Here is a 122431-nt window from a genome sequence, read left to right on the forward strand (position 1 = left end):
CCACAGCCGCCAATGCACCTCAGCCCTGTCCTGGAACACCCCATTGGTCCAGCGAGTCGATAACTGCAGGTTTGAGTTACGGGTGTTCTCGCAAGCGATCAGTGGCTGGAGAGGACTGGGGGAGGGGGAAGCAGAGGGGACACATCAGCCTGGGCCCTCGTTGTTATGCTGTTTCATCTCTCCCATCCAGGCTGACCTTTTTTGCTGCTCTGCAGTCACAGCTGGAGTTTGTGAAGGAGACAGCTGGGGCCCCATTAGCGCCTCTCCGTGCAAGCGAATAGTGACGTGCAGTTATTCACAGGGACATGCACCGAATCTCAGTGGGGCTGGGATGACGCTCAGATGCTGAAGGGGAATGAAATTCACAGCTGTCTTCTCCAGAAACAGGAGCTTGAGTAAAAAGGAGAATTTCATTACCACAGCTGCTTTTCACAGTGGTGCTGATCCCTTCTACAGTGACTAAATACGCAACCTATCACCTGCATTTCACTTGGCATGACGTGGAATCCAGTACTTGGACTGTCTGTTTTTGGAGCACCTATCTCAGACTCCCAGCCCTCGCACATTCTCTAAGGTGAGCAGCAATCAGAAAGGAACTGATCTCATCTCCCCATTGGAATGGTATCAAGAGTCTCTCCATTTAGAGCTGCTGGCCCAGGATTACAAGTACAGGAGTCTTTATCCCATGTAGAGAGCAGGGCAGGAGAATAGGCTGCGCTAAGAAGTGGCATGTATATCTGTACCTCGGCAAGGTCCATATTGGAAATAAACTCATTTTTCTACAGTTTTACTGGACTTTGCTACGTTGGTCATAAAATGTCCTCAGTTAAGGCAGTCCACTCACTGTGTATTCAAAATTCCTACCAAACAGTGAAATCAGCTTTCAAATGAGTTCTGTACAAAACAAAACAGCTGCCAATGCACCTCAGTCCTGTCCTGCACTCATACAGCTCTGCCAACTGCACCTGAATTCTGACCTGCAGCACTCCCTGATGCTAGGCCTGAGGCTTTCCACAGCTCTGACAACACATTCAGTTCTGAACTTCAGCACCCACTGTTACTCCATTCCTGAGTTCCTGTGCACCTCATCCCTGCCCTGCAACACCCCGCTAATCCAGCCTCTTTTATGTGCATTGAATTAATTCACAAAATTCTTCTCAATAAATGAAAGAAGAACTCTGGCCAAGAGAAATCCTCATTAGTAAAGAGAAATTACAGCCATCCCACTGCAGATCTGCACAAGCCGTCTTCTTCGAAAAGCAGCAAATATGTATTGAAACACACATCACATTAATGATCAACATATCCATGGATCTGGCTTTGGGAGTATGTTTCGTTTGAGTATTGGTAGTACACAAGCAACAAAGGACCTGAATTGAAATGCACCTAAACTCCCGCTTTAGGACACAAGGAGAAAAACCTACTTTGCAGAAACTAATTTTTTCCATCAGTGTATTTTGGAACCTGTATATCTCTCTTCCCCAGCATTCCCATAGTCAATGCTCCATATCCTGGCAAACAAAGGAAAACTGAATGATCTAATACAGAATTAAGCTACAGCTAGAGAGCTGTTGGCACATGCCTTTAGTGTTTTTAGCCTAGTGTTTCCAAACACACTCATGGATGAGTGAGTCTTTTAACTGCAGGGCACCAGAGATTCCTTTTGCACCCCCTTCTTGTCCCCCAAATACCCAGCTCTTCCAGCATGTTTACAAATGGCGGATAGGGTCATAAACCATTGCTGTGAATGAGCAGCTTGACCCTTCAAATAAAGGGGCAATAGTAAACTACTGCTTTTTCTCCTTCATCCCTGCATGTCCCCCACCACCAGCCATGATGACCTCATCACCTCTCAGCCTCACCAAGCGCCCTATCTTTTGCCCACCTACTACCACCCCAAATAGACAATGAAGACACAATGGGATTTTGTGCGTGTGAAGCCAGGCACTGTTGATAGTTAACACATTACTGTGACGTCTTGTGTTTCAAACAGCCAGTCAGAATGCAGCAGAGAACCATCAGTCTCTCAAGCCAGATTCCAATGAGTTGTTTCTCCATCCATAGTATCTATGAAATATCCCTTCCTCATCCTGAGACTGGAAACAGACCAGAGAGTCAAACTCAGATTGTCTGCATGGCAGGACAGAGCACCAACCTGTGAGGCAATGGGTCTGGCCTTGGCCCCCCTCTGAGTCCTGGTTCCTGCCTGTGAGTTGCTGAACCTAAGTGACTTGATAAAGACTTGGAAATCAGATGGAAGCAGTTTAGCAATTTGCAGGTTTAATCCTTCACCCACAAGGCTTGCAAATCACAAGACCTTATTTTTTTTTTAAATGGGTCATAAATTAACCATATGAAAATTGCCTAAGCCCACAACTAGATCACAAAGTTTAATTTTACTAGGGTCAAAGGAAAAACAAAACAAAAAAATTGTATAAGCACCAAGCAAACAATGAAACCTTTTACAAAGGAAAGGCCATCATTTTTGGAAATCTCTGCAAATCCACATTTCAAAAGCAAGGTAATTTATCCTGAGAAGGCAGGAAGGTGTTAGGAAACCCCAGCAGTCAGTACTGCTCTTTCCCTCCCATCCCAACACTCCCCCACCCCATTACACATGAAGACACAGATTGTGCAGCGCAGCTTCCTCGGGCAGCTCATTCCACTGAATGCATTTATTTAGAAGTACTGTTCTCTTCTCATTATTGATTATTTGCTTAAAATGTCGGCGCTGCGCAAAGCCCAACAGCTCTGAGCTATGAATTATTAACAGAAGGGAGCCTTAACGTTTTCCTGTCAGAAAGTTCACCTGTTGCTCTGCATACCCCATGATGAAAGCACCGCTAAGAGCAGCGTTACCTTTCCAGAGCAGATGGCCTCGTGCGGGCGTTCCAGATGCCTCTGCACTGCGCTACAGCTTCAGAATTATTTCCAGAGACTGCTGTGCTAGGTGGATGGGAGACCATTGCTCCAGCAGGAAAGGAAGTCAGGGAGACCTGAGGTTTCCTAGACTCTACTTTCTGGGCCATATGTGCAGAAAGCAGCTGTAGGGCTGCTAGGCTCTCCCCGGTCCGAGAAAGGATGGTTTGGGGGGTTAAGCCACTGGACTAGGACCCAGTTTGATTCCCATCTTTTCCACTGACTCCCTATATGACCATGGGCTAGTCCTTGATCTCACTGTGCTTCACCTGTAAAATGGGGCTAATAAAGCTTCCTTTGTCTGTTTTGGTTGTAAGCACTGCAGGACGTGGGATCAACCAACAAAATTGGGCCTCTATCTTGACTAGAGCTCTCAGTGCTACCATGAAGCAAATATGATACCACCACCTGTGAGTGTTCCTGGCTTCACCTTCCAATGGATGGGAAATCAACATCTGTTAATATGACCCAAGTGCAGTTCTTCATACAGCAACAGGGTGGTTGCTGCCTTTTTCTTGGAGATGCTGATCACTCCCATTTAATGTGAAGCTGTCAGGGTCTGCAAAAAGGAATTAAAACGGGAAGAAAGGGTGGAGCAGGCACAATAATTGAAAACAGATGTTTCCTGGACTATCTTTTCACAGTAAACATGACAGTAAAGGCTGGGACAGTGAGACACCACCAAAGAGAGGTACGCAATAGACTGTCTGTGTTCCTTGTTTCAGTGTTCCATTTATAGATGGAAACACTGGTGGGGGAAGCAGATAGGATGGAAGTTTTGGTTTAGATTCACTGGTGTGACACAACAGAGCCTTATTAAAGGAATGTTAACATGTGGGGTGGGGAAACCATTAAAAAGAAACAAATGGGAGCATTAAGCAGACATTCAGTGTTGACCTGCAACATTGCAGTTTTGTCTCCCAGGCAAATTTACCTAAGACATTTAAGACATTAGTTTACTGTAAAGACTGGGATTTTTAAGAGGGAAATTCCAATGTTGTTATACCAAAGATTCTATAGGGACAGACACTACTTGCACAGGGTAAAAAGCACCCCTCTACAGAGGGCAAGCCCAAATCCTGTATGCCACGTATGTCCCACATAAGCCTTCAAAACAGGATTTTAATAATGCACAGGCTTTGTACTGCTCCTCTGTACAGGGGAGAATTTCATCCTTAATGTATCAATCACCCAGGCAACAAAAAGGCATGCAGGGGCTTTTTACCGATCATGCTTTGTACAGTCTAACATTTGCCTTCAATGTAGTGAAGTTAATTAAAAAATAACAAAATGCAAAATCAAAATACTTGATGCGCTTTCACACAGCAACCTCCACCTGCATTTCAACTGCATGTCAATTTAGTCTGGAGTCCCACATGCCATTTTTTCCTCAGCCAAGTGACAGACACTCCATATGCCTTGCTGTTGATCACAACGGGTACACTGTCAACCTGACTAAAGAAACAAGATCTAGAGAACAAGTTTGTCTAAGTGTGCGGAATGCTAAGCCAAACTTGGGTGGAGGGAGGTTCTGCACACCAGCTCACAGGGTGACTTTTACCTGAAGTAACAAGGTCCTCGGGCGTGAAATTACAGCAAAGCAGAGAAACAACACTTACAGCATTTACAGAGTCAACAAGACAGTCACTGTGGCATTCAGACCTTAATGTGAGCATTAAGGCTCTGAACTGAAGGCTTGGCCAACCTGCTTTTCCGCTCGCTAACCATATGAAACCCTACACATCCACAGCAATAACTAGAAAGACTTAAAGAAAGACTCCTTGATGTTATCACATATCTGAAGGAAGACACTTACTAGCTCCCACAGCCGAGGAGCCCAAGAATCACCACCACCTGGCCAAGAGTTTCAGAAGTGACTAGTGATTTGGGGTGACCAATCTGACACACTTTGAAAGAGCCTGTTTCTCAGAACATGCTGAGCATCACATGCATATTGTTCCCTCTCCTTCTCCTCTGGTCCCTGCTGCAGAGTTACCTTAAAAAAAAAAAAAAAAAAAGAAAGAAAGAAAGAAAAAAAGAGTTAAATAAAATATCCGGGGCAGTAAGCAGCCAACCCTGCAACTATGCAGGAGGAAATGTAGCCGAGTGGTGACGTAAGCACTTCATCAATACTCATCCCTAGTGAGTGCACGGGACTGAACAGACAAAGGGAAGTCCAGTGTCCTCTACTACATTTCAAATGTAATTTTCCAGATTAAAGCCATGCATGGTTCTCTGAGTGTTGCACTATTTCCTTTCCTGACTTCTCCAGCTCTGACCCAATAGTGTCATGTTAAATCAGAGCCACACTGCTGCACTGTCTGCCCTTTTGACCTTGGTACAGCAGCTTGCTCAGCTATTGACCTGCAAACGTGCTGAAAGATACACCTGCCCTACACAGCCACCGGTGTATGCTTTCCATCATATACACTCACCGTTCAACCACCGCAGCCCCCCACTTCAGCACTGCATCTCTACACATGGACAAACCTATTCACAGACCATTCTCTGCGCCAGTCTCTCATACAGCCAATCTCATCTGCTCTCTCTGATGCATGTGCTATTCACACAGGATGAAATGGGCCATCCACGGGCAGGGCTCCAAGCTTATGCACCACTAAGTTCCATTTAAACCCTCGGAATAGGGCTTAGGTTGGGCACCATGCTTGTGCTGTCTGTCCCTCTGCACTGAGGGAAAGTTCACCCACATTCCCCCTCTCAGACCCCTGCACTGGTTTCTACAAGACTGATGTAATCTGGTTCATAATATAGTACAGGACTGTAAAAACTCAGGTATAGTTCCATACTGCATCATCATTCCGGAGGGTCTTTGACAAAAGGGAACTTGTACGCATCCTCGTAGATTTGGGAAACTGAATCACAATAATTAACAACCCTTTTTACCCCATAGATGGTTTCCAGACATTTTACACACTGGAGACAAGAATTCAAAGGACATTAAATGTTTCTTTAAACAAACACACACACACACACAAACACAGTAATCAATAAGATTAAACGAAGCCCCTGTGTTTTCACAATATCTAGGATCATAACCAGGAAAACAGAACTCACGGCAAATGAAATCACATCCCATTAAAACAGATAACTAACAAAAATCACAGTTTGTTTGAAAGTGCAAGTTTCTCCTTGGAAAGTATCTCCTGGACAGGGAGATCTGAGGGATTTTTCTCTATGGTATGGACTGTCTTGTTTGCTGAGATTCTTAGCATTTCAGAGAGTCATTGCCTCTACTGTGCTGCTGTTTCGGGGGTTTGTTTTTTGTTTTCCCCAAATGCTGTTATCTGCAAATAATGTTTCCTAGGAGTATGCAAGCAGCTATTTAGCAGATGAGGACTATTGAGAGAGAGCGCGGCTGTGAATTTTCCTGGTGCCAGGCAGTACCCGGGCGCACAGTCTAACATAGTCATTTCTTGCTATTCAGTTTTGCTCTGCTCTATCTAATAATAATGCAGGTAGGCAGCTGCTGGATTTTCAAACGGTTTCTTACCACTACGTTCTGAAAACGGGTTGTGCAGGCAGAACAGAGAGGAACAGAACCGAGAGCAGATGATGTACTCTTCTCCGCTGGAGGCTTGCGGAGTGAAATCACTGGGTGGGAAACCTTTATTAATGAATCTTACAAGCATTTTTTTTTTCTAGGAAAGTTTAAGCAGCTGGCCGACAATATTGGTTGATCCTTTTTGGTCCGCAGGTGTGTCGCTAACCTCCTGTTTTTTTCCTGGCTTGCTTTGACTTCCGGGGTTTAAGGATGGTGTAGTTTGCATATGACGTATGCCGCTCGGACAGGAAAGGGACATAGAAAGCACGCAGCAGCTTTGAAGACCTGAAACCAAAAGGGAAAACAGACTGGTTTTAAAGTGATCATTTAGAAGACATGTTTTGAAGTGCCACAAAAGAACAGCTGATGCCTGGGACTAGGGCCTCGTGTCCATAATGTGGGGAACAGCAATGAGACAGACACACCAGGCTCCATTCTGCCTTTTCTTCATCAGTCAAACCAAAGTTGTTTTGTGTCAGGATTACCAGCTTTAGAGCAATCAGCCCTACTAGTTCAGAACTCTTTCCCCACTCTCCATTCCTGCTGTAATGGCAGTGATTATGAAAAGATGGTTACTCCTAGATGTTATGGGCCAAAAGGCAAACAGTTCAGCCATGAGGAGGTTGCATAGGGCAGTTATTCCAAAACTCCCCACCCCGGAAGAGCAGCAAGGGAGATGTTAAGAGTCAATAAGTTAGCTGCTTTGCACTTGGCTTTTCCATTTTCCTAATGTCTACTCATTTTAGGAAGCATGCTCTTCCCCCCTCTCCCCCAACAGAATCCCTACAGCAGAGACAGAAAGAAACCCCAATTGGCTCTAGGGTTTCAGCATACCACTCTTCTGCCGCAGCATCTCAAATTAGAGACGGGTTGAACCATCCTGTGTCCTGCCAGGTGACTTGCTACAGGCTGTTAATCTTCAGAGGGATGTTTACCCCGACCCTCTTGGGTTGGGAACTAGGATTTAGCAGCAGTACTTTGCTACGACTGGACCAACTGAGCACTTGTGTGAGACAGGCTTGATGGCTGTATCAAATTAGTGTCCTTTTGTTTGGCTAATCGCTGTAGCACTGCTAAATTGGTACATTTTAAGTGCATGTATTCTTCCACTGAGCAGATAACATTAATTCCTTGTTTAAATAAGGAGTGCAAAAATAAGATAATTTCCTTCATCATCAGCGCCGAAAATTCCACTGAAAAGCCATGCAATCTTTAGAAATTGGTGCTGGGGCAAGGGTGTTTCATTCTGAATACCAAAGCTAATTTTAAGACTTATCTCTTTCAGATTACATTGCTGGGAAACCATCAGCCTTGATAGATGTATAACTAATGCCATCAATGCAAATGCCTGCCAAGCAGCAAAAGGCTGGATAAGCAGCAGCAACGGTCAAAACTGTGATTTATAACATGCTGAGAGGCCAGGGACAGCACATAGATCCAGTGTGTGTTATCTGGACACTCCTGAGATGCTCTATAATTCGAGTAGCTTGCTGATAACACAGCAGAGTTCGTGGAATCCAATGGAATCTTACTAGTGCTGCCTGTGCCGTATTCAATTCACTCTATTTAAGAAAAGGCGGCTGGTGGGTTTGCTTTTGTTTAGAAGCAGCATGAAACCTATTTCTAAACCAAAGATGCAGCTGAAAAACAATGACAGGAACTGCCATTGTGAACGCAGGCTCCACGTGGACTCCAAAGGTACTTGGAAAATTCAGTGCGTCACAGTACTTGGGAACAAATGGAGACCACCAAACTCGTGATCTCTTGCAACCTGGAATACAGGTTTCCCACAGGGAAAGGCATTATTTATTATTTGTATTAAAGTAGGGCCCACAGGCTCCAATCAAGTTCAGGCCCCATTTTGCTTGGTACTGTACAAACACCGAGTAAGAGATTGTAAACTTTTCAGGCAGGGACTTTCTAAATAGACAAAGGGTAGGGGAAAGGGAAGTATCATTATCTCCAGATGGTAAACTGAGGCACCAAGAGACTTGCCCAAGCTCTCAGAGGCAGAGCAGAGGATTGAACCCAGTTTTGCCTTAACCAAAAGACCACACATCCTCTCAACATCCACCATCCCTCTTGTCTGCTTCTAGCCAAGCACAAAGACTGCTCCCCTTTGGGATGTAAAATGAGGCTTACTTCATTTCAGAAGGGAGAGAACCAAAAGTTCCATTCATTTTCTGCAATAACATTTGGGCCCTTTGCAAATTGTAAAGCATCCAGCACGTTCCCAAAATAAAAGAACCATTGGAAATCCTTGTTCCTTGTGAGATCCTGAGCTGCTAGAATGGGAATGTGTTCTAAGCACAATCACTTAGTAGCAAATAACTAGGAGGAAGATGGTAATTTTCATATGTTTTGAACAAGCAGCATTCTTTCCAGCTGTCATTTCTCTGTGCTTGGAAACTGAAGGCCCCCCCACTCCTTGAAACAAGAATGGCTGGAGGCAAAGGCAACTTCCTCAGAAAGCAGTTCTTGCATTTCCTTCTCCGCGTCTTGGAGCTAACTAATGAACACCATGTCATTACTGCGCTTTGCATTGGCATCTCCCCACCCCGGCTGGCAGCCCACCACCACCCGAGCCAACAGTAACACAACGCTTGGCAGGCACAAACACTGAGATCCCACAATCCTGAAGCTCGGAGCTCGCTGTTGAACGGCTTTAGTTTCACTTCATTTCACTCAAGAAAAAGCAATTTCAAGCTGTTCTGGATGCTTGTTAAAAAACAGGAGCATGAAAAATGAGAGTGAGGAAATTGGCCTGCTGAGCTAGGCAAGTAACAGAGACCAGCACAATCCCCCCAAGCTCTAGGCTTGATCGGGGTACGGGAGAGCAGCATGTGTTAAACTGAGGTCATTTCTTTAATTTGCCATATGAAGCTGGGCTAGAGGACAGAAAGGCAGGGGGTAGCCCTGACTGCACTCCTGTGCACACAGTCTGCAGCACTGGAACAGCCTTAAATCATGCAGCCCCCTCCATACTCATGTCATGCTGACAGAAGCTCGACCACAGAGCCTCTTCCTCTGACTTGGAGCCACGTCGACACAATGGGAGCCCATTTTACCCAGCAGCGGGTGACAGAGAGTCTGATTTTTGAAGCAGCATCACTCAGCAGCTGAAATCCCCAAGTTAGCTCCGGCACAGGATCATAAGAATGTAAGGCGGGAAGCGACCCCAAGAGGTCATCAAGTCCAGCCTCCTGTGCTGGGGCAGGACAAGTAAACCTAAACCATCTCTCACAAATGTTTGTCCAACCAAGAGGATTCCACAACCACCTCTGGAAGCCTATTTCAGAGCTTAACTATCCTTATAGTTAGAAAGATTTTCCTAGTATCTAACCTAAATCTCCCTTGCCCATTCCTTCTCATCCTACCTTCAGTGGCCATGGAGAACAATTAGTCACCATCCCCTCTTTATAAGAGCCCTTTAACATAGCTGAAGACTGTTAACAGGTCCCCCCCTCACCCCGTCGTCTTTTCTCAAGACTCAACATGCCCACTTTGTTTAACCTTTTCTCATAGGTCAGATTCTGTAAACCTCTTAACGCTTTTGTTGCTCTCCTCTGGATTCTCTCCAATTTGTCCACATCATTCCTCAAGTGTGGGGCTCACAACTGGACCCAGCACGCCCGCTGAGGCCTCACCAATGCCAAGTAAAGTGGTGATAATTACCTCCTGTCATAAATATAAAGGGAAGGGTAAACACCTTTAAAATCCCTCCTGGCCAGAGGAAAAACCCTTTCATCTGTAAAGGGTTTAGAAGCTAGGATAACCTCGCTGGCACCTGACCAAAATGACCAATGAGGAGACAAGATACTTTCAAAGCTGGAGGGGGGGAGAAACAAAGGGTCTGGGTCTGTCTGTGTGATGCTTTTGCCGGGGACAGAACAGGAATGGAGTCTTAGAACTTAGTAAGTAATCTAGCTAGATATGCGTTAGATTATGATTTCTTTAAATGTCTGAGAAAATACGCTGTGCTGAATGGAATGGATATTCCTGTTTTTGTGACTTTTTGTAACTTAAGGTTTTGCCTAGAGGGATTCTCTATGTTTTGAATCTAATTACCCTGTAAGGTATTTACCATCCTGATTTTACAGAGGTGATTCTTTTTACTTTTTCTATTAAAATTCTTCTTTTAAGAAATTGAATGCTTTTTCATTGTTCTTAAGATCCAAGGGTTTTGGTCTGTGGTCACCTATGCAAATTGGTGAGGATTTTTATCAAGCCTTCCCCAGGAAAGGGGGTGTAAAGGTAAGAGAGGATTCTGGGGGGAAAGACGTTTCCAAACGGGCTCTTTCCTAATAATAATAATACCGGTTAGACATTTGGTGGTGGCAGCAAAAGTCCAAGGGCAAAGAGTAAAATAGTTTGTACCTTGGGGAAGTTTTAACCTAAGCTGGTAAAAGTAAGCTTAGGAGGTTTTCATGCAGGTCCCCACATCCTTCCCTACTGTGAACACTAGGGTACAGAACCTTGACACCTCCCATGTCTTATCTATGGCACTCCTGTTAATATGCCTTAGAATATTCGCCTTTTTCGCAACTGCACCACATTGTGGACTCAGATTCAAATCGTGGTCCACTATAATCCCCAGATCCTTTTCAGCAGTATTACCACCTAGCCAGTTAGTTCCAATTTTGTAGTTGTGCATCTGATTTTTCATTCCTAACTGAAGTATTTTGCACTTGTCTTTATTGAATTTCATCTTGTTGATTTCAGACCAATGCTCCAATTTGTCGTGGTTGTTTTGAATTCTAATCCTGTCCTCCAAAGTGCTTCCAATCCCTCCCAGCTTGGTGTCATCTGCAAGTTTTATAAATGTATTCTCTACTTCATTATCCAAGACACTAGTGAAAATATTTAATATTACTGGAGCCAGAACTGACCCCAGCAGATATGCCCTCTCAGTGTGGCAGTGAACCACACTTTGAGGACTGTCGTTCAACGAGTTGTGCACCAACCTTATCGTAATTTCATCGAAACCACATTTCCCTAGTTTGCTTATGAGCATGTTATGTAAAATTGTGTCAAAAGCCTCACTAAAAGCAAGATATATCCTGTTTACTACTTCCCGACATCTACAAGGCCAGTAACCCTGTCAAAGAAGGAAATAAGGTTGGTTTGGCATGATTTTTCTCAACAAATCAATTTCAGCTATTCTTTATAACCCTATTACCCTCTAGGCACTTACATAAATTGTTTAATAATTTCTTTAATAATCTGTTCCAGTATCTTTCCAGGTATCGAAGTTAGGCTGACCAGCCTATAATTCCTTGAGTACTCTTTGTTCCCCTTTTTAAAAGACAGGAACTATATTTTCTCTTCACCTGTCCTCTGGATCTTTACCCATCCTCCATGAGTTCTCAAAGATAACTGCTAACTGTTCCGAGATTCCTTCAGCTAGTTATTTAAGTACCCTAGGGTGCAGTTCATCAGGCCCTGCCAATTTGAATCTCTCTCATTTATCTAAACATTCTTTAACCTGTTTTTGATCTGTTTTCTCTATTCTGCATGTCTCAGAGTTATGCAGAAAGACCCTAGCATGTCCTTGTTTCCTATCCCCTACAGCTGTTGACAAGAACTATTCCTCCTTCTACCCCTGCCACCATGTACCTGTTTAAATTACAGAGGTGTCAAACTCATGGCCCCGGGACCAAATACAACCCACAAAAGGTGTTTAAGCGACCCTCATGGCATAATATTCAGAAACTGCACGATCCAAACTTTCCAATTAAAAAAAAAGTACACTGCTTGCCCAAAAAAAGGGTGGCAAAAACCTTCCAAACGGGACCTAAGTGTAAACCACTGCAGTGCTGTCTTCCTGAGTCTGCCGACAGAAACACCATCTTAGAGAGATGAGAACTTCCACACCTTCTCTTAATTTCCTTGGGATCTCAGTGCCTAGAGCCTAATGGCGTTTCAAATGTGAGCAGTAACTAGGAATTGTTGCAGGGAAGGAGTTGGAGACAAGAGAGACAGAGAGGGAAGACAGAAGAACAGAGGATGGGAGAAGAAGAGAAACCAAGGGCAGAATGGTAAGCAGCTCTTTCCTCTGGGTAATGCTGCATGCAACAAAAACGTGCCAAACATAATAAATAATGGTCAATTTAGTTCTTGAATAAAGGCCACATTCTACTCTTCAACTCCATAAAAAGCTCTCATTGACCTCACAAGGAAATCCACTGTGGACCAGGTCGGGTGGGGGAGGGGGGTATTGGGGTGAGAGGACATAGTCCTCAGTCTATGTCCTCCTGTGATGCTATGTACCTTGGGGGAACACCCAGCACCCCTATGTTCATCCTTGTAAAATGACTGCGTGATATCCAATGCAAAGTTTGTCATGTTGGGTGTCTTCAGAAGGCTCATGATGCACTGAGCATGGTTGTTTTAGTGATGTTATAGTAATTGTTACAGTAATGTTATAGGTTATAATTCCATGTATATAGTTATGAGGCTGAAAATGTATCCTCATGGCTTAAAATAAGCCCAGGAAAAAAACTCTCCAAAAGCAGAGAGGCAGTTCACCCCTCATCAGGGCAGGTATGAGACAAACCCAGCCCAGCCTCACAGGAACAAAGGACACTAGCCTAGGCAGCAACAAAAGGATCTGTTAGAGTGAGTCACCCCCATTCATTTGGTCAGTATGGGACTGCGATGAGGTAATGCTCACCTGATCTGGGGGGAGTGGGCGCAAAGCCAAGAGGGAAGAAAGGACATGATAAAAGGGAGAGACGTTTGCCATGCTCTCTCTCTCTCTCTTCCACCTACATCTACAGACACCACCACCAAGCGACTGAAATGCTGATCAAAGGGGAGAGCCTGGGTGAAAAGTAACCAGCCAGCCTTTGGTGAGAAGCATCCAAGTTTGCAAGGGCGCTGAAAGTGTTACGATCAGCTCAGAATGTGTTTTGCTTTTATTTCATGTCACCAAATCTGACTTCTTGTGCTTTGACTTATAATCACTTAAAATCTATCTTTATAGTTAATAAATCTGTTGGTTTATTCTACCTGAAGCAGTGTGTTTCGTTTGAGGCGTGTCAGACTCCCCTTGGGATAACAAGCCTGGTACATATCAATTTCTTTGTTAAACCGCCAAACTCATATAAGCTTGCAGCATCCAGCGGGCATAACTGGACACTGCAAGACGGAGGTTCCTAGGGTTGTATCTGGGACTGGAGATACTGGGTAGTGTCATTCAGTTGCACAATCCAAGGAGCAATTTACAAGCCAGAGGCTGTGCGTGAACAGCCCAGGAGTGAGGGTTTTCACAGCAGAGCTGGCTCCCAGAGCCAAGGATTGGAGTGACCTAGCAGATCACCGGTCTGGATAACACCAGAGGGAAATGTCACACACCCCACCCCCAACCGCATGGACCATAACTGAATGTGGAATTCAATTCTCTCTGCAGAGTGAATCTGACATCAGGCCTCTAGGGTCTTTAGATCAAGGTGGTGTTTGTGCCCACCAGAAACGTGGGGGGTCTAATACACATTTGCTAATGGAGACTGCTGGATCTGCAGGCTGTTGTAGGATCTTATTAACAGAATTGAGAAAGTGGAAAGGAGAGAATTCACATTGACTCCAGTTATCCAGCCTGAAGGATCCAGGCAAAAACTAAATGAGGAACCCTAGAAAAAAAAAAAAAAAACAGCTTTGACACCAAGAAATCACAGCTTGGCTCTTACGAGGGTTTCCCCAACAAGGCCTGTCTCTTCAAACCACTTACTTTTGCATGGCAGGTGGCGGCACCTACGTATCTGGCCCTCAATTATGAGCTGAGCTTTCATGTTCATTAAGCAACAACCAGTTTCTAGCTGAAGGGCACTTTGTACAATAAGACACTGAAGCACAAGGCTGTTCTGTGCTAAATAGCCACATGCACTAAGGCAAGTCTCAGAGGCTTTGTCTACAACAAGGAAAGCAGAAGTTGTAATTCACTGCTGGTGCAGTTCCATTAGAAACTTAATTTAGACAGGGCTCAAGCATCTTTACCATTGGTCACCTCACCCAGAGCTTCTAAGACAACAGGTGATATATGAAGGGTGGGGGGAAATGGATGCAACTGAATTTGTACCATTTTCATATATATTTGTTTCTCTTTATTAGTCCACCTGCAGTTTGTGGGTGTGGCCTTGATCAGTACAGAGCTCCCATTCAGCAGGCCACTAGCTAGATCAAACCCATGAATTGTTACTCTACAGTAGAGGACAAAGGGTCTAATCCGATGCTCGCTGAAGTCAACGAAAAGCTTCAACTGACTTCAATGGCCACTGGATATGGGCCCAAAGTGTGAATGTGTATGTGTTTTTTCCCCTCCCGCTTCAGAGATTTGTCTTGTTTTGGGGAAGAGATTAAATACTTTAGAAAAGAAAAAGCTTTTTTGCTAACACACCTGGCAGCCTGAATTTCACAGATCAACTGAAGGTCAAATGCCTGCCAGAGATTGCATTTCTGAAGTTAGCACTAGTAGGAAGAGGGAGAAGGTAATGGAGGAGAGAGGGAGAAAGGAAGCACAGTTGGAACTTTGCCACAGATACAAGGGTTGGGATATTCTGGTTATCTCTGCACACGGAGTTCAGGAGCAGATGCATAGCCATGACCGAAGCTGTCTGTGCCCTACTGCAAACCTATTAACATTTGCACTTCTTTGAGGTGTAGAAAATTCCACCTTGACCATGAACTTAAAGAAAATAACTATTTTTTTTTAAAAGCTTTTTACTGGATATTAAGAAAAGCAGCATTAAATGGCATAGGGGAGTCTCTTACCTATCAAACAAGGGATATAATATTTTAGCACAAGGTGACGGTATCACTAATCTTGTATGAAGATTATTTTACAATGGAAAACATAAGGGCAAGAGCAGGAGTGCCTGGAGCTAGCAAACAGCTCAGCCTAAAGAGCCAGAAAATATATGCTTCTTAATTGGGAGCTTTAATATATTTCCCCTTTTCTATGCCAGAATGGCAGCACTCAGCCAATACAGAATTAAATGGACCTGGACAAAGCAGCTGCCTGAGTAGCATAATTAGTTGGTGGCTCCGAGTGCTCTCTAATTCAATTAGCAACACCATTTATCAGAGGGAGCTGAGATTTACATTTGCACTTGCTGACGTCAATGTGAGAATCGCAGCGAGTCCCAGAAGCCTGCAGTTCAGCAGGCATGAATTGAGCTGCTGGGGTCATTTATTTTCAAAGAATAAGAGCTGGAGTTGGAAGGGTTTTTAATGTGCCTCGCTCCATGGCCCTGCGCTGCAAACCTGTAATCTGAGCTGATTGCTGCTTCCCTCACAGCTCAGCTTGAGGGGATGCTTTTTTTTTTTTTTTTTAAAGCTGCATTTTAATCATGCCTTTTACACTTACTTCATGTTTAGCAAGGGCTGCTTCAGAATTGTTTGTGTGGAAGCAGGTGCCAGATTTGATATACACGTCATGGCACCGGGCTGAGGGCAGGGAAAATGCTCGGAAATGAGCAGTTTGGGTTTATAAAGGAGGATCCTGAAACACCTTCTCTGACCCTATGCACAGGCCTCTGTGCATATATTTGCACATGGACTTTTCTGCACAGACTTTCCCGTGCTGCACTCAGTCGTGCAAGATTTTACACGTGTAGAGTTTGCAGATGAAACATAGGCAGCTCCTCTCTGGAAATAGCCCATAACTGTCAACAGTCCTGCTTGAGGCGACCATTTTATAGCCAGATGCTCTGAAACCCAGCCGGACAGGAGACCACCACCCTCTAGTGATCTGCTAGACAAGACGAGGCTAAGCACGGCACACACACATAGCTCATGTCACCAAACCAGATTCATCAGCCAGCTGCCTGTGCTGTCTCTACTCTGGGGAGCCTGTGCCTTCCACCAGTTCCAAGTGCCTTCGGGGCAGAGTGGCAGGAGGGAGGTTGCATTCGATTCAATTAAAGCTTTCTGTGGGGGCATTCACCTAACCTGCTGGAGCTCCTACAGCCCATGTCACTGCTCCTCCTGTGTGGCGAAGTTCCCAGTCCAGATAATTACCCTCTCAACTGCAGCAGGGACAGCACGAATTGGATTTGTCACTTCAAACAAATAAACAAGAAAATTCTGTGCCTTCAGGAGCAATTGCCACAGCTTCTCACCACCAGGGAGGATGCTGGCACCCAAGATAGCAGAGCTTTGTGATCTCTCACATCGCTCCCATCAGCACTAATTCACAGGACTGGTTAAAAAACATGAACTGCATCCCTTGAATAGTCCCTTGTTGCATTGCTCTGGTGCCTACAGCGACATTCCCAGCTGGCATAGAGAATGGGCGAGATGAGACACTCGCATTACTGGCCAGATCTGTTCCCCAGCATGCTTGGCGATCAGCAAGACTAGGCATATTATGTCCAAGGCCAGAGAGGGCGAGCAAAGGAAAGGCTACTTAAACAGCAGGGAACGTTGCCATAGAGTCACAGGCAGTAGGACCCACCAAGCGCGCCCTCTTTGCAAAGGGGAAAGTGCAAAGTGGGTGCTCTACAAACGGCAGCGGAATGCAGGGGCCACACTGGGGTCTGCAGGGTGGAATGGACCCCATCTCTTGGAGACATTCAACCCTCAGCAGATAGATCTGCAGCCTATGTTAGCAATTAGCTCACCAGCCAGCTGGTAACAACCCAGCTCCAGTCCTGAAATGAGCTAGTATCTAACTGGAGAATCAAGAACAAAAGCATGGTGCTTCATAGTCACTCCACTGATATAACGAATGCCTACAGTATGAGCCAAACAATACTATCTATCTAAGGAACATGTCTGGCATCTAAGCACATCTCAATCATAACTTATTTATCCTCACCACACCCCTATGAGGCAGGGCAATGCTATTCTCTCCATTCTACTAATGGGAAACCGAAGCACAGAGACTAAGTGACTTGCCCCAAGTCACACAAGAAGTCTCTGACAGAGCAGGGATTTGAACCCCGCTCTCGCAAGTTCCAGCCAATGCCCTAGCACCTGGACCATTCTTCCTCTCTGATTGGCTTATGACTGGGAGGTTAAGATGTAAAAACTTTACAAGCCAGGAGGACAAAACCAAGAGCTTTAGAAAAGGCATTTGCAAAGCCTTTTCCTGCCACCACACTAGGGCCTGGCCAGCACAGCAGGGCCCTGATCTTGGCTGGGGCTTCTAGGTGCTCAAGTGATACAAGTAAATAATGGTCTGGCCAGGAAATGGAGCAGATTCAGAGCTAGTAAGCCTTGTTTATCTCTCTGTGCTACAATCACTTGAGTCAGCTTTGGAGAGTCCAAACTTGAGTCTAACATTTCCCTGTTCAGGCAGGCCCTGGTTCAGGGCACAGTTTAGCCTGTTTCCATCAGATTGAGTCTTTGGGGTTTTGCTGTAGGGTCTGCATCAGGAGCCTCTATGGTGCTCAGAACAATGAGTGAAGTACTTCAAAATTCCTGGGAAAAGAGTGCAATCAATAAGGGACACCACGCTCGCGGGGGTGGGGGATGCTGGAATGTTGACTACTCCGCTCAGACCCTGCTGACCGAGACCTCCTCTGCTGCACATTCCCTCCTCTATTTGCACCACGCACTCCAGCTGCACAGATTCAGACACACTGAAGTCCACTTAATTGGTGGGAGGACAGCCTGGCACAGCACATCCTGAACCTTGTGAGTCATCAAGGTGCACAGCAGGCATGAAAATCAGACCTGCTGCTATGGCAACCTGGCCTTCTGCACACACAAAGGCACTGCACCTCCTTTCTGCTCAAGCTGTGAGACGCTGATAGGGAACAGCACGGAGAATTTCAATGCAGCAGAAGCGCACGCAAGAGAAGAGAGGCTGCCCAGAGACACACATGGGGCCAAGACTCCCACTGGCTGATTTCTGATCCCCTGTCAGTACGTGCTGCATGAATCCCTGGAACCACAGCAGTCCCCTCCCAGGTCTAAAGAGCTCCATAAAGGCAATGGAATCCTTTGTTATGGGGCGAAGGAAGCCAATTACCCCCCCTGCCCTGCCCTTAGTCAATCTGTGCCTTTGTTCTACAAGCTCAGTAACTTCTCTACCAGGGAGTGCAGGGTCCAGGCTGAGGCAGGTGTCTAAGTGCCAAAGAGAGAAGAGATACTGGTGTTTTACCTGGCTCAAGAGAGGCCTGTCCATTTTTTATTATTCTGCAGTTTCACCTGACTGATTGATTGTTAAAGCGGTCACCATGCTCCACAGCTTTCATGAGTCTCCCCCTTCTTCTGGCAACGTCACAAGTTTCTGCGATGCTGCCATTCCTGTACTATGCCACCCCACCCAATGGGAACAGCACAGCACGGTCTCTCACTGCAAGCTGGACACAAAGCATCATTTGCCAAACACCACTGACCAATGTTGAAACTGTCCAAGTGAGCCTACCGGGGCAAGGTGAGAGCTCAGTCATCCCATCTAGTTTAAAACTCTGAACAGCTGACTGATCTTACGCCCAGCCTCTGGGCTGCCATGCTGTATGTCCGGGTTTGTTACTTGTCCCCTGGGGTCACAGGGTGGCTGGCTCCCAGGATTAAAATAGGCCCAGGTCCCATATGCCAGAGCAGGTGCTCCCAGCCGAACCAGCTAAGGTGGTGAGGCTGCACCTGGGCTATAGACAGTGCAAGGAAGTCCAGTGAGGGCAGTACTAGAAGTTGTACTGCAGAGTGAAGCTGCAGGAATACAGCATCTCCTGAAATGGTCCCAGAAGAAGGGACGGTACCTCAGGGAAGAGGGGCTATGCCTAGCTTAAGGCTGAGTGGAAGATTCTTTTGTTTGTAACTTTGTTAATTTAATTAAAAACCCAGATCCATTGGGTAAAGCGCAACCTTGCAGCTTCCCATCACCCGACTGCATTCGTTTGGAAAACTTTAGCTGATCATCTGTCTTGTGCACCAAACCTGTCCTTACTAGAGAATCATGGGCCAGCATGAGAAAATAAGAGGGCACTGGATTCTGTGTTGCTGCTTTTTAATGGATCTTTCCAGCAAACCCCTCTTCCCATCGCATGACAGTTGCCTTACAATATCTTTATAAATAAGCATCCAAAAATCATTTAGACCAGGAAGCTACCGCCCTGTCGGGATTGCACCGTCACTTTCAACCTAATATAACCAAACAGATCCCACCCCAGAGTAGCCTGGAGGATGCCGATTTCACTCTAATTTCTTCTCCTCCCAACAGCCTTCTCACAGTTCTTGTTCAAATAAAAAAGAAAAATGTATTTCAGCCAAAGGTGGCTGCTGAGGTTTCATTTTTAAAATGATTTTAACCCACTGGGGCGGTTCACCCTGTAAAGCAGCATCGGCCACGAGCACCAAAGCTGTATTAATACCATGCAGACCTCCCCACATAAATGCCTGCCTCCTGTGCAGAGAGATGCCTTTCCCAAGAGGGTCATTTCAAGGTAACTCCTACCATTGCATTTCTCCTACTAGTACACGGATTGCTTCTTTCATATGCAGAAATTCGAACAGAATTAGCTCATGCACCTGTCTGCCCCTGTTCTTCCTTCCCAAACTTGTGAAAACACTTACCTGGAAGTATCCAGGAATGGTTTGTAAGCAATGCTGACCCATTCTTCTTTGTTGGAGGAGTATCTCGGCTCCCTGGATGTTTCAGTTGCGCTATCTAAATCCACCAGGTAATGGCATTTGGAAACGTCAATCTGTAGGGAGAAAGGACACCTTGTTCTTTATGTAGTGAGGAGCATTCTTTACTTCCTATCCTAAACTGTTGTGTAAACATTCTCATGCACTGTTGAATCACTACCACATTTCACCCCAGAGCTGGATGCATCTCAGTGGTGGGGTAAATGCTCTTTCAAACACAGTTATAAAACTTGGTGAAGTGTTTTGGATCTATTGAGATGAAAGGTTCTAGAAGAAATGTCAGATATTACTGCTGCTGCCAGGGGCTGCTTCTCTAGAGCAAAGAATATGTACCCTGTGTGAGCCTTTTCAAGGAGGATGACCTCCCTCAGCTCACTTATTATCATAACCCAGAGTGAAGCAATCATTCAGCAATGCAGCTCAAACAAGTGCACGGAGCAATCAGAAATACAGCTCACATGAGTGCACGGGGAGAGAAGTGTTTTTCGGGAGGCCATAGAAACAATAAATTTGCGGGATCTGGCAATTGCACCAACAGTTCCTGCGCTGAAGAACTTAGATTGTAAGTTAGGACAACGAAGTCTTGATTCAACACCCACTGAAGCCAATGGAAAGCCTCACAATGGCTTCAATGGGCTTTGGATCAGTTTGCACGTGAGCACAACACCCACCACAGAGCCACACGTACGACAACTCCTCTTCCTCCAGAAAACATCGCATCCGCCGGCTCTCAAGAAACAAGATTCTCGCCCTCAAACTCACTCTCAACCAGCACACACACAAAAAACAAGCCAGAAGGGAACAAGGACTCTAACACAAAGCCAAAGTGTTAGGAAAGCCCAGCTGTCTCTGGGCACACACGGTGCTTGCCCTAGCTCAAGCGATGTGATTACCCAGAGTCTAAAACCCCACCTCAAACCCACGTCGCCTTTTCAGATTAGTTGTGCTGTCATAACTACACAAGGAAACACTAGGGGAAAGGAAACGAGAGAGAGTCAGAAACTATAGGAAGCAGCAGCTGTAGCCAAACTAAACATAGCCTGTTCTCAGGGGCTTACAGGAGAAGGATTCCATCAGAATGTATCTGAACAAAGCCCCTTCCTTAACTGCTCTGGGGGCTGTTAAACACCACACCTCACCGTTCACTGGAACCCCCTCCAAAGCCAGTGGAACTGTGTAAATGTTGAAACAGGCAGGGACTGAACTCCGGACTGCGACTGCGAGGATCAGCCCTTTAGGCCTCTCCCCTCTGGCAAGCTCAGCCTGACTAGTGAGCCAGGGAACTGGAAATACTCCGTTGTGGGTGACTGGGCGAGTGCTGCTGAACTGGCAAAGGTGAGTTACCTCAGAAATTACTGTGGGGAAGATGGGTCGTGATGAGGCAGGCCTGGCTGATTTCGAAGGAGGCAGAATGAGGCTCTTGGCAGCTCTGCTGTTTGCAGGAAGGCCCAGGGAAGTTGAAGTGGTCATGGAACGGTCAAGGGAGACAGAGCGTAGGGAGAAGAATCTAGTGACTAAGGCTCAGAGACTCCGGGGACCCAAGTTCATTTCCCAGCTCAGTTAAAGACTCCCCATGTGACCCCATGCAAGTCACTGCCTCTCTCTATGCCTCAGTTTCCCCTTTCTAAAACAGGGACAGCACCTCCCTACCTCACATGAGGATACAATCCACTCATGGCTGAGAGATGCTCGAATCCTACCCTGGCTGGCAGTTACAGGAGGCTGAGGTTCATCAGCAGTAATTGCCCCTGCTGTTCTCAAGAAAATAAGTCAGAGTCTGACCCCCACCTCTGGCAGATCAGGAGGATCTTTCACTGAGGCGGTTCTTCCAAAGCCATTTCTCAGTGATCGCACACTCTACCTCCCAGCTGCGACAGTCAGTGGGGGATGGTCACTGTGTCTCCTATGGTCCTCAAACAAGGTGAAACCCAACTGAGCAGCCGCTTTTCCCTACTTCCCTACAAACAGGGCAAAAGCCTCAAATCTGTCTGTGCAAATGGGATGCTCCTCCTGCAGAAGGATGCGCGTCATGGGCTGGCATCACGACCCAACTCCTCACTGCTTACTGATTTAAACGTGTATTGCCCCCTTCCTCAATGTGCAAGAAACGGAATTCTAGAGTTCAAATGCTCACACAACAGTAAGCTATACTGCACAGTCAATATAAGTCACTAATCACAAAAATCACTACATTAATGTTTATAGTTTATATGTAGGATGCAATGTGTAGGATGTGCTTTGTAGCTTAGCTAGCATAGTGGGAGCAACCTCAACTCTAGGAATTTCCTAACTTTTGATTTCTCAACTTTAATATTTTTGCATTTTCTGGGCTAGATTTTGGGAGTTATTTGCTATTCAGCTCCACTCACTGTTCTAACTTGGCATCAGCTCTCAGATTCTTGGGATTTCCAGTCTTGTAAATTCTCATGATTTTACCGTGAGAGCTGCAGTATTTGGTACAATATTAAAGCCCCAGATGCCAGAGTCAGATGATTGTGAGAATCTCAGCCTTCACTTAAAAAAAAAAAAAGGTTTTCAGCCTCACAGTTGTGAAGAGAAGCTTGGAAATGACCTGAGTGTACTCTAAAGGCCCAATATACGTAAAGTAAATAAAAAGAATCCAATATTTACTATTTTTTTTAAAATCACATTTTTAAAATAATCTCATGATTCTGGGTGCCTGACTCATGGTTTTTTTATGTTTCCACTTGCAGTGGCTCTTTACTAGCACAAAATGTCAGGCTGACATTTCCATTTCATGCTCTCTAGTCTGGCCTCCCATAAGTATGTATGTTGCAGTTATGATCATATTTGCAAGATATCTGGTTTTATGCACAGAGACAATGGCTGCCCAATCGATCTCACATGTACACAGTAATCTGTTAACCACTTCAAACGGCCAGACATTTGTGCTAATCCACTGGCACATTTGCCTGGAGTTTAAGTGGATTCACAGGAAATAATAAGTATCTCTGGCAAGATGCTTGCAGCCTGGCATAACTGTGCTACAACCTGATGGGGTTAATGCATTAATAATACCACCCTGCCTCGCTGCTGATCCTCACCACCATATTGCCTGGAGTGGACATCATACTGCACTTCCAGGATCATATGGACACAATATTGTTGCATTCATGCTTTTATCAGCAGTCAAAGATGCCAGCAGCTGCTTTGCCCTTACAGAAAAGTTTGGCAACACTCAGCTGAATTATGAAATTGTATACAAGGAAGCAACACAACAAAACTGAATTACATTTGTGACCTCCCGGTAAATGAACTGCAGGCAGTGTCCTCAGGGAGCCTAGGTTATATAAAGATCCCCTTCCTGCTGGGAAGACCACTCCCTGATACGGACAGGCTGTGCTGTTCATTACGCCTCTGTGTCTTTCCATGCTGCTATTCCCTCTTGTGGCACCTCCTACAGGCACACTCTAGAGGCTGCAGGCAGAGAAAGGTTGGCTAACACAAACATGAGCTGTCAGCTATGAAAGTTCTTTAGCACTATGACAAAATTTAATAAATAACCCTAACTCACGAGTTATGTTCTATAGGAGGTAGTTCAAAGATTAGTTACACTGTGTAGAAAACTAAACATAAAGGGACGGGAGAGCAGTCAAGCAGATAGCGCTAGGGACCAGTAATAGGAACCGATGGGTTCTATTTCCAACTCTGAGACGGAAGTTGATCTAGGCTAGAATTTTCAAAAAAGTGCCTAAGGGACCAAAAACTTACGTCACATTCTCAAATGTGACTTAGGAGCCTGAATGTCACTGAAAGGCAATGGGACTCGGGCTTGCAATTGCTCAAGTCACTTTTGAAAATGGAACTTAGGCCATTTTGAAAATTCTACTCCTAGTGTTTAATGCAGAGGACTGAAAATCAGGACTCCTGGCTTCTGTTCCTGGCTTTGTGACCTCTGGGATGTCATCCAACCTCCCTGTTTTCCCCTCTGTCAAATGGAGTTAGCAATACCCAACTATCTCTTGGAAGGGCTGTCAGACTTCATTATTTAAAATTTATAAAGTGCTTTGAGATTCTTGATAAAAAATGCTCTAGACATAAAATCAGTAGTAGTATTCTGCAGTAGTTTGGCTGCTTTGATTGGGGAGAAGGCAGCAGGGAGCTTATATATTCAGATATAAACTATATTTAAATTGCCAGAGACTTCCTCAAGCTGAGTAGAATCAGAGGCAGAATGCTGTTCTGCTCAATAAAAAAAATTTACAGTGCATGGGACCATTCTCACTAGACAGCTGGACATTTCTACTGTGGTGAAGCATGAGGGGAAGGGGAAAGACAAGAAAAGTATTCAGGTAAAAATGTGAACTCTCTCACTATAACAGCAACAGCTCTGTTGTGATTTACTGCCATCATCCGTGCACCTGATGGAATAAAAATATTAAAAGGCTGCTATGTCACTCCATCTAAACTGGGCACGATTAGATCAGCACAGAACAATGAAATTGACGAGCAACTGAAAATGGCAGCTGATGCCTCCTGAATGCCTTGCTGATGTCTGAGCCTGCGCGCAAAATCCCACCGCTAGATGAACAGGAGAATAAAGCAGTCTCTCTCGCTCTCTGCTCCCACCAATACAAATAAGGGCACCTACCACCGAAATGTAAAGAATGTACTATGGAGTACAAAGAGACTTCTCAGGGCATTTTGTGCTGGGTCAAAGTCCTACTGTGTTTATCTTTCTGTATAATTCGATAAAGACCTTTACAAAATACAGTATCCAAGCCACAACTGTTCTGATTTATTATCCAGTGCAGAAAGGTACCAGGCACCTCTTACTGGCAACTGAGGAAAAACATTGCCCAATTGGTGGCATAAGATCCAGCTCCCTGTTTATCTCCCAGCAGCTCTGCCTAGATTCTACACTGTAACCTCCTGTCCATCCCACAGCACATGGAGAGGACTCCATAGCAGGATTCCCTAAGCACAGATATCCATGGGATGATGGCCCCCTGGGGATCCAGACATAGTGATCTGAGAGGGGCTTACTGCAGAAACCTGCCTGAGACACCAAGATGGGGTGGGCTGGAAGGGAAAGATCAAGGAGTCAATCAGCAGAAGGAGGCATTTCTCTGAGGGAGGATTCAGTCTATTTGAAAAAGTTGGAGAAGGAAAGGATGAGATGGAGAAGTACAACAGCCTGGAGGGGCTCAGCGAGATCAATGTTTAAAGGACATCCCTTGCTGAGCAGGGACCTTAATAGGAGTCAGGGGCAATAATCACAAAATTCTGGTGGATCTGGGTTTCAATCTCAGTTCCTGCCACCGTATAGAGGGAGGTCTGTAAGGGTGTCACTGGGTGACATCTCTTTAGTGACCATTTCTCTTCCAATTAAAGGCAGCTGAACACAATCTGAACTATCACTGCTCAAGAATGAACCAAACTAAAGGAGTGCAAGAGTCTTGTCAGCTCAAGGAAACAGAAAAGACCAAATGACATAAGAATCATCAGCTGTTTCAGGAAAGGCACAAATACCACCAGTCACTATGGGAGTTTGTCTTATTAAGGAGGTTAAGTGATGAATAGGGAAGTGTAAATAGATTTTTAATTAATCAAATCAAAGGCAAGATGAGCTAGGCTATGTTTTCAACAGCAGCTCCCCAGGAATTAACCTTCCTGAATAAACTTTGTTAGAAGCAGCAGAGAGCAGGAATGTGCTGCCTTGGAAGGCTGGGTTTCTTTTTCAGTTTTAGTCCCTGACCCTATCCCTTTCTGGCCTTTCTGCAGTGTGCTGAGTCACAAGTGTGTCTTGCAAACTTTCTTGAATGTTTTATTTCAGAGTAGCAGCCGTGTTAGTCTGTATTCGCAAAAAGAAAAGGAGTACCACAAGTACTCCTTTTCTTTTTTTGAATGTTTTAGAGTCACTTTTCTAGAGAAACACTGGGGTTTGCGGTAAATTTATGTTGAAAACAATTTAATTAAGAGGAGACCAGATGGCTCAGTGGCATCGCACTTGCACACCAACTGAAATTACACTGCAGGAAACTCAGCTAAGAAGAATATTGAATCAACTTCTTGCATTGTCAGAGGGAAGAATTCTAGGCCCATAGAGATTTTTGTTTGTTAGATGTTTTGTTTTTAAAGCTATACAGAGTCCCTTTGAGAGAAACAAACTGCCGCAAACCATCCGAAAATACCAAGCTCTAACACCCCCCTCTTTTCCTGGATACTCCCTCAATAGGACTGAAGCTTCCAATGCAAAAGATTTCTCTGACACACAATATATTTCCCGAGTAGCTTTTACCTTACTCTTATAGATTAAGCTGAAGTGAAATGTGAAATTCACCTGTGGGCAGAGAGACACCACAGGGCCTATGCACCCTATTCTGGGGGCTTAAATGGAACTTAAGTGGTGCACAGGCCTTAAACAGGCCCTTTCCACAGGGAAGAATTTCACTCTCAGTGAATAGAGCCAGGGGCAATTTTAAATGTACAACCACCCCCTCCTCCTCCTCCCCCCCCCCGTCTTTTTTAATCTGGTGCAGCTGCTCTGTAAAGTGATGCAAAAGAACTGGGTTTGACCACTTCCTGAGTAGCAGCAGGAGACAAAGCATGCTAAACAGGTGGAAGACGCGACCCTTTTGTAATAATTCTCCAACTGCATGGCCCTTGCTGGCTAATGGATGGAACAGAGCGGATGATGGTCTAACCACACAGTGCAATACAGGAGCTTGCTTGCTCTACCATAGGCAGAGCTGAGTTAAAATGCATCCTGCAGAACCCAGAAAACCCTATCCGAAAAGCTCAAGTCAACAACTCTAACATGAGGCTAGCTTAGCTTTTGGGTCCTTGACCATTTTCAAAAGATGGCTAGGCACTGGGTGGGGAAAGTAAAAACAAAATATAAAGAAGTCTTCTCCAAGGTTAGGACCTTCAAACAAAAGTTCAGCTTTTAAGTCTGGTCTATGGTACCTGCCAACACCTCCCTGTAACAGATGGTACCGATCAGCGCCACCTTAACACAGTTTCATAGAGAAATGCATTTAGGATCCAACAGGACAACTTGCATGAGTAAGTGCTACTCAACTTTGTCTTGTCCGTAGCGTGGATAAGCGCTTCATGAGATATACGCTCTCTCCTATAATATATCAATAGGCTCATATCTCTTAGATTTACTTGCCATGCACAATTCTGGCTGCTCTTTCCAATGCTTGCTGACTGTCTGTCTGTCTTTGGAATCCGGGCATGCCACCGCTACTGGCAGCTCATTTAGTTCTGGAGACATCTCAGTTCTCCTCGTATTATTAGCAGCTCAGAATCAAAGGTTAGTTTTAAAATCCCACTTAAAATTTACATCAAGTAGCTAATTTCTGTATTTCTCAAAGTGGCTGCATTGAATAAACATATCCCAGTCCTTCTTCCTTGCATCAGAAATAACAAAATTGTAGGGTGACATGAAGAGACAACCATGAAACAAAAATGTGTTTTGTTTCATTAGTCACAGGCTGTGCACCAGCCAGCTGTCTGCGCTAAAAATATGCCAGTTAAAGATTTTGTAAATTAAATGCATTGCAGTAGACAGCTCCTCTCAGGTGGGAATCCGCCTCCTTCCCATTTCCAATAACCATGTAATAGATCTTAAAACAACAGAGCCTGAATCCTGCAGATTGATTCTCGCTTTGTTACCTGTACAATTTCCTCTAATGTTGTCGTATCAGATTCAACCCTACTCTGGAGATCAAATCTGCAGACTCTGTCATACTGCCACAGTGAGCCAAGATCCTCAGCTGGTGTAAATGAGCAGGTGTCATTGACTTCAACAGCGGTATGTGGTTTACATCCAGTCTGCTTATCTGAGTGCTTCCCACAGTGTCATGGACAGCACAGAAGGCACCCTTCAGAGTGCTGAGAATGGAGGAGGAAAGGCATCATCTGCTTCTTGGCAGTTCATCTCATTCACCCCTTTTGACAAGAGGAGGGATGGCTCCATGGTTAGAGCAGTCACCTGCAACCCAGGTTCAATGCTTGACACTGCCACAGACTTTGAACAAGTCATTTAGCCTCTCTGTGCCTCAGCTCCTTGTTTGTAAAATAAGGCAAGTGCCATTTCCCTATCTCGCAGGGGTGTTGTGAGGATAAATACATTAACAATCATGAGGTACTCATATACTTCGGTAATGAGGGACAGATAGGAGGGACAGATGGATGGGCCAACATTTCTAATGCAATACTCCAGGCATTCCCACTCATAATGGTTAGGTGAGACATAACTGTATTTATCTAGGCTCAGAATTATAGTGATCTCAGAAAAAAAGAATAAAAAACATATTTAGCTCGGTACTCCTTTCTAGACAACAGTTCAACCCAAAGGAGATAAAAAGGTCAGCTGAGCAGCCTCCCAACGGCACCAATATATATGATCACTACTGCCAGCTGCTTGCAAACACACAACCAACTAAAATCTCCAGCCTGAAGCAAAACATAACTGCAAACAAAACATGCAGATTATCGTTCAGATACTATGGAACCCTAAGACAGAGACAGCTAGTACCTTTATCTAGGTCACTTAAACACTCTAAGCTGTGCCTCTAAAGAAGCCTTGAGGGGAAAAAAAGGGGGAACAGGCTGGGTCCTCAGAAAATTGCTTCTGTACTTTGACTTAATCTGCTAAAGAATTCTACAACTGGTCAGGGGGCAAGTGGTATTTTTGGTTATGTAACATGAGACAACCTGGAAAAGGAACTAATAACCTACATCAGTATGGTGTATCTTAACATATTCCTTTTGAAATCAGCGGTGCAAGGGTCCCAACTGTTTCAGGTGAAGCTCTGGACTAAACTCCTATTTCTTCTGTTTCTTCTCTTGGGCAATTTTATTTACTTAGTTTTAAAAGAAAGGTCCCAAAGTGCAAAAGAAAATGTCACCCACTCACTGCTCAGTGACAAATACAGAGATGATTTACAAGTTAAATACAGACATCTAAACAAACAGATTTTGTTTTGGGACACAGCCAAATGCCACTGCAAACAGTTTTGGGGTTTATACAGCCCCAGCACAATGGGATCCTGGCCCATGATGAGGATTCCTGGGCAACTACAGTACTACTAATAACGATGAAGAAAGAAAAAGACGACAAGTGGGTAGCCCTTACATATCTGGTTGGCTCTTCCCTGTTTTGGTCATTCATGTCTGCAGGAATAATCCGTGTGGCCACTGGTCCCTTGGCAAATGGTTTCGGTAACTGGCCCCTGAACTCTGATGGGATGAACTGGAGCTGCCAACTGCAGGAAACAGAGAGAGGGGAAAACCTGAAATGAAACTGTGGAAGCCACCAGAATTTTGTAACGAGAAAACAAAGCATAACTAGAGGCTTTCCAGTATAAAGAGTAAACAGTCCTGCTAGAAAAGCAGCAAGGGTTAGATGTATGCACAGAGGCAGCCCCCAACCCACCAAATTCAGTTGCACCTAGACAAGATGACCCCGTTCGCAAAAGGACTTAAGCACATGGGTAAGAACCACTGAGATCAATGGGAAAACAAAGAGAATATACCCTCATTCTTGTAAATTTCACTTACAAGATGCACTCAGACTTAAGGAACAAGTGAACCATAGCTGAGCCATCAGTGGAAACACAAGAGAAACCCCCATATATTACTGTAGCTCACGAAAGATACACAAGGCACAAAGGGGAACACAAGCCCACTCACGTCCTATGTCCAGCCTTCTCTTCTCCATTAATCCTGGCAAGCTTCCTTAATGATAAAACCAGTTACCAGACATGGCGGGCATGAGCCAGAACAGTATGTCGGGGACATGCATTTTGATTGCGGTGACCACTCAAGGAGTCTGGAGGCTTACAGCCAGGGAGCTAAACTACATTCAGAAACAATGGACTGAAATTGGCATCAGGCCTTTTCCATCCACATTTAACTTTTGAACTTTAATATTTGCAAATCAAATAATTTTGGCCACATCTGCTAAACCAGAACCCAGGCCAGCCAGGAGCAAGGCACTTCAGCTGGTGAAAGGAACAGCTTTGTTCAGCTTGCTCCCAAATAAACACTCCAATGGTTTTAAGGAATGCAAGCTTCTGCAGCCACTTGTGCCCGAATAGCTTGTATTTCAGGCCTTCAAGAACTAATCCTAGTACTCATCTACTACAACTGCTTCACTGGGGAATCACCAACTGCTGTCTGCAAGCCCGGCAAAGCAGTGGGACATTTGCCCATGAACACCATCTTTGTAAACAGGCTGTACTATCTTGCAGTTCTACAGGTTGTGTGGAGGGAGGGAGGGCTGGGTTGTTGTTGCTGCGGTTTTTTAACCTTTCCACCTAAAATTAAGGGCCATTAGCTAAAATTGCTTGGAAAGAGTAGCTGGGATTTTTGGGACACAACCCCAAAGCAGCATACAGGGTTCTGGTGGCTAACACCCTATGCTGTTTTAAAGATATACCCCTAAGATGGATGCAGAAAGCCAACTGCCAGGGTCAGGAAATGAAATTAACTGGATCTTCCTGACCTCCTTTTAAGTAGCATATATAATCCTGCCCATTCCTCACTCAGAGATCCATCATAATAGGAAAAAATCCCCTCCTCCCATTACAGATGTCCAAAGATTTTTCCAAAGCAAAGGTCTTGCTTCTTAAGAGAGCAACAGCTGCCCATTGCTCATAAGCAATCCTACAATAACAAACCCGTGTGCTGGGGGCTGGAAGACCACTTTAAAAAAAAAAAAAACATAATTCAGCTTCAAACAGAATGGCTGTGAACTACAGTAAGTGAAAGTACATCATTTCAGAATGATGAAAACAGTCTTGACAAGACCCCTGTAAGAATCTCAATTCTTACCATCCATGCACATGGCTCAAAGAATTAATTGAAGTATTTTGAAAATCTGAAAAGCAAACAGGTGAGTCACTCTTTCCAAGATCGCTGGTACATGCGACACAAGTCTGAGGGCTTGGCATTATGGACAGCTTGTGAGATGAATTCTTGTCAAAACTATCCTACAAACTGCATCCTGAGAAGCATATTCTTAAAACTAATGATTTTATGCTATTTCCATGCCGTCCTGAACTTGTGCATTAACTACATTTGATGCTTTGGATAACAAATTAAGATTGTACATGTACCCTGTGGCCTTGAAATGTTATTTCAGTATGATAATTGTTGCCGGTGGGTCTCCATAAAGTTTAAAGGAATGCAGTCTGCAGTCTAACCTGAGTTCCTATGTTTCTCGGGAACCTTGAACACAACAGGCGAGTCACCAACAGCCTTGCCCCTAAACGCAGCCAAGCAGACACGGACAAACAAACCAAGATAGAGAATTTGCACAGAAGGGACTTAGTAGCTAAAAGACCTGGGGAGAGGAGCCACCAGTTGGGTAGGGCTGATAAATCTGCCTGTCATGTAGTGTCACTCGGAAGGGCAGGCTTTGTTTCTGAAATTAATCGCCATGATATGCACATCTTGCTCTCACTTTGGCCCCAGTTCAGCAAGGGGCTTAACTTCAGGCACACAAGTTGACATCAGTGGCACGAGTTTCAAGCCAGGCAGCTGCTTATGTATCTTGCTGAATCGGGTCCTTTATGATGAGCAACTTACTTATCTGGCAGGAGAAAGCTGCTTGGAAATCGGTACCACTCCTTCCCCACACAGACATTAACCGGCCTCCCTTCTGGCACTGTGTGAATAGTCGGATCAGTGGCAATCCTATGAAATTCTGGATACAGGTCGAGAGGTCCATGGTACCCTAAAGAGGAGGAAGATTGGAAACAAAGAGTGAAAAGGCAGGTGGTATTCTCACAGCTTGACTTGTTTATATTTAAGCCTCCCATCAAAATGCCGTTGAGCGTTTGGAGTACATGCCCAGCTACCTATCTCTGGTATCTAGAGAGCACCCATCCCAATGGCATCATGTGCCATTAAGACTAACGCCAACCCACCTGCGATATTACAGCAAGACCTGCTTCAACATCTACCGCATTGTCCACAAAAAGCTGCCAAAATCATGAACATTCCTGCCCTTGTTATTTAATAACACGAGGATTTTATTTTAGGCCTTTCCCCATGCCACACGTTTCCACTGTTCAAGGAGTTTAACTTAGCTAAGAACATAAAAAGGGAGATTCCACAAGGGCTTTGCTGAAGTAATAAAAGTTCATATCAATCACAAGCCAAGGTTTGCTAACCTTGGCTTAATGAACATAGAGTGATTGCTAGATGACTGTAACTGAAATATTGCATGTTCACCCAGAGCAAAGGATGGGCATGTAGTAAAATAAATAAATATAAAAATAACACTATAGATAAATATTCATACAAAACCTCAAGTGCTTTCAGGGCCTTCTTAATGGATAGCTTCATAAATAAATAAAATAATCTACACTTAAATGTAGTTAGGATCCAAATCCCATTTCAGTACCTTGCTATAACACGGCACTTTTATTACCACTCTCCTGTCACTACTGTATATTGGCTTCAATCCTGCAAATAAATATGCCCAGGCTTTACTTTATTTAGGTGAGAAGCTCCATTGAAGTTAATGGGACCACTCCTGGCCCCATGCCAGAGAGCACATACACGCATACTTAACATTAAGCACATGCTTAAATCCATCTCCATTCAGGAAAGCATTTAATCACATACTTAAGTACAAGCTTTACATGCTGAAGTGCTCTCCTGAGTATGGCCCCACACATGTAAGGATAAGTACATATGTAAGCACTGGTCTACACACAAATATGATACTGGTATAACTATGTTGGTTACGGTGTGATTCTTTTTTACCCGTACAAGCTCTCTGTGTATATATAAAGTCTGCTGCAGTTTCCACGGTATACATCTGATGAAGTGAGCTGTAGCTCACGAAAGCTCATGCTCAAATAAATTGGTTAGTCTCTAAGGTGCCACAAGTACTCCTTTTCTTTTTGCGAATACAGACTAACACGGCTGTTACTCTGAAACCAGTGAGGAAACAGTTACACTGGAATAAAGGTGCCTTATACTGGTACATCTTATCCCCTGAGGTGGAGGGTTTTTGCACCTATTACCGTATTGTATGGTTAAAGTAGGACAACTTTTATCCGCAGAACAAGCCCTAAGTCTTTGCAGAATCAGGGTTTGTCTCTCAACGGGAAGTCCCCTCTGGACTGTCTTGCAACTGTCTGGGTTCAAGAAGTGGACCATCCCAAAACACCAACCTTTGAATAAAGCCACAGAGCGCGAGAGCGACAAGAGCCCAAAGAGAAAAACTGTCCCCAGAGCCAGCCAGTTGGAGGAGACTGTGTAGTGCTCCAAGCGGTAACGCTGGAATGCGAAGTGGTAACATTTCTGAAGGGACAAAAAGATATTAAAGGCATTAAACCTATGATGCCGCTGAACAGAGATCCAGCCCAATACCCCTGGGGAGAGCACCACCTGCAATGGGGAGAGCAAGGGGTTCCAAACAGAATGCAAGATGTGGTGAAGTTAAAGGGACACTCTCAACTTGAATTCTTTGGAAACTAATTTTTTAGAAGCCCATTTTCTAAAAAATCCTCTGTAACAGACGCAGCTTCCACAGTCAGTGCATGTGTCTGCGGCCTCAGTTTCCCCAACTTGGCTCCTCAAAAAAAAAATGCGTAGAGGATCACTTGGTTCAATCACATCCCCTTCTTGGGAATTTGGTTTATTTCAAGAACTGTTCAACTGAACTCATCACAAACATTTTTCAACCCTCTTTCCCAGGAGTTCTTCCTTACCGGGCATCACAGCCCTCTCCAAACCAGGCCTCCTGCCTGGCAATTCCCCAAAACCTGTCCCGGATGAGATTTCTACGACTGCTCTCTGCGGGTGCCTCTCACCAGGCTTTCTCCTAGACCCGGGGTCTCTCCTTTCTCCATCTGGATGGGCTCCCTCTTTAAAGAAGTTCCATTTCCAGGTTGCTGTCACACAATACCTGGGCACCCGCCTGAACACCAAGCCATAGCCTGAAATAAGGTGCAGGGATGTGTGGGACCAGCGCATTTGCAGCAGTGTTTAAATACAGTCCTGCCTACTTTTTCTTTTCTTTTTTAATCCCTCTAAGGGCTTTTCTGCTCTTCTATAGATGACCTGACAGGTTTTTTGGGGCAGGCCCAAAAGAAACAGTGTGTAACACACTCAGGTTCTGCCCCTCCCCCACAGGAGGGATTATTCACTTCCTGTCCTAAAATGATCTCTACTCCTCTTGCATCATTTGCTTTCGTCTCATAGCAGCCGTGGGATTGTTATTTCATGGTCAAGCTTGTATGGTTAGCAGGGAAGCAGTTTAAATTCTCAGATGGCTCCTACATACTGGAAGTAAATCAAGTGGTGTTAAAATATGTAGAACAGAGATACACACCAGAGTATCCGGCAGCCATGTTTGGCAGGTGTCCCAAACCACCGCATTCTCAGGGGCCTTCTTACTGCACATAGCCCTGGCTGAGAATTGCTAAAGAACTGCTAATATTACATGGCTTGATCCTGGGAGCAGGCAGCTCAAGAATTGCACATTAGCAGAGCTTGCGTGTGGGAAAAATGGCAATAGCGGGGACTGCTGCAGGTCAGGATTGTGGGACATTGGCAGGGCTGGATAAGGGGCCAGGGACTGCAATAGCAAGGGATGCTACAGGTCGGGGTTACAGGGAATCGGCAGCGCTGGGTAAGAGGCCAGCACCGCAATAGCTGAAGGTGCTAGAGACATGGTTTCAAGGGTGTTGGCAGTAATGGGAGTGGGGCCTGGGACTGAAACAGCAAGAGGTATTGTATACCCAGGATAGGAGATAATGGTAGAGCCAAGGGGAGCAGCTGGAAGAGTCTACTATAAAGACGAGTGACTGCAAAAAATAACTAGGTAAATTCATGGAGGATAGGTCCATCAATGGCTATTAGCCAGGATGGGCAGGGATGGTGTCCCTAGCCTCTGTCTGCCAGAAGCTGGGAATGGGCGATAGAGGATGGTTCACTTGATGATTACCTGTTCTGTTCATTCTCTCTGGGGCACCCGGCATTGGCCACTGTCGGAAGACAAGATACTGGGCTAGATGGACCTTTGGTCTGACCCAGTATGGCTGTTCTTATGTTCATTCATATGTATTTTTCATGGGTAAGAAATAAATAATTTCAGCTCTGTGAAAGCTTCTACTGATCTGGAACACTTTACTCTACAAAGTGTTTTAATCTACATTAAAAACACTTTTTTAGCTCTTTAAAAATAGCAGTTTCCTAATGCCTAAACAATACCACTTTCCTTTTAAATAAGGGAATGGTGAAAATCTTGGAGTTCAACAAGGACTTCTGAATAGCCCAGCCACAAAGGTCAAATTTCATGGCTTTATAATGCAGTCACATTGGATGCTTGTCTGAGATTGCATCAAATAATGAATCTTTCAGAACATTTGGGCCAGTGACTATTCCAGATTGGGCCAAGGTTGTTCTCACACCATGTGAGAGAATTTCTAATGAAGGGCAGTTGAGCTGTTTCAGTGCTAAAGCAGAACACCCAAGAAATGTCATGTATATTAATATTTGGTGGTAACACTCAACATCCTTAGCCTACAGTTCAGACTAATCCAAGATTTTTACATCATTAGCACATTCTATTCATACATTTATGCCATTTGGGGAGGGAAATCTCCCCAATTTTGCTGCTGCATCACTGCCTGATGGGGATCGAATGATTCTGCACAAGTTCTCCATCAACCAGAACTGGAGGATTATGTTTAGCAAACTACTTTGTAAAAGCAGCAAACACGTACACATTTTAACTTTAGAATGGTTGTGTTTTTTTAATCCCAGGGCCTTATGATCAATCTATGTGCCACATTCCGAAAACTCAAACCCCACTAGCTAACAATCAGATACAGCTGACTGCACATCATGCTCTTGGAGTTACACTATGTACACTGCAGAACTAGGCAGATTACTGCAGATTATGTTGCAGCAGCAGATGTTCTGCAGATGTTCCCAAGCCTTTGGGAGCAATGATATAGAAGTAAACAGGTAATTAAACCCCCTTTAGGTACCAGGTTATAACACACAGCACTTCCCACTGAAACCCACCTGTAGGGCAGAGAGCGCCACAGCTCCACAGAGACAGATAAGAGGATATATGGGAAACAGAAACCTCTCCTCTTTGTGGGGTTGACTGAAGAAAATCAGGATCCAGATGTACATAGGAGCCAGCGTAAGCCAATATGGGCGACCCAGATTCTGGACTGAAAGAAACATAAATCAGTCAATCAAGGCTCATGAGACTAGTAAAATAAAGACAAGGGCTTTCCCTTAATTTTCATTCTCTCTCTCTCTCTCTCAAATGGAACGTTTCACTATTCATTCCCAAGCAGCACTTCCACTCTCCATATCACAGCCAAAACAGCAAGAAATCAGTCAGGAGTGAAAGCTTGCTTAGTGGATTTCTGTAGGCTTCAGATGCCCTAAAGGTCCCAGAATGCAGGGAAACCAGAACCCAAAAGAAGGAGAAGCAGGATCTGGATAATGAGCCTATAACCAATCCCAGGAAGAAGAGACTAAATCCATCATGACCTGAAGCTTCTGAGCAGGAAATCAAAAATTCCTGCCATTTGCTTCGTTGTACTATACTAGCGCATCCAGGGATTAGAGAGAGAGTCCAATGAAGCTTATATTCCTAATAACTGAAGTGGTTGTTTAGGTACTGGCATTTCCAAAACCCTTGTTGCTTCATTGCAAAAAACAATGCATGTAAGATCTCTCAAGTAACTTTTTTTTGTGTAAAGCAGGAAGAAATTCATTCAAAAACAACAATAATTACCCTGAATTTTAGTCTGTCTGACAAGGTTGCTCAATGCAACTTTAAATCCTGTCTCCCTACCCTTCTAAAAGCTGCAGTGTTAAACAAATAAGCATAGAGGCATTTCACAAACAATAAGAAGAAAGCACCCAGAAGAATGGTTCCTGCTGTTAGGTTCACAAGTGTTAGGTGAGCAGCAGGAAACCTGCATTTATAGGATTTCCAACTGAGTTTTTACTGGTTTCTGACAGTATGTCAGCCACATTCAAGGAACAGACACAAGCAGCACCCTCTAGTGTACGCTTTCAGGAAGATATATTAAAATGCCGTTTCTTAACAGAATTCCATACATAATCACAGGTTTCAGAGTAGCAGCCATGTTAGTCTGTATCCGCAAAAAGAAAAGGAGTACTTGCGGCACCTTAGAGACTAACAAATTTATTTGAACATAAGCTCTACGATACAACCGCATTTGCTCCAACCCCTCAGACAGAGACAAACACCTACAAGATCTCTGTCAAGCGTTCTTACAACTACAATACCCACCTGCTGAAGTGAAGAAACAGATTGACAGAGCCAGAAGAGTACCCAGAAGTCACCTACTACAGGACAGGCCCAACAAAGAAAATAACAGAACGCCACTAGCCATCACCTTCAGCCCCCAATTAAAACCTCTCCAACGCATCATCAAGGATCTACAACCTATCCTGAAGGACGACCCATCACTCTCACAGATCCTGGGAGAAAGGCCAGTCCTTGCTTACAGACGGCCCCCCAATCTGAAGCAAATACTCACCAGCAACCACACACCACACAACAAAAACACTAACCCAGGAACCTATCCTTGCAACAAAGTCCATTGCCAAACGTGTCCACGTATCTATTCAGGGGACACCATCATAGGGCTTAATCTAATCAGCCACACTATCAGAGGCTCGTTCACCTGCACATCTACCAATGTGATACATGCCATCATGTGCCAGCAATGCCCCTCTGCCATGTACGTGGGTCAAACTGGACAGTCTCTACGTAAAAGAATAAATGGACACAAATCAGACATCAAGAATTATAACATTCAAAAACCAGTCGGAGAACACTTCAATTTCTTTGGTCACTCGGTTACAGACCTAAAAGTTGCAATTCTTCAACAAAAAAAACTTCAAAAAGACTCCAACGAGAGACTGCTGAATTGGAATTAATTTGCAAACTGGATACAATTAACTTAGGCTTGAATAAAGACTGGGAGTGGATGTGTCATTTCACAAAGTAAATCTATTTCCCCATGTTTATTTCCCCGCCCCTACTGTTCCTCACACGTTCTTGTCAACTGCTGGAAATGGCCCACCTTGATTATCACTACAAAAGGTCCTCCCCTCCCCCTTGCTAGTAATAGCTCACCTTACCTTATCACTCTTGTTACAGTGTGTATGGTAACACCCATTGTTTCATGTTCTCTGTGTATATAAAATCTCCCCACTGTATTTTCCACTGCATGCATCCGATGAAGTGAGCTGTAGCTCACGAAAGCTTATGCTCAAAGAAACTTGTTAAGTCTCTAAGGTGCCACAAGTCCTCCTTTTCTTCATACATAATCAGAATCTTAACAGGAGATGCTGATCATGATGCTGTTATCTGCCCCTAAAATTCAGCATGTGTCCATCCTTGGGGAAAATGTGTTAGCAGCAGTCAGGGGAAGATGCAACCACTGGGTTTTTTCTTCTTCCACTCCCCCGCCACCCTGGTATTTTAGAAGAGCATCCTGCCAAACTGCATGAGTTAAACTGACATCCTTTGAATTAAGAGAAACCCAATATGAACTGGACAATGTTTTGCTTTTTCACAGTGTAATTTATGAAGGACTAAGTGATCCCTCTGAAAGTCAGACGTCCGCCTAGACTATCATAATGGTCCCTTCTGGCCTGAACACCTATGAAGCTAAAATCTACCAAAATGGGATTTAATTCTATAATTTTGTAGCAGCAGCAGCACCACTGGACGTGCCATATTTTGGGCTACAATAAAACTGTATGTCCACTGCTACTATCCCTTAGAGCAGAGATATGTAATAGGACTGAGAATTTAAACCTCATTTGCTCCCTTATGAAGGTAAACATTCAATTATTTCAAGGAAAAAACTTAACTATCATTTCAAAGGCACAGCTGTGAATGGTACATTAAAGTGCAAGAGACTTCCTAATTTAGGGAGAAGCCTTTCACAAATCTGCCCTACGTGGGCTCGATCCTGCAAGGTGCAGAGTGCCTTCAACAATTCACTCAAGTGCTCACTACTCAACTTCTTGCAAGATCATGCTCTATATGGGCAGCATCAAGGGAAATGGGTGGCTCGTAGGGGTTAGAATGGTTTATGAAGAAATAACCCGAAAAATCCAAACTAGATCCAAAAAAACCCCCAACTCTGTTCTCTCAAAGCTCTCTTCTGAAATGTCTTGGCAGTCGCATTTAAAACAACAGTAGAAAAGTGTAGAGAACTGAGGGCTGACACTTCCAATCGAAGATAAGATGGAAATAACTACGAGTATTTTTTTTCCCCTAAATTTCTGTCAGGGTTATTTCTATAGCATTTGCATCTGTGGCTGAAGAGCGTGCGGCTGTACAATTTGTCATACTTACTCGGTGTACTTCAGCCTTGACAACACAATGCTCTTCAGAGGAGAGGGAGGCACAGGGAATGAAAGGATCGTCCTTAAAGAGAGTCACAATAGTGTTCCATCCCTGGCCGGATGCTACTGTGAGTTCAGGTGTAATTTGCTGCCTCTGTCCCCAGCCTGCACTCATTGTAGGGTAAACAGCACAGTGCAAATAATGAGCTCCTGGAACCAGGCTGTGTAAGGCGTTCCCTGACCCTGATTTTGCTTCCAAGAAAGAAAAGCTGCATATACAGCAAATAAGCTCTCTCCTATTTTCAAGGATCTGGGAGACATGGGCTGTTGGAGCTCAGCTCTCAAAGACTGCCGCACTCACCGTGAAATTTCTGTAGCAGACACTCCATGAGGGAGGTCAGCGGCAGGGCAAGCAGGGCCAAGGCAAAAGCCACGTTGAAGTTCAGGAAACCATTAATAAAATAGAAGGACCAGGGCTCGGTACCTGTGGGGGAGGAGGGGAGAGAAACAAAAGGTAATTAGCATGAGTGCCTAAAAGGACTGGATGTTATGGCACCCCCATTCTCTCTCTGCCCAACCATGATTAGTGATCAGCAGCTTCAGACATTGATTCTCTCTATACCCCATGGAGCTGAAACCGAAGAACGGGGTGAGGAGCATCTTACAGTAGGAGAAGCAGTGTGGTCTAGGGAATGAGCATGAATCCAATTTGAGCAGTTCCTGGGTTCTCATCCTGGCTTTGCCACTGATTTACTGTGTGACTTTCTCAGTCACTTCCACCTTTCTTTCCACGGCTATAAAATGGGGATAACGATGCCAGGAGGATTAGTCAATAGTGATTTGAAGGTGCTAGAGTGCCAAGTATTACATCGCTATCTCCATACAAGTAACTTCATTGTTTTTGCCTTTGGGGATTAACCAAAAACATACACACAACATATTGTCTCTTCCTTTCCTCTTAATAACAGTTAATCCTCAATGTTATACCCACTGCCTGCTGTTCATGAATCCATGGGACATTCTAACTATCAGCCCCAAAAGAATGGGCACCTCTCAAAATGCAAAGGCACAGCACTGCTGCAACGACACAGGACAGCCATCATCCCACTCTGAAAACCTATGTGATGAGAAAGTGGCATCTAGAACTGACAACGTCAAGAGATTCTGCTTCTCCAAACCAGCACCCACTGCAGCAGAGAAGCTTCTCAAGCGAGAGGCAGCTACAGAAGCCCTGGATGTTAAGATACTGTACTGTCTGGAGCGATGCTGTCTCACAGGCTGCCAGAGCTATAAAACTTCTTACAAACAAACGAGAGAAAAGAGCTTGCATTCACACTTTATCCACCCGGGACACCTGCTGTAAAATTCATCTACCTGTTAGTTACACACATCTTCAGTCTCTAAAGTTTCCCTGTGTCAATTTGTTTTTCCTACAGTTTAGCTTTAAGAATAGGACACAAACATTTGTTCAGTAAACAGTTCAACCCCTCCTACTGCCATGACACATGCTTGGTTGCAAGCTTGAAAGGATGCAAACTGACAAAAATTCCAGTCCGACTTCTCATTCGTTTGTACTCTTAATTCAAGATGCTTAAAATCCTGAACAGTGGGGAATGCCAGCTCCTCTCTGCACGTTTGCCACCTTCTTGGTATGATTAGCACAATCAATCAGTAAATGACATGCGGGGGCTTTAATCAATGCACTGTTGTGACATGTGTCACAGGCGGTGGCAATTTCCTGCAATCAGAGCCACTTAAAAAGGGTCTGTGTTGAAATTAATCAGACAACGGAAAAGCAGCAAGGAAAACCTGACACCTCTGCAGCTTGTACAACTTAATGTATTGTAGTGTTTTTTCTTTTTTAAATGAGAGAGATCATCAGAAATTCAACTTCAGTCCCCACCCACCCACATCACCACCTTCGAAGTCTCAGGTGAGTATAATTCTCAGCCTGCTGCCAAAGCCCAAACACGGGACACAGAACGTGACGAAGACCCAAAAGGATGAGTGCACAATAATTATCCATACAGCAAATTTGCAATCGCTGTGGGATTTGTTCCTCCAGTGTCAATAACCCTTTCCATGACCTCTGTTTTATGATTCTTTATTTCTGATGTCTATAATTTTGAATAACCCAAGTGAAAGGGACACCAAATGTGTGCAGAATGTAGGTAACTTTGAGACTATAATGAGTGCCCGCCTTGGAAATCCGGGACATCTGAGAGCGATGTACATAAGAGAAAAGCCTATAACATGGAGGGGAATTAAATGTAAACAATATTATTTGTATTACTGTAGCTCCTAGGAGCCCTAGTCATAAGACCAGGATCTCATTGTGCGAAGCGCCGTACAGAGACAGAACAAAAACACAATCCCTGCTCCAAAAAGCTTCCAATCTCAGTACAAGAACAAGACTTAAGCTGTGTTGTTTACGTCCTACTGCTCTGAACTGTGGATATAGCTGAAGCCTGTTAGTTAACATTCAGGTAACACATTGCAATGTGCCTCAGTTTCTCCACAGGTAAAATGGGGATAACAACTTACTTTCTTTGCAAAGCGCTTTGCGATCTATTGATGAAAACAGATATATGGGAGCTAGGTATTAATTATTAACTGAAATGATTACACCTTGTGAGAGGGAAACTTAAAGGGAAACTCTCAGATTTCAAAGGGGAACACCCAAATTTAGAAAACGTGGGAAGAAGAAACACTCGGTATACTCAGAGTGGTGAATGGACTCCCTGTGGGAGAACTCTCTATGTAAACAAGGGTTCGGTTTCTTCCCAGCCCAGCAGCTACTGGATTCTGTACTGCAGTCGCAATGCTGATGTGGAAGGAGTTGTGACATACCAAACTCAGGGCCAATTCAGTGTTGGATGGAGCATCAGGGGCATGGGCAAGCAAGGTGGAAGGAAATCTCCTCTCGAAACACACCTTTTCGCTGCAAGGGGGTTGTGTGCCTCTCCAGTGACCTGGCATATCAGTGGCCAACATTGCAGCAGTCTCCCCTCCTGGGATCTGTTTAATAACCCACTTTAGCACACCCACTATCTCCCAGGAAACCCAGTCCCCACCTGTCCATGCCTTCCCCTCTGGCTTAATTTATCCATCTGTACCAAAACCTATGAACTGTCTTTTAGGTGTCCACAGCCCACCTGCCAGGGCCAGGGCAATGTTATCCCTCATACTCAGAGTTCTTCCTCTAGGTCACAGGGGTTCAGGCAATTGTCAGCCTTTCACGGGCCATTGCCTGAAAAAAACCTAACAGCCGCCTGTAGCTATTTCCAATGGAGAGATGCCTTGTTCTACTCAGGTCTCTCCCCATACCTGGGGAGGACAGGACCTGCCTATTACATCCTGTTTTTCCCTTACCACAAGGCCTTGCTTTAGACCACAGTCACAGGATCTGGGGGAAAACCAGGGTCAGATGAGAGCTGGGACTAGACTCCTCTTAGAAAGGCACAGCCACCGCATGACAGACTCCAATGACAACGCAGAAGACAAATGGCCTGGAGCAGTGCTTTGATGCAGAGGCCCTTTCCCAAAGTTTGCTGCAACGTGACTGAACTGGCTCTTAAGGACTAAGAGCTGGAGCCTTTTCTCCTTGTCCAAAGGCACATTTACTGCTGTGGCTCAGAAGAAAAAAAGCCAAATCAGGCAGGAATAATGCGTCACATGGGCTAGTTAAGTGACCCGCTGACGCAAGGTTTTATGTAGAAAACACAAGCTTGAGGCATGGTCGCTGTGTTGACTCAAGCGTTCAGACACGTTCAGTCTCTCTGCCTCCCAGTGCAAAATGCCTTTATTTTTGTCATTCACAAAGTGACTTGAGACACGACAGCAATGAAAAGAACACCACACACAAGGAGAAATCCTGCCACTGTTGGAGTTCTTCGGGGATGGGGGAACTATCCTTCCACAGAGCAGTGGGAATAAGCTTCCCCAGCGTGACATTCGTAAGATAAAGGACTAAAAGGGATCTCCCAAGTCATTCAAGCAGAAACAGAAGAATAAACCATGCAAATCATATGGACTCATTGTGCCACGTCAAGTTTAACAGTGGTGGATTAAGGGAGAAAAGCAGCTGCAAGTGGTGGAAACAGAGCAGTGCAGTATTTACAGTAGGGACCACTGATGTAGCAGGCTGCATATAAGAACCCACAAGAGTGATTACTAAGCATTCCAGAGCCAGAAAACATTCAGCCTTGTGTTCTACTTCAGGGGCTGTTACAACCTTTAAACTCAATGAGCCAGATAAAATAGATTCTTCTTATTATTATTTATTTGTACTACCGTAGCACAGCAGAGTCCTAGCCATGGATCACAATCCCATTGTGCTAAGTGCCATACAAACAGATGCAACTCCAGTGAATTCCCCAAATGCTTCCCAAGTGTAACCGCATTACATGTCACAACCAACGCTCATCACATAAATGGGACCGGCTCAGCAGACGAATCCACTGGGCCACGGTAACAAAGGAATAACTCTCATTGTTCTCTTTATTGCTCGGCTACTAGTTCTAATGATTTTCTCCAACTGCTCATCTTTTTAGAGCCTCGAGAATACGGATCAGTGATATCTGCATATGAGCCACTGTCCCCACGGACACAGAAATCTGACAAGTGACAGTGGACTATTCACTACAGTGAGTGCCTCCATCAGGGGGAAAATAATATCTAGAAAAGAGGGGAAAAAACGCTCTTCTTGCATGCAGGATCTCAGCTTGTAAGCAAGAAAGATATACCACCATGTCCAGATACCACTTTTATGGATATGGCATGAGAATCCAAGTAGAATGGTGATGTCAATGTTCCCTGTCATCTGTGCCCGCGCAGAGCGTAACAGCCTCTCCCTCAGGTACGATGCACTAAAGGGGTGTAGCCTGTGATCACACTATCTGGGAGGAAACCAGAGTCTGAGAGAACTGAACCTAGACCCCTCATAGGGTATGTCTACACTGCAATTCATGACCTGTGTCAGCTGACTCAGGCTCACGGGGCTCAGGTTGTGGGGGTATACAACTGCAGCATAGACACTAGGCTCAGGCTTGAGGCTAAGCTCTGGGACCCTGCAAGGGGGGAGATTCCCAGAACCCGGGCTCCAGCCCAAGCCCAAAAGTCTACACTGTAATTTTACAGCCTAAGCCCTGTGAGCCCAAGTCAGCTGATTCAGGCCACCCAGGGGTGTTTAATTCCAGTGTAGACATACCTTTAAAGGCCCAGCCACCTCATGACAGACTCCAGTGATATCAGTAAAGGGAACGCAGGGGTTGATGGGCCAGGAACAGTGCTTTAATCCTGGCACTGAAGATGGTGCAACCTGGCGCTTCATCAGCTCCCAGATTTTTATCCCGTTTCCATGAAAGCTGGGACGGCATTCCAAAGCCAACAGAACCTGCCTGGCCTTTTCATCCCCCTGGGTGGTAAGACTTTTCCTTACAAACAAACAGTATACAGCTTTCTAAACATATAGCATTATGGCATATAGCCTCCTGCCCACACAGCATTCAGCAGACATTTCACTGAGGCTCTTTTATTAGTACGAAGATGTTATACGAATGTCACTGTGCACAAATACGTTAGAACGGATTGGTTCCCAGAGGACACCAGAAATAGCTCACACACCAGCATAGAAAGGTCAGGGATGAGCCCAGGCCAAACCAAACCCCATCAGAAAAGTGTCTGAAGTTTCCATTACACAGGAGTCACTGCAATACATTTCAGATCGCTACTGCAGAGAACAAGGTCCCTGGCAAGGGCAACACTTGCCCTGTTGTACCACTAGAGACCAATCACTGTGCTGCCCCACCCAGAAATGCCCTTCTATCTGAGTGATACTCCTGAGACCCGTCAGAAGTTGCCAGAGGCAAAGATGGCATTAGAAACTATTCACTGCCGCAGTCTGGCCTAAGCATTATCAGATGTGCAGCGGGCTCTGTCTGAGAAGGGCAACAAGGAGATCTTGCTGCTTCCTCAGACACCCCCCCAGTCTCCTGTAGTCAGGCTATTTAACTGCAGCCCCTGTAAGCAGCCTCTTTAATGATCCCTCATTTGAACTGATCTTAACTCCCCCACAAAAAGCTCTTCCTTCATTTCTAATAGCACAAGGTCAGCTGGGAGCCAGGAGCCCCCATATGAGGAACATAGGAATTGCCAGACTGGATCAAATCCCACCTCCATCTAGCCCAGTATCCTGTCTCTGACAGTGGTTAGCACCGGATGCTTCAGAGGAAGGTGTAAGAACCCCTCTGATAGGCAGGTGTGGGGTAATCTGCCCCAAGCCTCAAATAGGTCTCAAATAGAGATCGGCCTAAAACCTGAAGCAGAAAGTTTTATTACCCTTCCAAATTTTTTATCATTAATTTTGACAACTTGGGATGTTCTTGATGTCCAGTCCCTTTTTGAATTGTGCTAAGCTATAGGCCTCAAGAACCTCCTGGGTCAATCAGCTCCGCAGTCTAATTGCACCTCGTGTGAAAAAAATTTGCTTTGATCCATTTTGAATTTTTAACCCCTGAACGAAATTCTAGTCCCATCTCTGCCACTGACTTCCTTTGCGATCTTGGGCAAATCACTTTCCCTATTCTGTGCCTCAGCTTTCTGAGCTGGATTCTTATAGTACCAGCCTCAAAGGAAATAGGGGGGAATAGGTGTTATAAGCTCCATGAAGAGCTCTAAAGATAAAAAGAGATATATCGGGCTAAACATTATTATTGCTCCCCTTTCAGAGTCAATGTCTGCCACTTGTCAGGAGCAATTTTTCACCCCCATTCACATGTCTGAGAGAAACAAACAGAGATCAAGAGTAACTCATACAAAGCCAAAGCCCATCCTAACTCCAGCAAGACTGTCATAACAAACAGCAGCATGCAGAATTAATTAACCTTTATGTCTTTCTCCAGATTCCTGCAAATGCCCTTCTGGTAACCTCTCTTCTGTTGTATGCCAGCAAAGCTCAGGTCATGCACTGTCACAGAAGCGAGGAGATCCCCAAGACACAGTGTGGAACCAAAGAGTCTGTGAAGAACCTATGAGAAGTGAAAGGGCTCGGGGCTGTGCTCTCAGTTCCATGCTGGGCTCCGCACCCTGTCTGGGTGAGACCGGAACAGCCACAAACAGGATTAAAGATGACAAACAGACTCACACAGCACGCTCTTGCTTTGGTTTAAGAGTGTAACCAATATTACTCAGACAGAGGATGAGTCACACAACCACTTTGGTACAACCACCCACTTTGAATAACGCTCATAAAACATGTGGAGGAAAACATAACTGTACCTTGGGGAGAACCTGAAATTTACAAAATTAGGCACACATGAAATACGATGTAGTCACATTGGATCTCAAACAGGTTTGCTGCTAAGAGTTCTCTGCTGTGAAGTGTAGGCTGCTGAGACATCCCGTGATGTGTTTGTGGTGCACCAGAACTTCAAAGGTAGAAACTCATCTAAAGCAACTTAGCTTAGCATTCAGCAAAACAAACAGAAAATATACAAATGTGGGTGAAAAAAAAAGGAGTACTTGTGGCACCTTAGAGACTAACCAATTTATTTGAGCATGAGCTTTCGTGAGCTACAGCTCACTTCATCGGATGCATACCGTGGAAGCTGCAGAAGACATTATATACACACAGAGACCATGAAACAATACCTCCTCCCACCCCACTGTCCTGCTGGTAATAGCTTATCTAAAGTGATCATCAAGTTGGGCCATTTCCAGCACAAATCCAGGTTCTCTCACCCTCCGCCCCCCTCCCCACCCCACAAACTCACTCTTCTGCTGGTAATAGCCCATCCAAAGTGACAACTCTCTTCACAATGTGTATGATAATCAAGGTGGGCCATTTCCTGCACAAATCCAGGTGGGAAATGGCCCACCTTGATTATCATACACATTGTGAAGAGAGTTGTCACTTTGGATAGGCTATTACCAGCAGGAGAGTGAGTTTGTGGGGTGGGGAGGGGGGCGGAGGGTGAGAGAACCTGGATTTGTGCTGGAAATGGCCCAACTTGATGATCACTTTAGATAAGCTATTACCAGCAGGACAGTGGGGTGGGAGGAGGTATTGTTTCATGGTCTCTGTGTGTATATAATGTCTTCTGCAGCTTCCACAGTATGCATCCGATGAAGTGAGCTGTAGCTCACGAAAGCTCATGCTCAAATAAATTGGTTAGTCTCTAAGGTGCCACAAGTACTCCTTTTCTTTTTGCGAATACAGACTAACACACGGCTGTTACTCTGAAACAAATGTGGGTGGTATTCCTGACTCAAGAGAGACATCAAGTGGCAATAGACAGGAACTGCCTCACTGGTGAGCTCAAAAGCAGAAAGCATGTCTTTGCAGTCAGGCCAGATCACAAACATGCAGGTTTGTCCCACAGAAATTCAAGGTGCCAGTTTTAAAACTTAACTACATCAAATGAGCCCTCACAGCACACCCCAATATTTTGTTATAATGCACTCACCATAAAGATCAGGTCCGTGAGGTGTGAAGACATTGTATAAAACAATGTTAAGAGGAGTGATTACCAGCTTCCCATAGTAATAGCTGTCAACAATCACAAGGGGAACCTGGAACAAAGCATTTAAAATTCATATAGCACTCGCAGCTTTGGCCAGAAATTCCAAATCAATGAGGTGCCGCCCAGTGTGCAGTGTCACTGCCAAATTTCCATATTTGTGCCAAGGAATAAACAGCCTCCCAGCCCCCATGCTGCACGAATGCTAGGTATACGATGCCTGGCTCTAACTGACAGGGCCCCTACAAGACAGGCACAGCTATTCGGTGCTGCAGCTTCTTCCAGGAGCATAAAGGGTTTAGAGTCTACACCATACTTCGTTCATCATGCAGCAATGAACTGGAGATGCTGAAAGCAAAAGAGGAGTTTGGTTCCTAGTCCCCTGCCCCTCTGAGACTGGACAGTGAACATCAAAGGCAAAGGCTTAGAGCAGCATCTCATTAACCACACCAGCCTTTAGGGCGGAGCATTCAGCAGCAGCAGCCAGCATTGGCATGTGCTGTTTTGTGCAGTGGGATACGTGTTTTTTCCATCCCTCTGGGAATCAGGTAACAAGTACCATACCTGGCAGGATGCCCCTGCTCTGCACCCTCTGTACAGGTACTAGAGACTGATTTTCAAGTTCTGATTAAGATGGATTCAGCTAGAGACCGGAGGAAGAACAAGCAGAGACTACAAGCCCTCTGGGAGCAGCAAAGGGAGGTCAGTCCTCTGCAGGAGAGGCAGAGCAAGGGGATCATTGCATGGAAGCTACACAACTTCTCTGCCTTTGAAATCACCTGTAAGAATGAGGGGAGTGAGCCAGGAACAGAGATATTCTTAGGAGCAGAGGGTGAGGATATTGAGCTCAGGGAGATTCTTGTTAACAAGAACCTCAGCAGACACTGGGCAAGTCCTCTGAAAGGGCTCTCCCTGCAAACGAGCCTTGGCTCTGTTACAACCCCAGCCCAGCTCCTCTGTTGTGCTTTATTACAGCAACTTACCAAAAACAGGATCAGGGCCACCAGACACCAGTTCAGGAAGCTCTTCCACCTCCGCTTTATTATCAGCAAGTCAATGGCAATAGGTATCCTGGAAAAGACAACATCTGCGTCAGGGACCCTCTTCAATCTAGTAATCACCTGCCTGCCTCACCTTGAGAATCCTTGTCCCTTCCTCCCCCCAGGCCCAGGAAGACAGTTAATGGGGGTGGGGGGCAGGGGAGAACTCTCTCCCCTCAGTCTCAAGCCAGGAACCAACTTCCTGCCAGTCCTTCATCAAACTGTTCCTTTTTCCAAGGGGAATAATTCAGCAAATCTAACAAAACATCTTTGAGAGGACTGTTGGCAGCAGGGATCAAACCTGACACCTCTGGATATTAAAGCACAATCCTTGATTACCTAAGCTAAAAACCCCGGCTGTGTTAGCCCAGTCCGGGGCAAGCACATTAACCTCTGTATGTGGCCCAGTTACCAACCCAGCACTACACTGAGAGCATGTGGGTTATACAAATACCACCTAGACTCTGGGTAACATGTACCACATGGAGGCAGGGTTTTCCTAATGATGCCACAGCCTCCCAGCCAGAGAGCTGAGCACTCAGCCTTGAAAAGCACAGAACCTCAGTCGGGCCTCTGAGTTTTCCTCTCCTTACCCAAGAGCTGCACTGAAGGGCCAACCCACAATGGCTCCAGCTGCCACGCCCAACACGGCTATAGAGGTCTTATCCATATACCAGCCAGTCATAGCAACCACTGTGGTGTACATACAGAAACTGCTGGGGAGGAAGGCTACAAAGCAAAGAAAGAAAGAGGTCAGCTAAACTTTCACATAGGTAAAATACTGCATAGGGTCAACCTAAGGCTCTGTAACAGGCAGAGTACAGTCTGCAATAAACACTGGGAATGAAATCCTGGCCACACTGAAGCCAATGGCAAAATTCCCACTGATTTCAACAGAGCCAGATTTCACACCAGAAGTCCTCCAGTTAAGAGCCTCTATTCTGCCAAGATTAAGCCCAGAAATATTTCCTCCAAGTACTACAGTCCCTTTGCTCATAACCTTCCATGTTCCACAGTGGCAGTCCAGCCAGAAGGCCAGCATTTGCAGATGTATAATTACCCATAACACTTGCTCTATCATCTGTGTCCTCACAGGGCAAACGGAGATTGGGGTGGACTGGGCACAGTCCTCGAGAAAGCAAGTGGGATTATGGGGAAATAAACAGGGAACAAACGAGAACTACATGAATAGTGATGGAAAGGGCCTTCTAGAGTCACTGTAAACAAAGGCAGTGCAGAATAGGAGATCTCAGACATCATCTGGCTGTCACACCTCCCCTCCTTCTGAGGCCACATCAGCACAAGTGCAAGAAACCATTTCTTGAAATGACTTCCAGTTGCCACCTTTGCACAAAGTGTCCCTTCACATGCACACAATACCCACCCTAGGTGTTTTACAAACCTGGGTTGCAGTGGTTGGCTTGGCAGAGACCATTCAAATGGTGGGGGTACATTAAGGCACATGAAAATGCCAGCCTAATGCAAGATGACACCTTTTCTCCCCCTGGTCAAAACTGGGCCACTGGCCCATGCAGAAATGTCAAAAACACTTAAGGAAAATAGTCCCAGAATGACTAAGACCCAATCTGAGAGAAAAGGGGTTTGAAAGGCATGGCTCACTATACTGAGACTGGGGTCTGCAGCAGAAACAAATACAGCCAGGGAGGAAGATAAAGGAAAGAAGCGAGTGGTACACATCTGGGACAACAGCTGCTCTTTGGCCACATTTTTTATTAGAAACGTCTGCAGCAGGAGAGCAAGGGATTATCCATGTCAAGCACTGGGCATTGAGTTCTTATGGGAACATTTTAAGGTAACGCTTTAAAAACCCTGCAGTTGAGCTTTTCCCCTCCTGACCCACCCGTGCACTCCTGAGAGTGGGTCACCCCTGCACTGGCTGCTGAGCAAGCTTACCTGCAGCTGAGCAAAACATCCCAGCGCCGAGAACTAAGAAGGCCAGCATCAGCCGGCTCACATGCAGCCCAAATTTCTTACACACGGCCCTAGGGAAGCAGAGAGAAAATCAGAGATAGCGCCATGGAAACATCTCCTGCATACAAAAGAAAAAAACACTGCACAAATCAATAGCTACTGCATGCAGAGCTAAAAGCAGCTCTTGCGGCTCTTGGCAACCACGTGCTGGAGAGCTCTCGCTCCTCAGCCCCTAGAGACAAATGGACGGAGGGAGAATGGATACTCTGAACCCATCTACACTTGGATTTCAGCCCCCTGCATAGCTACGCCAGTGCAAACCCCTACTGTAGGGACGGTTTGCACCAGAGTAAGTTGCACTGGTGTGAATCATCGGAATATAGGAATTGCCAGACTTGGTCAGACCTGTGGCCCATTCAGTTCAGTATTCTGTCTCCAGGTGTGCTTCACCAGCGTACGTAGTCTCTGCACTAAGGGTCTGCGCTGGTGCAGCTACACCAGGAACTGCTACTCCAGAGCACACCAGGCCTCCGTTTTACCAGCCACAGCAGCACCATACTGTTAGGATATAGATATTCAGGCCTGTCTGTAAAGGCCTAGACTCTAAGAATTTAGGTGTATTCTTATCACTTGGCTAGTTAGAGGTATAAAAGAAAGAATCAAAATCACTGTCTGCCAATGTAAGGTCCTTCTCTTACTGTGACAGTCTGAGGCCCTGTTCTTAGGCTAAACCCTTTGGCTAAGCAACAGAGGCAGCCATAAGCTGGGAAGTGACCGGTCACCTCCTCACATTCCAAACTTGTCACATTGAAATAAGGTGCTATTGGGCTGTTAGGAATACAATCCTGTCCTGATAATGCCTATCACCTCCAGAGAAAGGGAAGTGCCTAGAAGCTGTAAAGGGAAACTTAATTTGATAGCACCCTGTCTGGCAAGAACTCACTTATCAATAGCTGGGATGTGAAATCCTCACTTCTGTATTGTTTTGTCATTATGGTTTCACTTTGCTATTGTTTGTCTGTATAATCTTTGTCTGGTTCTGTGATTGTTCCTGTCTGCTGCATAATTAATTTTGCTGGGTGTAAACTAATTAAGGTGGTGGGATATAATTGGTTATATAATCATGTTACAATAGGTTAGGATTGGTTAGTTAGATTTCAGGAAAATGATTGGTTAAGGTATAGCTAAGCAGAACTCAAGTTTTACTATATAGTCTGCAGTCAATCAGGGAGTGGGAGTGGGTAGGGCGGTGGAAACAGGGAATGGAATCATGTTTGGCTAAGGGCAGAAATGGGAACAGAGACACAGGTGTAAGGCTCTGTGGTGTCAGAGCTGGGAAGGGGGATACTAAAGAAGGAAACTGGAATCATGCTTGCTGGAAGTTCACCCCAATAAACATCGAATTGTTTGCACCTTTGGAGTTCAGGTATTGTTGCTCTCTGTTCATGTGAGAAGGACCAAGGAAGTAAGTGGGTGAAGGAATAAGCCCCCTAACATCTTGGTGCTAGTGACTCACTCTGATGCATCGCATCGGATAGGTGAGCGGCAGCCTGTAAGTCCCCCTCCCCAACAGTCCGCACAGCTGCTTGGAGGGGGTATAGCGAACTCTCGTAATGGTAGTTGCAGGTTCTGGCAAGCCAGGGTAAAGGATTTTTTGGATAAATGGATAAGGAAGAACCAGGGCCCATACCAGGTGCAGGGGTCACCCTGGGATGAGATTAAAAAGGAAATGGAGGAAGTGTTAGGGGACCCAGAGGGATGGGGGGTGGCTGAGGAGCCCACCCTCCTTGGTATATGGGTAGTGGAAGAAGGTCCCTGCCCATGGGGACTGAATGCCTTCCAGGAAAAGGAGGCACTTCAGTCCCTTTGTGAGAGGTCTGAAGTAAGGGAAGCATTATGGGAAGCTGCCAGGAATCTTTCAAGTTTGGTGCTGCTTCAGCAAGGGCTGCTGAACGGTTGTAAATTAGTTAGCAGTAGCGAAAGATGATTTGGCGCAACAGGATTTGAAGTCAAAAGCAGAGTTAACAGACCACCTTTAGAGACTGGGGCTGGGACTTGGTCCTGGGGGAGTGGAGAGGAAGAAGGGGAAGAAAAAAAAAGTTTCAAAGTGCAACCTGCTTTTTCACATTCTTGTTTTTCTGAAGTTTTAATGGAGGGTACTTTGAGTACTTATGTGAGATGTCAAGAAGGAAGTTTTTGTTTAATGATAAAACCCAGTTATATAAATATAACTGTATGTGCAACTCTGTGCAGTCACATTGGATGGAAGCTTGGTAATTAAATTATCCCAGGGGGTCAGGTAGTGTGGCTACTACCACCACTATGCTTCTGTCCCCAGCTTTACAGCTATTCTGAGGGAAAATGGGCCCTTTTCCCACAGAAATGGTCTATAAGGGACTGCTACAGGCAGCAGGAGGAGAGAGAATCTGAGCAAAATTATTTGACTATTGGGTAATGTAATCAAAATCACTAAAGGATGTAAGGGGTTTCTATTGGAACTTAACTTGGCTGCCTCTGGTTGGTCTAGCTGTACAAGATGGAAGTGTAATCGGGGTACAGTTGTGTAAAAAAGAGTAATCACAGTGCAAGAAATGTTAGGCAAAAGAGAATTTTTGTGTGCGCGCACAGGTGAAAGAAAAGGAAAAGGGGAGGAATGATGGGAACACTAAGCCTTGGGGTGACTCTGGGGGGGGATCAGATTGTTGCTTTAGTGGGTGTGCATGAAAACTCTGTGGGCATGGGAGGCAGTTACACCTTGTGTAAAATTAATAGGGCTAATATAATGTTATGGAGATTAAACTATATGGAAGGAATGTGCATTTTCCCAGGACATGTGGAGTGTCTATTGGAGAAGGGGTAAAAGAAATGCAAACAAAACATGGTACTTAATTAAAATCCTGTTAGGGCTCCAAAAGGGGCCACAATAGGTTGTGCTTTCTTTTTCAGATCTCTGTGTGATTTGAAGCAGGAGATGAAAGTGGAAAGTAATCAGAACTCTGGTGGAAGTAAAATGTTTCCTTTTTAAGACAGTGTCTGAGCTGCTAACAGCTTTGGATCCAGAAGCAAGCTAGTAAGCCTCTGTGTAAATGCAAATTACCTAGCTGATGGGCACAAAGGAGCTGCAAATAATTAATACATCTGGTCAGCAAACAAGCTACGAAAAGACTCAGATTATGGCCCTCCAGGAAAGGGAGGTGAAAAAACCTGTCAAGCCTGAAAATAAGGGGGACAGGTTAACCTTAAGGGGGGGAAGTGGGGGTGTGCAGTGCTAAAATCTGAAGCTGTCTCTCAGCTATTACCTGAGAATAAACTTAATGCTTGGTACAGCAGAGAAACTATTGCAAACATGGTCTATTGCACAAGAGGGGAAACTGAGGTACACCACTTCATGAATTTCATAAATGACCAGTGAGTGGGGTAATTCACTAGCCTGACTATAGAACAACATAAGGACAGCCTGGAGGTAATTCTTCTGGTTTTCCTGCAATTAGCAAGGAAATTTGTAAGAGAAAGAGGTGGTATTATTATTATTATGAAGCAATAATCTGTCCCCACCAGGGGGGTGGAAATTGTTTCTTTTGTTTTTCAGACACTCTACAAGCAAGCTGGCACCAGCAGGAAAAATAACGCAGAATACTATGGATCTGTGTTTTGTGTTTGTCTGTGGTGTTTGTCTTGTTGCTAGCATTGTTGTGTTTTAATGAACAGAAAACCTCATGACATGGGTGGGAGATGGCTTCAAAAGGCTGACCTTGGGGGGGAGGAGAGATGTGTGTGGGAATCCAAATGCTCAACTAGGAGGCCAGCACCTGTCTAATAGCTACCATGGTACCTGGAAATGGAATGGCAACTAAGGAGGTCCCCACAAGCCCTATGGAAATAATGAGAAGGGGAGGAGCTCACTGGGAATCAATGGAGGGGTGTGTAAAATAGTATAAATCAAAGGAAGATGTTTGGATGTGCCCCTCTCCTGTGACTATGGAGGAGCAGGATCAATGGCCTACGCAAGGGGTGGACAATTGAGTGTACTGTGTATAAGGTGTTTTGCTGGGAATGTACATATGACTGGGGGCACAATTACACCAGCCCATAACCAAACTACACACATCTACATGCTGCTATCTGGACTTTGGTGCACAAATGGATCTGTGAATCTTATTGCTGTGAATAATCAAACCAGGGCATACTGCCTGATTCCATACCAAGTGGTCAAGCTGGTTTGGACAATATCCCATTTCTCTGTGAATATTCAGTGGACTTATGATATGGACAAAAGCAAGCAAAACCTGCAGGGGCAGCTTGTTGCAACTGCCAGCAACTGGACACATCAGATCGTGACCCTGTCAAAGGAGGAGAGGCAGTGTTTTGGGCATGTCTCGGACGTTGGACCATACTGCAGTGGTCAGGACTCGGTGTTGCTATGAATTTTGTATTGTTAACTGTACTTGTGTTACGTTGCATATGGAGAGAACCTATAAGTAATAAGCCCTCCAAACCCTGCAGTGTACTAGACAACCCAGACCCAACCTTCTCGGGCCCACTCTAATGGAAAGTCTGGAACATTAATTGGAATAGGTATGGTATGTCCGTACGAGAGACTGTGCAGGGCACTATACTACACAAGGGGCAGTGGGATAAATGGAATATCGACACCTTCCACCTTGATGCCTGGCCCTATCAGGAAATGTGTCGCCATATGTCCTATGCTTTTCCAGGGATACCTGGGCAGGAGGATCCCAAAAGAAAAAAAAGGGGTGGAGTGTTAGGATATAGATATTCAGGTCTGTCTGTAAAGGCCTAGACTCTAAGAATTTAGGTGTATTCTTATCACTTGGCTAGTTAGAGGTATAAAAGAAAGAATCAAAATCAGTCTGCCAATGTAAGGTCCTTCTCTTACTGTGACAGTCTGAGGCCCTGTTCTTAGGCTAAACCCTTTGGCTAAGCAACAGAGGCAGCCATAAGCTGGGAAGTGACTGGTCACCTCCTCACATTCCAAACTTGTCACATTGAAATAAGGTGCTATTGGGCTGTTAGGAATACAATCTTGTCCTGATAATGCCTATCACCTCCAGAGAAAGGGAAGTGCCTAGAAGATGTAAAAGGAAACTTAATTTGATAGCATCCTGTCTGGCAAGAACTCACTTATCAATAGCTGGGATGTGAAATCCTCACTTCTGTATTGTTTTGTCATTATAGTTTCCACTTCGCTATTGTTTGTATAATCTTTGTCTGGTTCAGTGATCGTTCCTGTCTGCTGAAGTAAGTAGGTGAAGGAATAAGCCCCCTAACACATACCAAAGGCTGAAGTTTGCTTCCCAGAATCAGGAGCAGTGCCATGGTCATGGCTGCTGCCAATGGAGATGCCAAGTGGGACAACGATGGCTCGAAAAGAAGTGACAGGCAAAGACTTCCCACTTGGACCAGCTATTTGCATGTCCAGGCTAGTGCTTTATGGATCTGCAAACTCCACTGGAGTTAACCCTCATCTGGGATCAACAGAGCCTGGAGAGAGAGAACTTGGGGGTGCTACTGAATTTTGAAGCTATCCAGCGCATCCCAGCTGAAATCACCTACGTAAAATGAAGTCCGCTGTTTCCCCTCTTCGACACACCAAGTATAACTCAGCTCTGGCAATTCTGCTGATGTCAGTGGGAGAGCTGTGCACATAGCCCGAGCCAAATGCCAGAGTTAAGACTTACTCAGTGGACCTCAGAGCAGAACTTGGCCACAGTGGCAGGATTCTAACCAACGTTTTCCTAGGAATCTTTGCTGGCTATGTATTTTGACAGATTTTAATGTGAAGCACTATAATCCACATGAGATATCTTTTCAGCCCTCATTGTCAGTGGCCATAACCATCCTTGTTATTCACACTGGGCTATTCCCTGAGCCAACAGCTTCGTCTACTCACTTATAAAAGTAAAGCTCACAAATGCAACTCAAGAAGGCCAAGAGACATCGCAGGAAATAAAAGACGAGAACCTAGGAGAAACATTCAGAGTTAGAAATGGAATTTATAAATGGAATTGAAGTGCCTGCTGGTATGTGAAAGGCTAATTCAAGATGGAATAACTACTGCCATGGTGAGAACCCCACAAAAGCTACTTTTTAAATGATGGCGCCAAAGTCCACTCAATGCGCTGCCTGATCCCGCACCCACTGAGCTCAGTGGCAAAGTTCCCACTGACTTGAAAGGCCCAGGATCTGGCCCTTTGACACTAAGTCCTTTATGGCAAAAAGGTGAAAAAGAAATGACTCCACTGAACTGGACCCTGAGTTAGCCTGCCCTCTCCTCTTTCAAGTCTTGAGAACCAAAGCTTTAACTGCAACATTACAAAGAGAAATTATCCCAAATATCCACCCAAATATCTATCCAGCTATCACGCACGCACACAAGAGCATCTCGGTATTAAGGGGTGGAGCTATCCCTTGTGTGGCAGATAGGTACCCAAGCAACAACACGTTTGTCTAAATGCTTTTTCACTCTCTCATGTCTGCAGGTTATAATATGTTGTGTGAGAAGTGGAGCATGCTGATTTTTATATTTTGATTTTAAAAATTAAACCATTAAAAAAAGATTTAAAAACCATTGCAAAAGCACTACTGGATGAAACTTCCAGAGAGCATACAAATGAAATCAGCTCCATATCTTCCAGGAAGCTTAACAGCAGATTTGAGACTAAACCCCTTAAACCAGTGGTTCTCAAACTTTTGTACTGGTGACCCCTTTCACATAGCAAGCCTCTGAGTGAGACCCCCCCTTATAAATTAAAAACACTTTTTTATATATTTAACACTTTTATAAATGCTGGAGGCAAAGTGGGATTTGGGGTGGAGGCTGCCAGCTCATGGCCCCTCCCATGTAATAACCTCGCGACCTCTTCAGGGGTCCTGACCCCCTGTTTGAGAACCCCTGCTTTAGACTGCTTTGAAAAGCTCAGTCATTATGTTTCATGTTCTCTGTGTGTGTGTATATATATCTTCCTACTGTATTTTCCATTGCATGCATCTGATGAAGTGGGCTTTAGCCCAAAAAAGCTTATGCTCAAATAACTTTGATAGTCTCTAAGGTACCACAAGTACTCCTAGTTCTTGCTGCTGATACAGACTAACACGGCTACCACTCTGAAACCACACTAATTAAGAATTTCAGTGCCCCTTGTGTCAAACAGTTGCTTTCTTTGATACAGACCAAAGGGCAGGTGATTTCTCACAAGCAAAGCTTTGACACATGATTTACCTTATTTGTCTGTAGAACTCTAGCATGGAATAAGGCTGGCAAGGCATGAAGCCATAGGTAAGCATAGGAGCGAATGGCATAGACTGGAGAGTATTCCCATGTCTGGAACCCTTTCCCATAGACGAGGTAGTGCATCTACAAATCCAATTTAAAAAAAAAAACAGGTTAAAAGGAGGACACATGTTTGCTTTAGCCATTAGCAAACAATAGCGTAAGATAATTGATATGTTGAGGGCACAGATCAGCATGAGGCAGCTCTAGGCAAATGTGTATCAAGAATCTGAGCAGACCAATTACAAAAGCCAAAATTCCTCTACTAGGAAGGAGAAGCCACTCACCGGTTCCCAGTAGTTAAATGTCTCATCACAATCTGAGATGTTACTCAAGAGGGCAGCGCAGAACCGGGCTGAGATCAGACACTTGAAAGCTGTGGATCCTTCAGGTGCCCAGACCTGCCCTGCTTTGTTCCCAGATGGCCTAATCAAGAGCAAAGAACTAGTGTCAGGAGGACTTACTGGAGTGGATGATATAAGGTAATAGGATAAAGAGCAGCAAGATGACATAGAGCAAAGAACCCAAGAGACTGGGAAATCCACACAGAAAGAGTTAAGACAATGAATGTCTGTACTCCCTCTTCATTATCCTTAAAACACACTCCGAGTCAATCTTAGGCTACAGCTCTTTGCATTCTCCTTTCAGATCCTTCTGCTCAGGGCATGCTAGGCAACCTTTTCATTACATTTAAATTCAAGTTGGTTTATCCATTTACACATCTAATAAATGTCACTTCTTAGACAGTTACTTGGCTCAACTGACCCTCACCCAACCTATGACCCTTTAGAGACATTTTCCTCACTCTATTTTACGTACTTATGTGGCCCCACCACTGTTGTAGCTGAACTCACAATCTTGAATACATTTACCCTCACAACAAGCAGGAGAGTGTTCTTACCACCGTTTTACAGATGTGGAGGCACAGAGGAACTAAGCGACTTGCCCAAGGAAGTCTGTGGCAGAGCAGGGCCTTGTACCCAGGTCTCCAGAGTCCCAGGCTAGTGCCCTAATCACTGGACCATCCTTCCACCCCTTGAATCCCCATCCCAGCGCTTACCAGACCTAGCCCTGCTTAGGCTGTGAGACTGGATGGCACCCTGGCACCAAGTGCTACAGCTACCTTTCTAACTACACTGAGGAAATGTACATGGCCCCAGGCTCCACTCTGGTTTTTTTTTCATTCCTACTGTTATGCCTTACTACAGATCAAACCTAGTTCTGATATCAGTGAATCCATTCTATAGGGGTCCTTGTACTGCACCCACCATTGTGGCATCTCAGCACCTCTATGTCAAGCATATTCCAAACGAATGCATGCCAGATCAACTTCTACCCATTGGGTCCCTCTGCTCTAAGAGGCGGCTAGAGCTAGACTCTGGTGAAACCATCCTGCAATGTTCAACAAGTCTAGCTAAATGCCAGGCTCTGCTTGCAGAAACTGAGCCCTGGCGCATTCACGGAGCCAAACCCTTGCTAATGCCTAATAGTCCCAAGCTACACAGGGCCACCCCCACAAGGCTTGAGACTGTCAGGCCCCTTCACAGGGAGACATGGTGGATGTAGTAATATTTGTTCCAATAGACTGTACCTCACCCACCTGGTCTCTCCTATATCCTGGGACCAGCATGGCTACACCACCATTGCATGGGTCCCTTCATGATTTCTTTATCAGGCAGCAGTAAGGCTAATGCGCGCTGTCTATATGCAGCTCACATGCCAGGTGGCAGGGTGACCACTCTGCACCTGGTCCATGCCATCCCCAGGGGGCCGGGGCCCCGCTCCCCAGGGGGCCGGGCCCTTGCACCCCGCGGGGGCCACCTCACCAGCGCGCCCCGCACCCCGCTGGCCGGGCCCCAGCCGCCCGCCTGGCACCTACTCCGCCTTGACCTCCTCCGGGCCCGGCCCTTCCTCTCGCGGCCGGACCGGGTCCCCGCCGCCTCCCCTCGACCGCTGCCGGGTCCCTTTGGCCGCCATGCCGAGCTCGGGCAGCAGCGCGCCGCGCTCCCCCCGCCGCTCGCGGGAGACGCACGGGCTGAGGCCGGCGGCCGCCATACTTAGTGCGGGCAGCCCCAGGCGCCGGCTGCAGCCGCCGCCGCCGCGCCCGGCCCGCCCGGGGACCCGCTGTGCTCAGCTGAGCCGGGCTTCGGTCCGCTCCCTGCAACGGGCACCGGGCGAGGGAGGCAGGCAGGGAAAAGCTCCCCGCTGTGCGCTGAGCGTGCAATTCTCACCGTGCAAGAGGGGTGTATAGGAGAGCGCCCCCCTGTGGGCCGAGCATGCAATTCTCATTGTGCAAAGCGGGAGTGCACAGCTGTATGCAATGTGCGCCATTTCTCTCCGTGCAAGGGAGGTGCATAGGAGAGCGCCCCGCTGTGCACCGAGCGTGCTATTCTCACCCGGCAAGGAGGTGCATAGGCGAGCGTCCTGTTGTGTACTTCTCTCCATGCAACGGGGGGGGGGGAGATTGTATAGGAGAGCACCCTGCTGTGCAATTCTCATCATGCAACTGGGGGTGTAAAAGATGCCCCACTGTGCAATGGGTGTATGCAAGTCTAACCCTGCAAGGGAGGGTTGTAAAAGTGGGTGCCCCACTATGCAATGTGATTGTGCAAGTCTAACCCTGCAAGGGGGTGTAAAAAGAGCACCCCTCTGTGCAGTGAGTTTTACCATGCAAGGGAGTGCACAGGAGCACACCCCACTGTGCACTAAGTGTACAACAGGCTGTGCTAGGTGAGGGGTGCAAAGAAGAGCACTCCATTAAGCATGGAATTGAGTCTCCCCGTACGAGGGTTGTATGCAGAAGAATGCCTCCTAAGTGGGCCACCCCTCATATGAAATTGAAAAATCCTGGGAAGATCCAAAACCAAAACCAGTTAAGGTTGTTTAGTGAGAACATTGTCCTTTATTACAATCCTTATGCTATGCACCATAGCATGATGCTACCGGTGCCAGATATACCATCCATACACAGCATGGTTTGTTACTCTTGTGTTATTTTCCTGTGGACTCCCAGTCTTGCCTTGCACCTGTTTTCAGTTTCTAAACTGTGAACAGAACTGTCAAACTAGAATCAAATAGGGTGTCATATTTCCAGCTCCTCCCTGCAGTGGCTACACCCCTTAGAGACTCAAAAGATCCCACTTCAAAACCCATAATGTACCTCCCACTGCCTTGGATTAGACAGCTTCTGCTGTATCCTTTCTATATAAAGAGATGCCACAGATCTGAGGCATTCTTGGGTTCAGCTGGGTGTTGACTTCTTGTGGTGAGACCACTTGAGCCTCCATGACTTGACATAGAAATATGCTCAGACATTTTAAACCAGTAGTGGGCAATTGTTGAAGTTTTCCTGTTTCAAGTGTGCCTGATCAGAGAGGCCATCAATAAGTGCTTCCCGCTGAATATAATCAAACAACATTGGGCAGACTTGTCCAGAGAGTTAACAAACTCACCTTTGGCACAAATAAGCAGAATCACTTCCAACTCCACCTTTTTACAGGAACCTGTTAAAGAAAACACCCACTGAGATCTGACATTTCAACAGTCATATACAATCAGACAAGGGGAAGGCAGCTGAACTTTATTATTTTTTGAGAGCAGAATTAAAGGCAGGTATATAATATTTTAAATTAATCTGCACAGCCTTTATAAGAGGCATGATTTGGCTAGACATAATAGTAACACACAGTGTTAAGGGACCACACAACATGAAATCCAGGCTTCTCACAGGAAAGTGAATGAAGGGTGCTCTTGATGAAGGTCTGAAAACAGCATACAATGATCTACCTAAGAGTTATGTGCAAACATTGCTGTATCTTCTTTCTAAACTGCATCTGCATCTCTGCCACCTGCTGGCGAGTAAGAGCCTTGTCACAAGACTGGAAGGTTAGTCTGTAGCAGAGGCTGGTTTGTCCAGTCTGTGGATGCTGAAAGCTGTCAAGGAGCTGGATGGACATGACAGTTTCCTGCGACACACACCTGGCAATGGTGTGAAATGCAATTTCATCAAACTGTTCCCACTCAGGAACCCAGAAGCTGACATCATGCACATAGGAAGGTGGATGGAGTGAAAAGCTCTTGAAGGGTCCTAACTCTCCTCCAATAAACTGATTCAGGAAACGCTCATCTAAGGTCCACAACATTCGCCAGTCAGAAATTCCACAAATTTGCATGGCTAGCAGGTCAAGATTCACGGATGCAAACACAATGCTCAGTTCACTGTTTACTGTCCCACAGGGAGCTGCTGATATGTCTCCAATGCAAGAGCCATTGGCTTTGGAGTCTGAAGTGTCAGTTTTCACACAGATGAAATATTGAGTTTTATCAAGCTGAGGCTCAGGCATGACTGAATCATTTAGCTCAATTGTTTTAGAGCTTTTTGCTTCCTGTACTGTGGAGTTCAATGTAAAACATGAAAGAGGTGGGAGCAGAGAACTTACAGTGTTTTTAATATTATCCATAAGCATCTGGATACAGCTGCCCTCTGTACCCTTATCAACTGCACACACAAAAAGAGTCTCATGAAAAACAGGCAGAGTGTGAGGAGAGATCAGACACTTCCTAAAGACAGGCCCAGTGAGAACATGCAGAGTCCCAGGGAGAAAGCTCAGCCTTCGTACCATATCCTGAACATAAACCAGATGGGAAGATCTAAGACGATAATGTTCTGAGAGCTGGTCTCCCTCCTGAGCCTTCATCCTGTCATATTGATCTATGTCCCTACAGAAATGAAGGCCAGGAAATAAGACACTTCTTGCTGTTCCCTTACCTGGAGGTTCAGAACTTGAATTTTGTTCTGTGTTGGGAATGATCCAAAAAGCGTTCGACTGAGAAACAGCATTTAGGTGTCCTTGGTGCAGCAGAGAAAGGGAATGGTCAACCCTTTGTAATGGGAAGGTTTGGCTGAGTTGAGCGATGAGCTTTTCATTAATAGTTCTTACAGGATGATCTGAATTGGTGTCTAGGAAACCCCTATTAAAAACAAAACAACAGATTATAAAAATCACTGCACTTAGACTTGTAAAACCATTTTCCTCGGTTTATAATTTAAGACAAGTATGATGAATGACTTCTCCAAGTGATCCTTAATGTTAAGCTTGCTTTCAATAGCCACCTGGACAAGGAAAATCTTTAGTCATGGTGGCATAGTTATTACCAAGACAACTGCAGGACGTAAGGGTTTGTGTTAAGAGTTGCAATTGAGGATTTGTTGCACTTCGGCTGGTGGAAGGGGGAGGACTTTCCTCACAAGTATCAGCTGACTTCCATTCACTATTAGCATTACAAGCTTATTTAAGGAGGCCAATCAACGTATGTTAGCTCTGGATCTTTTCCAGAATATGAACCAGTTTAGAGACAGATTAAAAACTTGGTTATAGTTTTTAATCCTAACTAGCCTTAGCAATATTAGCACAGACTAAGCCACCTACAGGGCTGCTCCCAAATCATTGCACAATGTGTAATTAAAACTTCACTCTTCTACTCCTGTAGCTAGGAACAGTCTAACATCTTTGGCTAGCAAGTTATCCTCTCTCTTCTGAAGCCTTATGCTAAGTGGACCATAAATATGAAACCAACATGTGAAAAACATTAAATGACCAAATTTGCTCTTTTTCCCTCTGAGAGGAAATGGAATTTGGAACATTTAATAATTACCTGTCTCGGAGATGCAAACTGATCATTCATGCAAGATTGTGGATTAAGTTAGCAGTTGACTGAGCCATTGTCTGGCTTTGTTTAGTATCAGCCTGGCCCAAATGCAGCCTGGCGAATAAATCTACAATCAAACCAGATATTGGACTTGAATACTTACCTGTTCATTTTATCCACAAATATTTCTGGAACTTGGAAGGAAACCCACTTGCCCTCCAGTTCAGTCTGGCAGATCACAGGCCTGGGATGTGGAAATGGCAAGCTCCGAGTGAAGATGTGGTTTAATGCACCTTCTACAGAGAAGGATTTATCCTGACTCCTGGCAACACACACACAAATGCACCATCTGGTAAAGTAACTGATATTTCTGACTAATATTAAAACACACAAAAGCAAGTAAGTGACATTGAATAACTAGTAAACTGATAAGACTGAGTCAGTATCATGTTGTCTACATTGCAGAAGGTCTAGGTACAACCTTTGTCTAAGCAAATAGACCAATCATAGAATGCAGACTCTTTCCATCCCCTTAATATTATTGGTTCCACTTGGAAACAGAAATGCTAATCCTGAGATTTAAGATACCATTTTTTCTGTAAGATACTCTCTCAAAAGGCAAGAATGTCAGTGTTTCTTACCCATCCTAGGAAGAGATGGAAAAGAAGTACATTGTACTTTTACAGAATGAAAAAAATTAGAGGGGGTTTCCTCTCCACAAGATAATGCTCTGGACCACGGTGTTGGGCACTATGGAAATACCTAGGAGCAGCATGAATATCAAGGACTTCCTTTTGCAGCATCTATAGGTTACCTGTAGCCAGTGCACTTATATCCATGAACATCCTCTGAGTTGAAGGGATGAACATCACTCAAGATAAATCCTGCTCCCGCTGCCATAGCCACGACTTGCCAGCTGTTGTGCCACTCTCTCATTGGCTGGTCAGCGGGCGTCCCTCCCTGACCTTTGCAAAGAGCCACATGGACCTCTCCCTTCTCTGTGAGCACGTCTGCGCAGCTAGAACAAGAACCAGCTGGTAATACTTTTGAAGGACACTTAGAAACAGAACAGTGACAGTAAAGTACATGGGGGAAAAGGGCCCTTTCTAAACAATGAATTTTAAACAGTCCCGGAAAATTGCTGTGAATTTAAGGCACTGGTTTCAGGAACCAGAATGCAGCTTCTAGAAAGTGGTTCAGCAGGCCACATGGTAGGAGATAAGTCTGTGCTACTTAATTTCACTTTACTCACCTACAGAAAAATTTCACAAGAAGCTCTCTATTCTTTGTTACCCCAGCTTTCCTCCCACAGTGAGGGAAATTGAAATAAATGCAATCAAAATTTCTCTTTGCTGGCAAAAAATAGTCCTTCAGTTTGGTACAGTCCACACAAAAGCAAACTTCAACCCCTACAACAGTAAAGAAAAGCATGAGAGCAGGGGACTTAAAATGACAGAATCTTCATTGAAAAGACAAGAATATATATATATATATATATAAGTAACAAGGTAGAAAGGGAGAGAGCAGGGTTGCGTTATTTTAATGGAGCTTTCAATCTGCCAAACAGCTTCTACTGTTGGTCATAAAGGTGGCAAGTGAAAAGGAAAAGCAAGTTCTTTTTTCAAAATCATAGACATTAAGAAAAGTCCTATATAGTCCCATTTAGTTCATCTCAGGGAGGCCAATTCAGGATTGTTCCCCCATCATATTTTCTAGTGCTTTGCCCAATCCAGTTTTAAATATCACATGGCATTTTCTTTCTTCTTCCCTTACCCCCGCTGCAGGTGATGTCAAGAAGTTAAGCCCTCTTCTACTTCTACCGCTGCTGCTAAGGCTTTTTTGTTGTTTTCTTTAGTCTGATTCTGATTAGATTTGAAGGTATGAGTATTTGGAGGGTTCTTCACTCCTCTGAGGGAATTTCTCCAGAATCCCCCTCATTTCTTCTGGGGAAACGTTCTCTGGTCTGAAATTGATATTTGGAGGAATATTTCAAGTGCCTTAATTGTTCCTACAAAACCATCTCCTGTTTTACTAACTTTGTTCTTTCCCCAGAAGCCCTTTATCACTGTTATGATCGATAATATTGTTCAACGCAAGGATCTTGTTTCAATAGTTGCTAAAATGCATTTCCTGTGGAACGATTCCACAGCCTGTTAAATTTCACTGTCTGGAAGAATTTCACTGTATTTCTTCTTTTCATAATTTTATCCACTCCCTCACTTACTCACCCAGACAGCTGTGGGGAATACTTAGCATTCAGCACAGTATGGCAAAGTGATTTCCTTTGGGGATTTCTTTACCTTTCCCTCTCAGATGCTGTATGTTATTTTTAGCAAGTGCCTGTCTGGAAACTCTCTCTTCACTCTCATAGCAAGTGGCGGTGATATGAGTCTCAGGATCGCTGGCATCACACAAGGAGGCAGAGAAGGAGAAGTTTCCTTCCCCGACTAGAAGGAGTCGGCGGGTGGGTCTCATGGTATCAAAATCCTAAGAAGTAGGAAGGCAGATCAGGGCCCCCTTGGGCTGTCACAGTTCCAGCCTCCAACAAGAAGCCTGGTAGCCCGATGCATTACAAGGGGCTGCCAAAGTGTGGGGGTTGAGGCTGAGCTTTTGGACCTACGTGAACGGTTCACTTGCCTCCCACTTTGGGGGAAAGGGCCTCCCCATTTCATCCCCACCCTCCCACGTAGAAAACAGACCTTAGACCTCTCCCCATCAAAAAAAAAGGCCCCATCTGCACCATAGCCCATCCCACCGCAGCACCCGCCTGCCCCCCCGTTGGGAGGGGAGACCCCATCGCAGAGCCCGCGCAGGGAGAGGGGACACCCCTCTGGCCTACCCAGGGAGGGGAGACATCCCCACGGCCTGCCAGAGCCCAGGGCTCCAAGGGAGGGGGTGGGGCGGGCACCCTACATTGGAGACCCCCAACGAGCCCGAACCTCCCCCAGGGACCGGTCCCGAGGCCTCTCAAAGGCCCCTCAGCCTACTGCCCCCCTCACCTATGCAGAGACCGTCACTCCCCGGGCCTGTCACTTCCGCGCGGTGATTTGCCTCACTTCCGGCGCGCGGCGCGTGACGTCAGACGCGTCTCCCGGCTTCCATGGGAACAGGCTCGGCTCCGCCTCTCCAAGCGGCGCTCGGCTGTCGCGTCGGGACCCGCTGGCAAGTCCGCGCCCCAGAGCGGCGCCTCCTCTTCCCCGGCGGCGCGTGGGGACGCGTAACGTCCCCGCCGGTGACTTCATCGCCCCAGGGCCCGGCCACGGAGCTAGGGGGCGTGGTCTGTGGTTCACGGGCGGGTCAGGGTGAGCTAAGAGGCGGGGCCTGTCGTGCGCGTGGGCGGGGCTAGATCGGTGGGCGGGGCCTGCCGCCTGGCAGGCGGGCTTTCTGGGGGCCACGGCGGGGACCGAGCTCCGCGGCGGAGGCCCCCGTCATGCAAGGGGGAGCCGGGCAGAGACGTGGGAGGGGCTTGCTTGGGTGCAATGGGCTGGCTGGGGCCGTGTAGAGGGCAGTGACCAAGGAGCTAATGCTGGCAGCATGGGAGCCCTGTGCTCAGGTCTCTCTGCCTGCAGCGCTGCTGACCTTGCCTGGTAGGAACTCCTTGCCCGGAGAGCGGTCCTCCCCGCATGGGCAGAGCTCACCTTGCAGGTCACAGTCACTCAGGCGCTTGCGGCTTCTGAAAGCGTTTTCTTTTCTCCGCTGCCCAGCTTCTGGTTTGTTTTATTCTTTGTTCGTTTGCTTTCTGTACGAAACAGACAGGTTTCAGAGTCGCAGCCGTGTTAGTCTGTATCCGCAAAAAGAAAAGGAGGCCTTGTGGCACGGCAGAGACTCACCAGTCTGTTTGAGCATAAGCAAAACAAACAGGGAAATTCGGCACAAAACACTCCATTCAAGTAGTATGGTTAACGTTACATCTCTAAACAAACCGAACTGTGCTACTGTTCCCTTCCAGCTGTCATACTAATTCGGCGATGTCGCCCATGGGGAATAGTTCCTGGCCCCCTTTCCCAGATTCATTGTGTAGCTCTGTGTGTTACTGTTTGGGCCATTAAGTGTATCCCATAAAACACGCCAATTTATGATTTGCATTTCCAGAATTTTCAGCATTTCAAGTTGTAACCTGAACATTACACTAAGATGTGTTTTGGATTTGATTAAACAATAGTCCTTAGCCCTGAGATAGCATATTTCAGCCGCAAACCTCTGTATAGACACTAACTTTTCAATATAATACTCATTCTGTAATAGAGATTTCACATGCCTGTTTGTCCTTAGGTAAATAGAGTTTTTCTTCATATAGGGCTTAATCCAATGCCTCCTGAAATCAGTGGAAGTCTTTTAACTGATTTCAGTGTGCTTTGGATCAGGTCCATGCTGAGGGGGAGTTAGTTATCTAACTCAAGTGATACATTTTTGATTCTAATCACCATACATGAGGCTTAGTGATGAGTACTGGGTAGTATTCTGGCACTTGGAGGTAGCTACTGAGCTAAGCAATATAGCTGATCTGGCTGCTGATCTCGCTGCCCGCGTGGGGAGCTTTTATGCACATGTTTAATTTTAAGTCATTGCTAAGTGTCCAGATGCGTTGCTCTGGCAACATCTGCTCACAAAAGTTTTCAGTAAATAAAAAGTGTTACAAGCGTCTCACTTCACAGATTCACAGTAGCTGGTGACATCAGCACTAGTTGATGATAAGGACATGAGCTCATAAACGTGATCAAATCAGTTTTTCTGGCTGCCTGCCACAGCTCCTGGTCCCTGCTCCTCCTCCATTGGTACAGCCTTTGGATGTTTAATATCAGCTACACCAACCCAGTAAAGTTGCTGCACTCATGTCCACACCAGTGTTCTGAGGTTCCTGTGTGGAACTTTTGTCTGAGACCCTTGGATGAACTGCATAGCTAAGAACAGGACACAGGGTTTGTGATTCCAGAACAGTTGTGTGCCATGGAGCAGAGTCTTATGTCACTGGGCCCATCAGAGTCCACAGAGTCTGAGGTATTTTTTGTACAGGGCTAGAATCCATGTCTCCCTTGGCTCCTGATCCTTTATAGTGTTCTTCGGAAAACATTAGGCTACTTGATTCTGTTCATAGACTTTTGTAGATTCGTTTCCTTTTTCCATTCACCATCAACACATTCTTCGAATTCCTTTTCAAAGCTTTCTTCTTCCAAGAACCTCAAATACTAACCCATCTCTGAAAAGTGCAGCCTCCAATAGGGGTGGGGAGAATCTTTAAACACCCAGATAAAGATCACTGCAGAATCAGGGCCAAGGTTAGCACCACCCTTCGGGCCTCCTGTTGTGTTCATGAGCTGTCCAGCTATTGGACTGTGTCTTCCTTTGTATCTTGTGTGGAGCTGAGTCCATTGTCAACACCTTACAAATAAATTGTAATAATAATGTTTTATTTTCTATTTCCAAAACCTCTTTTCTCTACAAAAGGGCCCAAACCAGAACTCCAGATCCAAACATTGGGATGTTTGAAATCTTCAGCCATGTCCCAAGATTCTTGCTCAGAACAACGTGTGTATTTTGCAGTTCTGAGGAACTTACTAATTTCAAAGACTAGAATTTTCCAGTGTTGGAATTCAGCTGCCTGAATTAGGATCCACTCTCAATCCCCACTCTGATTCACTATCATAATGAAAATCTGGAGACCTCTTCCTGAACTGTAGGGGATGAATGAACAGAACAGGTAATCATCAAGTGATCCATCCCCAGTCGCTCATTCCCAGCTTCTGGCAAACAGAGGCTAGGGACACCATCCCTGCCCATCCTGGCTAATAGCCATTGATGGACTATCCTCCATGAATTTATCTAGTCCTTTTTTGAAGCCTGCTATAATTTTGGCCTTCACAACATCCTCTGGCAAGGAGTTCCACAAGTTGACTGTGCGTTGTGTGAAGAAATACTTCCTTTTGTTTGTTTTAAACCTACTGCCTATTAATTTCATTTGGTGGCCCCTAGTTCGTGTGTTATGAGAAGGAGTAAATAACACTTCCTTATTTACTTTCACCACACCAGTCTTGACTGTATAGACCTCTATCATTTCCCCCCTTAGTTGTCTCTTTTCCAAGTTGAAAAGTCCCAGTCTCATTAATCGCTTCTTATACAGCAGCCATTCCATACCTCTAATCATTTTTGTTGCCCTTTTCTGAACTTTTTCCAATTCCAATATACCTTTTTTGAGATGGGGCGACCACATCTGCACGCAGTATTCAAGATGTGGTCGTACCATGGATTTATATAGAGGCAAAATGATATTTTCTGGCTTATTATCTATCCCTTTCTTAATGATGCCCAACATTCTGTTCGCTTTTTTGACTACCACTGCACATTGAGTGGATGTTTTCAAAGAACTGTCCACAATGACTCCAAGATCTCTTTCTTGAGTGGTAACAGCTAATTTAGACCCCATCGTTTTATATGTATAGTTGGGATTATGTTTTCCAATGTGCATTTCTTTGCATTTATCAACATTGAATTTCATCTGCCATCTTGGTGCCCAATCACTCAGTTTTGAGAGATCCTTTTGTAGGTCTTTGCAGTCTGCCTGGGACTTAACTTTCTTGAGTAGTTTTGTATCATCTGCAAATTTTGCCACCTCACTGTTTACCCCCTTTTGCAGATCATTTATGAATATGTTAAATAGAACTGGTCCCAGTACAGACCCCTGGGGGACACCACTATTTACCTCTCTCCATTCTGAAAACTGACCATTTATTCCTACCCTTGTTTCCTATCTTTTAACCAGCTACCGATCCATGAGAGAAGCTTCTCTCTTATCCCATGACTGCTTGCTTTGCTTAAAAAGCCTTTGGTGAGGGATCTTGTCAAAGGCTTTCTGAAAATCTAAATACATTATATCCACTGGATCCCCCTTAACCACATGCTTGTTGATCCCCTCAAAGAATTCTAGAAGATTGGTGAGGCATGATTTCCCTTTACAAAAACCATGTTGACTATTTCCCAACAAATTATGTTCATCTATGTGTCTGACAATTTTGTTCTTTACTATAGTTTCAACCAGATTGCCCGGTACTGAAGTCAGGCTTACCGGCCTTTAATTGCGAGGGTCACCTCTGGAGCCCTTTTTAAAAATTGGCTTCACATTAGCTATCCTCCTGTCATTAGCTATCTTTCCGGTCAGTGGAAGGAAACTCTGTTAAGTATCACTCGAATAATAACCCTAAAAGACTTCAAATAGGAAAAGGTCTGAACAGGTGATGTGGAGTTTGCAATTCACAAATTCTAATCCCAGCTCAGACAGCTCGCTGTGGCCTTGGGGAAAATGAGGATAATATTATTCTGAAGGGTCTAGTATAGTTTGTGACGGTTGATGAAGCTGAAAAGAACTAAGTGTTATTATCTAAGTAAGGAAAGATAAATTACAAACACATGCACACACACAAATTCAAATTAAAGTTTTTGCATTGATAGAAATAAATGCTGCTCTGCTAAGTGAAGGGTTGGGAGCTGCATGCCCAGCTGCTGGGAGGGTGGGGAACATATTTCAAGAGTGCTGTTTTGTCTTTTCAGAGATCAGGGACATCCCCAATGTGTTTTTGGGTTTCTGTTCCTAGGTCATGTCCCTATCTTGTTTCTATAACCCTCACCATGGCTCCTTGATACATGCCACCGGCCATGCAGAAGTGTGGACGGACTGGAACAGCACCTCCAAGTTTAGCCAGTATGGCTGGAGATGCACCACCAATGAGGATGCCTACTCCAAGAAAACCCTTATGGGGAATTGGAACCAGGAGCGGTATGATATCCGGAAAATCGCGCAGCCAAAACCGCTTCCTTCCCAGGTACAAACTTTCTGTTCCTCCTGTCCTTTTGATTGACCTCTAAAAGTGAAATAGCAGATACCGTCAAAAGCCCCAGCCCTACAGCCTCTTTCATTCACTGTTTGCTCCACCCTGACCCCATTAGCAGGGGCAAGAACTTGAGAAATTTCCTTTTGCTCTCCAACACCCAACCTCTGATCCATCACTAAAAAGGCCCAGTCTCACTCAGCTTTGGCCATTCCTAGCTCCACTCACTTTACTTTCACCTGGTTCCTGGTGTTCTTTCCTTTGCTGTTAATGTCCTGCCCCTAGCTAGTGACTCAAGGGCAGAATCTGTAAGCCACAAGTTACTGTGCAAGTTCTGCCCTTCAGTTACTCTCCGCAAAGCCATTGAAGTCAGTTTGTGCCATGGTCTGAGCCACTCGTAACTCAGCAGTGTTTCACAGGCCAGAGCTGTTTCTGCTTTGGGCTCATGGTTCTTCCCCTCACTGGGAAGATATCACTGGGCTCCTTGGCATTAATGATATCAGGTTTCATGTGACAAAACTACAGGCATGTCCGTTCTGCAGTGGCCTTTAGCTTACCCAGAGTGTAAAGAGGGATTATGATTTCAGATGCTTTGGTGAGCAGGCTATTCCTTTAACAGATATGCAGTATTTTTTTTATTAGATGTTTGTTTACTTATATTTTGCTGCACTAAACATGGGCTTTTCCTTTCAGTATGCTCACTACTTTGAATCAATTTATTCATCAGATTACAACAAGGACAGGCATCACGGCTCAAGAAGTAGGTGCATGGAACTGAAGTGTAGTCACTTTGATCTGTGTGGTAGCTAAAAGGAAGTTTTTAAATGACAATCATATGCTCAGAGAAGAAAACAGAGTTCCAGCGTGTCCATTCCCTACTGAATCATGCCCCTAGATCTAAATGGTAGCTCTTATTTCCAGTCCCACAGGATCTGTGGTGTTTGTATCTCGGGTGTTCTCTTTATATTCTTCAGACTGAGAGGCTAAAGTTCCACATCAAAATTACATGTGAGGCTCTTGATCCAAAATCCCTATTTGTTGCTCCTGACCCTCTGCCTCATCAGTTTTAGACCCTTACAAACATCTACTTTGCAGAAAACAGCTCATCCCTCTATCTATTCAATCTCATTTTCTGGCTGTGTTTGATGGCTATGAAGACATTTCACTCCAGCTAGGGACATTTTGCTAATCTCTCACCTTACACGCGATATTGTAGAAGGGACATGAGGAATATTCATATGGGTATAACATTTTAAAGCAGAACATGCTTACAGTATCATCAGATTAAAGCATAATGGATAAAAAGACTGACATTGTGGACCAAATTCTCTCTGGAGAGAGAGATGGGATGGGAACAGAATTTACAAGAACAGATCAAAATACTACTCCATCTAGTCTGGAATCCCTGACTCTTATCTGTGTCAGAGCACATCTGGCCTTTCCATTCCAGTACCCAACCTCCTGCCCCGCCAAACCAGACCATAGCTCTGTCTAGTCTTGTATCCCATCTTTGTCCATGGCCAATACCTGATTCTTCAGAGCAAGATGTAAAAGCTCCATAATCTGCACCTTTAAATCTGGCAATGTTTCCAGAACGGTTGAGTGGATTGTTTGGCTTTCCTGACCTAGGATGGGATAGCACTTAGGTGCTTTCGAAATCCTATGCTATGGGACCCTAGCACCTTATACAGGATCTTTCCAGTGTGTTCTTTGTCCAGGAATTATGATAAAACCCTGGACAATGCCAACTGGCTGAGAGTGCATAGTATCCTTCAACCCGTGTTCAGCTTCCCAATAGGCTGGTAGAAGTTGTGTCTGCCCCTGGATTTGTTCTTCCTGTTGTCTCATTTCCTGACAATAGCCTTCTCGTTGCTTTGCCTTTAACTCATCAGTTTTCTCCTTTCTGCTCTCAGGATTTAAACAAGAACCTCATTGGTTTCCTGGACACCAGCCTGAGCTGGAACCCCCTCCAGTTAAACCGACTGCACGGTCCTGCTACATGATAGATTACGGACCTCCTCAAGGCAGAACTCCCCTCATTTGTGAAATTCGGGGAAAAGAACAGGAGGGGGCACAGCAGAAGCAATAGGAGCATAGAGAGGCGGTTAACCTGAGATCAGCCCAGTGGTTAGAATGACTCCAACCTGTTTGCTGCTAAGGGACCATCCTTCAAGTCGTGAAACATTTCTGATATTAAAACACAGGGCATCAGAGTGACAAGTAAATGCTTTCTGAGGCTTATGCCCTATTGTTTGTCGCTCCATATGTTATTTCTGCCTTCTGACATTTTAATTTTTACTTTCCACAGAGGACTCTGACATTTCCTTTTGCTGAGAGTGTGGCTTCCCGTGGCATGATACCAAGACAAATAGACCCGAGAGTGTTTTAAAAATGTAACCGAATTTCATCAGCAAGTGGCTGTTTATAAGTGTGACTAGTTAGTTTTCCACAAAATCTGATTAATTTAATTTTATTTCTGTCACTTTAAGGCCCTAGGGAATGGCATATTTGGCTTCAAAATCTGTCACTTCTGAAATATTTCATGTGTCTAGTGAGGCGAAGATAATGAACTATCTGAGAAAATGAAGTTTAGAGTCTAATAGAAATGTCACCACTCGTACATCACGGGACAGATGTGCACATGGCAATTCTCTCTACTCCCTTCTGTGCTAGAGTTACAGACTAAACTGGATCAATGCTACCATTGCTTTCCCTTTGTCAGCATCCCTCAGGGTTGAGCTGCTGGTGACAATTGATGGCAAACTCTGTAGCATTTTATATCACTCTACAATCAGCTGAACATTTTATACGTCAGCTGCTATTTATTGTTTGAAGGGCACTGGCTGCATAGTTTCAGAGTGATGTGATTTGTACCCTGAGAGCAGGACATTTATCTCTGCTGTTGCTGTAACTGTGTATACAGCAGCTTTGCAACTGTAACCTGTGTCTGCTCTGAATTAGTTGCAGCCTTTGCACATTTCCTCACAACATGGGCCATTCTAGAGATTTCCGATCAAATTTTCCTCCCTTAAGTGTCATCTAATGCCCATAACTAGAGTGGGTTTAGGCTGTCCTGGAGTTTTTGAACCAAATTCATTTCCCCCAGAGCAACTTTTCTGATGCTTGTAAGACACAGTCAGCAGGAATCTGGGATTTGTAGAGGTCTGATCCAGACAGAAATATTGAGGAAAAATGGATCATGCAACTAGGTGATAGCAAAAAATATCTGCATATAAAGTGAAATCAGCATCGCAAAGTGTTCCTTAGTGCCTCAGGCTGGGGGAGACTTTGGTTTCATGAAGCCTGATGTCCTCTGAGCCTCTAAATGTTTCACTAGCTCCTTGAGCCCCCCATTCCTCCATCATCAGCCTGTAGGAAAGGGGCAGTGCGGGGGGGGGAGGTATATTTAGCTTCAAACTAAACTTCTGCCCTCTCTGAAGCTTGCAGAGTCCTCTGGAGGCAACTCTCTTCTCAGCTTCCCACTACCTATGTGCCTCCGAGAGGAAGAGAATGGGAGCATGGGGCCAATGTCAGAGGTTCAATCATCACCCTCCTAGCCTGTGGCCAACACAAACTAGAGAAGCTACTGAGGAGCCCGGAGAAAGGCTTTGCTTTTTGCTGCTGGTTCCTGATCTCCATGCTCAGTAGGAGGATTCACTTTAGTCCCAGTAAGCACAGCAATCCCTTGGGCCTGGCCTAGAGCAGGGAGATGATGCTGTTGTGTATCATGCAGTTCTGTGTCCAGTTCCCCCCACCAATACCACTGGCCCATTCATATTTGTGAGCATCTAATACAGCATCTTGCCATTTCCAGCTCTCCGGGTTCATTATGCAGGTATCAAATCCTGCAGTCCTTATTCAGTCAAAACTCCCACTCAAGTCAAGGGTGTAGCAAACACCAAGGAAGGGCTGAGCAAACATCAAATAAAATCTTCAGGGTTTGGCACCAGAGGTATATGAAGACATTTTAGAGCTGGCTTGGCTATGGGGGACACTGTGGGCTGTGGGGGAGTCTGTCTAAATCAGGCTATGTATGCTGCTTCCTACAGACTGGACACCAATAGTATCTTAGACTGTAAGCTGTTTGGGGCAGGGACCATCTTTTTGGTCCTGTGTTTGTACAGCACCTAGTACGGTGGGTTTCTAGTGCATGACTGGGGCTTGTAGACATTATCACAGTACAAATAATAAGTAATTGCATGCATATATCCCAGAGGCCCAGTCTTACCAAGCTTTGCTATAGTAGCAGTGACACCACATGCAAGACCCTAACATTCAAAGACAAAACCACAAGATGCTTATTTATGTTTTATTTGTTAGCAAATGAGCTTGTTCTCTTTCCTTAGCATAAATAAATAAGTATGGCCAGTCAGTACAGCATACGCTGCTTGCATCCAATGGAAAGGTTTTCCTGGATGGAAAAGTTGGTTTCATACAGCTTTCTACTTCCTCTGGGCCCCTGCAATGGCAGATTTCTCCTCGCGGGTGATGGGAATGGTGCGCTCGGGAACATCGGTTTGTTTCCTTGGTCCATTCACTGTCAGGACTCCATCCGAAGACAGGGATGAGGTGATGGACAGAGGATCCACATCCGCTGGGATCCTGTATTTCCTGTTGAACTCCCTGGCAATGAAGCCATGCTCATCCTTATTGAAAGGGAAGGAAAAGAACAGCCCTGGTTTGATGTGCCAGCTCAGTTCCAACTAACAACATTCCCCCTGAGCTGAGGTCAAGTTCGGGAAGCTCCCGCCCAAAAGGGAAATGTTTCAGAAAGTTTGGAGCATCACTGTCTGGAGAGACCTTGGCAAAGTGGCAGGGCTAAACTGAATTCAGATACTGCGCTGTGCTTTCCAGGCTTAAGCTGGTAGCAGGCTTGAGAACCCTACAAACTTCATTTCATGGTGGGGCTTTTGCTTCCTAACTCAGTTCATCAGATTGCCCTTATTCGTCGGAGTTCTACTGTTGTCCCCTTAAACATTTCAGGCAGAGAAATGGCCAGTACCACCCCCCAGCCATTCCCCAGGGTCTCAGTGTACATTACAATGCACAGATTCCTAAGCGTCTGATCTCCAGTACAGCACTCTATTGCTCCTTTGCTCCTAGGAAGTTTTGACTTCACCCTCCTCCGAGCTGTCACATAAGTATTAAGGGCCAAACTTCAGCAGGAGCTGCACTCAGGTAACCAAGAGCAAAATTCAACCCTTTGAGTTGCATGTACAAGCTGCTGTTATGGGTCTTTGCCAGAGAAACATATAGTGAAGATTAACAATACAGGTAGTGTCTGATACATCATTTGGTTTAATTATTAAAATTCTTTTCATTGTTAACTGACTTAATCTTAATTAGTTCAATAATCTCCAAACTCGGGCTTTCCCATCCCTGCACTCCTGGCCCCTTCCCAACAAGAGAGAGGTTCAGAAATGTTCATTTTATGAATGGTTTTCCACAGCAATAATCTCTGCCCCGCTACTGCCCAGGCTGTGATAGGTCAGGGGGATGTATTTGGGACATGGGCATCTTTGTTAGAATGAAATGATTAATGAAAGTGAACAGAAATTATTTCAGAGTAGCAGGCAACAAGGTGGTTTTGCCATCTTGTTAGATCCTTGCTTAACAGGTGCAGGGGCAGTTCAGACTTTACCACAGAGCAGATATACCTGGCGCTCCTCGTGTTTCCCATGGACCTCGATCACATCCCCCAACACCTTGACTTTTAGGTCCTCAGGAGAGAAATGCTTCACGTCGACATTTACGGAAAACTTGTCCTTCTCCAGTCGCATCTGCAAACCAAGGGGCTGGTTAGAGAAGAGTAGCTCCAGTGCTAGCTGTGGGTGTCACCTGGCATCAGGCAGGTCAACGGAAAAGCGCCTATGAATTTTAGTGATGTAGAACCAAGCCCTAGTTTTGGAGGCCAACATGCCCTGCCCCTCAAGGGCTGACTAAGGCAGGAACAGTCTGTCTAACTTGCCCCTTTGTTTCAGTCTTGGATCCCAGTCATGCCGGGTTGTCTCTGTCTACCTAGGTTTTTTTATTGTTGCGCATCCCTGTATTATCTGAGTGCCTTTGCCTTCTTGTCTTGACTAGCGGAGGATAAATACTTCCTTGTGGAGTGTTAAAGGGGCACACTGTAACTTGAACTTTTATAAATTGATCAATAAATTGGCATATGATCAATTTTTATGATCTATTATTATTTGTTTGTAATTCTTTTACAGAATTATTTGGGGCTTTCTGCTCCCCTTATTGATATTTACAGGGGTCTTGTCAGCACTGGAGAAAACAACTGTGCATTTGACTCCACCTTGTGTGTAGTCAGGTCACATTTCCCCCTGTATAGTCAGAGTCTTGACTAACCTAACTAATGTGTCATTGGCAAATTTTGCCACCTAAGCCCTCATCATTGATAAATACATTTATCAGTATTTGTCCCGGTATGAAATGCTGAGTCACCCCCTGCTAATCTTTTGCCTTCTTAATTTCCTTTACCAGGTATAGGAAGTGCTGCATTCTATTGGATGCTCTAGGGTTGATGTCCCATTTCTGAAGTGTACCTGTTTGACTTGAATAACTTCTTGGACCATGCCATTTAGCCAAACTGTTTTCCTTCTTGGCTTCCTGCTTAATTCATTTTTCTTTTGCTGAGGGATGTACATGCCTTCTGAGACTGTTATGAGATGCTTAAATAGCCTCCATGCTGACTCTAAGCAGTTCAGTTTCCTCACTTTTGACTTGGGGTCTCTTTGCTTCCTCAATTGTTTGGGTTTCCCTTCCTAAAATTTAGTTTTTGAACAAGATTCCTCCATCTAGAGTGCTGAACCTAATTACACTGAGCTCTCTACACTTTGTGAGTGAAGAGTTGCTTTGGTGCCAAGCAACACACAGAAGTTGGTTCAACAGGTAACTGGGTCTGAGCACTAAGTCAAGAAAATGAAGAGAAAAAAGTATTTCCCCATAATGTCTTTCAGTTAGAGTAATCCTAGATGTTATTTGTACCCCTGGGTCTGATGCAAAGTCCAATGAAGTAGGAAGATGACCTATGTCTTCAAGGGACTTTGGATGAGCCTTAAATAGACACTAACTTTCCAGCCAGCAATGGGACTTTCAAGAGGGTAGTGTCCCTTTAAGACCTTGTTAGACACTAGTTCTTCAGACTGTCCCTGCATTTCTCTTCGCTCACAGCCTACTGCTGTCAATGCCCTTGAAAACTTCAGACACCCAGGGCCTGTTCTGCCACTCACAGCCATGTAACTTCAGCAGAGCGACTCCTGATTTACACCAGACTGAGAGAAGGTTCAAGCTTGTTGTTTACTAACTCTCCAGTGTGTTTCAACTAGGGCATTGCTATCAAAGCAGCTGTTTTTTTGCCTCCCACTCCTAATTGCAAGGCCTGGAGGGATGAATGGGCACTTGTCATGCAGCAATTCAGAGCTGGAGCTGAAGGACTTGCTGCGTGGAGGCGGGAAGTTTGTGCGGGGCCCCTGACAATGTGAACTTGGGGCTCTGCCAGCTTTTGCAGTGATTTATCTGTGAAATTCCGTTGAAGGAGGGAGACTCGGACAAAGTCTTGAAGTCTGACAACTCAGGGAACTAGTGCTTAACAAATGTCAGGGGGAACCATAGGGAAGATGGAATGGGGGAAAGGGCAGAGGGGATATTGAGGGTCAGGGAACAGGCAGTTTTGGGGGAAGAATTTCCCTGGCTCTTCTCTTACAAATTAACTACTGAGATTCTATGCATAGTTCTCCTCTGTGTTCTCCTGGAGGAATTCCAAGCCCTTGTCTGAGCTGAAAGGTCAGAGAGGAAGATGCCAAGTGCTGGTGGGAACTGAGGGTCTGGTGGTTCATCATTCTCCGCAGCTCCTTTGCATCAGCTGAGCTGCCGCAAAGGGGTTGTAACATAAGACAGGCAGATGCTGTCTCTACTACACAATACCCCTGGCAAAAGGAGCTTTTATGCCCAGGGTCTGCCAGCTCTGTGCCACCTCTGCAGCAATCCCAAGTGCCTGGGGAGTTCTGGAGGTGAGAGGGTGTAAGTCAGCATGTTCTTACCTCCCAGGGATTCTGAACCTCCCCATATAGGGCTTTGAAGCAAGGGCACAACTTGGACTGCCCCAGCCTGCACGGGTGGCCTGAGTAAGGAAGGCACACACTGTCTCCCCTGATGTGTATCCATACAGGGATGAATCTGACCTCAGGTGCAGGAAGCAACTGGTCAGAGAGGGAAAATCAGCAGTAGATATGCCCACTGTGCTGCTGGAGCTAGCCAGATCCCGTTCTCAATAGACTTCCCAGGAATTTCTCCAGGTCCCAGTCAGACAACGGCAGGGATTGTGCCACCATCGTTTGCAATTAAGGCAAAGCCAGTTCGTCCTGTTAGTTTGATTCCTCTGAGAACTTTCCCTCTAATTATTGGTCTGGGCAAGGTACCAGATGCCAAGTAAAAGGGCATTTGCCCCATGGGGATATGATGCCTGAACTAAATACAAATGGGGCAAACTTGTTTCTGAAGTCCCACTGGGATGTCTGCATTTACTACTATCCAAGTGGTGCTAGGTGCAATCAGCCATCCACTGACACTGTTCTTGGAGCAGATTGGCCAACAGTGACATATTCTGGGGTGCTGGAGTCACACTGATCTCCCGAGAGGCTACGGAGAGTTGTTCTTTACTAAGGTTTTCCCTACAGCACCAGTTCCTGGATGAAGGCATTCTTCACATTCAGGCTCATTAGAAACATGCGAGCCAAAGATGCAGTGGAGCAGGGAAGCTTGGGAGGACTGTTTTCTAGCTCAACCTTGAGATTGAGAGGAAGATGATCCTCCAGGAGCAGGCAAATTATTTACAAGGTGGGGATAGGGGCATTTCCTTTTGTACCTTTCTTAAAATGCAGTTCTACTCTGCAAAGGGAGTCTGTGCAACTTGGCCCTTGTTATCCAACACATCTGCCCCATATGCATCCACATCTGACCAGATTGTCTTAGGAACAGTTTTTAGGACTGTACTGCTTTTAACACCTGTTAGCCCTACAAGATCAGCACACCACTGGGAAAGGGAGCCAAAGAGTCTGTAACTATTTATTTCTAGTGCGGTAGCACGTAGCAGTCTCAGTCATGGACTAGGATCCTATTGTGCTAGGTTCTGTACAAACACAGGGTTCCTGCAGCATCACCAGAATTATTTAAGCTAAGTCTCAGTTGCAAGGCCCTCCATTACACAAGGCAGAGTTTGGCCCACAGAATCTTTATGACTGAGGATTATGCATGAGCCCAGCATGACTCTCAGATCTCAGACTTTGCTGGGCCAGCAGTTACAATGAACATATTTTTCCTTGTATATTGAGCAATTTTTCTCCATATATATCAAAAGATGAAGGACATGGAGCCAGCCCATCATGCCAGCTTGCAGTCACTTTGCAGAGCAGAACCCCAGTCTGCTTGTCCTTCTAGACTAGATTCTGCCAGAAACCTGCTCATGCTCAGTTCCCTGCAGATAGGTGTGATAATCTACTCTCTTCTGTTTAACTAATTAACCCTTTGTGCAGATAGAAGAGACTCTGTGGCTTGGCCAATGTCATTCCCAGTCTGATTGTTCATAATTCAGGTGCTTCTCAAATGCCTGCCAACCCACAGATTGCCTAACCTGAGTGAGGAAAGTAAAATCATAGGCACTGCTGTACTGTATCGTGTCACTCAAACCTGAGCGTAAGGCACTAAACTCTCGGGGGAGAGGGATACAGGTTTGGAAGTGAGCTCAGCACTTGTACCCCCTGTGCTAGTGAAACTCAGGAGCTGCATTCAGGCTCCAGAAAGGAGTATTCATGCATTAGCACCTCCTGCTGGGCACTTCACAGAGCAGCATCGGTATGGTTACAGAGGGGGTGCAGATCTCACCTTCCTAACCAGCATTAAAACATAAGAGTGAAACAGGGCCGAAGAACGAGGCCGTGGGGTAAGCAGGAGGGTCTACTTTAGTTTGGCAATCAGGCCAGGGAGACTCATGAACCAAGAGTCCGATGAAGGGAGCTGTAGTTCACGAAAGCTCATGCTCAAATAAATTGGTTAGTCTCTGAGGTGCCACTAGTCCTCCTTTTCTTTTTATGAACCAAGAGGATGCCCAGGATTTGATGCCTCCTCAACATCCTTAAGGAGAAATCTCTACTTCTCCTTTGTGATTCAACAGAAGTGAAGCCAAACCAGAGAAATGACAGCTGCAGATAAGGAATTGTGCCGCGTAGCAATGGCTGAAAACTGTGAAAGGAAAGAGGAAGTGTGATCAAGATGGTACAGCAGGTGACGGGGAGTCAGAACTCCTGGGTTATATTCCTTCTCCCAGAGGGAGTGTGGTGTAATAGTTAGGAGAGTGAACTGGGAGTTCAGGGCTCCCATGTTCTGTTCTCTGCACTGCTGCTGATTGCTGTGAAATTTCAGGCAAATCACTTTGCCCCTCTGTCCCATGGCTATCATAACACTTACCTACTTCACAGGAGGAATGTGATGCTTAATTAATTGACATTAGTGAAGCATTTTAAGGTGCTTGATTCACAGATGCGACTGAGGCTAAGTATTATTATTACACAAAGGGTATAATGGTATAATGCCGGTCAGCGCCTGCAGGGCTGAATCCTGCCTGACACAGGGAGGAGGGACACAAGGACAGCACCTTCAGTTGCTCCCTTCCCCAAGTTTTTTTCTAATAGCAACCTATGAGCAGCTTCCCAGGGGTTCCCTGGGGAGCCAGGCTGGGCTCTTGGCTCCAGATCCAGCCAGAGGCATGCGCAGCACACAACAAAGCATGTGAAGAGAGAAAAGTTACCTCTGAGAATCCCGTCTCTAGCCAGCTGGGTGTCCTTAGGAAGGGGGATCTCAGCAGGAAAGGACTGAGAGCACCCGAGGTAGGGAACAGCTCAGACTCTGAGAGATGCTCTCCGAAGCTCTGGTCAAAGATTCGTGTTGGTGTCAAGAAGGAAAACAGAGGTCTGCGGATCAAGGGATGGTGAATGGCGATATCCATCTGTGTTTATCTGGGAGAAGAGTAAGAATTTATGTGCAGCAGAGTTCTTCAAGGACTGGTGTGCCAGGGCTTTTTATACCCACTGCCGTCCAGGCCTCGCCCCCCTGCTGAACTCTCTGGAAGGGTGATGTCAGGAGTTTTATTATCCCCGCTCTCCGTCTGCTCCATTCAGCAGTGGCCAGTCAATTATCTAGGGGATTTGAATGCTTTGCTAAGGAGGAGGGGGGAAAAAAAGTCTAGTGGGTCAGCAAGAATCAGAGCTGCCCAGCCCCACACCCCCATGCACTGTTTATCTGTAGAGTCCCCAGGCTTGGCTGATGTTCCCAGCTGCTTCAGATGCCAGGAGGATCAATGCAGCTCCTATCTTTGGCTCACACAGAAAGTGACAAGGGCCCGTTGTCTTCATCGTGTTTGGAATCTGGTTCCTGAAGTTACACATGAGCCTAGAGATGGCTCTGCCGATCCTTACAGAAGAGCAGCTGCAGGCCTGCTTTAGTCACAGGATTTAAACAGTCAGAAAAATGCTGTTAGATCACTCTGTCCCTCCCAACCTCCCGCACAGCTGGTGATGATCTGTGTCTGTCCTGACCCCTCCTGCCTGTACAGGTCTTCCCCTCCTGACCCCCTCACAAGCCACCTGGTGCATGTCTGTCCGTGCTGACCCCCCTCCCTCCCAGCTGGTGAGGGTCTGTCTGCCCCAGCCTGCCCCTCCCACCAGCCAGTACAGATCTGTTACCCCTCGTGTATTAACGGGTTTTTTAGTTTTGTCTCTATTTTGCAAACCAGGAATAAAAGTCAGATTTGAATCTAAAATGTTGATCATCCTCTCAGCAGTTTTTACTTACTGGCCTCTTCCCTTCTCTCTCTCACCCCACTGGGGGGTGGGGGGACAGCTACAGGACACTGGCAAGACACCCACAGGGTGGAGGAGCAGACAGCAGGGCAAAATGTATGTGTGAACCTTCAACAGCTGCTGCTCTGTGCCTGTTCTAAGGGCGAACAGAGGATCTCAGCCCCCCTGTGTATGTCAGCCCAGCACCTTTGTCTTTTCCGCAGCGCTAAAGCCACTTGAATGGAGATTTGGAGAAAGGTGAGAGCTCAGCACAGTCGAGGTCTGAGCTCAGACTGACCTGTTACATAAATGGCACCACCTGTATTGGGAGAGCCTTTAAAATGCTATTAATGCACCATCATGCTCCCCAGACACGCACGCTGTTCTTCTATCTATCGGCTCCAAAGCACTGACAATCTAAGGAACACTTATTGGATGAAAGGCACTGTAGAGGAGCCCGTTATTATTCCTAATAGTGATAAGCCATCTTCACAGACAGGCTCCAGGAGACACTCCTCCTGCAATCTCTGTGCCTCCCCAGGGGAGATGGAATCTCATGAGTTTTAGCCAGCAGCAGCTGTCAAGAGCACAGTGGAGGGAAGACCAACGCCAAACCCAAGGGCCCTGCTGTTCTCTCTTCCTTCTTTGTGTTACTGACTCCGTGGTGCGCATGCAGCTGCTCAGGATGGATGCTGGGAATTAATGTGCAGCACCCAAAGAAACTCCCACAGTGAGACCTGGCTATGGCACAGCTGTGTGCCAGCTAACCAGCAGAGCCACTGTGCCCGGAAGCACTGAGTCCCGAAGGAACAAGGAGAAGTGCTGCCTGGGCCCTGAGCTGAGACAGGATCCTTTCTCCTGTGCAGAGCTGGGCTCTGATCCTGCTTAGTTCACAAGTGAAGAGAAGGTGGAAGGGGACCTTCCAGAGCCGGAACATCTCAGAGAGCAACAAGAGTGAGAATCCAGCCCTGCCACTGCCTCCCTATGGATCTGCTGCTGCCCCTCAAGCCTGACCTGCAGAAGCCCTTGAAGTGCCAGTCCTGAGCAAATCACCAGTTACCTTGTCCCATGCATGTGTTTCTGCTAGTACCTCACCCAGGTTTGCATCCAAGTTTTCTGGTGCATTACCCCTGCTCACCCCGGAGTTGAGCCTTATTTGTATTCATAGCGCTACTGGGAATAAAAAGAAAAGGAGTCCTTGTGGCACCTTAGAGACTAACCAATTTATTTGAGCATGAGCTTTCGTGACCTACAGCTCACTTCATCAGATGCATACCGTGGAAACTGCAGCAGACTTTATATATACACAGAGAATATGAAACAATACCTCCTCTCACCCCACTGTCCTGCTGGTAATAGCTTATCTAAAGTAATCTTCAGGTTAGGCCATTTCCAGCACAAATATTCCTGGGAATAAAAAGTGACTCATATAAGCCACTGGGTTAAATTTAACATTGAGTGAGTCTGATTACTAAGGATAATCGAGGAACATGCAGTGATGGTATGAGTGCAGCCGCCCGTCATCTCGCCAGCTGCCGCCGAGCCTGACAGCAATGCTGTATTTCTGGTTTCATTCCTTTCTGTTTGGGTGTCACACTTGTTCCTTCCTCTTCCCCTTCTTTCAATGGGTGTGGCTCATGTATGCATGCTGGCACCTCCCCAAAGGCACTGCCGGGAACTTTCTCCTTACAGTCCCCTTCCTCTGGTCTGCACACTTGTGCTCCGACGGGTTGGCCACCAGACTGCTCCACAGAGACACTCGGATCTCCATCGGTAAATCCCAAGGGAAGAGCGTCCTTCCGTTACAACTGAAAGGGTTCTGCTGGGTGAACTGGGGGCTCTCCACCAACACATCTCATGTAGGCAGGGACAGGTAGAGCCCTGGGTAGCTTGACAACTCTTTGGGGCGGGGACTGTGGTTTTGTTCTGTGTTTGTACAGCGTCTAGCACAGTGGGGTCTTGGCCAAAGACTGGGGCGCCTAGATAATCATATTAATAGGGAGCAGGCAGCCCTGCCTATGAACTTCACTGGCTCCGATTCTGCGCTCACCTATTGCAACTGATGTAAATTCCATTGACTTTAGGTGACAGCAGAATCACACCTCCTCTCTCTGACTTATAAGTGAGTGGAGACCATGGCCCCACCCAGAGCTATTTCCTGTGCTTGGGGCTGACCCATGGGGGGGGGGGAAGGGGGAGTTTCCCTCACAGCTCCAGGGTCTAGCTCCAACTGCCGGGTGGGTAGGTTGCTGTCAATCCTGCAGCTCTTGGCAAGGGGGGCAGCAGGTACAGGGGGCAGCAACAGCCCAGGCTGAAAGTGTCTCCTTGGATTGCATATCATGGAAACAAAAAAGACATGACTCTGTGCTTTGGAGACTTGGAGCCTTCAAGGCAGCTCTAGTTTCAGAGCACAAGGATCTTATGTGGGGACCAACCCATTCAGGACTTTAAACACGGATCTGGGACAAATCCAGCTCCCAAATAACTAAGGCCTGTCTGTCGTAGGCATTTCCACTGCATCCATCTCTGTGACACTGAAACCCTGGCACTAGAGTAAGGCCAGGGATCATTTTAGCCCATTAGTTTTTAGAGGCTCATTTTCAAGTGGGCAGGGGGTGGGGGTGGAGTTGGGGGAAGTGTTCAGACTATTTAGCACATGCACACAGAACTTTACACCCACTGCGTGATGAAGACTCAATCCTGGCTAGTGGCTGCTCAGCACCTCTGGAAATCTGGCTCCCTTAGATTTTGTTAAACAGAGAATGATTCATGAGGAAGTGAATTGGAGAAGGGCCTTGCTACTTCCCACAAAATGCCCCGTGTCCCAGCACAGTTCTGAACTCCAGGCTAATCAAGCCCAGGTGGAGGCTAGAACATTTGTTGCAACAATGTATCACTTTTTATTTAAACTTTTAGCCAATAAGAACACAACAGCCTGTTTGGATTCCAGTCAAGATGTGTGTTGTATGTGAGGGTACTGGACAAAAATGTAACACTATGTAAAGCATCTCCCAGCATTAGCTAATTAATCCTCATCGGGTGGAGGGGTAGGCACGTGGGCAGTGTTAACCCCATTTTGCAGATGGGAAGGGCACAGCACAATGAGGGGAAAGGCCACAGAACACATCATTGGTCAGAGATGGGATCAGAGCTCAGGAGGTGCTAGCACCTAGCCCTGATTCAGCTCCTAGCACATGCCCGCCCCTTAGTGGAAACCCCATGTAACTCTGCCTAGGCTGTGCCTCCATTCTTTCACCTTCCCTTGAGCCCCCTTCAGCCTATGCCTCCCAGTTCCAGTCTTGCAGGCTCCCCCATTCCACTTCACTGCCCGGTTGCTCCAGCACATCCAGTACCCTGGAGCAGGGAATCCTAGCCCTTTGGCTTTCCATCAATCATGACAGCACATTTCGTTTTCTGGAGCCTTAAACTTAGCCACCCAATAGCCGCAGCCCCTCCCTGTCTGCAGACTGTGGCTAGATCCCCAGCAGGAATGCAGTGAGGCGCTTTCCAAAACCTGTTGTAGTGATAAACACCCATTTTTTCATGGTTTGTGTGTATAAAAACATCTTCTGTATTTTCCACAGTATGCATCCAATGAAGTGAGCTGTAGCTCACGAAAGCTTATGCTCAGATAAATTGGTTAGTCTCTAAGGTGCCACAAGTACTCCTTTTCTTTTTGCGAATACAGACTAACACGGCTGTTACTCTGAAACCTCCTGGCTAAGTGTCCCTGGGCCTGTGTGTCTATTTTGGTCGGTATCTTTATCACACACACCTCCCTATGGAATTCACCCGATTAAAACTTTACAATCTGCAGCCTTCTCACTCTCAGAGGCAGCGAGCACGCTGAAGGTTCCTTCCCTGACAGACCATGGCTGAGCGGACGGTCCCCCATGCCTACCCCATGAGCACGGAGTATGAGTTTGCCAACCCCAGCAAGATCTATGACCAGAACTTTGGGGAAGGTAAGAAAGAGGCCGGGCTCCCATCTGGCTTCACTTTTGCTCTCTCCTAGTGCAGGAGACTGTCTGGAGTGCATCCCTTGGGACATCACTTCCTGCAGACACATAGGTGCTGGAACTATGGGTGCTGGGGGTGCTACCGCACCCCCTGGCTTGAAGTGGTTTCTCTTATATACAGAGTTTACAGTTTGGTTCAATGGCTCTCAGCACCCCCCACTATACAATTTGTTGCAGCCCCCCTGCATAGACACATAAGTAGCTGCAGTGGGGGGATTGGAATCATCAAGAAAGCTAATGGGGCCCAGGACAGGTCAAGGGGCACCAGGAGACGCCTCCAGAATAATTAGGAGCCATCATGCTCTTGATCTTTCTCCTAGTTCCCTCCCTTCATGGCTGCATGTTTCATTCCCGCTTTCCTTGCCCCTCCCTCCCTTTTTATTATTCATGCACAAACAGCACTTGGGGAGCAAAATCCTCCCCTTTGATCCGGACTGCTGGTGGGGCCCCTGCTGCCATCAACAGCCAATCCACATGGCACAGCCCATGCCAAAGAGGTCATGAAGACGCTGTGTAGATACCAGAGAAGGGTCTTGCTCTTTTATTGCAAAGAGTTGCCTGAAAATTGTTAGGAAAAATTGGTTCTCTCCTTAATTAGCTGAAAGACTGTTTAGCCAGCAAGCTCTCTGCCCCTCGCCTGGTGCAGCGGCTGCTGCAGACCTTAGCAGCAAGGGAAGCTCCCCTAGCCCACTGCCCAGGACAGGCTGTGGTGGAATCTGACTGGCAGGCGGATTAAGGAGCTTTTGAAAAGAGCTGCTGCTGGTGGGAGATTTTGCATCCCCAGTCAGCGCAGTGAAAAGCTGAGCTGGTGGGTTCTGGACAAAGCCAGAGCAGCAGCAGCCAGAGGGGAAAGAATGCAGGAGGCAGCAGAACCATTCACCAGGCTCCAAGTGCTAGCACAACAGTGTGAAAAGGCAAAAGCCCCAAGAAAAGCCTGATGTCAGTGCCACACAAAAGGCTTTAGTTCTTCATGCCAGTATCTCTGCATTCAGCGTTTTCCATGTCCAGCTCTGGCTGTGGGCTCCTCTCCTCACAGCACCCACCCCACCCATCACCTATTCTCTCTCGCTCAGACCCCCAGATGGATGTCAGCCCCGGCAGAGCTGATGGGTGCAGCTGGTGTGTGGCATGGGGTGGCACTCAGTGGGCTGCATGCAGCATTTCAGTGACACATGGAGAGGCTAAGCTAGTGACTCAGTTCCCATTGTACAGCAGAAGTGGTGGGTTTGCACAGAGCCCACACAGCTGCCTGCCAAGTCCCAGACTCTGCCAGTCCTGCTAACATTCCCCTTTGCCTATCTTGGTCTCATTGTTGCTCTTCTCCATCCCAGGATGCGAAGCGACCCTCTGCTCCTCATTTTGTCTCTTTCAGGTGTGTCCCCTGCAGAGATTTTAGCCCCCACTTTGTATCATGGGTACTACATCAGACCCCGGATCAACAAGCAGCTGGACCGAGGGATCTCCGAGATCAACCTCAATGAGCACAAATTCCAGGTGTTTCTGGATGTCTGCCACTTCCTGCCTGACGAGATCGCTGTCCGCACAGTGGACAACCTGCTGGAGGTAACAGCTCAGCACTCCCAGAAAGCTGACCGCCATGGTTTCATCTCCCGGGAGTTCACCAGGACATACATCCTCCCACTGGATGTCGACCCCCTGCGAGTTAAAGCCACGCTGTCCCATGATGGCATCTTGAGTGTAGAGGCTCCCCGAACTGGGGGGGAAGTGGAGGCCAGAATCAAGGATGTGAAAATAACTCACCAAGAACAGCCAGTGGCGATGGGAGAAAACCTGGATAAGGGGAAGGGACAGGCTGAGCCCTAAAGCATCCTGGGGCTGTGCTTCAGCTGGGGGGATATGTGATTGTGCCAGACCCCTATTTCTCATCACCGGTGCTTGGCTTTGGGGGAAGACCACTGCTGGAAAAGCAGTGGTGGAGTTGAAGAAAAAGAGTGCGGGGGTAGGGGGGCATACCTGAAGTCTTTTCCCAGTTCAAGCACTGCCCAGAAGAAGGTAGTACATGCTGCCATCGCTACTCTGTTATCTAGAAATAACAGGGGTCACCTCCTGCCATAAACTGCTGTGCTGTGTTGCTGTGGGCTGTTAACCAGCTGCTGTGTTCCACCCCAGAGGGGGCTGCATTTCAAAAGTGGGTGGAGTAATCCAGTGCACAGTTTTTAAACCTCTCACTAACATTTGTGGAGAGCTTTGGGGGTGGAAGGGCTGTAAGTATGTAAAACAACAATAGTTCTTAAAAGGAATGAGGAATAAATCTAGCTCTAATCTCGCATTTGCTTTGAATTTCAATTGCTCACATCATAGTTATTCTGCAGTGAAGAATCTGGACAATGCCTTAGCCTCTCTTGATGCAGTGAACCAGGAAATTGTTCTGGGCAGCATATTTTATGGCACCAGATTATTAAGAGTTCATTCAGAGTTCATCTGTGAAACCAATATCAGTGCCAACCCTGAGAGTGACCAACCGCAGGGGATCACCCTTATGGCAGATGGGTGCACTTCGCAACCATTGTGCCAGTCCCCCTTGGATTCCCAGAATAGTTCTGATGCTATAGCCCAGGGGTGGCCGAATTTACTGGCCCTCCAAGCCGCATATGACAGTCTTCAGAAGTTTGAGAGCCGGGGCACATCTGCTGGGAGCCAGGGCTCAGGGCTTCAGCCCCACTCCTGCTGAAGCCCCCAGCCCCAGCAGGTGTGCCCTGCAGGGCTGAAGCCCCAAGATCCCTCCTTCCTGCTGGACAGAAGCCCCTACCCCCACCACCCCACTTCAAGGTAGAGGTCACGAGCTCCCCCCCACCTCTGTCTGGTAGGCGAAGAATGGAGTGGGTGGGGGGCGTGTGAGTCGCACTTTAACAGTAAAAGAGCCGCACGTGGCTCGCGAGTCTACAGTTTGGTCACCCCTGCTATAGCCCTTGCAGGAAGTTTCAGGGATGTAATAGCTTCTGGTACATAGGATGCCAGGGGATCATTGTCAAAAAAACACACTCATCTCCAGGGCTGGCTTTAGGGGTTCTGCTGACCTAGGCAACCTGGCCAATGCACTCCTATGCCCGACTTGCTTCAGTCCATGGGAAGTTTTGCCCATTCAGATAAAGTCCCATCCTGTATGCTTTGGGGGAAGTGAGCCGTGAATGTTTCAAGGTCCTGTACAATGTTGAAGACACAGAGCTCAGTTCAACTGGCTCAGTGGAATTACATCAGGGATGAATCTGGCCCTAGGTCCCCCTTCCGTAACCAAGTCCTTGATCAACCCTCGATGCTACAGGCACTGTGGGAAAGTCCCCTTATCCTGATGATGTCAGAAGGGGGATTGTGTGTGTTATACAGTCTGCTGCAGCTACTGCCTGGGCTAGCTGTGGGGAGTCAACAGATGGCAAACTCATTCCTCTTCTGAGCCAATTAAGGCAGTGAGGTGCTGTGTCATTGACCAAATATGGGGTCTCTGGCACATCCTGATGTGGGGATATGAGTCCTTCCCTGGTGTGGCAGAGAGTGAAGGTTCCAAGACACCAACTGAGAGAGCTGGAGGATTCGTAAGTCCCTCCTTTGCATTCCTTCTTAGGGCCTGATTCTCAGTTACACTAAGGCCCTAGTGCAGTGATCTGGAAAAATAAATGGGGCCAGAAATGGCACCCTATGAATTCCTCTGTGCGGAGGGACTTCAAGCAGGGCATAAGGACTGTTCCCATCTGCCAGGCAAGTCCAGAGTCTTGCTGGAATGCACTGGTTCCTAGAGTCATAGTGAGCTATGGGAATGAAATTCGGAGTGACCTTGAGGCTGCTATAACTTACAGTGGGCCCTCACCAGCCTCAGAATACAGGGAGTGCAAAGGTGGTAGCTTGCTAATCTATACCTGCTCCAAGTTCAGGGAGGGTCACTGAGAATCAGTTTCGGTTTTTATGGTTTAGGAACACCCATTCTCAGTGCAGTGGGGCTGGACGGCTGCTCACCAGTTCTGATCTGTAGCCCTGATTGTCATTGGCTGAGTGTTGCTACTGTCTGCTGAATGGCCTACGTGATTTGGGTTGGGAGGGTCTCAGTCCAATTCCTGGTGGGCTGATCCTCCCATCCCAAAAACCAACCAGAACCAGTGGCACTAACTATCCACTTGGCTGTCACTCCCAGCCAGGCCACAGAAGCAATAATGAACCACGGACCTTGCCTTCACAGGTGCTCTCTCCAGGGCAGATTTGATGTGCATTGACAGGGAAGTGTGTGGGAAACTCACCCTGCTGCTTCCTTTGTGGTGGTACCTGCTTTATGTATAGAGGACTTTGATCCCTCGCCTTTCACTTCTCTCCGGGGAGTGGTGTGTAACAGGATTCGTGCTTGCATAGACAGGATGCTCTGGTGAAACTGCATGGGTGGAAAGCCTGCTGGAACAGTTCACAGGATCACAGCTGTTTGATGATCTCAGGGGACTCAGATTAACACAGGACAATCTGTGTCTAATTCCTTTTTCTTTCATTTCTTCTCTGCTGAGATGGTGGAGCCCTCTGGTGAATCTGACCTGAGCCCTTCAGCCATAACGGGGCTTTTCCTTGGCTTAGATCCATCATCTTCAGTCCTAATGGCAAAAAGTAAAGGTCCCCTGCATTTAATGGAGATACCCACATCAGGGTATTTGGGTATGGCAAAGACCTATATTGGGTTAGGTACAATAAAGACATTAGTACAGAATGAAATGCTCATATACCATGGTGATGAGCATTGTATAAAACCCAAGACTGGTCGCCAGATGTACAAGGGCTTGTTAAAAACCATGATCAGTGCAGAGGGTATTTACTGTATACTTTCCACGCCAGTCAGTTTAAAAGAGAAATATCATGAAGCCCTATTATTGAGGTGTTTTCTGACTTCTGGCTAGCCCCCAAGATTTGATGGCTCCTCCATTAAAAAAATAATTTTATCTTCTGCAATTTTAGTTTAAACTCAGTTTCCACAGCTCTAGAAAAAGAAACCTCACAACTCCCCCATCTTGGGGGGGGGGAGGGGGGGAGGTAAGCAAGGCGGGTAAGCAACAAAACCTCACAATGCCATCCCACCGGAATGACAGGGGAAGCCTCTATAGTGACCTGAGAATCTAGTGACCTCCATTAACAGGGAAGCAGAATGAAACCCACAAATTGTCTCTGATGCAGCATAAAGTGCAGGTTGCACAGAGTGAAGCAGCTCTGTGATAAAAGGGGCTTTGCTCTAATGGGGCTGGGTTGCATTTTCACTAGAGGTGGAACCAATTCTCCTTCCAAAGGAGAAGTTACTGAAAAAGCTAATTTTTTGTACACACAATGCTAGATTGTTCTGTGTCTGCAGAATGACTGGGGCACCAAGGTGTTACCGCAGTACAAATAATAAATACAACAATAATAATAATGGATAATTCTGTTCCCCCTCTCTCTTTTAGTCTTTTCTAGCTCTAATGGACAGGATTTAGTTCTCTGTTTCTGGGTGCCAGCAGCCCTCTCCAATGCCAATTTCGCTCCTGGTTACAAAGCCAGATTCCATTCCAAGTGTCTCAGACCGTGCTAAAACAACTGCCCTGAGCGCTGATGCTGGGAGGTAAGGCTGACACTGACTGGTGTGAGGCAGCTGATCATGTCTGTGGACTCTTGTTACCTAAGCACAAAATAGCACAATCGCATTGCTAAGCTTGAGTGCCGGAACCCAGGCTCCCTTTTATTCCTGCAGACAGAGGATAAAAAGGGAACGCGGAGTGGCAGCCAAATGCTTCCCGGAGCTGCCAATGTTTTCAATGGCTTTCTGTTTCTCTGGTGGAACTCAAACCAACAGCCCCAGTGTTTGTCCAGAGGGGCTGATGGAAGCAGATTCTCAACCAGGTTTTTTTGTTTTTCCATAAGGCAACAAAGCCTGAGTTAACTCTGAAATAAAAACAGACTCGCTGACTAAACAAACAGAAGGATCAGTGTCTGTGGCGTGCTCAGAGACCCACAAAGTCTGTGACTGCTGACAAGAGATGAGCAAGCAGCTGAGTGCTACTCAGCCACTGGGACATTGGTCGCCTCAGAAAACAGCCATGCTGGGCTTCAGGATTCAGTCTGGTTTTCCTGCTTTCACCAGTCAGATATCAGATTGGATTAGATTGCAAGTGTAACTAGCTGGTTCTTTAGTTCAATGTGTGGAGACTCCTGCTTTGAGTTCTGGAGGACCCTAGTCAGTTCTTGGGGAGTAAGCCGAGGTAGTGGGCGTTACACAAGCTCCACAGGACAGGGGCCTTCTCTCTGCTGTAAGGCATTAAGCACCCCTCTGCATGTCATCAGATAATAAAACCTGTAAATGGTAGTGTACGCTTTGGGAAGAGGGACAGAGTTATTTCCTGATAAAGCCCAGGAACCGTGTGGTGTGGGCAGTGGCTGAACCAAAGAGGAGAATTCTATTCTGGATAGGTTCTTCTACCACGCTCATCACTGTAGAATCTACAAAAAAAACGAGGAGTCTGGTGACACCTTAAAGACTAACAGATTTATTTGGGCATAAGCTTTCGTGGGTAAAAAACCCCACTTCTTCAGATGCATAGAGTGAAAATTACAGATGCAGGAATAAATATATCAGTAAATCAGTATATTTATACCTGCATCTGTAATTTTCACTCCATGCATCTGAAGAAGTGGGGTTTTTTACCACGAAAGCTTATGCCCAAATAAATCTGTTAGTCTTTAAGGTGCCACTGGACTCTTCATTGTTTTTGTGGATACAGACTAACACGGCTACCCCTCTGATACTGTAGTATCTGAGCACCTTTGTGTAGTGCCTTAGGAGTGAACCCGCAAAGGCTGCATATGTTACAATAGTTAAATGCAATTATTATTCAAACATATTCAATTGTCAGTTACAACCCACAAACTCAGGGCTGGGCCTTTGAGTGCAGATAATTCCCACAACAGGGTTATGTTAAGATAAGAGCATTCATTATTAGTTGTCATTTCTAGTGCAGAAGAACCTAGTGAGCAGGGCCCTGCTGTGCTAGCTGCTGTCACATACATAGCATGAGACAGCCCCTGCCCGGAAGAGCTTTATAATCTAAGTAGACAAGACAGGTGAAGGAGGTAGTTTTATCTGCATTTGAAAGATGGGTAACTGAGGCCCAGATCCGTAAAGGTATTTAGGCTCCTAACTTCCACAGCAATCAGTGGGAGTTAGGAGCCTAAATACCTTTGTGGATTTGGGCCAGAGAGGCTAAAGGCCCCATTTTTAAAGGTATTTAGGAGGTTAATGAAGCAAAGAGGTGCGTAGCAGGATTCTAAAGTGCCGAGATGCTTAATTCCTATAGGAGGGGCTTTTGAAGATTCCACTAGGCACTTATCTGCATCTTTAGGCACCTAGATACCTTCAAAAATCTGTCCAAAGTCTTGTCCAAAGTCACACAAGGAGCCTGTGATAGAGGCAGAAAATTGAAGCCAGGTTCCGTGAGACCCAGTCCACTGCCTTAGCCACAAGACCAATCTTCCCTAATGTTTAGCATCCCCCTGGACAAAGCCTCTCTAGCTTACTCCCTTGGTAACACCAGTCTTTGTTTTAATGCTACCCATTTTTTTGACATTCTGTCTGAGATGAGGACGATCAGAGCATGAAAAGCCCTGGCAGCTCCCTTCCTTTTGGGGAAGAGCTAGCCTGGAATTGCTCATCACATTCAGGGAGATTTAAAATCCCCTGTCTCCGATCTTTTGTCCCCGTCCACCACCCCCCTAACTGCTCAGCATGGACTTTTCTGGGATGTGCCGATTCCTTGATATCATTGGGGCTCGGCGCACCCTGGGAGTGCAGAATATCAGAGATGAGATTTGTCCTGTTGGCTCAAACAGGAGAATTTCCACCCAAGGGTTCAGGCTGGAGACCTGATTCTAGCTCCCCATTTGCCAGGGAGAGCTGAGCGTGGGGCTGGCAGGAGCAGCCGCCTCTGGAAATCCCTCCAGCAGATGGCATACGCACAGTTTCGCTGCACTGATGGAGAGAAACCTGACACTGCCAGACACTCCCTTGGAGCTGCCAGGGGCTGAACAGGGAACCAGGAAATACAAGCTCTGCTCTCCCTGTGACTTCAGAAGAACATTTTCTGCTTCATGGAGGCAGGAGCGACATGGGCAACTCCTGCAGCTGTGCGGGACGCGGGTGAGTCCAGGCTTGGTAGGCGGTGGAGGGATCACACAGGGGAAAAGAGGCGAGGCTGGGGTGGCTGAGGGCTAAAGGTTTGGCTGACTTTGCCAACGGTGTGGAAGAGCGAGTGTGCTGTCCGGCTCTGAGTTCCCAGGGCTCCCGCGTGCCTGCTCAGGGGGCAGGCCTGTGCCACAGGCAGAGTGCGAGCAGTTGCAGAGCGAGCAGTGGGCAGGGGGGCGAATGCCACAGGAGGCCAACAGAGAGGCAAGGTGGGCGAGGTAATGTCGTTTACTGCACCAACTTCTGCTGGCCAGAGGGGCGCGCTTTCGAGCTGGCACAGGGGAGGGGAGACTCGCGCTCCCTGCATCTGGCACAGGGAGCTGGGGGTCGGGAGGTGCTTGGGTCACTGTCACCTCTCTCCTGCGCTGAGGTTGATTCCTCTCCAGACACAGTTTACAGCGGCCAGGGGCAGGCCTAACTCATGCCTGGCTGCTGCTACTACCCCTACAGGTCATTCCAGCGGCCGGGAATAGGGCGTAGGCAGGCTCTGGCCACACTCCCTGCTGCAGTGCTGCACCTCCCCAAGCCTCCCTGCACTCAGGGGCCATTCTGCACGGGATGGACGCTCCGGGCAGATTGGTGTTGCCTTTATTCTGGCGGGGCCGGCATAAAGGTACTGCGGATCAGCTCCTCTGAGTCCAGCTTTCTGCATCTCCTACCCCTATCTGCTGCCTGCCGCTCTGTCTCCAAGCTCCAAGCCGCGAGGGTTTTATTTCCAGTCAGGAAATCCAGAAAGTGGCCCTGGGCACATTTGCAGATGTTGTTCCTGCTTGATCCCTCCAGGCTCATGTGGGGCCCAGCCCCGTCCTGCCTACTGAAAAGGCATACGATAAACCGCTGTTTGATGCCAAGTGGCAATATTTGCTGGCCTGGGTGTGAGTCCATGACAGGGAAAATCTGGCCAAGGTGAAAGGGAATTATGGGAAGCCAAGCCTCTGGCTGGGAGGAGTGCGGGGGTGGGGGTGTCATAATATATAAATATATAGTTTTGTTTTAATTTTGTAATATTACATATGTGAAAATATTTGAAAAGTAACGGAGGAGGAGAATGACCTTGGAGTATTGGTTGATCATAGGATGACTATGAGCTGCCAATGTGAGATGGCTGTGAAAAAAGCTAATGCGGTCTTGGGATGCATCAGGAGAGGTATTTCCAGTAGGGATAAGGAGGTTTTAGTACCGTTATACAAGGCACCGGTGAGACCTCACCTGGAATACTGTGTGCAGTTCTGGTCTCCCATGTTTAAGAAGGATGAATTCAAACTGGAACAGGTACAGAGAAGGGCTACTAGGATGATCCGAGGAATGGAAAACTTGTCCTATGAAAGGAGACTCAAGGAGCTTGGCTTGTTTAGCCTAACTAAAAGAAGGTTGAGGGGAGATAGGATTGCTCTCTATAAATATATCAGAGGGATAAATACCGGAGAGGGGGAGGAATTATTTAAGGTCAGTACCAATGTGGACACAAGAACAAATGGATATAAACTGGCCACCGGGAAGTTTAGACTTGAAATTAGACGAAGGTTTCTAACCATCAGAGGAGTGAAGTTTTGGAATAGCCTTCCAAGGGAAGCAGTGGGGGCAAAAGATCTATCTGGCTTTAAGATTAAATTCAATAAGTTTATGGAGGAGATGGTATGATGGGATAACATGGTTTTGGTAATTAAATATTCATGGTAAATAGGCCTAATGGCCTGTGATGGGATGTTAGATGGGGTGGGATCTGAGTTACCCAGGAAAGAATTTTCTGTAGTATGTGGCTGGTGAATCTTGCCCATATGCTCAGGGTTTAGCTGATTGCTATATTTGGGGTTGGGAAGGAATTTTCCTCCAGGGCAGATTGGGAGAGGCCCTGGAGGTTTTTCACCTTCCTCTGTAGCATGGGGCACGGGTCACTTGCTGGAGGATTCTCTGCTCCTTGAAGTCTTTAAACCACGATTTGAGGACTTCAATAGCTCAGACATAGGTGAGAGGTTTTTCGCAGGAGTGGGTGGGTGAAATTCTGTGGCCTGCGTTGTGCAGGAGGTCAGACTACATGATCATAATGGTCCCTTCTGACCTTAGTATCTATGAATCTATGAAATATTTAAAAGACACACAGCATCGCTTATTGACTGGAACTGGGAATCAGGACTCCTGGGTTCATTTCCTGGCTTGGGGAATGGCATGTAGGTTATTGGTTAGAGCATGGTGGGGACTGGGAGTCAGGATGGAATGCAAGAATCTGTACCTGCCTGTGGAGTGGGAGCTAGGGGTAGGCTAGGAATCAGGGCGTGTGACTCTGTTACTTAACATTGCTCAGGTACCCACGGTGGGTGTTGGCTTCTCCCCTTGCCAACGGCTCATTACAACCCCGCATCTCCATTACAATCTCTCCATCTCCTGCCCTGAGGGTTTCTCCACCATCCTTTGCTATCTGTTAACGTTGGTGAATTGCCTGAAGAATGAAGGGTCATGCTCTGCTGTAGTCCCTCCCAGGTGAACTGGGAGTCTGCAGGGAGGCTAGGGACTCCTGAGGATAAAGAAGATCGTTATCATTGTAATTTCTGTTAGGAAGCATCACAGACCCCAGCTGGGGGTCAGGGCCCTATTGTGCCAGTCGCTGTACAAACAGTGAAGTAGACACAATCTCTGACCTCAAAGAGAAGCAGAAACCAGTATCTGGAGGCCATGAACCTCTGAAAAAGGGGTGAATCTCTGTCCAGGGCTGAGCTACTTAGGAGCTCACCTTTCTAGCCTTCCCCTTAGCAGGAGGGCCTGGGGCAGCCTCTCTCCTGAGGGCCCCTCTGTGCAGTGATTGTGCTGGGATAGATGCTGCCAGTTCCCCCTTGGCTTTGTATCAAAAACTGCCTGGAAAGTAGGGGGCAATCTGATATGTCTACCAGCTGGGTAGCACTAAGAGCCTGATCCTCCAAATGCCAGGGATATTAGGGCCTAATCCTGCAGAGTACTGAGCACCAAAAGACTCAGCACTCTGCAGGATTAGTATGTATTTGTAAAAAGAAAAGGAGTACTTGTGGCACCTTAGAGACTAACCAATTTATTTGAGCATAAGCTTTCGTGAGCTACAGCTCACTTCATCGGATACATAAAGTGGAAAATACAGTGAGGAGATTTATATACACACAGACCATGAAAAAATACACATTGTAAGGAGAGTGATCACTTAAGATGAGCTATTACCACCGGGAGAGTGGGGTGGGGGGAGAGAAAACCTTTTGAAGTGATAATCAAGGTGATAATCAAGGTGGGCCATTTCCAGCACATTTCCAGGAGTTAACAAGAATGTCTGAGGAACAGTGGGGGGGGGGGGGGGGAATAAACAAGGGGAAATAGTTTTACTTAGTATAATGACTCAACCACTCCCAGTCTTTATTCAAGCCTAAGTTAATTGTATCCAATTTGCAAATTAATTCCAATTCAGCAGTCTCTCCTTGGAGTCTGTTTTCGAAGTTTTTTTGTTGAAGGATAATCACTTTTAGATCAGAAATCGAGTGACCAGAGAGACTGAAGTGTTTTCCAGCTGGTTTATGAATGTTATAATTCTTGACATCTGATTTGTGTCCATTTATTCTTTTACGTAGAGACTGTCCAGTTTGACCAATGTACATGGCAGAGGGGCATTGCTGGCACATGATGGCATATATCACATTGGTAGATGTGCAGGTGAACAAGCCTCTGATAGTGTGGCTGATGTGATTAGGCCCTATGATGGTGTCCCCTGAATAGATATGTGGGCACAGTTGGCAACGGGCTTTGTTGCAAGGATAGGTTCCTGGGTTAGTGGTTCTGTTGTGTGGTGTGTGGTTGCTGGTGAGTATTTGCTTCAGGTTGGGGGGCTGTCTGTAGGCAAGGACTGGCCCGTCTCCCAAGATATGTGAGAGTGATGGGTCATCCTTCAGGATAGGTTGTAGATCCTTGATAATGCGTTGGAGAGATTTTAGTTGGGGGCTGAAGGTGATGGCTAGTGGCACTCTGTTATTTTCTTTGTTGGGCCTGTCCTGTAGTAGGTGACTTCTGGGTACTCTTCTGGCTCTGTCAATCTGTTTCTTCACTTCAGCAGGTGGGTATCGTAGTTGTAAGAATGCTTGATAGAGATCTTGTAGGTGTTTGTCTCTGTCTGAGGGGTTGGAGCAAATGCGGTTGTATCGTAGAGCTTGGCTGTAGACAATGGATTGTGTGGTGTGGTCTGGGTGAAAGCTGGAGGCATGTAGGTAGGAATAGTGGTCAGTAGGTTTCCGGTATAAGGTGGTGTTTATGTGACCATCGCTTATTAGCACTGTAGTGTCCAGGAAGTGGATCTCTTGTGTGGACTGGTCCAGGCTGAGGTTGATGGTGGGATGGAAATTGTTGAAATCATGGTGGAATTCCTCAAGAGCTTCTTTGCCATGGGTCCAGATGATGAAGATGTCATCAATAGAGCGCAAGTAGAGTAGGGGCATTAGGGGACGAGAGCTGAGGAAGCGTTGTTCTAAGTCAGCCATAAAAATGTTGGCATACTGTGGGGCCATGCGGGTACCCATAGCAGTGTCGCCGATTTGAAGGTATACATTGTCCCCAAATGTGAAATAGTTATGGGTAAGGACAAAGTCACAAAGTTCAGCCACCAGGTTTGCCGTGATATTATTGGGGATACTGTTCCTGACGGCTTGTAGTCCATCTTTGTGTGGAATGTTGGTGTAGAGGGCTTCTACATCCACAGTGGCCAGGGTGGTGTTTTCAGGAAGATCACCGATGGATTGTAGTTTCCTCAGGAAGTCAGTGGTGTCTCGAAGATAGCTGGGAGTGCTGGTAGCGTAGGGCCTGAGGAGGTAGCACCTAGAGCTGCCACCTGAGATCAAGGCTCCATTGTCATAAGCATGGTACACAAGTGGTGAGAGATCACTAGCCAGAGCTTTGTGAAAAGTCATTTAAGTTTCCTGAGAATGACAGCAAGCTAGGAATGATCCAGGGAACAAAGGGTCCCAAGTTTCCTTCCTGCTTCAGTTTTATGTTGGTGCCTTTTGGTGTGTCCTAAGCTGATGCCACCCTCTCATTGGTAAGGTCCTTGTGTGGTGGAGAGTGCTCTGGCTTAAAGACTCCTGGAAGCCGTGATCTGTCTTTTGCCCTCTGCTACCATGCGTGCGTGACCTGTGAATTAAGAGCAAACATCTACCTTAAAGGCTGCATCAGGGAGAAAGAAGTAGAGAAGTGCTTTCCTCCTGAGAGTCTACAAAGAATGGGTTTCAGAGTAACAGCCGTGTTAGTCTGTATTCGCAAAAAGAAAAGGAGTACTTGTGGCACCTTAGAGACTAACCAATTTATTTGAGCATAAGCTTTCGTGAGCTACGAAAGCTTATGCTCAAATAAATTGGTTAGTCTCTAAGGTGCCACAAGTACTCCTTTTCTTTTTACAAAGAATGGGGGGAAAGACACAGCAAAGGGGAGACCTCCATTCCGACCGGTCACACCCTGCATGGCTGGTTTGAAGTGGCTGCTAACTGCAGTGGTAAGCTAGGTAACAGGGGCTTGACTCGCGGGTCTGCAGAGGAAAGAGAGCAGGAAAAGAATGGGCTCCATATAATCTCTGCAGCAGTGGGTCAGATGTGGCTTTGACTTAACTGCCAAATAATATTACCTAGCTTTTCTATAGCACTTTTCATCAGTGGCTCTCAAAGCCCTGCACAATCTTTAATGTAGTTATCCTCACTGCACTGCTGGAAGCAGGGAAATATTATTGTACTTGTCTTCATTTTTATAGATAGGAAAAGTGACTTTGGCAAGGCTCACCCAGGAAGTCTGTAGCAGAGCAGGGAATTGAACACAGGCTCTCCCAAGGCCTAGGTTAGTGCTCTAATTATTGTGGACAATCCTGCCTGTCATCCAAGAAGAAGTGTGTTTTTATTGCAAGTTATCTGGCTGTAAAAAAGCCTCCACACACCGTTTTTGCCCTGCTAACCATCAGTATCACTTTCTTTGACATTTAAGTATCTTATTTTAGTTTTGCTATTTCAGAGTGTGTAAATTGCTGTTATTCCTATATATTATGTGCCTGGGCAGCACCCTAGGTGCCTCAGCAGAGAGCAGGGCTTTTTAAATAAAGGCTGAGGTTTTCAAAGGGACCTAAGGGAGTTAGGCACCCAACGCATTTGAAAATCCTATCCTAAATCGTTATTATTAACACAGACAACCTTGGGAATGGAGAATAGGTGGCAAGAAATTCAAATGGTTTCTGGAGTCTAAGAAATCATTTTTAAAAAGAACCATTAGGGCAAAAATATTAATTGAAAAAAAAAGTTTTACCTAACATCTGGACACATCTGGGGAGTGTTTCCACTGGGACTGTGTCCCCGCCTAGGCCAGTGACTCTCAATCTTTTCAGTCTGCTATACCCATTTCAGGAGTTTGATTTGTCTTGCATATCCCCATGTTTCACTTAAAAACTAACTTGCTTACAAAATCAGACATAAAAAAACAAAAGTGTCACAGCACACTATTACTGACAAATTGCTGACTTTCTTTTTACCATATTATTATAAAATAAATCAATTAGAATATAAATATTATACTTACATTTCAGTGTATCATATATAAAGTAGAATAAACAAGTCATTGTCTGTATGGAATTTTAGTTCGTACTGACTTCGCCAGTGCTTTTTCTGTAGCCTGTTGTCAAATAGGCAATTATCTAGAGGAGTTGATATACCCCCTGGAAGAACTCTGCGTACCCCACGGGGTACATGTACCCCTGGTTGAAGCACTGCCCTAGGCCACATACTCCTTAATTTCTCATTGAAGGAAGGAAACATTCAGCATCATATTATTCTCTGCAAACAAGGATGTGCAGATCCTCTTGAACGTTGGTATTTTCTCAAGATCTGTTAAATGCAATGAATAGGGAAAAAGGGAATATTGGAGTCATAAGGTGTTTGAGCCTGTGATGGGGCAGTGGGGGCATCACACAACAGAGAGAGAGTTGATCAGTGGGGTGTGTGATGGGCAGTAGGTGGAGATGTGTGATGGGTTTTAGGATGGGGGGCTGTAGAAGCAGATTTGTGTGTGAGTGAGACGGGGTACAGCGCAGAAGTCTGTGTGAGGTACTGAAGCAGGTCTGTGCCTGTGTGATGGGGTGTAGGATCCTGGTTGTTGAAGGGGTGGGGTGTAGGAGCAGGTGTGTATCCTTGGGGTGGGGGATGTAGGTGTGTGTGCATGCAGGGGGTGCAGGCCCAGATGGGCATGTGATGGAGTATGATTTGGGCTGAACATTTATGGTCTCATTTTGAATAGAGATGTGGAGAGCTGTGCCCTGTTCTTGCCTCCCTTGCCTTGTCCATTCTAATTACAGCAGATCTGAGGTGGGGAGATGGTGTCCCTGGGATTAGCCTGCAGACATCCTCAGAATAACACCAGGCTGCAGACTGGCTGGTAAACTCCATCCACAAAGGAAGGCGAGCAGAACAGGTGAAAGCAGCTTGGAAAGTTGATCCTGAGCCCTGCATCTCAGGGAACTGGCCAGGGACTCTGCTGATTATATTTAAAGTTGAGCTATTTTAATTCCACTGCATGACCTTCCTGTACGCTGCAAAGGATCAACCGACTCCAGAGCCCAGGAGCTGGGCAGGGCACCTCATAAGAGTCAGTGAACTGGAGCTGCTCCCCTTTTGGGAGGGCATGGGGAGCTGACAGGGCGGTGAAGGAAACATTTCAAAACCCAACAGTGTTGCTCAGAGCAGCAGCCCTTTTCCACAGGTTAAACTCCAGCCTTGTCTTGGAGGGAGCTCGGCATCTTCTTGTTTGTGCTAACAGCATCTTCAGTGAGCTCAGCACAGCTCTTGCCACAAGGTTCAGCCACTGCTGTGCTGGTCACATACCCGGGGCCTGGCCGGAGGAGGGGGATGAACTGGAGTGCAACAGTGACAGCAGCAGGGCTAGGTATTAATAATAATAACCCATCTTGTTTCCATAGTGCCTTTCAGCCCACAGGGCGCCTGAGCTGTTTGCAGACGATGGGTCAAACTCAGCCCCAGTGTCACTGAGTGCAACCCCACTGATTTCAGTGGGAACTGCCTTTCGTCTGCCTTCACTGATTTTGCCTCCCTGTGCCCCAGCAGAAAGATGGTTAATCACTACTGCCCATTATTAAAACCTCTTAGTGCGTAACCCCCTTCCTTCCTTCATATGGTTGTTACAGAACCAAAGGCCATTAATGTCCTTCCATCCCTGGATCTTTAAAGCTGGAAAGCACAGAGCTCCTTCAGGTACTGCACTGCCCCTGGGCATGGCTGCAGTGGGTAATGCAAACACTGTGGGGCACACAAAGCCATATGCTCCTTGGATACTCTCCACTGATTCTCTCCCTTTCCCTTAAAAGTGCTAGCTCCATGTTTCCAGCCCCAGCCCCTGTGTTGCAGCAGAGACACAGCCCAGCTCTGGGAGCCTCCAAGGTCTAGCGCGCTGGACATAGTCCAGGGCTGGATGTACGTGCTAGCATGTTACTAGCCATATAAGGATTGGCACCTGCTTTCCTCTGGTCTTTCTAGCTTTATGGAATGATAACATTTGCTTCATGCATCTGGCTCAGACTGTGACACATATCTGCACAGAGAGACAGAGTGTGCTCCTGGGGCCATATTCAGACCCAGTGAAACTCTGCTAAAGTCAGTCATGTTCCACTAGGGATGAATTTGGCCCTTGTTCATTGCACTACTGGGATGTCTTTCTCTCTGGTATGGGGGAGTGAGGGCAGGATTTGTCTCAGCGTCTGTGGAGCGCACAGCTTTGTTTGCTTTGGTTCTGTTTAGTCCAAAGACTTGCAGAAAGGGGGAAATTACCTGGGATCCTTCAGAAGCGTATGTTCCATAGGCGCCTGTTTCTTGAATCAGGGAGGAGCTGCAGGGTTTGGAGCCGTCAGGGCAGCAAACTAGCCCCTGGCCCCAGGAGAAAAGGTTTTGTGATAATCCTAGAGTATCCTCAGCACTCAGCCTTTGATCTCATAGCAGTTCAATCAAAACGGTTCTCGCTCGTTCTTGGGGGTATACTGGACTGTCCAAGTAGCAGTGGGAGGTGGGTACGTGTTTGAGGATATCTGTAGGGTACAGATGATGTGGCACCAGGCTCCACCAAAGATCTCTCCCCCCACAAAGGCAGAACGCAGGTTTGAGGCGCACAAATTTCCCCCTGGGGCCAATCGGGCCCACTGTGTCTGTACTCTGAAGTCCTGCTGTGGGGCAGTGAACAAGGCCCTTGGCTAGACCCTGCTTCTCTCGGTGTGACTGCTGTGTCTCTCCCCAGCTGCTAGGGCTTCCTGTGGAAAGCAGGGTGTACGCACAGCAGGTCGCGGAGCTGCTAAGTCTGGAAGGGTGCCCAGCAGGCCCTGGCATTTCTAACCCTTCCACAAAAATGGAGTTGTTAGACTCAGGTATCTTAGCAACTGGGACTCCTTGTCATTCTCCTCTCTCTGTTTCTCTTGCTGCAGCTCTCAACAGTGTTACCATGGTACCATTACAGCTCATAAAGGTATTACCACAGCACAGTGTCGCTCCAACTCACAGTGGCATCCCCACAGTATTGCCCCGTCTCTGGGCCGTGTTGCCGTGGCATCAGGGCCATATCATTGTGATGTCTCCTAAGCTCTGGGCTGTGTTGCTATGGTGTCATCATGGCTTTGGGCTGTGTTGCCCCAGTGTCACCCCATCTCTGGGCTGTGTTGCTGCAGTCTTGCTGTGCCGTTGTGGTGTCACTAAGGTGTTACTTAAGAGTTTGGGCTCTTTTCTGTAGCATGTAGTTGTATTTTTTAAATAGCAGAACCTAATCAGGGTCTCCTGCTCCTCCGGCCAGTCAGGAACCAGCTTCTCCACACAAGTAGAGATGTTATGATCTCATAGAATCACAGAATATCAGGGTTGGAAGGGACCTCAGGAGGTCAGGAAGGGGGCACAGCCCAGTGAGTTCTCTGCAGAAGCTCCTTTCTGAGTGGCTGTCATTGCAAATGAGACTTCGTCTGCCATTCCATTTGGGCCACCCACAGATGGCACGTCTTTGCACGTTAGGGGTGATAGTCCCATAGATCTGTTTGTGTTATACCTATCCTAACAAGAGACAATTCCTGGCCCTTGGAAATGGGGAGAGAGTGCAGCAAAGGCAGAGATGGCTGGTCACACAGGCAAACTATGGAGCTAGGTGTTTGGCTTGACGTGTTAGTCACCGTCAGTGCTTTAGTTCAGTTCCGTGGATCTGTGTGGATTAGACAGTTGTGAGGCTCAAAACTTGCCTCCCTGTTCTGTGCGGGGACAGAGAGTCAGGTGGCAGAGGGACGATACACAAGAGTGACCAGCACTTACCCTTGACACGTGCACCCAAAAATCTCAGATCTACATCTGGCGTCCCCTGGAGGAGCCCCTCTTTACCCAGGACATAGGGACAGTGGGAGTCTGTGTCATCACTTCATGCAGGCATTTCCCATCCAGGGAAAGGTGCTTCTCCAAGGTTTTATGGTGGGGCACAACCCATTGAGTTCCTGCACCTCCTGGAGAACCTCAAGCCCATCAGTTAGTGGGAGATGTGTGCACAGAATCCAAGGGACCATTGTGTTCACATTGACCACTGCAGGCATCGCAGGATATCCAAAGTATAATTCCCTGAGTCAGGAGAACTGGCAGAGATGCCTCATCAGAACCACTCTCAGGAGAGCTGGGGTCATATCCTCATTAGATCACAATAGAGAAGGAATTTGGTGGGTCTCAAACAACCTAAGGGAACACTAGGAAGCAGAATTCATTTAGCTTTACAGACTTGGCCCTTTTTGAAATCCTCCTGTCTTGCAGGGTGAATTCCACTGAGTACCATTAAGTTTCTGTAAAAAACATAACTTCTTCTGTACAGGGAAGTAAGGGTCAAGACTAAAACTCGAGAACTCCAGTCTGGGCTTCTCCCATGGCTGCCTCAGGTGAGCAATTCTGAACAGGAGTCCTATAATGAAAGGGCTGTCTCAGACCCTGCAGTCTTGTGGGTAAATTCAGTAACACTTTCCACTGGACAGCTCCTAGGGAATTGCAACTGGGAGAGTCTTGCTTGGGCTCAATGGCTCTTAGGGCTTGTCTACACAGCTAGTTAGTGTGCAACAAGCTGGGGTAGCCTGCTGCATGCTAAGTGGCCATGTGGACCCTGCTGCTGAGCACTGAAAGTTCCCTAATTCCCATTGACTTACTTCCAGGGAGCTTTCAAGTTTCTTTCACGTTGTTCCCAAACGCAGTGTCTGGGCGACGTGTGTGTTTGTACATGTGCATGCAATGACAATAGGAGAGACTCAGGCCTTGCAGTGTTAACATGCCTCTCTTTCTGATTTCAGGAGATGTCCTTCACCTTTTAAAAGAAAAAAAGAAAAGCAAGGTAAGGGTTTGTGAAACATCTGTGGAGAACAGTGACAGAGTCCCACAGGTTTGTGGCTTCCACTCAGAACAGCTACAAATCTGGATTCTCATCCAAACTCCAGAGGCCCCATCCCTTCCAATGGTCTGTATGCCAAGTTTCCCTCCCTATGAAGCTGTGCTGAGACTGGACACAAGCCAACACTGAGACCTGCAGGAACCACCTGATCAGTGGAACACAAGTTGAATAGAATTTGTTGCCAAAACAGAGAGGAAATTTCCTTGCCTGATGCACCCTCCTAAAGCAGGGAAGTGTATGTGCTATGGGGTTGGCACATGGGGGGAATGAGCATATGAGGAAGGAGAATGACCAGGGGACAGACAGAAGTGCCAAACTCTGGCCTTGGGGCAGCACAGTTCCCATAGCCCCTGAAAGATACATTTTCTCCTGTTTTTTTTTTTACTTCAGCGGGCCTTTGGAGTTGCGACCTGTTGTGGTGCCTAAACTGGCAACATGGCAAACACAAGGAAAGTCTGACAAACACCAAGAATAAAACATAATGCCCAGTGCAGCTAAGAAGCCTTTGAAAGCCAGGCAGGGCATGATCCTGCCCCATTGACATCAATGGGAGCTTTACCATTGACTTCAATGGGTGCAGAATTCAGTCCCCAATGCACTGTTATTCCTTATTATCACTGTTTCTCATAGACAGAGTTAATGTACTTTCTAGCAGGATGCACGCCTGAACAAAGTTCTCAAGGGAGGGGGTGTGTCCATGCTAGTGTAGATACCATACCAAAGGGGTGTGTGTGTTATAAATATGATTCAAAGAGAGACACAGCTTTTGGGTTTGGGAATTTGTTATTGTGCCTTTTGGTAAATAGCCACATTTGTGCTAAATTACCCACGAAACAATTCCAACTGGACCATGACAGCACAGTGTTAGGGCTGTGCGAAGCTGGTCATAAAGGATTTGTGTCTTCCTCCTAGTCTTTCGTCTGAAGTGCCTTAGGAATGTTATAGAATTTTGTGAGGGAGCTTCTGAAAATTCTAAATATGTTTTCAATGGCTAAATCTCATGCAAAAAGGACTTAAATGGCTGTCTTGCTGCAAACTAAAGGGTGTGTGAGCGCCCTCAGCTGGCTGTGCAGGCACCTGCAGCTTAGCACTCGTCTAGAGCTGCGAACATCAGCTAGGAGCACAGAGAAATAAACAAACCAACAGACCTAGAACCAACCCCTGCAAAACACGTTTGCCGAACAGCAAAGGACAAAATGGGTACAGACAAACAGTGGATCTGAGATGCTCAGAGGGCCTGACGCTGTCTGTGGTATGTACCTCCTACTAGGTCCTGCGTGGTCCACAGCATGTTGTCCTCTCTGGAAAGCTCATTTTCCAAAAAGAACAGACCTGGGCTTTCTTGTGTGAGGCATGCTCCAAAGACATGATTCAGTGGGGACTTCAACGGGGCTGGAAATTTGAAAAGGCCCAGTGGGGAGAGCCTGTGTGCTGACACCATTGCTATGATATGCATAAGAGGGAGCAAGATCCAGCAGTGAAATCACCCTGATTTTCCGGTGTTTCTTTTGCAGGCACTAGAGCAAAACAGATGAGCCAACAGCACCAGGATGACAGGAAGGTAAATGGCCCCTAAAGACATTTTCCTGAACAGACAAGTTGAAAATACAGTATTCAGCCTCTTAGGGTACATCTGCATTGGAACTGGGACAGCAAGCGTAGACTCACACAAGCTAGTTTTGATTGAGCTAGTTTAATAACAATAGCCACGTAGCGTCAATGGCACAAGCTAGCCGCTCAAATACATACCTAGGATCCCGGGAAAGACTGTACTTGGGCGTCTGCACTTCTTTTTAACAAGCTAGTTCAATCGAAGTCAGCATGGGTCTGCCTGCACATGCTGCAGTTGTGCTTCCTGATTGCTGTCTAGACACACCCTTACTTCCTGGGCTAGTGGGGCTGGGAGAGCTTTGGGAGCAGCATGCTCAACCCCTAGGGTAGTGCTCATGGCCAGGCTGGCAGGGACTGAGAATAGTTTGGAGACAGCATGTTCCGGTCTATGGGGAGCTGGCATCGCCTTTTGGCTGACGCGAGGTGCGATAAGTTTCAGAGTAACAGCCGTGTTAGTCTGTATTCGCAAAAAGAAAAGGAGTACTTGTGGCACCTTAGAGACTAACCAATTTATTTGAGCATAAGCTTTCGTGAGCTACAGCTCACTTCATCGGATGCATGAAGCATTCATCGGATGATGCATCCGATGAAGTGAGCTGTAACTCACGAAAGCTTATGCTCAAATAAATTGGTTAGTCTCTAAGGTGCCACAAGTACTCCTTTTCTTCTAGGTGCAATAAGGCAGTGGTGTCCAGCCTTCCTGTGAGCCCATAGTGTGGGTTGGGGGGAAAGAATGGGGAGCTGATTCTCTAGTAATCTTTTTCCAGAAGGACCTGGAGGCCGCTCACATGTACGATGAAGTTGTGGAGTTTCCAGTCTATGCTACTGTGAACAAGCCCAGGAATGTGAAGCGTGATGACAGCGTGCACTATGCAGATATCCAGGTGTTCACCAGGGCCCGGGAGCGCTCAGCCGAAGAGGTGAAGAACCTGCAAATTCAGAATGCGACAGAGTATGCCACCCTTAACTTCCCCCATCCCAGACTGAAATATGACAGCAGGAATGGAACCCTGGTGTAAGAGGTGCAGCAGCGTCCTCCAGCAAAAGTGTTTCACAGACCGAGATGCTGTAGATTCAAGCCTGTACCATGGACATATGGGTCTCTACCTGAGAATGTGCAGAGAAGCTGGATCCTCCAGTTGCATTTGGTTTTGAAGGACTCTAATATTTGTCGTAACTGAATAAAACTTTTCACTGGGTTTTGCTGAGAAAATCCAATTTACCCCTTTAGAAACATCAGGGATGTTTCTGAGGATGGCAGAATGTCTCCTAGATGGTAAAGCTGCTCCCTGTCTAATGAAACCGTAGCCCAGTGCCATGGGGAGGTGGTTCATATCATGGAAGGAGGATTAGCCCAGCACCATTATAGAGGCAGATCTGGAAACTCAGAACAAAGGATTAGATAAGTTAGAACAAGTGAAATGTTTGCCACTGGATTTTGTTTCAACATTAAGAAAACCCTGCAGCTGTTACAGAAAATGACAGGTGGGTGATACTGTGAGGAAATTGCCTGGACCATGTCACTCTATGCATGCCTCAAACACTAGCCCTTACACTTGGCATGCTTCAGACACTAACCCCGTACCATTTCCCCAATGAAGCAGTTTGTTCCCACCATGCACAGTGCTCTGCAATGCTAAAAGCCAGAATGCAGGGTCTAGACATGGCTATAAAGCGGCCCTTTCAGCAGTAGGACAGTTATAGATGTGGATCCTTGAAAGAGAATGAGAAGCTCTTAGCCATGATCTGAAATGAAAGCAACTAAAATTTACAAATTAACTTTTGAACAATAATTTAAAATCCTCTGCTAACACTTAAGGGCAGGTCACCAAGTCCTCAGACATGCTGGCAGTTTGCATGTAATGGGATTGGGGATGAATCATAGCCAACCTCAGATAGGGTTTAGGACCCTTTCTTCTTCTTCCTTCCTGTGTCATGGTAGCACACGGCGTCATAATCTCCCGTAGTACAGGGCTCACGCTATACACCCCCTCACCAATACACATTTGAGATTTTGTTTATAGATTAATAATATTGATTATTAATAATGTGGTTTAGCAACAATCCAGTGGGTTCCTGTATCCCTCCATGGCAGGGGTTAAACTATGGGCTGAATTTCCAACATTGTCACCTAAACTGGGTTTCCAAACTTAAACCAGCACTTTACACTGTTAAATGAAACTTTGGGCACCTACGTGCTCATCTGAGTGGCTCAATGCAGGATTTGGGACATGCTGGTCAAATACCAGTGTTTGAAAATGGGGAGTTTCATAAATTTTATAATCAAATTGCATTTTGCCGACAACAACTTGTCTTTATTAACTAAAGACCTGAGTGTGATCAGTATGAGTTACTGTTCACTCAACAAAGAAAAGAGGTACTAATATCTGTGTGTTACCATGGAGATATTTTTGGGACCAGTCTTGCAATCTTTTCGCCAAAATGGCTTTTGCTCACCTATGAAGTCCCACTGACTTCAGTGGGGGTGCTATTGCTATAGTCAGGTTTGCAGGAGAAAGCCCTATATTACTGTGAGGGCTAGTTCTTCTGAGTCCCTCCTAAAGCTCCAAGGATTCTCCCTTTTCTCCCCCAGATCCCCCCACTCTCCAGGCCCTGCATGATAACCCATCCTTCTGACCAAGGAGGAATGGATGGGCTTTGGACAGCGTGACTGTGTGGCACTGGGCACTCCCTCATTACAAGGGAGTGGCTGAGTGCTTTGCCCCTGCTGGCCCAGTATTCAAGGGTAGAACTGGGGTCTGAACCCCAGATCTTGTGCATGCTAGACTGTGGGAGTAGCAAGCAACGGCAGCTTTTCATAGAATCACCAATATTAGAACTAGAAAAAGCCAATAGTTCACCATTATCTAATCCAACCCCCCTCAGCCAGTGCAGGATGAAATAAGTTTATTATATAGGTTTTATATAAACCTTATTAAATATAGATTATCACTTACTGGGGAGCCTTCCTTTACAGCCATAACCTCCTTGGTAGAGTAACACAAGGCACAGGGCACTGCCCATCTGCCCGTCTGCTAATGGCAGAAATGGGTGGTCTCTTTTGACACCATGCACCCTTGGTGCTAAGTCCACCTAAAGCTGGTGGATAGACATGCAGAATGCTGGCAGCTGGATGGTTTGTCATTTAGTGGTGAAACTGGGCATGTACCTGCATCTCCAGCCAAAAATTAATGGGGCTCATTTGAGAACAAATTATGCTCTAGTTCTGAGTGAAGCAACCAGCTGCCGTGAAATGTGGTGCAAAGAATCTGTTTCTGATCTGAAGTTCTCTTCCCTGGAATGCAGAGCTGGGAATGGGAAACCGAACCTCACAAATAGAGCATAGGACAAATAATAAGGGCCAGATTCTGGTTTCAGTTACACTGGGGGAAATCCACAAGTCAATAGAGTTGGTCCAGATTGTAGTTGGTGTAAATAAGAACAGAGTCTGGCCCTAAGGAACTTGTTTTCTGGTCATGTCAGTTGATTCTATTGATCTGTGGATTAATTGAACCTCTGGCTCTTTTGTATTCTCTATTAGTGTCTGTTGCTGTTACCACTGTCTTTTAATGAGCTCTTCAACGCTTGGACTGGTATTTTATCTCAGATTTCCTGGGGAATTCTAGCTTTCATGCTTAGCTGGTACTCCATGTTGTTTCTAGAGGTACAGTGTATTTTAGAGATAATCAAATGCGCTGCATAGAAACAGAAATAATACAGTAATTTTGCCTGTTTAACAGGCCTCGAATAGATAAAATGTGAAAGTACACGTTTTGAAATGATTTCTCTGAAGAACTTGTTTTTGCACTGAATGTTAACAGATTTTACAAACATCTTCTGTTTTCTGGGCTTGTTCAGTTTGAGTTAAATGAGTGTGAAATCAAATGTTCCTTTAATGTTTGAGGCTTAATTGTACTTTTAACTAATGAAATTGCACTTTTTAAATGGTCATTATGGTGATATGCGCCTCGTTCCTGTACTTATGCACGACACATATATAAAGCTACTCACATGCATACCTGGCAGATACAGGTTCATCAGTGCCATCAGTTATGAAAAGGAGATTTCTGACACTTTGTTATAAAAATAAATACTGTGTGAAGGAAAATTATTCTTGTTTACTTTCAGAAAATGTGAAGCCAATACTCATTTACAGTGAAATCTGTTTGTATGCTGAATCACTCTTATTTAGAAATGCTGGTCTATATAATAAACATACAACATGATTTACTAAAACACTAAAACAACATTTCTAAAATGTTGTCTTTAGGCACATTAAACGAACTATCTCTGTAGCACAGCAAGACAATTTCTGCCCAATATCTGTCTGAATTAAGTGTGATGTTATTAATTGCTGAGTTTGGGTCAGAAATGGCTAAGGAAGAATTTGTACAATCCCCCTCTGCCTTGCTGTCTGGCTCTGGCAAGACTCCTGGGTATCAGAAGCAGGGACTGCTGATTTTACAATTGGAAAATAAATATTTTTATAGCTAAGCTGGAAGTTGTGTTGTTGCTGGATCCTTGCCATTTGGGATGAGACATTTCTGTCCTATCTACTATCATTTTGGCACCCGTCACCCTGATACCCCAGCACCACCACCTGTATCCTCCCCAGATAACCACCCCAGCGGGGCTGCGGCAGGTGCCCAGAGCAGTGGCCCCCCGGTACTCAGTCCCCCCAGCCTCTCCTTCGGGGGAACCTGGATCCCCCCTGCCCTCCATCCTCTCGCCTAGGAAACCTTGCCCACCCCAGGACCCTGGCCCCCAAGGGATCCCGCCCGCCAGAGCTGGGGGCCCTGCCCTGCGCTCCCGCTCAGCACCGCCAGGGGGAGGTCGCGCCCGGCTCTCAGCCCGGGCGGGGGGAGCCGGCGAGGGCTCGGGGGCGGGGCGGCCCCGGCGGCGGCCTCCCGGCACCGCCCCCCGGTCTCCATGGCAGCGGGGACGCGCTGCCGGCGCCGGGAGCTGCGGGGCCTGGGCCGGGCCCGGGCTGCAGGTACGGGCCGGGCTCGGCCGGGGGCGGGGGGCGAAACAGGAGCCCGCGGGGCCCGGCCGGCGACCGGCTGCGGCGGCCCCAAAGGGCAGAGACCCCAGTGACCCCGCACCCCAGTTACCCCCCCGCGACCCCCCAGTGACCCCAGCGACTTCCTGTGAGCCCACCCCCCACCCACTGTACCCCCAGTGACCCCCAATAGCCCCCAGCCCCCACATACACCCCCAGTGACCCCCCAGCGACTTCCTGTGAGCCCACCCCCCACCCACTGTACCCCCAGTGACCCCCAATAGCCCCCAGCCCCCACATACACCCCCAGTGACCCCCCAGCGACTTCCTGTGAGCCCACCCCCCACCCACTGTACCCCCAGTGACCCCCAATAGCCCCCAGCCTCCACATACACCCCCAGTGACCCCCCAGCGACTTCCTGTGAGCCCACCCCCCTGTACCCCCAGTGACCCCCCAATAGCCCCCAGCCCCCATATACACCCCCAGTGACCCCCCAGCGACTTCCTGTGAGCCCACCCCCCTCACCCCACCCACTGTACCCCCAGTGACCCCCAATAGCCCCCAGCCCCCACATACACCCCCAGTGACCCCCCAGCGACTTCCTGTGAGCCTACCCCCCTCACCCCACCCACTGTACCCCCAGTGACCCCCAATAGCCCCCAGCCCCCACATACACCCCCAGGGACCCCCCAGCGACTTCCTGTGAGCCCACCCCCCCATACCCCGGTGACCCCCCAATAGCCCCCAGCCACCACATACACCCCCAGTGACCCCCCAGCGACTTCCTGTGAGCCCACCCCCCTGTACCCCCAGTGACCCCCCAGCAACTTCCTGTGAGCTCATCCCCACTCACCCTAGCCCCCCCCCCCACTATACCCCCAGGGACCCCCCAGAGACTTCCTGCGATCTCATCCCCACTCACCCCAGCCCCCACCCACTATACCCCCAGTTTACCACCAGTGATCCCACTAGACCCTTTGACCCCACAGCCCCCACTCTCCAGCTCCCCCCCCCGGTGACTCCCAACCTTGTACCGGACACAACCAATGACACCCCAATCCCCCATACACCCAAGTAACCTCCCCAGCCCTCCACCATACTCCCAGTGATCTCCCCATCCCCTGCCCCTCCTGCTACGCACCCAGTGACCTCTGCACCACACACTAAGTATATAGTGACCATCCCAACTCTTTTGCACCGTCCAATACACACCCAGTGACACCCCAACTACCCACTGTACACCTAGTGTCCTCCCATCTCCATCTTCCCCATACACATGCAGTGACACTTCCATTTCCTGCCATACACCCGGTGATCTCCCATCCCCATTCCTCCTGATACACCCAGTGACACCCCAACTCCCCAGTGACCCTACACAGTTACACTCCCTTCTCCCAATAGACAGTGACACCCCTATCACACAACCAGGAACACCCCTCTCCTCCCACTACAAATTGGTACACCACTCTACCACATACACAAACACACACGCCCCCTTGCACACCCAGTGACATCCCCATACCACCACCTACAGTGGGATACGCGTAGTGTCCCATCACTCACCCAGTGTCACTCCTTACCACACAGTCCACACGCACACCCAGTGACAGCTGACCATATATCCAGGAACACCTTCCAGCATGCATACTGCCAGTGACACCATCCCATCCTCCACCACACATCCATATGACACACTCAGTGACACCCCTCTACCTTTCACACCCAGTGATACTTATCCCCCACCACAAACCCAGTGTCATCCCCATCCCCTCACCATGTGTCCAAGGACATTTCCCTGTGCCCCAGATCGCTGGGGAAATGATACCCCTGGGACAACAATATCTGCAACCCTCAGGGACATTCTCCTCCATAGCTCTGAATAATACTTCCCCAGTGAGGCCACCTGTACCTTCATTGTGGTCTAATTATGGATGGGGTGTTCCCCACCTCTCCTCCTTTCTGCTATGCAGGCTAAGCCTGAACCTTTGCAGCTTCTCCTCATACCTCCAACCTCTCACCAACCTCCTTTTCTGTCCTTGGACTTTCAGTCTCAGCCCTGTCTGCCTCAAAGGAGGCAACTCATATTCATCGTGATGTTATTGCCATCGAATTTGCTGTCATGAATCAGGCGCCACAGTGGCAAGTGCGTTTGGAATGTTATTCCCCTGGAGGCCTGGGAGAAACCAAAGGGAAGGAAAGCAGGAGGTTTTAAAAAGTACCATAGGTATGTCAGCACATAGATGCTCTGTGGTGATGGGTGCTGGTGATGGGTGGGATTGGTAGGTTTCCTTGACCCAGAAGCCCCGGACAATGTGTATTTTGAACTGTGTTTTAAGAAGTAAAGAGGGTATCATTATAATTAAAGGAAGGAAACTATGGGCTGCTCTGCACTTAAAATTTAAGTTGATATAGCTATGTCACTCATGGGGTGTGAAAAATCCATACCCCTGAGTGCCGTAGCTATGCCAGCCTAACCCCCCTGTAGACTCAGCTAAGTTGACAGAAGAATGTGGCCTAGCTACTATCACTTGGGGAGATGGTGTTCCTACAGTGATGGAAAAAACCCTTCCAATGGTGTGGGTCACATCTACGCTACAGAGTTATCTTGGCGTAGCTACAGTGCCATAATTGTGCCGGTATAGTCCTCGTAGTGTAGACATACCTGCCTAAACAAATGAAAATGTAAGCTGAATATCAGGAAACATTCCTTAACAGGCAGTGGAATAGTTTCCTAAAAGAAGTGACCCATTGCTTGGGTCATTTATAACTAGATCAGACAATGCCGTGGAGAATAGACTATAGGGAGTGGTACTGCTTTGGCTCCCACAGTCAGACTTCCTTCTGCTTGGCATATATAGCTCCTACTGAAGTTGGATGGCATTTCCTGCATGCACATGAAGGCTAAACGATCCTTTGTGAAATCTATATAGTATGAGCCAGTGTGACCAGTAGTCTCTATGTTACACATGTTTCGGAAGCATTCAATTCACTATATATACTTTACAAATGGTGGACAGAATACAAACCCAATATGTTCCAAGCTCAAGCAGCACCCTCACCTATGAGGGAAATTTCCTTCACTCTGGTCCCACAAAAACTTACTGTTAACTCACTGTTTATTTCTGTAAATCACTGACACTAGAAGTACTAAGTACTGAAGCTGAAGTGTTGAAACCTGTATATTTGGAAGTACTGAGGCTTCAGAGTATAATTAAAGGCCTTATAGCAGTCACAGTGCATGGGTGCTTTGATTATTCTAGACAATTCTGGAAGGACCCACCATTTGCAGGATACATATTCATAAATGCTTTGGTTTTGCCTGTGAGGCAGACAGTTTGTTAGTTTTCCATTACCTGAGTCCCTAGCCCCTCGCAGGTGTTTGCTGCAGGGGATGGGAGGAGAGGGTTGCTTTCCCCTGAAGCATTAGAGGTAGAATTTTTTTTCCTAAAAAGTTTGTTTTCCATGTGTTTAACGCATTTCCTTCTTCACCTCAGGTTTCCAAGGGGAGAATCTTCTGGTCCATTCCAACGCGTTCTGATCTAGCTTCGTGGAAGCTGACATGGGAACTCCTATGGACGTGGTGCCTAGCAGTACAACTCAGCATGCTGAGCCTTCGGTAAATTTCCAATACTCTTTATTTTGCCCAGGAGAAAACCTCTCTGTTGGATGCCAGGGCAGCTAATGAATGTAATGATGGGGCACGGTAGGGCTATGATAGCCTCAGATACTTTCAGCATCAGATTCACTTGCCTTCATTTCTCCTTTTATGACAGTTTCAAGAATACCTCTGACTTTGTTTTGTTTAATTTTATTAAATATGGAGGGAGTGTGATCTAGCAGTGAGAGCAAGGGCACTAGAAGTCAGAAGGTTTGGGTTCTCTTTCTGTTTCTGCCACTGACTCATTGTATACAATTCTGGTCACCCATAGTACAGAAAGATGAATTTAAACTGGAGCAGGTGAAGAGAAGGGCTACTTCTGTGATCAAGGGAATGGATGGCCTCTCTTACGACAGGAAACTGAAAGAACTTGGCTTGTTTAGCTTAGCAAAATAAGGCTGAGCGGGGATATAATTACTCTCTATAAATGCATTATGGGGGTAAATACCAGGGGAGGGTGAGGAGCTATTTATGCTAAAGGACAATGTTGGCAAACAAACAAATGGCTATAAATTGGCCATGAACAAATTCAGGAAATTGGAAGGTTTCTAACCCTCAGTGGGGTGAAGTTCTGAACGGCCTCACAATAGGAGTTGTGTGGGCAAGCAACTAAATTAGTTCTAAGAGAGAGCTGGACAAATTTAAGAGTATGATTGTCTGATGGGGTTGCTTATGATGGTAGGGGGTGGGGCTCAGTAGCCCTAGGGCTCATTCCCGGTTTATGTCTTATGTTCCTAAAAGCTCATGCTTCAGGGCTTCAGCTAGACACCTGCAGGGGTCTGGAAAGGATTTTTTCTTCAGTGTAGCCTGTGGTTTTTTTTATTTCCTTCTTCTGAAACATCAGGGATGGCCATTGCTAGAGATGGCATATTGGGCAGGGAGGGCCAGGGATCTGAGATGGAGCCAAGTATTGTCTCACTGGTGCTCCTTGGTCCTTCCAGTGATACTTCTCTACCTCCCAAGGGTAGACACGAGGAATAATTAATTAATGTTTGTTCAGTGCTTTGAAATCTTTGTTTGCAGTATAGTTGTAGCCGTATGTTCCCAGGATATCAGAGAGACCAAGTGGGTGAGGTAATATCTTTTACTGGACCAACTTCTGTTGGTGAAAGAGACAAACTTTTGAGTTACATGGAGCTGAAGAAGAGCTCTGTCCAGTTTGAAACTTGTTGCTTTCATCATCAGTGGTTGGTCCAATAAAGGATATTACCTCACCTACCTTGTCTCTCTTTGAAATCTTTGGACAGACAGGGCAATGGAAGGGCAAAGTGTTTGTAATTATTATTATTACATTTTAATTGTTAAATTAATGTAATCACATCTCAAATAGAGGAAATCCAGAAGCAAGATCATGGGATTTAACAATTGTACTTTTCATGCTTGTGACAATGGGTATGGAAGCACAAGGGTTATATTGGAACTGGCCAGCAGAGGTCACTGTAACCAACAAATCTCTAACATCCTACATGTCTGCTCTGAAGGTCATTGGAGAGACACGGTGGGTGAGATAATATCTTTTATTGGACCAACTTCTGTTAGTGAAAGAGACAAGCTTTCATGCTACACAGATCTCTTCTTCAGGTCTGGGAAAGGTACTCAGAGTCTCACAGCTAAATACAAGATTGTTTAGCATAAGTAGTTGGTACGTATTCTACGGGACCATTGAAGATGAAGTGGTCTGTTAACACTCTTGCAGTCATAGGACAAAAAAGGGGGCTAGGTGGGTTACAGATTGTTTTTATAGGTTTGTACTGCATCTAGACCATTGTGCTAGGTGCAGTACAAACCTATATGAAGATGCAGTTCTTACCCCCAAGAGGTTTACAGTCTGAAAGGACAGTGACCCACAAAGTGTAGGATCAGGGAGATACCATCACAGATACAGTATTTTTAATATGCACTTATATCTTCCCTGTTTAAATTATGATTGTAAACAGATAAAGGGCCAAGTATCCTCCATTGCCTCTCAGTTCAGCCATCATCATTTGGTTGATTTTTTCTTTCTGGCATTCAGATTGTCACAATTCTGTAGTTTCGGGGTCAGAGTCCCAGTGAAGAAGCAAGTGTTTGACAGCAAAACCAGTTTACAGAATGGAAACCACAGATGGCTTCATCTCTGATTCCCGACAACCATAAAAGAACATCCTGCACTTTGGTCTATCAGTTTTCTAGACTGGAGGGGGCTGTTTTATTCCTCTTCTAGACACTCCCTCCTCCCTGCACATCTGGTACCAGGCAGAAAGTCTATAATCTTTATGATCTTTTCAAGCCAATATACTGTTTTACAGGTTGATTCAACAGGGTAGACAGATGAGAGCTCATCGCCCAGATGGTCTGTAATATCTGGAAGCGTACTGAGTGAGCTCAGGGCCAGCCGAGTCTCTCCACAGTTCTCTCAAAGTGCATCTGAACAGAATCCTCTGTCTTGTTCAGGGATGGCCACATAATGAGAGGACTAAAAGGGACCTCTTCAGTATTATGGGCAACACCTCTGGCTTCACGTTCCTTGGATCATGCCAGGAAAATGCCCAATTCGGCTTACACATTCCTAGTGGGGAGGGGGTGGAGAGATGCTTGTCAGGCTTGATAGCTATTTGGTTTAGTAACAAAATGCCATTTCCCCAGACTGCACTGGACTCTGCTTTGCCTGCAAGACATAGCCACCCCATGAACAGCAAGGCCTGTCCCTCCCATTCAGTGATTCTGCCACAAAGCTTTCCAAAGGAAGTACAGGGACTCTTCTGTTGGTCAGTGTGTGAAAACAACTGCTCAATCCATGAGGCTATCAACTGTGTGAAACACCCAATCTGTTAACCGTGTCATCTGTCTCCAATTGGAGTGAACTTTGTGTGTTGCAGTGTGCTGTGCAATGTGTTCCATGCATGGCATGATGTGCCCTGTCAGTGTTGGTACACACTCCAGGGTGCCCTGGAAGGTGTACCATGCACAGTATGCTGTATGTATTTGGGCCAGGCCAGTGCCTACCCCTTATTTCAGGCCCCGGTTGTTATATTTTTCAAGGTGCTGGTGCCATATAGAGCCCACCCTGAGACCTGGGATTGTTGTTTATACTCTAGATTTTTTTATAGTCACACCTACTTCTGGAGAAAGTGAATCTGCATCCCAGACAAGCCAGAATAGTCTCTGCCATGATCTCATTTATGGCTTCTGTAGCTGAATGAAAGGTTACAAACTGTCTGTAATAATTTAACAGCAGAGTTAACTCCTCAAAGCAGCTGGCAGCATCTCAATTTGTTTCTCAAATGTTTTCCAGTCTCTGGACTCTGGGGTGAAAGCGCTAATAAAGGTGCTTCATCATTACCTAATATTAATACAGAAAGCTACACACTAAGTTGTCCTTGGGACCATGACAAATGGAAAATTCTTCTCAGTGAATTTGGTTTGGCATTATTTGAACAATATATTTTACAGATTAAATACTGTTGGGTGCCCCCACATTTCCAAGCTGTTCAAGAATATCATCTCTCTCTGTTTCATCATTTTTAAAAAAAAATCTGGAGCTGGGGGCTGCCTGCCTTTCCTGTAGCTGAAAAATATCTCTGGACTGTAGGAATTATGAGCGGATCATATTTAATCTGCTATAAAACTCATAAACCAAACTTTAAAAAAATCAAAGACCACTTGAGACATCTGTCACCTTTATGTGCAGATGAGTGCTTTGCACTTGCATGCATTTGATTTTGCTTAACTACATTTCTGTCTCGTTTTTTGTCTTAAACTCAATTGATGCAGAGAGATGACCATAATATTCTCACTTGTTAATGCTCAGATATCTGCTACAAATATGTATTTACTATATAGCACTTTTTGCATTAAAAAGTATATCATAAATAGGGCCTAATTTTGAGATTAATAGCTGAGAGTTTGATTATAATGTCTTTTGCAAAAGCTGAGGACATTATTTCTCAGCTGAGATCATGTTTCTATCCCAGGAGGACCTTTTATCTAGCTCTTGCTTGAAAACCTAAAGGCCCAATCTATGTTATTTATTAAAAATTGTGATTGAATCTTAACTGCATTCACTCTGTTGGCCATTTTGTGTTCCAAAAGCAGGAAGGACCAAGGATGCATGAGGGACGTGTTTGAGTGCACATAAGTAATGTTCCCAGCCCTCATGATTTTATTGTGGGTCATACAATAGTTGTCATTTATCTTTAAGCCCCAGCCCTTGCAATCATGTGATTACAGAAGAACCTCAGCTTTTATTAAATAGTTTAAAAAAATGTAAATTTTGAGCCATTGTGGTTGGAGAAAAGCTTGAACACATTGATAACCAGAAGGCAAATAAAAATAACCTAAAATGTATTATTTTTTTAAATCATATGATTGTTAAGCCACTCTCATGATCTTTGGGGCCCAACTCATTTTTGAAAGCTTGGGGTTGGCAATGTTGGTGGATGACCTGTAGCCTGAGTTTCTGAATTTTTGCAGGCAATAATGCATACTATTTGGTCCCATGATTTTGTTCCACCCAGCTGTATTAGAGAGATCACTAGCAAAGCATAATATATCTGTGCATTGATAACCACTCCAAAGCCTTCTGCTTTTTTATATTTGGGCAGGAAACAGTAGTGTGTATTACATTTATTGTCTTGCTCCCAAATGCATGGCCAAAACCATATGATGAAATCCTAAGGAGCAGTTTGAGTTTCACTGGGCAGTTCTGGGATTGCTGCATATCTTTGCAGAAAGAGCCTGGATCTGCTAATCTTCTGACCACACTGTAAGACTCTTCATTTTTTTTGTGGGCATTTGACAAGGGGGTGGGCTGTAGTTTGATAAGTGGCTCATTAATCACCCACCAACCCTGTAATGCTTGTCAGGCAATGGGTGAAAGTAGAAAGGCCAGACTTTGCAGGAGCAACCCATTGTTTTATGGACCTACCTAGAGATCCATCCAGGTGGCACTCATTCAGGAGGCTACATCCTTTTTGATATGTGCCCCTTGACAATGGTGATGGGTTGAAGTCTGATGGATTGGCT

At 46.2% G+C, this 122431-nt stretch overlaps 6 protein-coding genes across 18 annotated transcripts; 3 read left to right on the forward strand and 3 right to left on the reverse strand.

The window, feature by feature from the left end:
- Window positions 1-2377: 2377 nt before the first annotated feature.
- On the reverse strand, window positions 2378-60199 carry ALG9 (ALG9 alpha-1,2-mannosyltransferase). Of its 5 annotated transcripts, none has more exons than XR_013348581.1 (16): window positions 60095-60199; window positions 58503-58641; window positions 58165-58299; window positions 56836-56906; window positions 50907-50995; window positions 49586-49721; window positions 48936-49023; window positions 47899-48004; window positions 39795-39917; window positions 36104-36258; window positions 33241-33370; window positions 31643-31790; window positions 29187-29316; window positions 20003-20133; window positions 6431-6766; window positions 2378-4915 (listed from the first exon to the last, which is right to left on the reverse strand). XR_013348581.1 is itself a non-coding variant. In XM_077839680.1 (15 exons), the coding sequence occupies exons 1-15, from the start codon at window positions 60190-60192 to the stop codon at window positions 6643-6645; spliced, it is 1803 nt and encodes a 600-aa protein (XP_077695806.1). In that variant the 5' UTR covers window positions 60193-60199; the 3' UTR covers window positions 2378-6642. The 5 variants fall into 5 exon arrangements, 2 of the variants coding, with proteins under 2 accessions (XP_077695806.1, XP_077695807.1); XR_013348580.1 differs by having other exon boundaries at window positions 2378-3478; window positions 4736-6766; XM_077839680.1 differs by having other exon boundaries at window positions 2378-6766.
- Window positions 60200-61121: 922 nt separating this feature from the next.
- Window positions 61122-66975, reverse strand: FDXACB1 (ferredoxin-fold anticodon binding domain containing 1). Of its 8 annotated transcripts, XM_077839679.1 has the most exons (7): window positions 66864-66975; window positions 66165-66351; window positions 65117-65273; window positions 64679-64882; window positions 64028-64186; window positions 62984-63186; window positions 61122-61718 (listed from the first exon to the last, which is right to left on the reverse strand). In XM_077839679.1, exons 2-7 carry the CDS (start codon window positions 66337-66339, stop codon window positions 61570-61572), a joined length of 1047 nt encoding a protein of 348 aa, XP_077695805.1. In that variant the 5' UTR covers window positions 66340-66351; window positions 66864-66975; the 3' UTR covers window positions 61122-61569. The 8 variants fall into 8 exon arrangements, with proteins under 8 accessions (XP_077695805.1, XP_077695797.1, XP_077695801.1 ...); XM_077839671.1 differs by lacking the exon at window positions 61122-61718 and having other exon boundaries at window positions 61775-63186; XM_077839675.1 differs by lacking the exons at window positions 61122-61718; window positions 66864-66975 and adding an exon at window positions 65638-65827 and having other exon boundaries at window positions 61775-63186; window positions 66165-66227.
- A 4436-nt stretch (window positions 66976-71411) lies between these two features.
- On the forward strand, window positions 71412-73885 carry CFAP68 (cilia and flagella associated protein 68). Its single transcript, XM_077839956.1, has 3 exons — window positions 71412-71678; window positions 72378-72444; window positions 73598-73885. Exons 1-3 carry the CDS (start codon window positions 71454-71456, stop codon window positions 73771-73773), a joined length of 468 nt encoding a protein of 155 aa, XP_077696082.1. The 5' UTR covers window positions 71412-71453; the 3' UTR covers window positions 73774-73885.
- Window positions 73886-76126: 2241 nt separating this feature from the next.
- Window positions 76127-82692, reverse strand: CRYAB (crystallin alpha B). The gene is made up of 3 exons (XM_077839839.1): window positions 82495-82692; window positions 77342-77464; window positions 76127-76330 (listed from the first exon to the last, which is right to left on the reverse strand). The coding sequence occupies exons 1-3, from the start codon at window positions 82690-82692 to the stop codon at window positions 76127-76129; spliced, it is 525 nt and encodes a 174-aa protein (XP_077695965.1).
- Window positions 82693-87395: 4703 nt separating this feature from the next.
- On the forward strand, window positions 87396-89428 carry HSPB2 (heat shock protein family B (small) member 2). Its single transcript, XM_077839945.1, has 2 exons — window positions 87396-87489; window positions 88916-89428. The coding sequence occupies exons 1-2, from the start codon at window positions 87396-87398 to the stop codon at window positions 89365-89367; spliced, it is 546 nt and encodes a 181-aa protein (XP_077696071.1). The 3' UTR covers window positions 89368-89428.
- Window positions 89429-95618: 6190 nt separating this feature from the next.
- Window positions 95619-113216, forward strand: C22H11orf52 (chromosome 22 C11orf52 homolog). Of its 2 annotated transcripts, none has more exons than XM_077839934.1 (4): window positions 95619-95689; window positions 107061-107101; window positions 108673-108719; window positions 109537-113216. In XM_077839934.1, the coding sequence occupies exons 1-4, from the start codon at window positions 95658-95660 to the stop codon at window positions 109786-109788; spliced, it is 372 nt and encodes a 123-aa protein (XP_077696060.1). In that variant the 5' UTR covers window positions 95619-95657; the 3' UTR covers window positions 109789-113216. The 2 variants fall into 2 exon arrangements, with proteins under 2 accessions (XP_077696060.1, XP_077696061.1); XM_077839935.1 differs by having other exon boundaries at window positions 109540-113216.
- The last annotated feature ends 9215 nt before the right edge of the window (window positions 113217-122431 follow it).

This window comes from Eretmochelys imbricata, chromosome 22, assembly GCF_965152235.1.
Source record: "Eretmochelys imbricata isolate rEreImb1 chromosome 22, rEreImb1.hap1, whole genome shotgun sequence".
Lineage (NCBI taxonomy): Eukaryota > Metazoa > Chordata > Testudines > Cheloniidae > Eretmochelys > Eretmochelys imbricata.

Coding starts and splice junctions, on each gene's coding strand:
- HSPB2 (XM_077839945.1), top strand. CDS start 87,396: ATGGCTGAGCGGACGGTCCCCCATGCCTACCCCATGAGCACGGAGTAT. Junction 87,490..88,915: donor TGACCAGAACTTTGGGGAAG/GTAAGAAAGAGG, acceptor TGTCTCTTTCAG/GTGTGTCCCCTGCAGAGATT.
- ALG9 (XM_077839680.1), bottom strand. CDS start 60,192: ATGGCGGCCAAAGGGACCCGGCAGCGGTCGAGGGGAGGCGGCGGGGAC. Junction 56,907..58,164: donor GAGTTCTACAGACAAATAAG/GTAAATCATGTG, acceptor TGTTTCTCCTAG/GTTCTCGTCTTTTATTTCCT. Junction 49,024..49,585: donor CCCTTCAGTGCAGCTCTTGG/GTAAGGAGAGGA, acceptor TGTCTTTTCCAG/GATACCTATTGCCATTGACT.
- CRYAB (XM_077839839.1), bottom strand. CDS start 82,692: ATGGATATCGCCATTCACCATCCCTTGATCCGCAGACCTCTGTTTTCC. Junction 77,465..82,494: donor TAGAGACGGGATTCTCAGAG/GTAACTTTTCTC, acceptor CTTGGTTTGCAG/ATGCGACTGGAGAAGGACAA. Junction 76,331..77,341: donor GGAAACACGAGGAGCGCCAG/GTATATCTGCTC, acceptor CCTTTCAATAAG/GATGAGCATGGCTTCATTGC.
- FDXACB1 (XM_077839671.1), bottom strand. CDS start 66,339: ATGAGACCCACCCGCCGACTCCTTCTAGTCGGGGAAGGAAACTTCTCC. Junction 64,187..64,678: donor TATAAGTGCACTGGCTACAG/GTAACCTATAGA, acceptor GTGTGTTGCCAG/GAGTCAGGATAAATCCTTCT. Junction 63,187..64,027: donor TTTGTGGATAAAATGAACAG/GTAAGTATTCAA, acceptor TGTTTTTAATAG/GGGTTTCCTAGACACCAATT.
- CFAP68 (XM_077839956.1), top strand. CDS start 71,454: ATGTCCCTATCTTGTTTCTATAACCCTCACCATGGCTCCTTGATACAT. Junction 71,679..72,377: donor CAAAACCGCTTCCTTCCCAG/GTACAAACTTTC, acceptor TTTTCCTTTCAG/TATGCTCACTACTTTGAATC. Junction 72,445..73,597: donor CAGGCATCACGGCTCAAGAA/GTAGGTGCATGG, acceptor TTCTGCTCTCAG/GATTTAAACAAGAACCTCAT.
- C22H11orf52 (XM_077839934.1), top strand. CDS start 95,658: ATGGGCAACTCCTGCAGCTGTGCGGGACGCGG. Junction 107,102..108,672: donor AAGAAAAAAAGAAAAGCAAG/GTAAGGGTTTGT, acceptor TTTCTTTTGCAG/GCACTAGAGCAAAACAGATG. Junction 108,720..109,536: donor AGCACCAGGATGACAGGAAG/GTAAATGGCCCC, acceptor ATCTTTTTCCAG/AAGGACCTGGAGGCCGCTCA.